We start from the raw sequence: 144,179 nt of genomic DNA on the forward strand, positions 1-144,179 counted from the left end.
AGTACTCCGACACCCCACAATATCCATAGCTATCCTCTAAAACAACTGCTCAATCACAGGCAAAGGCATCAGAGGAACCTTGACCTTCTCTCCTGCCTTGCCTACTTTTTGGCACTGCTCAGATGTCTTGCAGTATACTGTTACATCCCTTGAAATCCCAGGCCAGGAAAATTTCTGCATAATATGTCTCTTAGTACACTTTATGCACATATGATCTGAGAAAGGAATGTCATGGGCTATGGCTAGAAGTGCCAGATGTTAGGCTCTAGGCACTACCAACTGTTGAATCACCTAACTCTCTATCCCTCCCTTAGGGGTTCACTCTCAATATAGTAACCTTTTGTTCCAGTATACAGCCTCCTTTTCCTTGAGAATCAGGCACCTCCCTAGCTACTTCTGTCAAGCCTCTCAGTGTATGGTCCAAGAGCTGAGCCTGTCTCAGTTCTATCTTTGTAACTCTTCCCATCTCCCTTTCTGCAGAAAGTCTGGAATACTCTGAGAGCAGTGCTTCACTGTCTGTCTGGATACTAACTTTCACCTTTGCTGTTGCAGTCACTCTATCCAAGGGAACATCAGTACCTACCAGCAGCTGTGCCCCACCAGGGTTACTGCTACAGTTTAGCTCCCTCTCTGAAATAGCCACCTCACCAGCATTGGCTTCAGGTGTGGGGTATGTCTGGGTCTCTTTCAGGTTACCATACCCACATGCTTGTCTCCAAGCCTGACTGCATGTAACTACATGCACACCAGGTACTGCATTATCAAAATCATTCCCTATCAAGACATTTACAGGGATATCCTCAAATACACCTACTTGGTTGCTTCCTTTTCCACCTTCCCAATAATGTGAACCCTGGCAAAAGGCATTTGGAATGGGGTTCCTCCTAAAGCTATGACTGGAGTGGACTGCCCAGGCAAGTACTGCTCATCTTTAACCACTGCACGCTTCACAATGGTTGTCAGAGGCTGTGCTTCTCATAACAGTGGCTTGTTTTCCATCCATAAGACAGGATATAACCTCTGGTGATAGTTCGGTACCTCTGTTGTCTCCAGATGACTTACCACTGCCGTACTGCAATTCCCACTTACTGGGTTACCCATCATTTGCTCCCCGTCTTGCCTCTGTGGATATCTATATGATTAAATGAAAAAGGAACTGGATAACGCTGATAAGAACAGACTGTTTATTACAAAACAGTGCTTTCAGTTAAAAGCACCCTTCATCAGTGTATAACCATCAAGAATAAAACAGTTCACTTAAATATTCATCACACACAGTCTATCAATTGACTAATTAACAATCAATTAAAATCTTAATGTAAAATATAATTATTGCAAGCACATTTGCTTATGCTTCAATATGGGTTTTAATGACACTGTCTGATTTATAGCAGGTAAAGTGTCAGCATTCATTCTTCAAATCCATTCATATTCCTTAATTTCCAGTTTATTACTAAAATCACATCTTCTTAAATTCACAATTATTTTATCTATTACCATGAAAACAAATATATGGCTGCTGCCATATTCATTTGTGTGTTTAGCTAATGAATTCGTACTAATATTTCTTTGTGTATCTGACTTATACTCAGTGATTCTATCCTTAAGACATCTTGTTGATTTACCTATATAAAATAATAGAAAGTATTACAGTTGAGGACCTATACTGCTAGACCTTATTTTGGTATGGAGACTTTTGAAGAATATAATGGGATGAGGTAGCCTGTAAAAATGATAAAATACTTTTTGTTACAACTTATAATAGAAATACCAGTGATATAAGAAAAAAATATTAATAACTGGTGTATACTTAAGTCCCTACTAGATTTACATTCTATAATTGACAAGTCCCCATGTTTTTCATATAGGAATTCATCCAGTTTGAAACAGAAGCTATGTTATAAAGACATGTTTATAACAGAGAAACCAAATATTAATAGAAATCAGACTATAATCTGTCAAAATTGTTGTTGCTGTGATGCTATAAATAGAAATACTACTTTTACTCATCCAGTAAGTGGGAAGGAGTATAAATTCAGCTGTTTTGCCACATGTAACACTACACACATAGTTTTCCTTGCTACATGTAAACTATGCACTGCCTTTTATGTAGGCAAATCGACAAGACGTCAGTAGGAGTTAACTGCAGATGCACCTGGAGGCGTCACTCAGATGTAATGAGTTAAGCAGTTCACTTTTCCATTGTAGTCTTCTTCTGCTTATAATCTGAGGAAAATGAGTGTCATAATTACTTAAGCCTTTCAAAAACATGACACACAATGAATGTTTACATGATATTACTACTAGATAAACCACAGCAAACCAGGTGCTCAAGGAGTTTTCTCTAACTGTGATTTCCCATCAAAGGGTATGGGACAACTTACTAATGATTTCCTTTTTTCATCCCACCAGACCATAAAGAACATAGACATTATCTCCAACTGGTGTGTGTTTGTGTGTGTTTGTGTGTGTTTGTGTGTTTGTGTGTGTTTGTGTGTGTTTGTGTGTGTTTGTGTGTGTATCTTCATAATTGTGTGTGTCTTCATAATTGTGTGTGTTTTTGTGTGTGTGTATCTTCATAATTGTGTGTGTGTGTGTCTTCATAATTGTGTGTGTGTGTGTCTTCATAATTGTGTGTGTGTGTCTTCATAATTGTGTGTGTGTGTGTGTGTGTGTGTGTGTGTGTGTGTGTGTGTATCTTCATAATTGTGTGTGTGTGTGTGTGTGTGTATCTTCATAATTGTGTGTGTATCTTCATAATTGTGTGTGTGTATCTTCATAATTGTGTGTGTCTATATGTGTGTATCTTCATAATTGTGTGTGTGTATCTTCATAATTGTGTGTGTGTGTGTGTGTGTGTGTGAATCTTCATAATTGTGTGTGTGTGTGTGTGTATCTTCATAATTGTGTGTGTGTGTGTGTATCTTCATAATTGTGTGTGTGTGTGTGTGTATCTTCATAATTGTGTGTGTGTGTGTATCTTCATAATTGTAATTTTAGTGCAGTTAATTGACACAGGATTCTAAAACTAGGTATTTACTCATTTTGTTTGGCATGTATCAAAAATGAATTTTGTGTTGGGTATTTGATACATGTATAGTCATGAATTATTCTCTCTTTTATGACTTCAGAGTTGTCATTAATTTAGTTTGCTAAATTCTGCAGAAGATTTTGGGCATCTTAAAATCTGTATCAAAGAGTTTTGTTAAATGGGATATAATATAAGACAGCAGTATCTGTTATTTTTATGCAATGCACATTGCTTTGGAATTGGTTCACAATGACTTTGTTGACTTAATTTAATTTGTACTAAATAAATGCCTGTGATTCCATATTCATACAGTGTATCACTAATCATGTGGAAAACGTTATATGTTTTATAGGAAAATGTTATTTGGCATAGCAAGTGCTGAAAGGCACATGTGCAGACACTCAGACACACCCTTACCCCATGTCATACACAACACGTAGACACACACACATGCACACACGTACACATGCACACACGCACACATGCACACACGCACACATGCACACACACACATGCACACACACACACACATGCACACACACACACATGTGCACGCACACACACACACACACACACATGCACTTATACATTTCCATCACTTACTGGTTCAATTGGAAAGTAGCACTATGGCACAGATAATGATGGTCTGTATGATGAAAAAAATTAGTATCTGAGCTCACTAAGTAACTATTGATCTGTTATAATATAATTTCTAGACCTTGTTGAGAAAGAAGAAAAACATTATTTTGGAATCAGAAACAACAACAGCAGCAACCCGAAAAGAAAGGTCAGCACAAATACAAGTCCTAGTGTTGTTAGATGGTCTTGAATAGACATATTTACTGTATGAGAGAAAATATATACATTTCTATAAAGTGCATTCCTAAACCAAAGCTAAATGTACACACACACACACACACACACACACACACACACACACACACACACAAAATCTCTCTTTCTCTCTGTGCTTTCAAATTACTTTCTCTCAGTATTCAAGGAGGTTTCTTCTAATTTCCATACATACACCCCTGGATTCAATAAACTCCATGCAGGAATAGTGCTATTCTGGCACAGAGTGAACCATGACCATTTACCCTTAGCATTAACAGTAGTGTGCCTTGCATACTCATGAAGACACAAAGCTGCTAAGGCTAAATGGACAAGAGCACTATTGAGTGCAGGGGGTGTGCTTAGGTAGTGCATACACATCTAACACTCCCCCTGCACTAAAATATTTTTAAAAGTATTTCAGTGTCCATGGACACTGAAATGAAATAAATGAGTATTTCAGTGTCTACAGACATTGAAATACATAGGAGAGCAAGAAATCAATGCAGGGGTTGTGGGACAGGTTCGGTCACACACACCCTGCATTGCAGAAGTGCCATACGGCCATCAACTGGTACACATTTAGTCAGAATGCCCAGATGCATGCCTCACATACCTCTCCACCTCCTAGAGCAAGATCGCTGTACAAAGCCATAAATAATGGGGGAACCAAGGCACAAAAATAGGGACACTTTTTAAATATTGCACTTACAAACCTGAAAAGTTAATAGAATAAAAGTTTTGCATTAGCACAGACTTCCTGAAGGGTATGAAGACTGAAACCCAAATGTCTGCCATTGTAAAAGTGCCGTATGGCTATAGCCCTCAACTGTACAGGTGTCCGCAGAATGCCCAGATGCCTGCCTCACATACCTCTCAACCTCCTAGAGCAGGATTACTGTACAAAGCCATAAATAATGGGGGACAAAGACACAAAAAATAGGTGCACTTTTTAAATATTGCACTTACAAACCTGGAAAGGTGACAGAATAAAAGGTTTGCAGTAACATGGACTTCCTGAAGAGGATGAAGACTGAAACCCAAATGTCTGCCATTGTAAAAGTGCCGTATGGCCATAGCCCTCAAATGTACAGGTTTCTGCAGAATGTCCAGATGCCTGCCTCACATACCTCTCAACTTCCTAGAGCGAGAAAGCTGTACAAAGCCATAAACAATGGGGGCAAAAGCACAAAAATAAGGGCACTTTTTAAATTTTGCACTTACAAACCCAGAAAGTTGATAGACTAAAAGGTTTGCATTAGCACGAATTTCCAGAAGGGTATGAAGTCTAAAACCCAGATGTCCGTCAGTATGTTCTGACTTAAACCTCATAGTGATTTGACTATGATTTTCTAGAAAACTACAGTCAGACTTCTTAAATTTGTAAGAGCAATAATTAAAATATGTCCCTATGTATCTCTTTACAGTAGTTTCCCTTATTATGACTGACAAGGAGTACAGATACATGTAAATAAAGTGGGTTTATTACTTTTTTTTACATTCTAAAGTATGTTTAAGCATAGCTGAGTGGGTGTGTGGATTATGGCCCTCTGCTCAGCATTGCTTAAACATCCCATAGGAGATAAATAAAAATATACAGCTAAAATCCTTATGCCAAGATGTTGTAGTGGTTTGAGTCCTGGCTTTGCATGCAGGTGTTCACGGTTCAAGTACCAAGACAGATACTTTATTTTTACATGGGAAAGCAGTGTTAAAATTATTATTTTAATTTTAAATTATGCAGTAATTGACATGTGTCAACCAGGCTAGTGTAGGTGGTCTAAAATGTAAGTGTGAGTGCATATAACATGTGAAATCTCCCATGTAAGGACAAGTGCCCATACAGTATAGTCACGCCCCACAGTAATGTAATGAAGCACATAGAGGGACGTCATGTAAAGTAAATCATATACACTTACTATTATATCAGTAATGATTAAGTCATTATCCTGAATTTTTTTTAAATGAAAAGTGAGCAATGGTTAGCAGTTAATAGGTGTAAGCATTGCTTAAATGCGAATGCTAAGTAGCAGTCAGCTCAGCTAAATGGATTTGCACACTGTTAAGCAACACTCAGCAATTACCCCTTTAAACACTATTTGTAGAAACAGTCAGATAGTGGTAACAGGTATATTCTCCACAGGTTTTACAGGTAATGAAATGTTTGTAGTAGCTGTTTGAAGGGTATAACAATACACCATGTACAACTGTCCCACTGTCCAACCCCATGCCTGCAAATGACAGCAGGATAGGTACATACACGACACCATCTTCCAGATACATGTCTCTCAAATATCACACTGTCATGGCTAATTGTCACTGCTGCCAATCACCTTGGACACAGATAACAATCCAGGTGAACTATGCTAGTAGCAGACTCACACATCATTGCAGGGTACCCTTCTTTGTCAAGTATGTAACCCTAATATGTAAAAGCCCCCTCTAGTAAAGTAGCCACAGTTCACCCACTCTTCCCCATACCCTTACAGGTTGACAGTCTAACAGGTATGCATGTGCTACAGAAGCTACATGGCATAGGTAGATGTAAAGTGAAGGCAGACCTGTAGAGTATTTAGCAGTACTGTTGTGAAAAATAGAAGCCAATACAGCTATTAATGGACTTTTTATTCTCTGCCCTCACCCGTCATCTGCATCAATAATTATTATTCATATACTATGAGTTTGTTGTTACTGCGGTGGTGGTGCTGTGGTAGCGTTGTCACCTCACAGTTAGACATTGCCCGTTCGATTCTCAGTTAGAGCGTCTTCTGTGTGGCGACATGCGTGAATGGGCATTCCTTCGTTGAAGGTTGTGCGTTAGGCCCGGCAAGCCAGTACATAAAACTCTACTGCCAATCATTAACGGACCGGAGTTCTGCTGTGGTGACCCCTAACCGGGAAAAGCCGAAAGACACAAACTATGGGTTTGTTGTTCTCAAAACTTATTGTTGGGGCATGTGTTCCATTACTGTTCATATATTTCATTGGTTGCAAATTAACATACCTTGTTCAAATACCATTATTGGTGGCCTGTTAACGTCAATGTAACTTGCATGCTGTTAAAATGCTTACTGTTGTTCCATTTATGCATGTGTTCTGCTTGCTATGCAGCTGTTTCAGATCTGTTGGTTTGGATTACTGGGAACATCCATGCATGCTGTTATAACTAATTTTGCAATGTGTTGTTCATGACTTACCAATATATCTGGGAAAACCACAACACCATAGGATGTTTGGGAAGGCAGATCCCAGTGGATCTGCCTGTTTCACCCCATCTGGCTGTGGCACCGGGCCTCAGCATGCCTGGGACCCAACACGTAACATCCTCTTCCTCTGGTCCAGCACCACCTTCAAGTGGAACTGCCTCAGGGGACAGGGCCCATCCCCCCCAGGTGTGGGTATGGAGAGGAGCCTGTCATCCACAAAATGTTCTGAGGTACAGTGTGCAGTGTCATTGCTCTGAGCTGGGTGGGCAGTTGTGCCAGATGGAGGGCCACCTGGTGCACCTCTAGTGGCAGGCTGCCCCTCTTGTCCAGCCCCCAGCACAGCCATGTTTGGGCTGTGGAGGTGCAGCAGTGACTGCTCATGGGTTGGGACCTCAGTCCCACTGTATCCATTTATTGGCTCATGGGCCTGTGATTCCCAACCACCCTCCCCGTCCAAGGTGTTTATCCCATCATGTGCCATATACCACCCCGTCTGCTATCTTGTGTTACTTGTCTGTCTGCAAATGCTACCTATCCTGCCAAACCTACCTCCCCAAACATACCTACAGCCCTTCCCCAACATCCCACTCTCACCTAAAAAAAGGGCGTCTGTCCCACAAAAATAATTTCCCCATACATAGCTCTACATTTAGCCCCCATGTACAGTGAAATTAATCAATCTACCCAAAAAACTATTCTCCAAATTTCTATCACCAAAACCCCTCCCTGTGGGGTATGAGGCTGTAAATTCCAAATTCTACGCATTATTCACAGCTGTTGCTGCAGAAGATATGTAGAGCTGTGGTTCTTTCCTACATCCATCCTGCATATCCCTAGCTGGTTTTCTTAATGTTTTACCCCCCCCCCCGCTTGCTCCCATTTCACCACTTTACTATCACCCTTTTTTCTTTTCTTTAATTGAAATTAGTGTGGGTGTAAGTGGGAGTAAGCAGTGCTAAGTGAAGCTAAGAGGGTTTAACCATCTCTTAGCATCAATTAGCTCTGCTCAAAACCATGCAAACCTGCTTACAACTGCTTAAAACTGCCTTAATCATGATGTGTCCATCAGCCCTTGTTCTGCCTAGCATCAAAATAATCAGCCCTGCCAAATTTATAACCCAGGATGCTGTGCACTACAATCACAGCAATGTACCACTATAACATCTGAGCTGCAAGAATTCATAATGCTTTTATAAACATATCATGGATTCTGATCATTTAACATTAATGGAAAATGTCATCACTCCTATGTCTTGAACCCAGGACCCTGTACACTACAATCACAGCAACATACCTCCACACCACCTGAGCTCTAGGAATTTGCAATGTTTTTACAAACATATAATACACTACAGTCATTATTTTATATATATATATATATATATATATATATATATATATATATATATATATACACACACACACACATATATATGACATATATATATATATATATATATATATATATATAGTTATACACATATATATATATATAGTTCCCCGTTAGAATCTCAAATTGCTGAAAGCTCGAAATTCATAAGCTCGAGCCCAGAATCTCGAGTTTTTAGCAACTCAAAATTCTAAAGTGGATGTAAAAGACATGCAGAAATGTGCCCCCCACACTCACCCTACTTAAATATACCAACACTGAGATCGCACTACAATGTTGGTGAGGGAAATCTCCCATTCTGCACTGTATACAGAAGCACACAATGGGAGAATTTTCTTTCCTCTGCTATAGTGCGGTCACAGAGCTGGTATATTTCAGCAGAGAGAGTGCAGGGACTCAGCCCCCTGCATACATATAAATAAACTTTCTTTTTTTTTTTGGTTGTCTCCCCTTCACAGTTTCGAATTACTGAAACTTGAGATTCTGGGCTCGAGCATATGAATTTCGAGCTTTCAGTAACTCGAGCTTGTGAAGGGGATCCATATATATTGAGAGAGAGAGAGAGAGAGAGAGAGATTGACAGATAGATAGATAGATAGATAGATAGATAGATAGATAGATAGATAGATAGATAGATAACCAACCTCTTACTGCAAGACATCTGCAAAAACCCTGACAAAGTGGAGGGCTAAAGGGCAAACAATAGTGACATCTTTGAAATATGGATGTTATATGCGTAGAAGTCTGCTAGAGTAGCATGGTTTGATTTAACATATAATTCCTGATAGATTCCACGTCTGAAACACAAATGAATGTCATTATTTACTGATGTCAATGCTCACATCTTCCCAGCGATTTCTCAGAAACCCACAGCTGTTATGGGAGACAGACCAAACATGTGAGCCATGCATCTGGACAGTGACTTGACATCTGGCCAGTGGAGAGGTATGACCGCAGTCATGTAACAGAAGAGAAAAAACACTCACAGCTGCCAACCATTTCACTCAGCAACTTCTGAACTACAGTAAGACCAACACAACACTACCCCACATCAGTTCTAGGGAATTACCCATGTATTTCCAAATATATCATGCACTACAGGGATGGAACTGTAAGGAAAAGGAGATATTGGTGCAAAAATCTCCACCCACAACCATTTGCACCACAGTCATAGCAACATACCAGTACCCCTATGAACCCTAGAGTAAAACAACTGAACAAACATATCCTGATTGCCAGTCATACACTACATGGACATATACTGGCCCAACTCACAGTCTACTGGGAATCCTGAGGTGTTACAGGACATTTCCAAGTCTGCCCCTACAAACATATACACCTGATTGACCACCAGCAATTGTAGCAGCATGCACAGTCTAATAGGAAATTATCTATGACTTTCACATCTGCTACTCTCTGTACTCAGCCCAACAAACATTTACATACAACATTGTTACACAATCTGTCTGTTAATGGCCAGACATACATACCTCTCAACTGTACAGATTTCCACAGAATGTCCAAGGTGTGGGACCATATATATGGCCACTGCCGCATATCACTTCCAGGAGTCTGCTAAGTCACTGGGATGATGCCAGGAGTGCAGTCACTAAATACTGATATATCAAACCTCCAATCCTCTTACTGTAAGACATCTGAACAAAGCATGACATACTTGGGGCTAGGATGCTGGAAAGAGAGACATATCTCACACCATAGTGTTATAAACTGAAACAGTTGCTGGTGTTACAGGGTTTGTTATAACATAACATCCCTGAAGGATATGATGTCTGAAACACTAATGGATGTCAACATTTACTGACTACAATCCTCACATTATCCTACTGATTTCACAAAAACAGAAGTTGTCTGATGAACAGACCAAACATAATAGGCAAATCTCTGGGCAGTCTGTGGACATCTGGACAGTTAACAGGTATGTCAGAGACATATCACTGTCAGACGTCAAGGCACACAGAAAATGATTGTCCAGACAAATCCTGTTAATCGAGCAATCCTCTATGTGTATAACAGCAATACTTACTTACAATGTGTACCCAATTCTGGAGCTTTGTCCCCCATGTTGTTGGGCCATGTCCATATGTGTTGTCCTGAGAGGTATTTCCACCTACTGCCTGTGAAGCTGTAGACCCCAGACCTCCATATTGTTTTCCACATGGCAAGGAAAAGGGGCAAGGTCCACATGAAGGACTTAATTATAGCACTGTGTTGCTATGGCATTGGCTAATGGAAACACAAACAGCTGCTCTTGATGCAAGTAACACGTGGGAGACACTGATTGGTGCACAGGTCATCACCTGCTCATGAGCATTACCTACAAAAGGCAAGCTGCTGCCTATGCAACACAGGTCTGAACCCATCTACACAAAAACAGACTGTAACTATACAAACCTAACCATTTGCCATATTCTGAGGAAACTCTTCACTACTATAACAGGAATGTCAATCACATAAGCTTGTAATGGAATGCAGAAGGGGGGATGCAATAATGTGAAATAGGACATTAAACACTAGGTCGTAACAAGACCTGCTGGACTCTCATGCTGCTGTCCAGCACCTATGGTCATTCCTCCTTGCCCTGTCTGCACTGACATAGATTACATCTCTGGACCCTGAATTACCCCAGCAAAAGTCAGCTGACATAAGCCTGCTACTGGAGTGTCTGTTGTGAAATACTGAGTGTAACACTGCTAGGCCAGCTACCTGGGATGTTGTATATATTCATATGTCACCTGTGAATGCTACTATGATACATATGCTTGTCCTACAATTGTAAGAGACTTATATAGGGTATGTGCATAATATACAACAGGCGCAGAAGCATGTGTTGAACTTTTTGTTATATACTGAGCCCATACCTGACAACTGTCCAGAGTTTTGCAGACTGACAGCATGTCTTCCTCATATTTGCAGTCAGTACCTCATACAGTTGTTTTTTGTCTGGCACATCACTGGCAACTCATTAAAGACTGAAGTCATAACATAATAGCATACATTTTATTGTCAGAAGTCATAACCTGCAGAGTAGACCTGTGAATGTGACACCGTATTTGCTGGCAACTACATGTGTTTCAGCCAGATTCATAAAGTGACACTATTTTTCAGGCTTTGCCCAACAGAGATGTGCTTTTTCTGCAGATGTCTTGCTCTAACAGGAGCTACATGTCTTAGCATGAAACCCATGTCAATGCAGGCGTATCTTGTCCTGTAGGCTTCCAACATATGTGCAGTCACTGACACCTGCTTTGTAGCTGTGGAAAGCACACTAACCTTGCCAGATTACTCATCCCATCATACGTTTAGACCCCAAATGGAGGGCTGCAAAGCCACAGGAGGTGGAGTGTTGAACATAACATACACATACACACCTCCAGGCTGGCTAAGTAGCAAGATGCATGGGAGATATCCCGAGTGCAGTTAACAGTTGACAAGACACTAGCTACAGGCCTCCAACCATGACTATTAACAGCCACCACACCTATTGGGACTTGCTGGAATCTGTCAGGATTCAATCATCTACCCTGCTCCTGGGTGACTTCATCTACCCAACCATAGTATCATCTACCCAACCATAGTATCATGACCTATGCCATCTGCACATGAATGCACAGAGATTCCTCGGCTTTGTCAATGGCAATGCAATGGATCAGCCAGTCGGCACTCCTACGATAGGTAGACATATGCTGTACCTAGTCCTAACCAACATGAGTAGCCACTGTAGCACTCCTACAGTGTCATCCTCCTTGGTAAGATCTGACCGCATAGCCATCACTGTTCAGGTAATCATCTCCCCTGTCCCCCCTTGTCAGGGTCAAACAAAATTAACTTTACACAAATTACTACTAATATCCTCAGAGTAGGTAGAAGTAGCTTTACAGCCAATGTCCCATCAGTTGGAACTATCAGTAGTGTCCATGCCCACACCACAATACAATGTGGGCACCTACATAGCTGTATGGACTCAGCAATACCTGACAGGACAACATTAACTCCCTCAAGGTAGGGTAAACATCTGTGGTGGACAGCAGCAATACACAAATACCATAATGTTGGAAATAATTGCTGGGCAGGGCCAAGAAGGAACAGATGCCTTATTGGAAGCCATGTCACCTTGGTCTGCACAAGCAAATAAGGTCACAGGTGAATTACCCTAAGGCTATCTTTGAGTGCAAATTGGACACATCCACCAAGGCCAATCACTAGGCCTTCCACACATGTGTCTGCAATCACAGAGGCAACAAACAAATCTGCTCTGTAGTGGTGGTCAATAACACCACATACACATATGGCATAGACAGAGGCAACTGGCTGCAGACAGGTGAAGGGTAAACATCACCTCCCTGTCCCTCCATTGTTACACATGTGCATGCACAGCACCTGCCCCTCTCCCCTCATCATCAGAAAGCAGGTTCATAATGCCCTCTCAAAGGCAACACACTGAAGTCTCCATAGGCCTGATACCATCCCTGGATGCATCCTACATGAACACAGGCATGGGCTCTCAGATCCATTCCACACTGTAGTCAACCAAAGCTTAAGCACCTGTGTCATCCCATCTGCAGAGAGGACAGCCACTGTCATCCCTATACATAAAGGCAGAGCAATCCACCGACCCAGACAGTCATATGCACATCAGGCTAAATAGCCTGCTCTGCAAGGGCATGGCAGACAATATCAAGGTCATCATGAACAGGGACATCAGCAACATCAGCATGTTATTGTCAAAAGGAGATCAGGCCTGTTAAACCTGGTCAACCTCTCTGAAGTGGGCAACAAACACAAGGATGAGGGGAAGATGATGAACAGTACCTACCTTCACCTAGCCCAGTTCACTCACAGTAATCCCCAGGTGACCAAGATACATACGCCTACACAGTTAGGCATCAACTTGTATGTTACCAGATGGGTAGCTAACTGGCCCAATGATAGTACCCATTTGGTCAAAGTAGTGGAACCCACCTCTAGTAATAGAGTCTTCCAAAGCAGTGTACCCAAAGGATCCGTCTGGGGGCCTCTATTGTTTGAGACATATGTATCTGAGGTACAGAACAAAAGCAGTGGTCTGTGGTTAACCAGGTGTACAGATACTTGCAAGCTGGCCACTGTCTTACATTCCCCTACTGATGTGAGAATCTCCCAAGAGGCCCTCACCCAATTAATGACTTGTGCAAGAATCATTTCCGCAAACTGAATGACAGGAGAGGCATCATTCTTCATGCTGTGGCAGATGTCATCCACACTAATTCTGACAGTAATAATGTACTGAGCATGCAGTCAGGTGTGAGGCGACTTGTAGACCAAGCTACCTGACAGTTTCCCACCATGTGGTCACCATTGTATGGAAGGCTGTCTACATGACTCACCTCACAAATATGAGTATGTCATCCAGGAACCAGGAGGCCACATCATCCTTGTACTCTACCCTTATCAGACGCATTACCAATAACAATGGTGCCTTTGGCATGTACCTTGCCAAGCAAATGCAGCAGTTGCAGAGTCCACAGTGGCTCCTGACTAGGCAAATCCAGGGTCTGTAACACCTATCCAATGGAGGTAGGCTGAAAGCCCTGTCCCTGTACTCAGTCTCATACAGACTGATCATAGGTGACCTGTGTATGGCATACAAGGCCATTTCCAAACCTGCATTGATGGCATTTCTGCATATCTGTAAGACAAACCCCACTCATGCATCATGCACGCAAGGCCCTCACCTGGTCTGTGACATGTATAGTACTTGGTGGTATAGTGTAGTGTCCCACACAATACACTGTCTGTAAAATACACTCCCTATCCATGTCTAGCAGAGTAAGTGTATAGCCCTCTTGAAGAAGAAGCTGGACAACTCCATGGGAAATGGATGGGACACCCCTGGGATCCCTCGGGTGTACCAGCTGGACAGGGGAAACAGGTGCTGGCTTGGAAGGGACATGTGCGAAAGTCTGGGCCCGACTTATGAAGGCATCAGGGTCAATAGCCTGGTATCATCTTATGAGGCTGTGCATCCAGTTCTTTACATTTTTCCTGTATGTATTGTAGACTGTCTGGCAATGTTGTCTGCAATGAATCCCTGTGAGTATGAACTCTGTAGGTACTGCAGTGATAGTGTATAGTCTTGTCCCTTCATCAGTTATAATCACATATCCTTACACCTTGTCATTGTGTGTGGTCTGTATAGCAGTAAGTCAGCTCTTACAGTATGTGCATATGCAGTTGGTGACACTACAGCTCACTCCAATAGCCTTGGTCTTGACCACAATTACCATTCCGCTACTAGGCCCATCACACAGTAGGATTTGTCACCCTTTGTTGTGGGCCTTACAGTAGCAGTGAAAGAGATGGATTGTGGCAGGCAAAACTACCATAACCTCTGCCCTGAAGGGCCCATGGGTATCACAGCTGTGCCAGTCTGTACCAGGAGTGTATGTGTGTGTGTGTGTGTGTGTGTGTGTGTGTGTGTGTGTGTGTGTGTGTGTGTGTGTGTGTGTGTGTGTCAGCAAAAATAATAATGCAGGGTATTCATTTACATATGTTGTCTTCCCCTCACAGGTGAACACGGGTTGGTGTCCCTCCCCCTCACAAACTGATGTCAGTGTCTTAGCGGACTCCCATGATGATGGTGGTCATAATGAGGTACTGGTGGGGTTGTCAGTGCTTGAATCCATGCCATTGTCTCGTATCCCACTTTCACCCACCATGTCATGCACACAGTCAGTATGCCCACACATACCCAGTCCCCAGCAGCCATGGATAATGGACAGGTTAAGGGTGGTGATGTCGAACAGGTTAGTGTGAGTATGGAGAGTATAAGTGTAGACACCAGCCATAAGCAGAGAGCAGCCGAGATCACACACAGGCAGATGGACAAGGGTACTCAACAGAGGACTGCTGCCCATCAAGGCCCTGTCGCAAGTGCCACAGCAGGTGTCACCAGATGCATATTATGGTCAGTTATGGAGGCACATGTGTGTACTGACTGCAACACCAGACAGATGCTCAGGGTCATGAATGCAGCACTCCCTGCCATGCGTGATGACTTCCACAGCATTTGTGCTGCCATACATCATCTTGCAGATGTCATGAATAGACATTAGGGTGAGACACTGTCAGTGCTCAACAGTGCAATGTCTGTGCTTGAGCATGTGGTGGGAGTAGTGCATCAGCCAGGTGGATATAGGTCAGCAACATGATCAGCTGTGAGCCCACATGGCCATGCATATTTACAGTCCCATAGTGGCAGTACCAACAGCATTACCAAAGGGAGGGTGTTGTCCACACAACACATGAGCAGGCCATAGGCATGTTGTCCTGGCCATTCCCATCATGGATGCAGATCCAGCAGACAGCAGTCACCATCAGGGAGTAGTACTGCATCTGTCCTTGGGCCTAGCAGTGCCAGTGATACTCCTGGAAGAACCACTTACCACATCCTTGCTGGGAGATGGTGAACCATACATCCTGCATGTATGGTCGATGGCTGTCCAACATAGCCCTGTGTCGGGCAACCACATCGCTTGTTGGTGTGCAGACAAACACTCACACATCCCTATCACAGGCCAGTTACCACCCGACATGCACAGATCCTCTGAATGGCACAGTTGGACATCACCCCTCTAGACACACACACGCACACACACACACACACACACACACACACACACACACACACACACACACACACACACACACACACATGATGTCAGCCATATGGCCCAGCTTAGCCTCTGACAATCCAATACCACATCCTGTGCATGTGATGATACTTGTGCCAGAATCCTGTTATCCATATCATTGATACCCAGTGATGCACAGACATGCTCATATGGATCTGATGTACAGTGTAACTTTAGTACAGTGTAGCAATGTCATGCTGTGTAAGGTGCTGTCTGCTGGCAGTAGTTATAGGTACACATCGAGGTGTATGTACCTTGTTAGCCATGATGTACTATTGCTGTTAGTACTGCTGAATGACTGTAGTGTCATGTACTGTATTCTGTGTGTGTGTGTGTGTGTGTGTGTGTGTGTGTGTGTGTGTGTGTGTGCAGGCTGTGGGCCTGCTGATAGTAGCAATGATGAGTAAGGTGGAGTGGAGACACAGTGACCTTTTCATAGCCAAGGTACAGCTGTATATGTACATGTTTACCAGGTGTGTTTACATGCAACAGTGTGTAAGGGCAATTGTGGTAGACAGTGTGACCTTGCATACATACCCTTGACACAGCCACCTAGCCTTCATACTTGTCACCTGGGTGTTCTGTAGGACCACAGGCTCACACATACAGAGGAGGTTACTTGAGTACTGGCACTAGGTTCCTCACAAGCTTAGCCATTACTTTAACTGCAACAGATTCAGCTATCAGCATCTGTTGCCCCTGCCATTTCTGTCACATCCACTCAACCATCATGCAGTCGATGAGAGTATGCCTGGTACTATATATGATGGGTTTGAGGTTTGTAGTCCTGACATAGGTCAGCCTGTGTTAGTCTAAGTTGACAATCACCAGCATGTGTCTGCTATCTCATATGCATTCTGGCCTGTTGTGCTGGTAGTGCACACAGAGTCATAGTCCTGTACATGGGGCAGCTGATGAAGGGCTCAGCACAGCCCCTGCCTGCAGTTTTATGAACAATAGCTCTACATACATACCACAGATAGTACAGCGGTACTGTAGTGTGGCAGTGTCTGCCACTACTATTGAAGTGGGTGACAATTGCAGGGACTGTTAAGATTGACAATGGTGGGATCAGAGGTCCTTAACATGTTATAGCCATCTGACACACACACACACACACACACACACACACACACACACACACACACACACACACGCGCACACACACACATGCACACCGCTGCATGGGGGCATGCGTCGAGACACACATGCACATGGAGTTGACACTTATCAGAGTAGATGACCTACCCATCTATTAATGTACAATACACAGTGATACAACCATTGCACCACAGTGGCTTGGTGTTAGAAACTGAGTACTGTGCTTGTACCGTGGATAAAATCTTTATGAGCTGACACTATGTTGGCAATGGGGGAGTTCACAGGGTGGAAGAGGCACACAAAATGGTATAGACATCACATACACACATGGAAGACAACCACAGGGGCTGTGCATACAGAAACACATACACAGTTACCACTAGACATATTAGTAACTCTACGTATCCACTTGTATGTACTATAGTGCTGCGTACACATGACATGCTCCACATAGATAATATGCCTGGGACATAACACACAACCTCTTACAACAGGTAATCTATTGAATGCCTTCATGGTTGGTGGGATAAACCACCAGACATAGTGATTGGTGTCATCGACTGCTAATACAAACCTGCACAAGTGATAGAGTAACATACTTTATCAGCATGATGTGTCAGTCAGGTATGATGTCTGATGCTGGCATGTGTGTCAGTATGGTATTTGTGACATATTTGGCAATGATATCATAGGAATGCTCATTGTCAGGGGACACAGACCACATATAGGTTGCAAACATGTAGATATCCCATTTACATCTGTACAGATGACTGATATGGGCTGTATAATGTTACATGGTGCATATGAAGCAGATGCCATTAACAGGGTCTTTAAAGTAATGTCATGGGTAGGGGGTCAACAGGCCTTAAAATGGTATAACCTACACACACAACAGCCACAGGAGATATGCTTCACACACACTAATTTAGTTATCAGTACTGAGACTAGAACCCCTACCTTTCTAAGTATTTCCACTATAGTATTACACAACTATTGCACATTCCACAGAGCTTAGAGGGTTGACAAGTGTCTGCAGGTACATCTAAGGTGAATGACATCAGCAGGCCTTGAAAAGTAGGGCAATGGGATGGTTACTGGGTGAAAATGGTATAGTCCACACCCGCAAAGGATATGATTCTCATCCAAACACACACACACACACACACACACACACACACACACACACACACACACACACACACACACACACACACACCACACAGTTTCATAGTTGCCACTTTTGAGTTTAGAACCCCTACTTATCTAGTTATGTATACTACAGTTTTACATGGTTATCACATGCACCACAGAGCTTATAGGATTTAACAGTGTTGTAAGGTATATCTAGGGTCATTACATCAAGAGCCTTTGTAAAGTATGGCAATGGGAAATGTACTGGGTGGGAAGGGCATCTAAATACATTACCCTACAAACATACACACTTATAAACACCTTCACATACACACACATTTGGCACAAGTAAATATAGAACCCATGCCTGTCTAATTATCTGTATCATACTGTTACTTAGTTATTACACATGCCACAGAGCTGAATGCTGGCCAGAGATACTTCTAAGGGCAATGACATCAGCAGGACTGCTAAAGTAGGGCACTGAGAAGTGTTGTGGGTGGTAAAGCTCTCAAAATATTTCAGCCTACAAACATACACACTCTTGTACATACACGTATACACACACATAAACACACACATTTGCCAGACCTGAGAATAGAACCCCTGCCTATCTAGGTATTTGTACTATAGTGTTACACAGTTATGACATGAGCTACAGAGCTTACAGGGCTGCCCACTGCATAAAGGTACTTCTAAGGTGAATGACATCAGCAGGACTGCTAAAGTTGGGCACTGGGATGTGTAGTGGGTGGGAAGGTCCTCAAAATACTTCAACCTACAAAAAAACACATTTGCAAACTCTTGTACATGCACTTATGCACACACATATTTGCCAGACTGAGAATATAACTTTTGCCTATCTAGTTATTTGTACTATAGTGTTGCACATTTATTGCATGCACTACAGAGCTTACAGGGTTAAGTGTCCAAAGGTACTTCTAAGGTGAATGGCATCAGCAGGCTTGCTAAAGTTGGACACTGGGATGTGTACTGGGTGGGAATGTCCTCACAATACTTCAGCTAACAAACATACATACTTACAAACTCATGTACATATACTTACACACACACACACACACACACACACACACACACACACACACACACACACACACACACACACACACACACACACATTTGCCAGATCTGAGAATAGATCCCCTGCCTATCTAATCATTTGTACTATAGTTTATGCAGTTATTGCAATTTCTACAGAGCTTAGAGGACTGACGTGCACAAAGGTACTTCTAAGGGGAATGACATCTGCAGGACTGCTAAAGTAGAGCACTGGGTGGGAAAGTCCGCAAAATACTTCATCCTACAAACATGCAGACTTACACACAGTTATACACACACACAACCACCTGCCAGACCTGAGAATAGAACCCTTGCCTACCTAGTTATTTATACTACAGTATTACGCAATTATCACACATGCTACAGAGCTTATAGAGCTGACAAGTGCCCAAAGGTGCTTCTAAGGTGAATTACATCAGCAGGACTGCTAAAGTTGGGCACTGGGATGTGTACTGGGTGGGAAAGTTCTCAAAATACTTCAGCTTACAAACACACACACACACACACACACTTACCAGAACTAGGAACAGAACCCCTGCCTATCTTGTTATTTGTACTATACGATTACGTAGTTATTGCATGTGCCACGGAGCTTATAGGGCTGGGGGCTGTACAAAGGTACTTCTAAGGGGAACAACATCAGCAGGACTTCTAAAGTGGAGCACTGGGAAGTGTACTGTGTGTGAATCGCCTAAAACTTTTTCACCTACAAGCAAACACATACAGACATACAGAGAAACACACACGCACACACACACACACAGAGGCAGGTGATGTGGTATTATAACCCCTACCTCAATACTATTACACAATGGAGCTCGCCTTCATGCTGGCACGTGCGACTGCTTACAACCGGTATGCCACAGTCTGCAACAGGACATCACTCTATGCCATTCAGGGTATCCGTGTGTGTGACTCACTCTGTGTGTGCCCCTATGTCTCTCTCTCTGTCACTGTCTGTCTCTCTCTTTTCCACATCTATCTGTGTGTATACTTGACATATTATCTGTTGCCCATATATATGTCTGTGTATCATGAGCAACAGATGCAGATATCACATATGGGCAACCTACAGCTAGCTGAGGGTAATACTCTCTGATGGGTTTGTGTAGGGACAGTTAAGGTGTTCATAGCTGTCTGCATGCAAATACATAGATATACTCAATACAATTATATAGTCCGATGTGGGTTCCAACATAGCTTGTGATTCTCTAAGTGTAGGAGCATGCCCAGTGTGACTCTCTATAGTGAGAGTGGGACACCATTCCAGAGATAGGTGTACTCCAGTCTGGGGTTTTGTTTGCTACAGCCATACATCTCAAAAGTAAAGAGGACTTTCCTAAGGGTACTGGGTTTGTTTTAGCAGACATTTTCTGACATATCTGATGTCTGACACTGCAATGTATTGTGTTACCTATTAACAGACATCCTCAGATCATGAAAGTGCTTTACCAGAGTGATACAAGATGTATAATGCACAGACCAATATTATGAGCCTGACTATATACATTCCTGCCCAGAAAGGCCAGTTGATAGGTGTCGCTACAGCTGGTTGACTTATGAAGCTGTGTAAACAGTCCAGCAACTTGGTGATATATTGGATGGGGATCTCCTGCTTGTGTGGTAATCTTCTTACCTGAAAAGTCATATCCTAGTATGCCATACCTCTCAACTTTACATATTTTGGCAGAATGTCCAAGTGTTTGTTTGTTTTGTCCAGTCTACAGAAACATGTGTTTTATGGCAAGTTAGTTGCATATAATTGAAGACTGACATTACAAAATAATGACAGACATTAGTGTTTCAGACTTCATAAATGTCAGGCAATTCTGACTAATGCAAAACCCCTTATCCTACCAACTTTCTTAGTATGTAAGGGCAATATTTACAACACGTACCTATCATTGTGCTTTTGTCCCACTTTTATTTATGACCTTGTCCAGATGTCTTGCTGTTAGAGTTTGGGAGGTATGGCTGCAGGTACAGAGTGCATTCTACTGTTCAGAAATGTCCATTATATGTGTAGTGTATTCCACATAGCACTATGACTTCCAGGTATGTCAGTGGAAGAGCAGTACAGAGCAATGAGGTGAACCACTGACAGTTGTATATAGGTTGATAGGTTGCTATGATGTTAGTAGCGTATTGGCCTTGATGCCCTTATAACCCATGCAGATGGGAGTGTAGCCCATGTTACAACATGTCAGCACACAGAGCTCCTGTCCAGCAGGGACACAGGTGGAATCACAGGACTGTATTTTGTGTTTCCCATGCAGTTTTTCAGGGAGCACATCACTAGAGGTATTGAGGCACGTGGCTTGCTGTTGACAAGGAGTGCATTCCACAGATGAGGTAGTGTGTGGCACACATGTCTGTCACATCAACAAGCTATACTGATATCATAGCCCAGGTTGATGCTGCACCTACAGGTTGATGGAGTGGGCCTTGAGTTCCAAATGTGCAACAGTCCCATCAAGGCAGTGTCTGGATTGCTTTGTATGCCAGACAGGGGTCACCACAGAAGAGACTGCATGGAATGGGGTAGAGGGACAGTGCTGCTGTTAGCCTACCTGTGTAAGGTATGTGTTTGGGGTTTAGAGTAAGGCCTTAGTGTTTGCAAGACCCTGGTGTGTGGAGTCTACATGGTCTGTGCTGTGTAGGTTTGTGGGGTTCTTGTGTGATTTGCTTCTGAGGTTTCCATTTCTTGGGTTTTGTTTTGTTGTGGACCTCCACTTACATGGGTGTGACTTGCGTATTTGCATGTGATGTTTACTGACTCCTTGCACTGCATGGCACCTATGTTACTGCACAATCTGTTCCGGTGTGCACATTCTCCATTTGTCTGGCCAGTGGTTGCCCTTACCCTTGTGTGTGTCTATATGTCCTTCTGTACTCTAGTCACAGGCTTTGACCACAGTGGCTGCTGTTATTTATTTGTAATTCTGATGTGAGCAGGGTACATGTCATTACATTGCGCACAGCATTGTGAACTTCAAACCTCTGAGTGTACAAATTTATCAGGCTGTCCATCATTGCACCACTCCATTTGCTGTGGTCCTTAGATAGTTTGTGTTGCTATATGTTATTATCAGGCAACATGTGTGCCTTGCTGTTATGCCATCATAGACTGACATCTCCTTGCCCAAATATGACAATCAGACAAAGGTCCACACATGGGGACAGGGTGTTAATACTGTTCTGTTAAACATAGTCAGTTGGGTGACCAGTTTGGTAATTGGTTGTTTGCTCTTATGGGTTTAACATCTGCTTCTCCACTGTCTGCCATTGCTGTTTTGACATGACCCTTTCTTGTTTTGCAAATAGTTGGCAGGCAAATGCAAGGTTAGGATCAGCAGAACAGATATACAAGGCATACTTGTGCTCCTTCTGTGACAACCTGTGTCATTCCAGAGGTACAGTTGTTGGCCGGTGATGTGTTGTCAGTGCTGACACAGAAAGCTGTCAGCCTTTTATACACTGGCAGTACACTGACCTTCAGGTACCTGCTGTCCTACTAGGCACCATACCTCTCAGATTCTGAGATCCAGACATCTGGACAAAGCCATATGTGATTGGGGGACAGAGGCCTAAATATAGGGAACATAAGTATTGGCCTTACAAAACTAGAAACGTGATTCAATAACAAGTTTTGCATTAGCATGCATGTTTCTATAGGGTATGAAGTCTGACACTACAATCTGTCATTACCTTCTGACCTTAGACTTGTGTGATTTGCGAATGAATTGCAACACAACCACTATTTCATGTTGTACAGACCACAATTATGATACAAACCACTAGACATTCTGCAATAGGTCTGTGCAGTTAAGACGTATGGTAGGCACTGTGTAGGTTACTCCAAGCTGTGTACTGTCCATATATGTGGTCCCCTGTCCATGACCTGTACAGCTTTCCTGGATTAACTGATATTGACATCTGGAGAGTGTATACAACTCCTAATGTAGGTGTAGCTGACATACAGAATACTCAGCACTGCAGTTTGTGGAACATGCCCCTGGTAAAGACAGCACTGTACCTAGGCCACTACAACACAGCAGCAAGGAGTATGTCCTGGCCACATCCTGACAATATTAACCACACATATACATAGCTCATTGACCCCTGCATATTGTGGATATGCAACAAGTTATCATGTTGATATGGGACAGCCCCAGCAATGTGTGCTCTGTCGCTAATTCCCTGCTAACATACATATTACTACATTTCTATGGGAATATGTGTAGGGGGCACACCTGTTAACTGTACACACTTGCACAGACTGTGCTGAAATTTGCTTTACATTTTGGTTCCATTTAGCATAGTATTGTGCCCTGTCTTGGAGACTAGAGGCATATCACTAAAGACCACAGGTCAGATTGTAATAGCATACATTTGAGTTCCAGACTTCTTACCTTTCAGAGCCTCACTGCAACTGTACAACCTGCTGTGCTATCAAGTCTTTAGGGGGGTATTATATCATTGTACTACTGCATAGTGTGGTGAAGCCAGTAAAACATTTCCTGGTGTCCCACATAGCTGTCAGTTGTCTGCCGCTATCCCAGTAGACCACCCCATTCCCTTGCATGCAAGCAGCAATACCATAGATATGCTACCAGAACATACTAATCCATTCATTTATTGTTAAGAAGACTGACTTACCTTGTACCTGCGGCAGTTGTGAGGATGGTGCTTGAGGGCTGCCTGTGTTGTATGCACCCAGTACACTGCCTACACATGGTAAGGCTCAGGTAGTGTGATGTGTGTGGCATCCATTTTAGTGTGTATGGAAGTCAGAGAGAGGTGTCAGTCCCTGGGTCCCTACAGTATCAGTGTGTGTGCTATGCATTATTTCTTTGACAAGGCCAGGCCATACTGTGCACACCTCCATCTGCCTACATGAGCTGGCTCAGGGAATTCCTCCTTCAAGTCCCTCTGTACCTGTGGAAACCTTGGAAATGGTGGGGAGCTGTGTGGCCCTTCCCTGTGCTATTCCTGCTGCATCTGTTTCCACAGGATCATATTGTGTAGCATGGTACATACTATGAAGATGTCTGCACATATAGCTGGAGAATACTGCAGGGTTCCTCCATAGGTTCATAGGTAAGTACTAGGATATCTGCCCGAGGGCATCTATAAGACTAGCCAGAATGTGTTGGCTTTCACCGTCCCCTTAGATTAGTTCCCTGTACCTCGGTCCAGCAGAGCCATTAGTTTCCTGTGCCTCTGTCCAGCAGAGCCACTGCAATGATCCCCGTGGTAAATTTTCTGTTTCCCATCCACTCATCAAGGTTTCTCTTGAAGAGTGTTAGTGAGGGGCTCTGTCTAATGTAGATGAGAATCCTGTTCCAAAGCATGGGGTGTCTCTAGGATAGGAATCTATCCCTCCAGTATGTCCTATTTATCATTGTGGTGAGGTTTAGATCCCTAGAGCACGTGGCTCTTGGGGAATTGTTTTTTTTTAGGTGGAGCATGTCCATCAATTCTGGGTTGGGCATGGCCTTTTATGTCAGGCAGAGATCACCTCTGAGTAAGCGGTATGCAACCGAGTGCAGTTGGAGTTTCTTCAGTCGGGCTGCATAGGGCATATGTTTGAGGCCAGTAATCCTCTTGGTGAGGTACTTCTGTGATCTTTCCAGCTGTTGCAGGTGTCTTGTAAAGTACATCCCAAATGGGGCATTGTACTCTATGATGGGTCTGAGTGATGAGTAGAGGGGCACAATAACCTTGTTCTAGATGCAAACTCTTTTGTGATTAGGTAGGCCACATAGAAGGATTTTCTAACCACCTTGACAATATGATTATCAAAGGAGAGATTACTATCTACTAGGGTCCCCAGATACCTTATTACATTTTCTCTATGTGGTAGTTTGCGGGTACTTTGTTTTTTCCAAAGGGGATGACTATGAACTTTTTGGCATTTAGCTTGAGGCCATGATTTTGACACCAGGTATCCGTCTCAGTGAGACCCTTCTGGAGGATGTCTGTATCAGCTGGAGAGTCAATTATTGCCTCCAATTAGCAGTCGTCTGTGAACTTGGTCAGCCATAGTCCTCCTGTGCTTGCCTGTACCTCTAAGAAGTATATACTAAACAGGAGGGGTCCCAGGACTGAGCCCTGGGGGATGCCACTTGTAACTGGCTCAGAGTCGGACCTAGAGCCTGCAACTCTAACCATGTGGGTTCTATCCATGAGCCAATTATCAATCCATCTCGTGACATGGGGGTTTGTGTTCAGGCTGGTGAGCTGGTCTATAATACCAGAATGTAAAATGGTGTTGAAAGCCTTTGCAAGGTTTAGGTAGGATGCGTGGACCTCCTTTCCCTTCTCTAAAGCCTTGGTAACTGTTTCAAAGAAGTCCACTAGGTTTAGGTGGCATGATATGCCCTTAACAAAACCAAACTGGGTAGGGTCTAATGTTTGAAGGTTCCCAATGTCTCTGTTAATGAATTCTATGATGATGTGCTCCATAGACTTGCAGACCAGGCAAGTCAGGCTTATAGGGCGATAGTTCCTGGGGTCCATTGTGGCTCCACCTTTGTGGAGTGGGATGACTGTTGCTGTGCACCACTCTATTGGTACATAGCCTACATATAGTACATAGAGAGGCTGTGTTTGAACAGTGTGTTTAGGTGAGGGGTTAGTTCATTTTGGAGCTCATGTAAGACACAGCCTGGGACACCATCTGGTCCCATTGAAGCTGTATTTTTGGCTTTGGATAGGGCTGTTTTAACCTGAGTGTCAGTGATTGCCTGGGCACTACTTTCTTCTGGTATGGTTTTGGGCCCTTTAGGGGGTGAGAGGGCGGTGAAGTTTGCACTAAACCTGTCTGCCAGAATGTTGGCAATATCAGTGGGTTCAGTATATTTTGTGCCATTCTGCACTAACTCAGAGCAGATCTGAGGGTTTCCACTTAGGTTCTTGACATAGCTAAAGAACACTTTGTTGTTATCTTTGGAGTCCTTGGCAATTTTTCTTTCGAAGCTAGCCTTGGATGATTTTATGAGGGATTTTAGTATCTTGCTGATACTGATCAGAGATGTCTTTCCTTCTTGAGATTTTACTATTTTCTGCACTAGTTTCCTCCTATTGTATAGCTTGTTTATGGCAGGGGTCCACCAGACTGGTTTCCTTTTCTTGGAGGAGTGAGTCTTGGTTTTGCAGATATGCCAAGGCAGCGGAACTATGACTTGAGCATCCAAAACACACACTCTATAATGATCCTGGTTTGTGCATGTGCCTCATTATGGTGTTCTTGTGTGGTGCGTGTACATTTCTGATGGGAGTCATCATGCATGGCTCCAGTGCATAGCCAGCATCTCCCACCTGATAGCAATACGGGATGCCCCCCTGGCAAAATCCTGGTACAGCTGTGAGAAATGCCAGATGTGGGAGTCATGATAGCTTCCAGGGCTGCCAGCACACATTAATGGTAATGCCCTTGGCATTGCACTTGACCTGGCAGTTGATGGAGTGAAAGTCATTGCGGATTAAGTAGAGCCTACCCTGTTCAACGGGTGGTGCTTTGATGTGGGTGTGCATGAAGTCTATGGCACCTAGTACCTCTGGGTAGTCTGCTACATGATAGAAGAGGTGCATATTGCTGGTCCTCTCCTCACAGGTGCCGGGGAAGTAAATGTGCTCACTGGCATGTGGTAGCATGGCATCCAGGAATTGGTGGAGTACCCTGGATGCAGATGTCTGTGAGACCCCCATGATGTCCCCAGTAGATCTTTGGAAAGTACCTGTACCTGTAGCTAGTATTCTTAAGGCTACACATACCTTGGTATCCACTGAGATTGGTTCCCTTCTGTTGGCTCTGGGTCTGAGCTGAGGCTGGCACAGCTTGATGAGTTGCTGAAGTATGTCCCTATCCACCCTGTAATGTTCTACTATCTCCAGATCATGTAGCCCCTGGTAGATTACTCTGGGTGTGAACACTCTTCTCCTCCTCAGTCTGGGGAGGTTGCCAGCATTATCCTTCTCACTGCCCTCAGCCTCTAGCACGTATCAAACTGACAGCAGCCCCTAACATTTTGTCAATTAAAATTCCCCTGAGTGTCTACACCAATGGTGCAGAGTTTGTGGGAAAAGACAGACTGAAAGGTGTTTGCACAGTTTATACTGTTGTGCTGCAGATGCTGCCTGTATGATTGGCTGGCTATGATACACTCCACCTGCCTGCTATATTATTTGTAATTAATTGCTTTTATTCTGCTATTTCCCTTCCCATTTCCACCCCTTTTACCCTTTTATGCCCCAAGGTGTGCCACGCAAATCCGGTGCCCAAATGTAAACAGTTCTGCTAGCTCCATTTTTTTTTTAAACACGGTGCATACCGTGCAAACCCATTTAGCTAAAGTAAACACTTTGAAGTAGAAATGGCCCTCCCATGGATGTGAACATGCTCTTCATTTCATGGAATAAGTCAATACAGCCTCAAACACACCCCCTTGCTTAGCTGTGCTTAGCTAAGTTCAAATGGGAGCCATGGAGCTCCAATGTGCTTACACCAAGCATGACACACCCCCTTTTCATGTCAACTGTTTATCTTGCTTACACCACTGTTTATTGCTCCTACACAGTTAGGCGCAGCCAGATAATGGTCTCCCATTTAGCGATTCAGTAAAATTTGTTCATTTGCATACCCCACTCCCTTATTCCCTGATTACACCACTACACCAGATCCTTCCTCCTTAGCAACCAGTGTTACCTGTTATTGATTTGATTCTGCATGCCATACACTATAATGGCAAAATGCAGATTTCACTTAAAATTGTCTTTTCACACTTTTTTAAAATTTCTGCATGATCTCATTTGCGTGCCACTGAGCTATGCTTAAATTGTTGAAATCAGCCAAAAAAATAAAACCTTGATTTGCATATTTTTGCAAGACCTTTCCATGCCAGTGACCATATTTTTGGCCATTGGCATGCATAATGGTTATAATACATGCTTTACTTTGAACTGTCATGCCTCCGTTTTGATTTATGAAGAAATGTACTCGGTTAGTAACCAAATACTTTTCTGCACCTCACACTGTTCTGGCACGGATGCCTGTCTGTTTACTGAATCTCTAATTCACCTCATTTGCATGGTTTTCACCAGCAAATGAGGTAATTAGCATTATTCAGTGTTGCCTGTGCCAGAATAGGGCTGGCAGGCTCGTGCATGGCCCCAGCCTTCTTTATTGGATTGCTCTGCGGCCATATTCCATGCAGGAGCTGCTGCACTATTCCTGCATGAAAAAAATGGCTCATTGAATCCCAGAGCCAGTGTTTTTGTATGATTCAACATTATCAATTTATTCCATAATGTTCCCTTTCTGCTACCAGTGGTAGCAATCTAAACATAGGGATAGGTATGTAACAGAAGGAAAAGGTACTTCAAATGTTGCTCAAGCATGAAATAATCCTTTTCCAGTGTAATTTAAGTTAAAATATTTACCAGGTAGAACCTATTCAGAAGTGACTAGAGAAGCAGCAGGAGGCCTGCAACTATTATGTTGGAGAAGTATACCAAGGCAAACTAAGCAAACACAGCAATTCTCAAAATAGTGTACCTATTGAATTGTACTAAATCAAACAGAACATGTATTTTATCTTATATATTATTTTTTTATTTATTTAAACATTTTTAACCAGTAGATGAAATGGTCCAAGGACCCAGGCTAGAGAGGTCAGACAACACAACTAAACGTACAACAAAATGTAGAAGCATTCATGCAGAAATTTCAGAGGCATTGGCAGTAACATAGTTGTAGATACAACACGGTAATGAATTTTCATTTAGGAACAGATCATTTTGAATTGTCATGTTGATACAGGTCATTACCGATAGATCAAATTCGCTTGCATTCATTGCAAAGAAGCATTACAATGGATATGTTAAGAGCCAAGTTAGCATTATGCCAGTAGGTGGAAAACATAATTATTCATTGCTTTCTAGCCCACATCCCTGAATCACTTATAGGCATGATGTTCTATCAGATATGTTAGTTGTATATTGAAGCTTGTATGTTCATCCACTTATCTTTTTTTCTTCTGGAAGTATAGTCCAATGGTAAGGTACATTTTTAGAGAAGGTTTTTTTAAGTAGTGGCTAATTTGTAAGGTAGTTTGGCTAAAAGAATGCTGTCTGCATTTCTAAGAATACAATTACAATTCTTATTATTAAGAGTCTGGTCTTTAAAACTGGATAGTATCAAGTATTAAGAAGCTTGAAAGTGAGGGTGTTAACCAGTAGCTCATTTCTTGCTGAACCTGTACACTATCTACCTTTCTTTATTATAGCGCAGTGTTGTTATATATTGCTAGGCAGGTGATAAAGCAGATTAATTTATTCCAAATGGTTTGTAATAATGTATTCTAAGCAGAATTTGCAATGATAAGGAGCAGACCTTATTCAATCCTAGGAAGGAGTACATTGATGACCATGGAGCATCTGACTTCTGGAGTGAGAAGGCTGTATTTTGTATAGGCTGTTCTAAGTTGTAGAACTACATTGTGAACTTGGGTCTCTACATGAAGAGTAAAAGACAAGGAAAGGTCCAATACAATTCCTGGCTATCTTCAGGAGGTAACTACAGGCAAAATTTTAAATGAGGGATCAGAGATAACAGAGAATGGGGCACTTTTAATCTGAGCCAAAACGTATGACAGTAGTCTTACTGGTCAAACCAAAAACAAACTACTGAAAAAACAAAAAATGGCTTTGCAGATAAATGAGCGAATCCAGAAGCTGTTTTAAAACCTTTAATGTGAGCACTTTTATCAGAAACAGTGCTCTAACTTCTTCAGACAAACAAAGACAACCACAGCAAACTTTAAATACTAAACCAATTAGTTAACTCATTTTGTAATCTATTATTTAAAGTTGCAGTCCTCTATAAATGCATAATTACATAAAAAAATACAAAAAATTACATAAAATCCATTTCTTATTTAAACATTATTAAAACCTTTTATAAAATATAAATATGTATGTTGAAAACAGTTAATAAAACCATAAATCAGTATGTATACTAAAAATGCATTATATACACAAAAATGTATAGAGAAGCCCATGTTTATAAGCCATAAATAAGAAGTTAATATTATTATAAACATTATTTATGAGTAATATAATAACCTAGTAATTTGATGAACAACATATGTGTGTCCATCAATACTTTATTTACCAGTATGTTGAAAAAATGGGGTTTATTTTAAAAGCTGTTATCTAGCAAGTGCTTTAAGCTTTAGGATGCATTTTAAAGAATTTTAAAAAAATTGGTGGAAAAGGAACTTATGTGGCAAATTCGTACCTCAGCTTATATTCCACCGGTCCAGAATGAATATGTATCTTTAAAATGAAGGGTTCTGCAGGAAATGTTTCCATTTATTGATGAATAGTAAGCTTCATGCAAAGTGTAATATCAGTCAGATAGACAATTGTGAAACTATTGTACTACCTTTGGAGACAAGATGCAATCTCAAAGATTATTTAGTACATGTTTAACCATTTTGAAGGCTCTTTTGAAATTAAGAGATTTTGCACCAATCATTAGACCTTGATCGATATTGTTATAAATTTTAACAGTGAGCATATATAGTACAGTTAAGGTACTATAAGTTGTAAAGAAACCATGTTGTTTCAGTCAGTATATCATATTTAGATTGATAGCCTAATGCCTGATTGTAAATGCTTTTTTCAAGTATTTTTGCCAGTGGGCAAATGTTAGCAATACGGCTGAAGTCTGAGGGCTTTGCTGCTCCCTGTGCTTTAGGAAGAATTATAACATAAGAAACAGAGTTTGTAGTAAAGGGTAAGTTAAATATAAATGTAACAGGCTTAATGAGAATAGGGCTGCCTACTCTCAGGATTTCCAGGTATAGAAAATGGAAGATGGCATTGTAATAGCAATGGATCTTTTCTCTTTCCCCCACAAGTGCAATGCAGTAAAGCCTCTCCCAGATGTGGTAGGACTTGATGCATCAGGTCTCATACATTTAACAGGGAGCCCATCTGCATGACCACTCAAATCCTGGTTTCAACTAGAGTCACCACCACATTTGCAGATTTCTTCTAATTCTACAAGAAACAGTAAAATCCATATCTATAATATTAACAATTGGATAAAGAGTTAGTCGTATTTAACTCTCTGATCTGTCGATTTAACAGATATAATGCTGTCTGTTTTACTAAAAAGACTGTTTTAAATGCACTGCTGTGTCTATTAAAATACTATAGCTTTCCTATGTCTTGCTGATCAGTCTCAGTACCTTTCTTGGGTACAGAAACTGATTTTTACTGATGGTATAAGATTGTTAGTGTTTTCTAAGAAAGCAATTCTGTAGAAAGATACAGTCATTTTTATAAGAAGCCTTGCATTTCCTGTGATTCCCTAGAAAAAAAAAAACAGAAGCTATTCTGCAAAGCCATGTTCAGTTTCAAACTTTAAATACTTCAGTGTACGTTGTACACCTTGCCTTTTGACAGTTATTGCTATGTACTTAAGAGCTATAACAGAGTTCTGCATGCATTACTTGGAAGCTACAGAAACAGCTTTGCATAGTATAGCTTACTGATATATTTAGCAAGTCTTGTGAATACCAACTAAACATTGTATAAAGTACACTGGAATTATTGTAAGAAAATGGTTTCCTGCACCCACTTCCATAACAGAATGTGTTTGTATGGTTATAAATGATCTATATCATTATATACTGATCTATAGCTGTAATGCTAGCAGTCAACTATTTATGAAAAAGAAAAATTCTTATAAGATGCACTGTGACAGAGAGGAGTATGTACGTGTGTGTGTGTGTGTGTGTGTGTGTGTGTGTGTGTGTGTGTGTGTGTGTGTGTGTGTGTGTGTGTGTGTGTGTGTACGAATGCGTATCAATACACACAAGTGCACGTTTCAAATATTTATATTATTCTGAAAGAAGACAACTTACTCGTATTTTTAGCAAGACAGCTTACTCATATTTTTAGCAATCAAACTGCATTACTCAGTTTACATATGCTTTAAAAACTAAAGTATAAAACATGCATGCTTGTACAGGACTGCATAGACACGTGTAATGAGAATCCCAGCTGTCATTTGGAAAACGTCTTCTCCCTTTCTCAAAGTTTTATTACATACTTTCACTAAATGAAGTACAGAGAAAAGCCATTTCCCACTCTGGTGCCCAGACTCATTGGTAAACCCTGCAGAAATACAAAGGGTCCAGAATTAGGAAACAATACTGTGGTGGAGTCAGATATCAGAGGATTCTTCAAATGCCCTTTTGTAATACAATAAACAGTACAGCATATTTCTACTGGCATTTCTATATTCTGTTTTTTCCCAAATTTTGTAAGATGTAATCATTAAATTTCAAGAAACAATCATGGTCTGAATTATTGAATTTTATTTTTAGTGTATAATGTCTTGAAACAGAAGGTAGAATGTAAGATAACCATTGATCTCTTTCAGTTTAAATCAAAATAAAAATATTTGTTTATATACAAACTTTTTTGAATTCAGTAAGTAGCTCTGCACGCCGTGTAGAGATGCGCAAACACGGTAGACACTGTGGCATGCTAATTACAGCATAAGCAGATGAATTATATACTAATCAACAAATTTAAAATGGAGGAGCCATTCAACAAGTAATAAAGCAATTATGTAGACTCAGTGTAGTTTTTCCCCATGAATTCCAAAACCTATTAGAGTACAGACACGGAAGGTACTCTACACAGAAAGACCATTGGGGGCTGCTGTTCCTGTTATACATATATATGCAAAACAGGCACACATCTATGCTGCACAGCTACTACAAATAGACCCCATCCAAGAAGGAGAAGGTTATTTAGGCCCCTGTTAACTTACCATGGTCTGCTTGATGTGGAAATTGTAGAGTGTCACATAGCGGATAGAGACATTATAGGAACTTTGCAACCTCTGTCATCCACAACTGAGAGCAAGGGCAAACTGAGGTGAACCAATACCTGTTGAGACTAAGGTATGCGTAGCACTTGCAGTTTTAGCTATAGGAACTTTTCAAAGACCAACATGGCATATGCTGTGTATATCACGTTCAACAGCATCCAGGATCCTACATCAGTTCTTGAATGTTATGCAACAACATGCCACTGCTTACATAAAGGTTTGCCCATACACCCATGGAAATACCAGGATGACTAAACACTTGCAAGAGCAAAACTCTTGAAACCCAGCTGTTGATTTGGAAATGTGCAAGTAGTACTCCAGCTGCTGATGTGGAAACACACAAGTAGTACTTGGCTCCACCACCTCCAAAACACCGAGAAAATGGCAGTTTGTAGAATCCAAGGAATTAGATATGTTATGAATGCTTTCCACACAATTTTCACTGTGTACACATGTATAACACAAAACTATATTGTATATGATTGCTAGACACCAGTGACTGTGCCCAGCACTCCCCTGGTGGTGTCTATGGGCCACCTTTGAAGCATTACACCCGTGTCATTGACAATATAGTACTTTACATTGCCATGGGATAGGATAGAAAAGACTGTAAGGTGACCAGAGTTACTTGTAATGACAGTTAATAAGTCTGTCTATCTGTGGAAGTCAATGCATGAGAAAAATGCCTGTGCCAAGAGTGAAGTATAAGAAGTGCATACAGATAACAATTTAATCCCCTAATGCATATAGATAACAGTTCTGTTAATAACGTGAACAAATCTATTATACAATGACATTATTTAAGAAAAAAAAATAATTAATTTTCTTAAATAATGGCAATGTATAATGCCTCCTTGCTGCCCTTCCGCAGCTGTCTGGTATTCTGCAGCAGTTCTGATGTACTGCGCATGCGTATGCCTATGCAGTACATCAGAGCTGTAGGCAAAAGCAACGGAGAAAGCAAGATCTCCATTGCTTTTTACTGTTTTGCTATGTTAAATGGGTTTAACATAGTGAGACAGCTTTAAAATAAGCAACGGAGATCTCCGTTGCTTATTTTAAAGCTGTCTCGCTATGTTAAACCCATTTAACATAGCGAGACAGGTTTAAAAAAAAAAGCAACGGAGAAAGCAAGATTTCCATTGCTTTTTACACACTGTGTCGCTATGTTAAAGGAGTTTAACATAGCGACACAGCTTTAAAAAAAGCAATAGAGATCTCCGTTGCTTTTTTAAAACCTGTCTCGCTATGTTAAACTCCTTTAACATAGCGATACAGTGTTTTAAAAAAGACTTACACTAATGGAAAAAGTCCAGGTGACCGGACCTTTTTCCATTAGTATAAGTCGATTTACAACGTGCACGCTGACCAATCAGCGTGCACATTTTGGAATATTAATGGGGGGTCATGGTATAATACACAATAATTCACACTCCCTTACCTGCAGTGAATCTATCAGCCAGGATACACTTACAAAGTGTAGAAGCAATTGTAGCAAGCTTTGAAATGGAAGTGAGCAGTGCACATTTCTCAGTTTCTGTTCCTAATATCCAAACTCCTTTTATGAAAATGGTATATTATCATTTATTATTCTCATACATTTTAAGGACAATGATATAAAATTTCTTACAGACTATATGTCTGAGATCAGTACTCAGATAAGAAAAGAATGAACAGAACTACACTGCTGCAGACAATACTCATAAATGGTTATGTGATCAGTCATTTCACTAAATGTGTAATTAACTCATGTACAAACAACTGAGAGTGTACAAGTGTTATATTTCTTGTTAATACTGTGGATGAAATGGGTCTTGCTTATATGCGCAATGATTTGCATTCCTGCTGCAAAGCTGTTTCTATGGCAAAGTGGGATAAAACACCCTTACTGTGTCTTTTAGGTTCATTGGTCTTACAGTTCAATTCCAGACTTCTGTAAAGATCACCGTCTGCTAAAATTTATTTTGTAATGCTGTTTATTTTTATTTATTTATATTTACTATTTGTGTGGTGAGTGGCGTAGAGCAAATGTGGGGAAATGGATAAATATATTAAATTTCATGTAATGTACTCTGTGATGAAGAATAAATAAACTACACCTGTGAATGCCATGTGTATGTAGCACACCTGCTAAACATGGTGACCCATATGGTATACACTATCTGTAGGATGAAACCTAATAAACACTGCTCACAAGGATAAAACTCTGTGAGTTTTGCTTGTCATGTTTGCATGTCACTGAACTTCACACAAACCTAGCCTAATGGCCCACATACAAAGCAAACAATAATTGCCGACATTCTCAATTTCAAGAAGGATACTTTGTTGCATCTTTTGCTTTCCATCAACCAAACCCGCTAAGTGGCTTTGTGAGTTGGTTAGCAATCTATGCCAGCACCTGCAGGTCTAGTATACCTGCCAACAGGAAACAGAGAGTAGACAATTTCAAAATGAATACATTACATTCTCTATGGTTTGCCACTATGCAAACACAGTAAGCAGTGTTGCATGCTGGTTAACACAGATACCTTGTATGGATTTGCAAATATACAGCTGTGCTTTAACTGTTCCTTTGGCAGCAGGTATAAGTGTAGGGTTGCAATACAGGTAAGCTTGGGGTCTATTCCAGCAAAGACTAAAGTTTTATTCTTGTTCCAGTTTACTTGATATTAAAATTAACATGAAAACAATAGTCAAACTTAAAAATAACTGCCTACAGCAGGTGCACTTGAGCATACACATGATGCCATATTTATACACACACACATACATATATACATATATATATATATATATATATATATATATATATATATATATATATATATAAAAATAACATTGCCAGCATCCAGTATTGCGTCTTAACATGGGTCGAGATGGGGGGGGGGAGATTTGTACTCTGCAATATTGGAGTTCGACACTGCCAGTGTTCGAGGTTCGGGTTTCAGATGAAATGGATTTGACCAAGTCCACCGTGAGTACATGATAGTAAACCATACCTATATATATGAGTCTAATTTTAAAGCTTAAAGTTTCAAAACTTTGAATTTCGTTTGGTCAAGATCATAAGACTGAAGTTCTGAAACTTTGAAACTTCAAAAAAAAAATAAAAACTTTTTTTTATGTTCTTGCAGGGGGGGGGCAAGCCCCCCTGCACCACCCACACCCCCTGTTAATTAAATATACGAACTCCGAGATTGCACTTGAGCAAGGAAAATGATAACTTTCCCATTCTGTACTGTAAGGTAATCTCCATTTCAACAGTCCGAAGTTTCAAAACTTCAAACTACACTTAAATACACTTATAGTCCAACCTTCCTTGTGGCAACTGGTATAAGTTAATGCTTGCAATACATGTGAGCCATGGTTCTAATCTATCACAATCACAGGTTCACAGATAGGTACTAGGCTAATAGCCACTGTGGGCCAATTTAAGCCTAGTCAATTTCCTTCAAAGGTGAGAATCAAACTCTGTACCTTGTGTCTGCAAGGTAAACACTTTAACCATTATGCTAATCCCTCCCACAAATAAACAGCCTTTGCAGGTCTTGATCCCAGGACCCTGTACACTATAGTCACAGTAGTTAATCACTAAACCATCACAGCAGTACAAAATCGGCCCTTGCAATACTTGAATCTAGGAACCTGCACACCATAACCACAGCATTTACCACTAAGCCGTTTGAGCTGCACAATTTTATTAATGTGTGTCCAATCAATTTTAAAAAACAAAAAAAATTAAATATAATTCTAAATGACAATAAGCATGTATAAAGGTGGAGCTCATATAAATTATATGTGTGACAGAGGGTAGACTGAATATTTTGATTCTGTAATTATAATTGTCTTCTCCATAATTTATGAGCATGTCCAACAAGCACTTCTTCTGTGACAAGAATGAAAAAACATCTATGTTGAAGAATATCTTTTGTATCTAATGCATAGGTTTGAATTCCACATTGTATAAATGTATTTTATCAATGTTTAAAACCACAGAAAAAGAGTGTCAGGTCATAAAATGCATGCCTCCAATACAGGTCTGCAAAGTTAAATCAATTATCAGTTACAGCAGTAAACACACCACTAACTAAAGCCATCTGTCAGATTAACCTTCCAATTTCAAAAACTGCTTTTCTCTGTGTTTGGCGCTGTTGCTGTCCACTTAACATCATGCAAACTGAGCTGGCATCATTGTTTGGATTTCTGCACTAGTTGTAAACATGATAACAGGAATTGGTGGGAAAGTGCTACTATCTGTTGCTGTTTGCAGGTGGAAAGGAAAGTGCCCAATTTAGGGCTCAAAGGTCAGCTGTAAAAGAAGTCCAGAATCTTTATTGGACTCCTTGTAAAGATCTGCAGATAAAGGCTCTTGCATGGGTGGTTATACTGGCTTCCAGTACAAGTCTGAGCCATTGAGTACTCTGGCCAAGGCTGTCCCCAGTGTGACTGGTATTCCACACATTGGAGAACAGTGCAGCCACCATTTTAATAACCTCAAAAGGTGGAAGCAGGATGCACTCAACCAGTGGCTGATTGAGTTTAGAACTGCTGACATCCTGGAATTGTGTAAGTATACAAATAAATATTACATCCCAGTAATCTTAGCTCTCCCAATCCATGCCCAGACAAGACATCTGAATAAACTGCCACTATCTTCAATACCTATTTTATCGATTCAATATCAAAGCTACTGAACCCTAACCCAAACTTCTCTACTGCTAACATCTCCAACTTTTCTGAACCTATCCTAATACTATCTCCTCAAATATCTTCTCCCTCAAAATTGTACCTACTAGCTACATCAAAACTCTACTCTCTAAATTCAAACCTTGCTCAGCATCAGCTGACAATATTCCTTCAACTTTTCTTCTACTAGCAGCTGACTCTCTTGTTCACCCTGCATCTATCCTAATTAATCGCTCTATCTCTGAATCTAAAGACCCTTCCATCTGGAAACAATACTGCACTCTACCTATACACAAAGGAGGTAACTCCTCTGATATCTCCAACTTTAGACATATCGCTATCCTCTCCCCTCTCTCTAAAGTACTAGAAAAATGTATTGATAAATGAGTTATGCAGTAACTAATACAGGAAAATCTGCTTACACCCACTCAACACAGCCTCAGACCCAAGCATAGCACCACTACAGCTCTATTATCCTTCCTCATCATTGTCTCTATAGCCATGGATGACCATAAACTTATTTATTGCCTATTCTTGGACCTCTCAAAAGCTTTCAACACTGTCTTACACTCTCTTCTGCTGCACAAACTGCAAAACCTCAACTTCTCCTCTGATAATGTTGCAAGGTTCTCCAGCTACCTCAGTGATAGATCTCAATCAGTGAAATGGCACTCTGCACTCTCCCCTCCTCTCCCTGTCAAAAATGGGTTTACCTCAAGGGTCTATCCTTGGGCCTTTACTTTTTAATATCTTTACTAATCAGCTCTATACCTCCTGTCCTCAGTCATCTTTAGTGCAATACGCAGATGACTCTACAGTCATCACCATAGCCAACTCTCCCTCTAAGCTCTTCGCAGCTACTCAGGCATCTTTTAACTTAGTTGAAACATGGCTCTCCAACAACCAGCTCACCCTTAACCCTAAAAAGACAAAGCTGTTACTCTTCCTACCTAAAAAGTTCAACAATATTAAACCCTCCTTCTCCATACAGTCCCTTAATAACACTACCATTCAGGTAGAATCCAGTACTAAGCTCTTAGGCGTAACCATCAACGATCAACTTAAATTTGACTTGCATGTTAATAACTGTATTAACATTCAAAACTAGGGCTCCTTTACGGTAACAAGAAATTCCTTACCTCTGAAGGCAAGAATACTCTCTCTCTTACTTACCTTCTACCCAGTCTAATCTACAATTCCCAGATTCTCACAAATCTTAACTCAACACTCCTGACCAAACTCAAATCTACCTACAACAAGGTAGCTAGATTTGCTGTCCAACAAACCTGCAAATCCCATCACTGTCTCTAAAACACCTAAACTGACTTGAATTATCTCACCAGCTCCTTTTCTCTCAGCTCCAGATAACCATTCTATTCTATACCAGCCTTCCTACTGCCCAGCACTATCCCCTCTCATCTCCCATTATTCTTCCTCCAGACCTCTCCAAAGCTCTAACCAAGACCTACTACAAATCTACAAACCCAAGTCTAAATTTGGATGCAACATGTACAGCTATCATCCCACTACTGCCTGGAATAGGCTCCCACTAGAAATTAGGACCCTTACACATCTTAAACAATGTAAGACAGCCACCAAAGAGCACTTTAAAAGTCAGTGGTCCTGCCACTGCACTCTCCCTCCTTAACAGCCCCTACTTCTCATACCTTAATCTACTTTCTACCCGTAAGTCACTCTTCTCACTAGCTCTCTCTAATCTTCCATGACTACTCTTTCTACTATCTTCTAAAATCTATTAAGCAAATTGCCTTAGAGAAACATTGTATTGTAATTGTCTTGCCTTCATGAACCTACATCATGATTAAACTGGGTTTTTGTAACCACTTACCCCAAAAACTATACTCATCTCAATGACATATTTCTTTTTATACATCTTGAAATAGTTATGCTATACTCCTGATTATTGACACTGTATAACATTGTATTACTACTTAATGCCTTGTAATAATCATGTAACATTGCTGTTTAATGCTAATTTACAATGAAAATTGTATAATATGTTGGAGCTTTTCTCCCTGGGTCTCTGCAGATAAAGGGCTCTTCAGCTCAGTCAGACAATCCCAGTCAACAAATGTAAAATTAAATAAGTAAATGTAAAATAAATAATAAGTACATAAATAAATAAAAAGAAATCAAACTAGATATACAGCTGCATTTAGGCAAGACTGGCATGCATTATGTTCTTCTCTTGTTCTCTACTTTTTATTCCACAGCCACCCAGGATATAACGTTGAAAATGGAGGCCCATGCTGATCATTTGGAAAGACTGAGGGTAGCAAGGGATATGTATGCAGCACAACATAATTATTATGTTATCTAAAGTATTGCTTTTCTATATGGTAGTAGCAAATTAAGCATGCATATCCTAACTATAAAATCAAGCATGCATTCCTCAGTCTGTAGCACATACCAACAGCAGGAGTCAATTCTACTACTATAGTCAGATGTTGTGGTTTCAAATACCACAAGTAACAAATACATAGTCAAATCATTTAAAAATTACATAATAATTTCAACAGAAGTGGCATAAAAGCCCTGCTGTTAACTTAAGTTGTATAATTTGACCAAACATATGTGCTGTATATGCACACGGTAAGGATTACTTTGAGCAATTATCAGTTATAGTTTGCAGTTATTAAGAAGTATACTTAAATGTAAAAGTGGAAATAAATTCTCTCTGTTGTAATAACTTATTGTATGTCACATATGATAGTACTAATTATCTTTTTTCTGTTACCCTGACCATTATCTCTCTTTTTTTATTTTAATATGTGTGGTCACAACTTTTCCATGTCATCCATCTCTGACAAATCACAAAATTCTTTACAGCACAGGAAGGTAGGCCAACCACTGTGGCTCAGCCTGACACCCGCTCCACTGGCTCTGACTCAGATGCCCAGCATATCTGGGACCCATCCTGGCAGTACTGTCTCTGCTGCCCCTACACTACTTGGGCCGTCCACATCAGATAGCATTACCCCAACAGCTGGGGCTGTGATACCTTCTGGGAGTAGTGGCAGAGTTGTGGATTTTGTCACCCACCAGGAGTTGCCAGTCTGTTGCTTAGGGTCATGCACAGCACCATTGGTACACCCCTTTGCTGGAGGGAGAGGTTACTAAAAGCCATCACTCAGTCTGTGAATAGGAAGTAAATGCGGAGTACTGCATAAAGCATTTTATTCCAACAGCTAGTGGAGCAAGGGGGCAGAGATGACACTTCTGCAGCTTTGGACTAGATTTTCACTGTCCTCATGTTTGACAGGCACGGGCATCTGATGTCCCATCCTTATCCAAACATGATACCTCCCAACCTGTTGTGTCCCTCACTGTCCCTGTGTTTTGTCTTGTTTGTTCTGTTTCAATGCATATGCTTCCTCACTTCCCCCACTTACCTGACTGAGAAATACCTACATCTGTTACCCGACATTACACTCTTAATCAAGTAAAAAATATAAAATGTGCACCTGTCCCACAAAAAATATTGCCTCATACATAGCTCTCTACTTTGCACAGGTGTCTTCTTGACACACTTCATTTGGTCCCACTGGCTATACAGCATGATTCTGTTGTTGACACCCCCTCTTTGTTGAGGTGGCAGTCCAAATTCAGCTACTATTTTATAAATATTTTCATTATGCACTATTGAAGAAGTGGATAACTATTGTTCTTTTCACCCTCCTTCCTGCACATTCCTCTATTGCTTTCCCTTTGTTCTTCCCCCTGCTTGACCCCCATTTCACACTTTCCTGTCTACCCCATTTTAACATTTGTAATCTGATCAAAAAATTGAATCACATGAATAAGTGAAAACAACCCAATTAAGCCCTTCACTTTTTGTCCTCTATGTTTGTGTGGAGATTGGCATCATATCCCTATGCTGAAAGATGATGAATGGCTCTTCATGGGTATGGCTGCCTCTATGCAATGCTGCTTAAACACACTGCTCTAAAGTATCACAAACTGAAAGTAAAATAAAGAATTACTTATCTGCATTCTGAACACATATTTAAAATTATTAGATAAACATGGATTCAAATCCTGTATCATCTGGACTCAAAAATAAATCTCTCAATGCATTTATACCTGCTGCCACAGAGTCAGGTAACTAAAAGGTGCGTTTCTTACACTCAGTACTTTCCACACTGCTGACTGCCATCCCTCTCCACTTAACATATTTGTGCAGAGGTAATCAAACCAATAAAACTCTCATAATTTTATCAATGAAACAGAGGCTTGCTTTTGCTTGCCATTTAACTATGAGCAAATAACAAAAGTAGCATAAATATGTGTCTCACATGTGCAAAGACTTTACCATTGATCTTGCAAATCAGCTGCTCAGTGGTGTGCTATGGAGAATGCACAATAGCATATATTACTAATGTTTACTGCCCATTTAGTCTTCATCCCATGAAAGCACATGTAAAAATTCAAACAAAGGGAAGGCACTTTTTAAGAAAAGAACACCCATGTGTTACTTGCACCCATGCACTTGAAACTTGGTCTCTCAGTACTTGTTCCTAAATATATCAACTACACTACATAAATAAATAAAAAATGCTTTCTTATATACCATGTACATCTGTATACTGACAATACACATTCAGATTTTCCAGTACTTGTAATGTGGACAGCTCCTTGTATATAGTTTGTAACACTGCCTTTCTAAGGAATACATGCACATTGGAAACAACAGCAAATACTATACTTTGTACACTCATCAATCTGGAAACATGCAGATCTTTAATATCTTGACAAGTCATACATGGCTAGCCATCCATTTCATACAGGCCTCCAAACATATTCACTCAAACATCCAATGAAGATATCACCCACTATACATTCTCCTGCATCATTTTAAAAGTCAGACTAATGCCATGGAGCCTGAATTAAGTACTGAGGCCCCTAGCTGGTGTACCTAGTTAGGTAGGGATTCTAATCTCACTGCAGTCAGCTACTGGTGTGTGTGTGTGTGTGTGTGTGTGTGTGTGTGTGTGTGTGTGTGTGTCTAGTCAGAAGAGTATAACTGTGTATCCTGCATCCATCAGTACAATCCTATGGAGTACCAATATTTTGACAGTTGTACATGCCTACACATCCATTTAATTTGGGCCTCCCAACATCTTCTCTCCAACATCCAGTGATGATGTTATCCACTATAAACTGTCCAGCAGCATTGTAAAAGTCAGACTTGTGCTGTGGTGCTGGCATTAAGCAATGAGTTTTCTAAACGGTGTACCTAGTTAGGTAGGGGTTCTGTTCTCACTGCAGTCAACTGGTGTGTGTGTGTGTGTGTTTGTGTGTGTGTGTGTGTGTGTGTGTGTGTGTGTGTGTGTGTGTGTGTGTGTGTGTGTTTGTTTGTTTGTTCAGTTGGTTGACATTCAAGAGACCATTTTACACCCGCATGTGGGACACTGCTATTATCATCCTCCTCCTATGGAATTCATATTCTATGCAAACACTAGTGTAATGTTCACTACTGCTGTATGTGTGCTTGTTGGTACATTATGGTGATTGTATGATTCTTGGAATAGCTCTTCAGTTCACTACCACTTGGGATACCTTCCACATTGCCCCATGCATCCTCCTATTTCCTCTGGTCACATGACATCCTTCCGACAGTGGTGTGGAGGATGTCCTCATGTCAAATATGCATACACACGTCATGAAGTAGAGTCCTTCCATGAGCCTCTGCAAGCCATCTTCAGACCACTGCATGTGTGATTGCTTATTCTGTCATGGTGTAGTACACATGTCCCATATGAACAGTTGCAGAATGTAATGCAATCTAGCAAATATACACATACGCACAATAGTCTAGCTTCCATAATATAGCTATAGAGATTTTTATTTGCATGGTATAATAATGGTTAGGTTTTCATGTGATGCTGACCATTAGCCTAATAATGTCCTATGTCCATATGAACAGTTAACATGTCAATGTTGCTGTTATTGACATTTGCTATATTGAAGTGTGGATGCTCAGTATGACTACAAGAGGGTACTACAACCTGTGATGTGAGATAATGTACTGATGACCATTGATGCCATTTCATAACATGGTCCTTCTAAAACAGCTGTAGTAATATTCCCCCTGAGAACTGTTGACATGGTGTGATGCATGTGTATGCATATTATTGTAGAAGGACATGTGTTGTAGTGGAGCAGATCAACTATCTACACAGTTCACATTCCAGCATCACAGTGACACTTTCAGTATGGCACAGGTGTGAATGTGTCTGCATACCATCATTACATGCTCTGTGACACACATCAGTATAAATTCATATTATAAAACCAAAATAATGCTCCCAGGAAGTAAATGCTCTTCGTGCAAAAGTAAATAATCCAAATAAACATAAAAATAGCAGAAGTGCAAAGCAAGGCTGTACTCCAAGTATCAAAATCAACATGTAACTATGAGGAAATGAACAAACAGAAGCAGCAAACTGCTGAAAATCAATTTAATGAAATAACTGGCAAGTGCTTTCACCCATAAGGGCTTTTTCAAGCCAATTTGGCTTGAAAAAGATTTTATGGGTGATAGCGCTTGCCAGTTATTTCATTAAATCGATTTTCAGCAGTTTGCCACTTCTATTTATTCATTTCCTCACAGTTACATTTTGATTTTGTTACTTGGAGTACAGCCTTGCTTTGCTCTTCTGCTATTTTTATGTTTATACATTCATATTAATTACATAGTCATATAAGACTTGTCTCATACAGATGTTGTTATACTGTGATATACACAACCAATGTATCACATGTTTTGATGCAATTTTAACCTTGTGGAATTCATTGTATGTGCATTTATGTTGCTGTAATTAAGGATAATTGAGGTGGTCAGCAGCACTGTTGTGTGACTATTAGCATTTGTGCCAGGAAATGTTATGCATTAGCCACATCCAACTGATCCCTAATGTGCCTGCTGGTATGGTATCAGGCTGCTCAGATAAAACTTGCCAATGAAAAACATATAGGCATATGTTGTGCAATTGATGTTAAGTACATGACATTGGTACAGTTGTATGACTATGTGCATAGCAACCATGTATGTGGAATGTGTTGAATGACCAAGATTGTATTTGTAGATCTGTTCCCAAATCATTTATTTCAATACATTTTACATGTTAAGTGGAATACACAACTAAGAAGCGATCTGCATGTGGATGCCACCAGACATACCCAACCAGAGGAAACAGACAATCAACTAGCTGACAGTTTGTCTCACACATCACCACCTTGTCACCACTGGCCATCAGCCAAAGTATACATATAAATATTACTCAGTTTCTGGAACCATGATGCCAAAAAAACAATAGTTTCTTTATTCTTAAATTGACAATATGTTGTTTATTCCACAAGTGATAGCAAATATCACCATAAAATCTCTTAGCGCCTCAGCCAAAATCAGCCTTTACAGCGTAAAACATGTTCACCAAATCCTTCCTTTATATAAAAAATATAATCCAATTATTGAATTATGTTATCCAATTAATTTAAAAATATATTTTTTTTTCTTAAAGCTAAAACATTCTTTAAATAAAACTTTGCCAGTTACACTCCTTATTTCACCCATTAGGTGGTAATGCATTATATTTAACAATAAAAATGAATTATTTTTTCCTAATTGAGTATTTAAGCATTTCCTCACTGGCAAAATGTTGTAAAACCCGCTCCAAAACTATTACTTTTAAACTGCTTATATCTCCTAAGTGCACCTTATTGAAATGTTCCGCTACAGAACTTATAACTTTGTTCTTTTTAATGTCCCTGATGTGTTCTTTTATTCTTTCACTTAAACTTCTCTTACTTTCCCCTATGTATACGTTTTTACAGGAACATCCTATAGCATAAATAATTCCCCTACTTATACAAGAGAAATTGCCTTGTGTTTCAAACTTCTTGACATTTATTTTCTCAAAAGTTGACACTATAAATTGACAAACCGAACATTTGCCACATGCACTAGTCCCTTATCCTATTAGACTTCTAATAGTTTTTTCTTTGGGTTTACTATATTTACTATGGACAAGAAAATCCTTCAAATTTCACCCCCTCTGAAAGGAAAATCTTAATTCTATCTGTGAGAGGGAGGAAACTTCTTTTTTTATAAATTTCCAATAATCTTTTAATAATTCATTTATCCTGTCCAAAAAAAGAGTATACTTTGTAACAAAGAATAAAAAATTATCTGTAGAAGTTATATTTTTACTGTCACCTGAGTTTTTAATGTAAACATTTCCATTGGTAACCTTAGATTTCTCATAAATCTTAGCATTGCTATCCAGCACTGCCTGTTGTTTATAACCTCCTTTCAAAAACATACTTATAACTTTCTCAGCCTCCTTCTGTGATTCATTTTTATCACTACATAATCTTTTAATCCTTAATAATTCTCCACAAGGGATAGATGTCAGGGTGTGTGATTGATGATAACTAGTTGCATACAACATCAAATTAGACTGATTAAACGTTCTGTGTATTCTTGTTTTGATTTTATCATTAATTATGCCTTCCAGGGTAATATCCAAAAAACTTACCATTGATCCCACTTGTGCTCGATCATATTGGATTTCATATTTATTATTATTTACGTACTGTAAAAATTCTGGTACCTCATCTTTACCCCCTTTGACACACAAATATGAGGTCATCTATAAATATAAAATATATTTTGACATAATCTCGATAAAATGTACTTCTATACATGTGTGTACTTTCCACTAGCCTCATAAACAAATTTGCATATGTGGGGGCAAAAGCTGCCCCCCATTGTTGTACCCTTATCTTGTCTATATAGGCTCCCTTCAAATTCAAATGCATATCATTGCTGGAGCCTTCCTGTGTCCTGACAGAGTGCTCTTCAAACTATCTGGGGATATACAGAGCTGAGTATATTTTTCTGGCACTTCAGAGTTGTGTACTGGTAATTGTTGTTTGACTAATTTTATATCATTGCTGGCTGCCTTCAGAGTTGTGCAATGTTATTTTTACTTCACTGTATAGTTTTTCAGATCTCTGCTGAAGGTGTTGGTTTTCCCATACCCACCCTCCGTATTCCAGTCTTGTTTAAATTTGGAGGCTTTTGCAGTTGCCTGCCCCCACGTTAGATTTGATCTGGGACATTCCACCCAGTCCCATCTCTTTACCTCATTCTACCTAATAGACTCCTTCTGCACTTGTTTTTAGTCATCTTTAATTTAATTGCATTTGTTAAACTGTTTGGTCTAACATTGCTACATACTCAAGTGTGCTAGCTTGCATTGCATTTGAATTGTATTTACTGCTGTTATAGCTATTTTTATGTATATATATATATATATATATATATATATATATATATATATATATATATATATATAAACTTTCCTGTAACTAGTGTAGTCCAGATTCAGATTTGCTGTATCCAGGACTGTATGTAATCTTCTGAGCACCCCCAAGCTTTCTGTGTTGGAGGGAAGCCTTCTAGCTTATCAGTGGGAGTGGTAAGCACTAGGTAACCTATCTACCACATAAGGAGTGGTTCTGGCCCAGAAATTGTAGTTATTGGCCTTTTGGGCAGTTTTTCCATCTCTCAACCTTTTGATTTAAAAGCCTGCATTTGCACTTGTTTCCCTCCTTTCCTGTAACTAGTTTAGTGCAGATACAGATTCTTAGTTTTAGCACTTGAATTTGCTTATTCGGGATCAGCACTTGTTCAGAACTTGTAAGCACTAAATAACCTACTAGTTACTACAGTACTTAACCTTCCTCATTACCTAGAGGAGAACAGTTTTGGCACTTACTTTCCTCACTTGCTTAGAGAAAAACAGCTCTTGTACTCACTTTCCTCACTTATCTAGAGGAAAATAGTTTTTTATTCAGGCATATCTAAGGGTCAGCTCCCAGTGTTCTCTCCTGTCTATCTGATGAATCTGGGCATCTTGGGGCAATGCAGAAATTGCCTCATGTACATGGACAACCCTCTCCTCCTACCACCCAACACTACTACCTGTGAGAGATGCACTTATCTAGCCAAACTGGAGGTAAAGCTCTCTCCAATCAAGACTGAATTTGACAATCAAGAGGAGAAGGTAAACACTTGCACCACACCACACTCATCACATAGTCTCACTAAATCTATACCAGCAAAATCCACACATAGTAACACAAAAACATTTGTGGAGGCTCTCAATAATAATCTGTCTAAGCAACAGAGACCTCCAAAGCAGAAACACAAGCAACCTCCATCCCCCAACACCACCCAAATGACACATAGCCTGCAGACTCAGTGTGCCACTCAACATACCCAACACACTAGTCATAGGTGACTCTATAGTCAGGCATACTGATATCCCACTCACCAGGCTATACAAGGAGAAGGTTACAGTTAGCTGCCTGTCGGGTGCCAGGATCTGCCACATTATCCACGCACTCAGGTCACTCCACAACAAGTACAAATATGACTCTGTCATTGTCCATGTTGGTGTGAATGACCTGAGACATACCTCCCTGGACTACATGAAAAGAGACATGGAAGAGCTCTCCGATCTTGTAGCCCAGGCAGATATGACCCTAGCCCTGAGTAGCATTCTGCCATCACCCAGAATGATGCCGCAGTACAAGGACAAAATGATTGACTTCAACAATTGGCTAAGCTTCTGGTGCCATTCTAAAGAGATCCAGTATCTGTCTGCCTGGGATGACATGATCGACAGACCACGATGCTTTGCCAGAGATGGCCTGCACCTGTCACCCCTGGGATTCCGGATACTGGCTAAGGTTCTTGCCGCCTGTATAGTACCTTTTTTAAGCAAGGTTCAAATGACAAATTCACCACCGTAACAGGAACCAGCAAGCAAAAACTGAGGGTGATGCTTCTCAATGCTAGAAGTCTAAATCTCAAAAGGCACTCACTCAAGGCACTCTTTAAAATGGAGAACATCGATATCTGTGCAGTGACTGAGACCTGGCTCAAGGCTTCAGAGAGCACCCCTGGACTACCAGGCTATAACTCATACCACACTTTTCGGCCATGTAACCTGGACCGGAACACCAAATACAGAGGTGTGTCCATATTCATTAAGGATATCCACACCTCCAGGCTAGTTGCTCAGCATAATGCAGCCGAGGTTATCCAAGTGCAACTAACTCTGGGCAAACCTGCAATCCAAATTGTAGCTTGTTTACTGTTACAGATCCAGAAGGGCTATTTCACATGTTGCATTTCACTTCTCTGTCTGACTGCATTGACTAGATTTTAAATATAATGAAAGTGTCTTCTTCTTCTTCTTTCGGCTTATTCCCGGTTAGGGGTCGCCACAGCGGATCACCTTGTCCGCACATTGAATGGCAGTGGAGTTTTACGGTGTCGAGTTGCCAGCCCGGCGCCCAACCTTCCACAGAAGGCACACTCACACGCACACCTACGGCCAATTTAGAGTGTCCAATCCACCTGCAGCATGTCTTTGGGATGTGGGAGGAAACCGGAGCACCCGGAGGAAACCCACGCGACCACAGGGAGGACATGCAGACTCCGCACAGAAGGCACCCCAGCCGAGAATCAAACCGGAGAACCTCTTGCTGTGAGGCAGCAATGCTAACCACTGCACCACCGTGGCCGCCCAAATATAATGAAAGTGTATCTTGCTTAATTTAGTAGAGGGCTGCTTTATATATTTACATTTTATTTTTGTATGTTGCCATAAGAAAATATTTTATGTTATCAGGTGCTGAAGCAGGAATAACCATTGCCTGATGTTTTTGTTATTGACTATTGCTAAAGAAAAATCCAATCTGACTGGTCACACAGTATGTGCTGCCTTAACCTAATGCTCTCTTACATTTTTCTTCTATTTTTCTTTCAGTAATCCGAACCATCCTTCAGGTCAAGCAGGTCTCTGCCCCCCATATCAAGTAGTGGAAATTTCAATCTTTTCTCTTGAGCACTGGGCACCCACAGACACTTGTCCTGCAACTAAAGAGACTAAATACTAATGTAGGTGCTTAACTTCCAAGTGTCTAGACAGTAAAATACCTTACCTGCATTAACTTAAACAAATGTTAGTGAGTGTATTAGTACATTTCTGCTGTATAGTTCCTTAGTCAAACCTCTGTACTGATGAGTACATCACCAGGACTAAACAGCTGTATATTGCTCTCCAGTTAGTGCCCCCCCCCAACTAAAGTCAATTTTCTTTTGAGAAATACTCAAATCTATAAAATAGCATTTCATTTCCTCTCCTGTTTCATCTGTAACTAACCCCAGCTTTAATTCTATATCCTTTTAAGAATGTCACAAAATTATACTCTGTGTCCATAACATAGTCTATAACTTAGTGCAAACATACCATTTAAATTACAGTTAAAATTTCAGTTTAACATATTACAATTTAAGCTAACACTACATACTTACCAAAGCCTAAAGAAACACTTAGAGTCAGTGTTAGCCCACTTTGCTCGCCCTCGCTGCACCCGGGCTTGCTCCGCTCCTCTTCCTGCCCCCTATTCTCACCCGCCCTCACTACTTCTACTTTTATTCTAACCCTTAATCACCTGACCAGTAGTCCAACCCCTAATTCCCTAACAGCTAGCCCAACCCACTCATCCTACCTCCCCCCCACCCCAATCCAATTACATCCCACACTGATCCCACTCCCAACACACATTCCCAGACAACACAACTCTACCCTCACACACAACCAGCCAGGAATCCTAGTTGTACTTCTCACTCAAAGTAGTATCATGTTACCCACACTCACATCCCTATCACTAGCTCTACTATCGCTAACCTTCCTAACTTCCTTACAAACAGACCTACCGCTGCACAACTACTATATCACTACCCACACTAGCCCACCCTCTCAAACCCACTCAGACTTCTACATCTGCCCTACAATCATACATCTTACAACTACATATTACTCACTAACAAAAATTACACCATCTCACCACACTAAGAAAAACTGTCATAGACTAAGCTCACAAACAATTAATATTAAAAAACACATACTGGCACTCCTACAAACTCTGCTAACCTCTGGTGACATTCACCCAAATCCAAGTCCCCTCTCAGCTAGACAAACATCTGACCTGCTAATCCTAAATGTCAACATAAGAAGTATTGCCAACAAGCTAACAGACCTACATGCATTCATAGCCCACTACAACCCTGATATACTCGCCATTACAGAAATCTGTCTTAAACCCCGTATCCAAGATGAAGACTTTCTTCCCTCAGGGTATAATACACTTAGATCTGATCGAACAAACAGGAAAGGAGGAAGAGTAGCCATTCTCTTTAAAAACACCCTTAACCTCCAGCTCCTGCACACCACACCACCCACTTTTCAAAATGCTGAAGTCCTATTTTCTGTCCTATCCATAAGATACACCAAGAAGATCAATATAATATGCTGCTATATACCTCCAGGCAACAACTCGCTCATAATAGAAGACATCCTACACTGGACAAAGGACAATCTACCTCAGGAAACAATCCTACTAGGAGACCTTAACACTGACTGGGCAGCCTGTAACTCCAGCAGCCCTTCTATTCATATCAATCTATATGGGTTCTCTCAACTAATTAAAGAACCAACTAGAATAAATGAGAAAACAAAGAGAGAATCCATACTGGACTGGACACTGACCAACTATCCCAAACAAAACTATACAGTAGGCTGTGTCCCAGATGACTTAAGTGATCATTTCCCCACCTTTCTACACCAGAAACACTCCAATCACCCCAAACCAGTAGTCTACAAATCTGTACGAGATGACTGTAACCTTACCCTACGATACCTAAATACTGTTCTAAGCCACTGCAACTGGGAACCACTACGGACACTCGGGTTAGACCGGGCAGTAGACTACTTAAGTACTACCTTCTCTAACATCCTTAACAGTCTAGCTCCAGGCAGAAAGATCAAAGTTAAAGCCAACTACGCACCCTGGCTAAATAGGGACACCAGAGCCTTACTAAAAGCTAGAGATAAAGCCTGTAAAATCTGGAAAACTGACAAAACCCCTAGCTCCAGACAATACTATCAACAGCTTAGAAACAAGGCCAAGGCTGAATCCAAAATAAACAAACAAAACTATTTTCTTAGCGCCCAAAGGAAATATTCAAATAGTCCACAAAAATTCTGGCATGCCATTAACTCCATACTAAAGCCAGGCAAAACCACAACCCCAGCACCCATCTCTACTAACAATACCCTAGACATAACTTCTCAATTTAATAACCATTTTACTAAATCCATCTTAGCCCTGTCCAGTCAAATAACCAAAAACAGTCTACCTCAGTCACAACCTAACCTATCCCACACCACCCCCTCTTTCAGCCTATAACCAGTGCCCACCTCAACTATCAAAATACTCCTCCTAAAACTAAAGCCAACCACACTAGCAGCTGTTAATATACCTGCTGCATACCTAAAAATGGCTAGTGACTCCCTATCATATCCTGTCTCCATCCTTATCAACCACTCCATACTAGAATCCTACATACCCAAACTCTGGAAAGTATCTCACATCATTCTTCTCCATAAAGGAGGCAATTCTTATGAATTCTCCAACTACTGACCTATTGCCATCCTTTGCCCCTTATCCAAAATTCTTGAGAAATGCATCCACTTGCAAGTGATGACATTTCTTAACACACACAATCTACTATCTACCACACAACACGGTTTCCGTCCACATCACAGCACTACCACAGCCCTTCTATCCTTCACTAATTATATAAATATTCACAGGAATGATAACAAATATGTATCAGCCATTTTCCTAGACCTCTCAAAAGCATTTGATATGGTCTCCCACTCCATTCTACTAGACTCACTAACATCATTATCCTTCACCTCCTCTACTATAGCCTAGTTCAGAAGCTACTTGTCTGACAGGCAACAATCGGTCCAGTGGAAAGAAACTCTGTCTACACAACTTCCAACCACCATAGGGGTCCCACAGGGCTCTATACTCGGCCTGCTATTGTTCTCTATTTTCACAAATAACCTCAAATGCTCTACACAACATGCCACACTCATACAATATGCGGATGATTCAACCCTGATCTGCTCCACCTCATCTCCCACCACCCTACATACACTCACTCAGGATACCTTTATCTTAGTAGAAAAATGGATATCGGGTATCCAACTAATTCTAAATCCCAAAAAGACAAAACTGCTACTATTTACCCCTAATAGATAAAAAAAAACCCTATCCTTTACCATAACATCTAAAGACAGCACCACCATCTCCACTTCTAACCACACCAAACTTGTGGGCATTGAAATAGACAATAATCTCCAATTTGATATTCACATCTCACAATACCATAAAACTAGTACACAAAAAACTAGGCTCCCTATACAGGCATAAGTCCTTTCTCTCACAAAAAGCAAGAGTCACTCTTGCACAAAGCCACCTCCTCTCAACTCTATTATATGCAGCACCAATATTTACCCAAATCAGACAATGTGACATAGACCAACTAGAATCATGCTACAATAAAATAGCCAAGTTCGCTACTATCTCAACCTATAGAACCCATCACTGTGCTGCACTAAAAGAACTAAAATGACTTGAGCTACCACAGCTACTTAACTATCGCCAGCTGGGCACAGCCTACAATATTCTCAAATATCCTGAAAAAAACCCTCATTATCCAACCTACTTACTATCTATACTGCAAACCAGTACCTAAGATCCAGTGAAAAATCTTTCCTCTCCATCACCAAGGCTAACAATAATGCAGGGAAAGCGCTCTACTCCCACATCGTTGCCAGAAATTGGAACTCTCTTCCCCTATCCGTGTCCGCTGCCCTCTCCACATCCATATTCAAAAACTCCCTCAAATCGCACCTTCTTAGTACCTGGTTATGCCCTTGTATCACATAACCGTACCCATACTACTATTAACTCCCCAAATTCCTCTCTGATCACATGCTGGAGCTCTGATCCCCTGCAGGCTTGGTCATCTGAAAGGGTACTTTTAACTGTAGAATCTTACTTGATATATTTTCTTTTCTTTCCAATGTATGACTGACATTGTCTTTTTACCCATGTTTCATATCTTCTTTTACCTGGAGTGTTTTTATTAATTCTTGTTATATTACTATGCTCAGCATACATGATGTAACCTGTTTTGTGTATTATGCTGGATGTACTGTATTTGTATAACTTGATGTTGGAGCTTTTCTCCCCGGGCCTCCGCTGAAAATGGACCTGGTCCAGTCAGAATTTCCCGGTTAAAAAATGTAAAATAAATAAATGTCACAAGATGGGTTGCCAACTGGCTCACTGACAGAACCCACACTGTGAAAGTAGCAGACTCCAAATCCGACTTCAGATCAGTGACAAGTGGAGTACCACAAGGTTCAGTCCTGGGTCCTCTCCTGTTTGGTATCTACTTCTCTGAAGTACAGGCTAACACAGAAGGTCTTTGGCTAAGGAAGTTCGCAGATGACTGCAAACTAGGAGCCATAATCGAAACTCCTAATGATGTGGACATCCTACAAAAGGGCCTCACTGAGACAGATGCCTGGTGTCAAAGCCATGGCCTTAAGCTCAATGCCAAAAAGTGCATTGTCATCCCCTTTGGTTAAAAACTCTGTACCCATGAACTACAACATAGGCGGTAGTATACTTAACACTGAAAGTGTGATAAGAGACCTTGGGACACAGGTGGACAGTAGTCTTTCCTTTGATAATCACATCGTCACAGTACTCAGGAAATCATTCTACATGGCACACCTCATCACAAAAGATTTCTCATCCAGAATAAAAGAGGTCATTGTTCCCCTCTACTCATCACTCATTAGACCCATTATAGAGTACAATGCCCCTTTTGGTATGTACATCACAAGACATCTACAACAACTGGAAAGCCTGCAAAAATACCTCACAAAGAGGATTACCTGCCTCAAACAGATGCCCTACGCAGACCGTCTCAAAAAACTCCAGCTTTACTCTGTCGAATATCGCATATTGCCTACTCAGAGGTGATCTCTGCCTAACATACAAAGCTATGTCAAACCCAGAGCTGTTGGACATGCTCCACTTAAAGAAATCCCAATCCCTCCAAGCTACATGCTCTAGGGACCTAAACCTTTTCACCACAATAAACAGAACATGGCGGAGGGATAGATTCCTGTCCCAGAGACTTCCCATACTCTGGAATAAACTACCTATCTATATCAAACAAAGCTCCTCATTAGCACTCTTCAAGAAAAATCTTGATGATTGGATGGGAAATAGGAAATTCACCCCAGGTATCACCTCTGTGGCTCTGTTCGACAGTGACACAGGAGAATCATTTTCTTGGGTGGCAAAAGCCAGGGTACCTTTTTGGCTGGGCTTGTATAGGCCACAGGGCCGATAGACTAGTACCTACCAATGAACCTATTCATTAAACAAAAATGTACCAATTCCTTAATATAATGTGTTCTGGGATTATCACCCAGAAAATATTGTACTGCCTCTAAGCCATATTGGTGTTGTATGCTGGTGTACAAACAAATTACTCAGTTTCTATTCTAAGGAGGCCAGCACATCTGGGCACTCTGTACAGCTAATAACACAGAATCAATGGACCCTGACAACATCACAGGTTGCCTATAGCATCATGACTCAAAACATGGACCTACCAGACATGGTTGGATCCATACTTCAACAGACCCTCCAGATTGAATATATTCCCATAGAAGGGTGTACATCAACATGCATCCTTCTGACAGTGGTGGGAACATCACCTGATGCATGCGTGTATTAGACTCAACCTGACTCTCCTCATCTGTGAGGTAGACCAACAAGTCAACATGGACCTTTTCTAAAAGAAAATTGGTAATATCCCGACTGTGGGCAAAAGACGTGTGATTTATTCAGGCTAAATTATGTCTGTTACATCTGTTAGTGTCCTCAAGAAGGTCAACAAGAGCATGAATGATGACAACACTATCATCTTGTATTACTTGACCTGGCTAATTTATATGACACAAATCCACACTAGCGTATTAATGAGGTACTAACACAAGTGGCTTAAACACCACCTATATCACCAAGTGGGTAGACCACTGAGTCACATACATAACAAATAAATATGCTGAAGTGTGTGACTTGAGCTATATCTGGAGTCCAGTGATAAGGTACATACTTCAGTGCTCTGTGCTAGGCCATTTCCTGTTCATTATTTAAGTCTCAGATGACAAGAATGACTTGCACATCCTTTGTCCAAACAGCTTTCTGGAGGACTGCAGATTGTGGACAATCATTGTATCCAAGTGTGATATTAGTATAATACAGACAGTATCAACACACATAAAGGATTGCTGCCAAAGCCATAGAGACAAAGGAGATGAACAAAAACCATGGGAGATTTGCTACATTATAAAAGAAAATACACAACCTTATTATAATATAGACAGCAAACCCCTATGAGCAGTCCAATTGGTAAGCAACCTGTATACTTAGGTAGATTGTATGCGGAACATGCACAAGCATGTGTCCACAGTGGTGACTACTCCCTTGTATGTAACACAGCTCCTGAGTATGTGTGGGACATCCATATCAAAGAGCATTATAGTGCCATATTTCTCAGACCTTATCACACCAACATTGCACTCTTTTTCATGTACCACAAAATATCTTCCAGGGATGAGTTACTTAAGTTACCATATTTGCCACAGTGAGCTCCCACACATCTTATTGACCATACCTAAGTCTTTTTTTTGTTACATAAACATTAGTGTTTGATGGATGGAACCCCAATCAAGGTGTTATACAAGATGCATGTGTGATACAAGGTCCTGTGATGCACACAGTATGTAAATAGCTGATAGACAACATTGATGGCATGGGTTACATTCTTGAGAGTGTGGATTGTGCCATATAGATGCCATGCACACCTATAACCTAGCCACGATTGCTCATAATCTCACATAAAGTATAACAATGTCCCTTCTAACACCTCTGGCACTTGCTAAATTTTGAGGAAGGTGTGCTTGATGCCCCTGAGACATTGCTGACAAATCATAATAATTGTACAGGTGTGTTCTTGCAGAACTATCTATGATCACTTACAATCATATATGCTCTGTGGAAGACATGGGATCACTGGTGGTATTATTCTGATATTGGCCCTGAATGGCCCTGCTTCTGTGTACTGTTGTCCATGGGCCTGTTACTATGTGGGCTGCTTGGTTGAGACCTATGCTGACATTACATTCATGTTCAGGCAACTCATTTTGCACAGCTTCACAAGACGAGAGTCACTGTAAGTTACTTATCCGAGGCCAGGATCTGCTACATTACACAACTCACTCAGGACATTGGACCATAAGTACCAGAATGACTCAGTCATAGTCCGTGTGGGAGTAAATGACCTTAGACAAACCTCCCTAGACTATATGAACAGAGACATCATAGAGTTCTCAGAATATGTCTCTCAGGCTGCTATGAGCCTAGCATTGAGCAGCATTTTACCTTCTCCAAAGATGATGCCACAATACAAACAAAAGATAATTGACATTAATAATTGGCTTATTTTCTGGTGTCATTCTAAGGGGGTGCAATATTTGTTAGCTTGTAAGGAGATGGTCAACAGACCACACCGCTTTGTCAGGGATGGTCTGCACCTCTCCCCTCTAGGCTTTCAAATATTAGTTAAAACATTGTCTTCCCTCAAAATGCCTTTTTTAGGAAATGCCAAAGGGAAAGTACTTCTGACATAGCAAATCAAAACCAAGAAAACCTAAATGTATTACTGCTCAGTGCTAGGAGTCTAAACAAAAAACTCCACTTCCTAGAAGGTCTCTTCACCCTAGAAAATGCTGGTATCTGAGTGGTTACTGAGACATGATTTAAAACCACGACAAGCTCACCAACAATGCAAGGTTATTATGCCTTCCACACATTTAGACCAGTTACTACACAGACAAGGGACTAAAGGTGGAGATGTTGCTATTTATATAAAAAATAAATATACCTCAAGGCTGGTCAAACAGGGCAAGGCACTTGAGCTGCTACATGTTCAAATCACAATAGGCAAAATCCAATATCACTTCCATGCTAGCTATAGGTACCCCTCTAAGACCCAGGAAACCAATACCATGTATTTAAACCTATTAGAAACATTAAACATCCAACCCAATACCATATTCATAGGCAGCTTTAATTACCCCACTATTAACAGGGAATCCTATAAGAAGCCAAACGTACAGGCACTGACATTCCTGGATTTTGTGAACACAAACTCCCTGAACAAGATAGTCAATACACCAATCAGGGGTGCAGCCATATTGTATCTGGTCCTCACTAATATGGGAGAGTGCTGCACACCCCCTATTGTAATGTCTTCCCTGGTAAAGGCAGACCACAAAATGGTCTCCTTTGAATTAAAAATAAAACCTGGACCCCAGATAAACCTGGAATATTCAGGAATTACTCCAAGGTTAACCACCTGCTATTAAGTGATAACATAGCAAAATGTCATGACCTCATATACCCTGAGAACACTGATGCCTCTGCAGAACTTTTCTCTGAAACCCTTTACAAGCATGTTAATAGCTGCACAGATGCAGCCATATCCACCAGGAAGAAGTACAGAACTAACTCAAAAAATAAGCCACCCTGATGGAATCACAAAATCAATAGGCTATATAACAGAAGGAAGAAAATCATGGCAAACATTAGGAGGTGTAGCACCCAGCAGGATGAAAGTACTCCCATCAAATTAAACAGACATCTCAAAGGACAAATGCAGTCTATCAAGGCCAAAATTGAGGAGGATCTGGCCTCCCAGGCCAAGAACAACCACAAGGCATTCTTTAGCTAGGTCTGCAACCTCAAAGGCAATACACAATTGTATGCAGAGCTCATTTTAAATGGAGCCACCTATACTGAGCCAGAAGATATAGCAAACCTACTGGACAATAAATTCAGCTCCAACTTTACCCATCTCTCCCTCCCCCTCAACCTTCCCTCAGGAAATACCATCTAATATAATTCCCTGCTGTCACTAGGGAACAGGTTCTTAATGCTCTCTCTAAGACAAAGAACACTGCATCAGTGGGTCCAGACTATATCCCAGGATGCCTTCTAAATAGCTTGAAACATGACCTATCAGGGTCTCTGGAATTGCTATTTAACTATAGCTTCCAAACAGGCTTATTGCCACATGGATGGAGAAAAGCAACAGTCATCCTTCTGCACAAAGGTGGGCCATTTACCGACCCTGGAAAATACAGACCCATAAGTCCTGCTAGTATTATATGTAAAGCCACGGAAAGAATTCCCATAGATATGATCAATAGTGATGTAGTAAACCTCCAGACATGGACTCAACCCTGTTTGGTTTTGTCAAGAGCAGATCATGCCTACTCAACCTGGTGGACTTCTTTGGGAAGGTCTCCAAAGCATGGATGAGGACAAAATGATTCACATTGCCTACCTTGACCTGGCCAAGGCATTTGACACACTACCCCACTTGGGCATTGTTGACAAACTCAAAAGGTTAGGTAGAAACTCATGGCACCTGGTGGATAGCCACTTGGCTCACAGGCATGACCCAGGAAGTTAGAATTGGGGAGTCCACCTCTACAAGGAGGCCAGTCACAAGTGGAGTCCCTCAGGGATCAGTACTTAGACCACTCCTTTTTGGCATTTACTTCTCTGAAGTCAAGACCAATGTCAGTGATCTCTGGCTGACTACATTTGCAGATGATTGCAAATCAAGAGCTGTCATTCAATCCGACACTGACACAAATGTTTTCCAGGAGAGGCTGGCACAGACAAACAACTGGTGTCAGAGCCATGGACCAAAACTAAATGCCAAGAAATGCATAATAGTATTCTTAGAGAAGTCATCCACCCCTGGTAACTATCATATTGACAACACACCCCTTAGAGATGACCCAGTAGTAAGGGACTAAGAGACACACATAGATATTAATCTAGCCTTTTACCATCATGTGTCTACAGTAGTGAGGAAATCCTTCTGTGTTGCACAGCTTATAGACAAAGGTATGGCATTTAAGTCCAAGGAAGTAATTGTTCCACTGTATTCAGCATTCATCAGACCTATCATTGAGTACAATGCCCCCTTTGGTATGTACCTAACCAGGCATATCCAATAATTGGAATGTCCACAGAGGTTCCTCACTAAAAGAATATATGGCTTAAGTAGAATGCCCTAGGAAGAACACCTCAAGGCTCTATCCTTGTATTCTGTCTCCTAAAGTCTTTTGAGTGGAGATCTATGCCTGACATACAGGGCATTGTCAGACCCCACTCTGATGGACCTCCTGCATGTCCGCAAAACAAACAGCACCATAATTACTTGTTCTAAATATCTAAACCTTGCCTGTGATATAAATAAGACCTGCTGGAGAGGCAGGTATGTTTCCCAGAGATTACCCCATTTCTGGAACAGGCTCCCCATCCATGTGAAGCCGAGTTCCTCCCTAACCCAATTCAAGTGCAGCCTGGACAATTGGATGAGGAACAGGAAATTCATCCCTGGTTTGGCACCTTTGTCTCTAATGGACACAGGCAACCTGTAAATGGTTCATCTCCTAGGCCCTAGGTTGTAAATGTTTCATCTCCCAAGCCCCTGCTTACACTTATCAAGGGTATCAGAACTTGTCAGAGATTTGGGATGCATGGCTAGGCTTAGAAAGGCCCTTGTGGCCGTTAGCATGGTAAACATCTATGAACCTATATGTAACTAACCCCTATTGTATATACTGTCCCTGATATATGTCCTGTCCACTATTGGCAGGTCAGGATGCTTATATCACAAAGATTCTCTCCATTGATATGTCACCTGGTGTGACAGTCACATAACATACAATAACTGTGCAGTACGTACTGTATCATGTTCATATGTGATTAGTGTTCATGCTACAATTGTCTTCATTTACCTGCCTTCATATGCTGTACATTACCATGTTTCACCTGTCCTCTTCCCCTGTGTTCATTCCTACAGTTCATCTGTGTGTCCAATACACGCATTTCCCCTGACTATTTATTTATAATGCAGTCTATGTACCCTTGCTGATAATTTACAAAACTTTTATTCAGTATGCCTGAAACACATTTCCACACTACTCTGCACTGTGTAAACTTTCATGTAATATGTTGAAACCGTATACATTGCTTTATTAAAAAACCCTGGTAGTCAATGTGGCTTTCTGTGCAGTCCTGCAGACCTAGTTTGCCCCTAGATAAACATATGTATAGGTGTGTATGCTGCTTTATGTGGTTTCCTGGCCGGAAACACTGTTGCTGGCTTCAAAACCACGCTTGTTTTAAACACGGTACTCGGCATGCAAAGCAAACATGCAAATTCCATGTAGGCTTCGCGCTAAGCCTACATGGAGTTTATTGAACCCCAGGTTTACTTTGTATGTGTGGTATAGACTAAATGCTTATTGACCTTGTTATTAAATAGTATGTATGGTCTTTCTGCCATTAAAACAACAATGAAGGGCAGTTTCTGCTTAATCACAGTTAATTTTCTGTAAGTTGCTGCCACCAATATTTTCAATATTGTACTGATAATAAGAGATTTATTAAAGTGCTGGGGTAATGGTAAAGTCATATCTGTCAGCTTCCATTGTGGATAGACTCTGCCTTATGAAGTAATTAATGTCTGTGAAAGAATACTAACAACACTGAGTTTTCGGAATACTACCCTATGGGTGACACTGTGCACTCCATTCGCTATCACTGTGGTTATGTGTCGTAAGTTTAGGATCTGTTTATTAAGGTTTCAGAGCTAAGCTTTTTTTCCATATAATATTATTGGACTAATGTTACAAAATTTTACTTACTTATCTGCTTGTTTAATTTCCATGTAAATTAACTCATCTCAAGGAAACTTGCAACATTAAATTAGGGCATGTGAAATAGAATAAACATGCACAGTGGATTTTTTTTAAAGACAAATAATATATAAATGATATAATGCAATAAATATCACACAAAAAGTTTTCAACCATAGTTCATATACTGAAGATCATTTCTACAAAAGCCACACTTAAGAAATAAAGCTGAAATAATTACATCAGTTGTCGATACATTTTCTAAACTGTCATTCATATGTATGACATCATGTATTAGAAATAATTTAGATTTATAGAAATGACAAGTCATTGCAATATTTTTAGATGCAAGCTAAAGTACCATAACTCTCAACCTCTCAACACAAGATATTTCAACAAAGCCAAAAGTAATGGGCAGGGACAAAGTCCCCAAAAAAATAGGGACAAATTTTAGATATTGATCTTATAAACTTAGAAATTTACTAGAATAAAATATTTTAAGTTAGCATGCATTTTCTGATTGATGCAAATGTCTGTCATTATTTAGTAAATGTGGCCTTCACTGACTTTCTGGAGAACTGCAATATTTATGAGAAGCAGACCAAAAATATAAGGCACAACTCTGGATATCCTGTAAAAATCTGGGCAGCTGAGAGGTATAACAGTGACACTTTCTAAACCTTTCCTTTTTCTGCCTTTCATAAAAATATTAAATGCTATAGCAATAACCCATGGCTGGGGGGTGGATAATGCTGGATCTCCCCACAGCTGGTGTGGTTTGGTCATGAGGGCAAAGCCCAAGTGACTAAACAAAGTCAGCCATGGATAAATCCAGCATTACCCACACCTAGCCATGGATTATTGCCATTATACAATTACATTATTTGAGAAAAAAGGTACTTTTCTTAAATAATTTATTTTTATAATGGCACTGTTGTGTTGTTTTCCCGGTATCGTGGGGCTTTCTTGATGTACTGCACATGCATATGGGACTTACATTCCCATGCTTACATAGTATATCAGTGCTTTGGGAAAAAAGTAATGGAGAAAGGAAGTTTTCCATTGCTTTTGTTTTTAATAATAAAAAAAGTGAAATCCTGACAGTTCAGACCTATGAGAGAGACAGGGACAGAGAAAATATAAGGATAATCAGGTATACCTGATTTTCTTTGTATTTTCTCTGTCCCATCTGTGTCGCATCTGTGAAATCTTCAGATTTAAAAGTTTATTTTATTTTATTTTTTTAATCAAGAAAACTGGAAAGCTCTATAGCATACATTAATAGAAGAAAGTCTAGGTGACCGGACTTTTGTCTGTTCGTATATGCTCAATTTTATAATGAGCAGACTGATTGGGCTGTCCAATCAGTGTGCATGGTTTGTAATGTTAATGGCCAATCATTGTATAGCAGGAAAGAGTTTACACTCATCAAGACTTCCTGTTTGATATATTAAGACACAAACAACTGAAAAGCAATTTTTCAGTCATTACTAAATGGAAACATGACCTATCTAATACCTTCATCATTACAAACAATGGTTTTGTAGCAGCATCCATATTTACTAATTTTTTTGCTACAATAATTCAACTAACAATGTTATTTGGAATTCAAATTTTATACTAATTAGATGTCCCTTTTTTGGTTGGATATTCCTTCTTTTCAAGGGACTTTGTTCCTATTTTCAATGTTTGTTGGTTGAGAGGTATGGGCATTTCATATGGAACATCTGCAGTTGTACCCCCCACCCCAAATATTAGTCTCTGCTCCATAAGTACTCCATGCATCATATGCTTTAGAATTGTAGATTCTGCAAAGGAAAGTACAGTTATGTAAATAAACTTGCCATAACAGTAGATGTTTTACTAGATCATTGTTGCAGTAGCCTAAGTAAAAGGGTTACATCATGCCAAGAATATGTCCAACTGACCAGCTTTTCAAAGGTGGTACAAGTACCAAAAAGCTTCAGATATTTGTTACCCCAAGAAGAGAGGCAATAGCCTTGAAAGTAGAAATGCCAGTAAAAGTAAAACAAGAGAAACTCTATATGCAAGGTTATATGTATCCAAACCCTAGCAGTACAAAACAACAGGTGAAGGGGGTGGTGGGAGGGGATTGCTACTGCAACAGTGATATATAAGAACATCTACTGTTACTGTAAGTTTCCATATGTATCTGTATTGTATTTATTAGATCACTATGGTGTAGATTATCATAGTTTAGAAACATATAGAGAGGAGGAAGAAAATCAAGAATTTAGGAACCCCGTGTGAATGGTTCTCGCAAAACCAGTTCTGTTCCTCGAAAAGGAATCCAGCTTTTTAGTACTCTATAAAACTATGTCCAGAGTACAAAGTTACTACCCCCTCAAATACTTCGATAATATACCACTTTCCCCAAAGTCAAAGAAGAAAAAAACTGTTATGGAGCACACCCCCATCACCTATAGCACTGAGCAGTCCACCTTTAAAATGATTACTACCCCTCTCCATTAACACCATTTCCACTTTCATTTAGTTTTGCTGCTGCAACCTCCAGAAGTTCTGAGACATCTGTAAAAACTGTAATGGCTGTGATCCTCAACCCCACCCCCACCCTCTCTTTCTGTGTGGTATATGTGGAGATGTGCATATTGTGTCTTTGCCATGCATTGCATATAATTTTGTTCTATTTAATACCACACTGCCTCTCTGAACATGTTATTGTCAATAATGGTGAACAGAGGACCCAGATGTATAGGGTATCTACATGGAGAGATGAAATCAGGAAGAAAACGAGAGTGGCACTGCTGTAACTGAATTCATCTTCAAGTCTTCGTGAGTATCTTCACATGGTGTACGCTGATATATAGACTGTATTTTATATAGCATATATCATGGAGAGTGGTAAGTTAAAAATAAAAATGACAGCTGTATGCACAGGTCAAAGGATAAAAAAATTGCCTATCCTGGTATACACACTGGTGCCAGGACTGAAAAGAGCAGTGCAGAATCCTCAGGATACAGAAACATTCCTATAACAAGGTTAGGCCAAGCTCAGGAGGTAGATGACCCCCCCCCCCCCCATTGTAGAAGGAGGACCTAGTTCACAAAAACATAAAAAACTGACAGGGCAAAAGAAGATCCATAAAGATGACAAAATGGGCTATTGGTGATAAGGAAGAATTTAGGTATCATTACTATTATGCAAGAAGTCCAGAATTTCCAGATAGAAGATATTTAAAAAGATTAAAACAGAAATTAGAGGAAAGAAAAATGTTTTCACAAGAAAAATTGTCAAATATTTCAAATAAAAATGTGGATTTATTAAAACAGCAGATTTATGAAAAACATGACATAGACGAAGGAACAGTTGAGCCTCCTGGAAAAAGAAGCAATAGAGGAAGTGCAAAAGTATAAAAAAAGAGAGAGAATTCTGAAAGATACAAAAAAAAACATGGACATGAGAAAGAAAAATATATCTGATATGGTGCAATATTTATGCAAAGGAAAATCCAATATAATAACAAAAAAGCAACTCAAAAGATATTTGAAGAGAAATGCAGGCAAAGGCACACAGATACAGATTGCTAACAGGTGATTTGTTTTTGGCATAATAGGCATCCTCCAAACCAGTACTGATTTATTTATTTATTTATTTATTGACATTTGTTAACTGGGTTGGTCCAGCTGGGCCAGGGGCCCGTTTTTAGTGGAGACCCGAGGAGAAAAGCTCTAGTTACAAAACAATTAAGGATTACATAGGTAACAAAAATAGAAAGTAGCAAAACCAAGTTACACTCCAAAACATATTAGTACAAATCTGATTGAAATCAAACATAGTTAGATTACCCTAAGAAATTAATCACAAAGAAATAAGTAGATGAACTATTTTTTTGATATATGTACAAACAAGTTATATACAAGTGATCAGATTTATTGCCTAGGCTTCCAAGGAAGGTATAGATGCTTTCACGAGCTCAGAGCGAAGAAGCACCATTGGATAAAGGGGAAATTAGGTAGGTTCTAAGCAGGGACATGATTTGATATTGAGATGATAAAGATTGAGATTCTTTTTAAAGTGTGTAGGGTGCATGATGGAGCATGTGTGTAGAGGAAGTTTGTTCCAAGTGTGGGCTATTGAGCAGTTGTATTGTAGTTTGCATATGTTCTTCTTTGGATGATTTACATTCAGAAGTTGTTGTTTAGAGGTGTGGAGGGTCATAGAAGGGGTGTATGTAGATAAAAGAATAGTGAGAGCTGGACAAGATGAAGGCCTGTATAGAATGGAGTGAATAACTTGAAATTGAGAAAGTAGCAGTAGTTGAGGGAATTCGAGCCATTGTAATGAGTTCAGGGCAAGGCAGTGATGGGAGTTATAGAGGGAGTTAGTAATGAATCTTGCAATTTTGTGGTAAGTTTGTTGCAGTTTGTTCATGGTAGTATCTTGTATATTGGTTATGTTTGGGGCTGCATAGGAAGTGTGGGCAGGAGGAAGGACTGTGCTAAGGAGAATCTAGCATTTCGAGTAAGGAATCTTTTGTTGTGATAGAGCAAGCCCACTTTCTGGTGTTTTTTTTATTCCTTGCAGTAAGTGTAAGTTAAATTTGAGTTCGTCATTAATAATTACATCTAACAGTTTTGTGTGTGGTTCAGGTTTTATAATAGTGTTGTTGGAGGATGTTATAGTAAATGTAGGTTTATGGTTAGAAAATGAGTGGGGAAGAAAGAGCAAGAGTTTGGTCTTCTTGGGGTTAAGGATAGGAAGACTGTCAGATAACCATTTCTCTGTGGATAGAAAAGAATTTTGAGTAAGAGTGTGAAGGTCTGTAATACTACTGGAGATGGAGATGAGTGCAGAGTCATCTGCATATTATGTAATACTACTGGAGATGAGTGCAGAGTCATCTGCATATTATGTAATACTACTGGAGATGAGTGCAGAGTCATCTGCATATTATGTAATACTACTGGAGATGAGTGCAGAGTCATCTGCATATTATGTAATACTACTGGAGATGAGTGCAGAGTCATCTGCATATTATGTAATACTACTGGAGATGGAGATGAGTGTAGAGTCATCTGCATATTATGTAATACTACTGGAGATGGAGATGAGGGCAGAGTCATCTGCATATTGTGTAATACTACTGGAGATGGAGATGAGTGCAGAGTCATCTGCATATTATGTAATACTACTGGAGATGAGTGCAGAGTCATCTGCATATTATGTAATACTACTGGAGATGAGTGCAGAGTCATCTGCATATTATGTAATACTACTGGAGATGAGTGCAGAGTCATCTGCATATTATGTAATACTACTGGAGATGGAGATGAGTGTAGAGTCATCTGCATATTATGTAATACTACTGGAGATGGAGATGAGGGCAGAGTCATCTGCATATTATGTAATACTACTGGAGATGGAGACGAGTGCAGAGTCATCTGCATATTATGTAATACTACTGGAGATGGAGACGAGTGCAGAGTCATCTGCATATTATGTAATACTACTGGAGATGGAGATGAGTGTAGAGTCATCTGTATATTATGTAATACTACTGGAGATGGAGATGAGGGCAGAGTCATCTGCATATTATGTAATACTACTGGAGATGGAGATGAGTGTAGAGCCATCTGCATATTATGTAATACTACTGGAGATGGAGACGAGTGCAGAGTCCTCTGCATATTATGTAATACTACTGGAGATGTAGACAAGTGTAGAGTCATCTGTATATTATGTAATACTACTGGAGATGGAGATGAGTGTAGAGTCATCTGCATATTATGTAATACTACTGGAGATGGAGATGAGTGTAAAGTCATCTGTATATTGAATAAGAAAAGATTGTCTGCAAGAGGTGAAGAGTTAATTTGTAAAGATGATGAATAGAGGGGGACCCAAGATAGAGCCTTGTGGAACACCCATTGGAACATATATATATATATGGCATCAGAAATACTCAGTCTAGGAATCTAGGAGTATATATATATATATATATATATATATATATATATATATATATATATATATATAGGGAGAGAAGGAGGAGAGCCATTTGACAGATTGCTGCCTACCAGAGAGATAGCTGGAGAACCAGGCAAGGGAGGAAGAAGGTAGGTTGAGGTTAGATAACTTAGTAGGGAGCATTGAGTGAGACACTGTATCAAAGGCTTTGGAAAGGTCAAGGAAGAGGCAGGATATTAGTTGATTGTTATCGAGGGCTTTGGCTGTGGTATGAGTGAAAGAGAGGAGGGCGGTGGATGTGCTATGGTAATGACGAAAACCATGCTGAGTGGAAGTGAGAAGGTTGTGTTGGAGGAGGTGGTTGAGAAGTTGTGAGGGAATGCATTTCTCAAGTATCTTAGAGATGGGAAAAATAATAGCAATAGGATGATAGTTAGATGGATCAGTGGAGTTACCACCATTATGTAGTGGGATAGTAAAGAAGAATTTCCAGATAGCAGGAACAGTAGCCTCTTGTATAGATCTGTTAATGAGAATGAATATAGGATAGGCTAGAGATTCTGCAGCAAGTTTGAGGAATGTAGGAGGTAGGTTATTAGTAGAGGGAGATCATGGTTTACATTTTTGAAGAAGGGATTTAATGTCAGAAGTTGACAGGTGTAAATGAGAAGTAATTCTGGTTGTGGTGGTTGATGGGGGTAGTGGTAGTTGCAGTGCTAGTGTTAGAGGGAGTGAGGTTTTGGATAGTGTCAATGAAGTGTTTGTTGAGTAGGGTAGCAATTTCTAGAGGTGTTTTGTTGGGGTAAGGTGAAGGGCTAGAAGGGTTGCCAGGGTAGAGTATTTTGTTAAGAGTAGTCCAGAAATTGCGAGAGTTGGATCTGTTGTCTAGTTGAGATAAGTTGTAGGAAAAATGTTTTGTCTTTAGTGACTAATTTCTTGACTAGGTTATGTAGTTGTCTGTATTTATATAGAAGGGGAGTATGCCTAGTTTTAAGCCATGCTTTCCAGGTGCTATCCTTGTTATGCATCAGTGCTCTAGTATCTTTGGGGAGTCATGGAGTATACTTTGATTTAATTCTAATTTTCCTGGAGGGAGCAAGGGAATTAAGGGTATCTAGGAAAATGATACTGACAGATTTACTGCACATCAGAAAGTAAAATGGCATCAGAAATACTCAGTCTAGGAATCTAAATCACCTCTGCAAAATCAACAGAATGGTTTGAAGGAGCAAGTATATCTCAAAAGAGATACTGCTGCTCTGGAAAAGACTCCACATCCACATAAAACAAAGTTCATCCCTATCCATATTCAAGGTCAACTTAAATCTATGGATGAGAAACAGAAAATGTATCCCAGGACTGCCCACTCAAGTACTAATAGACAGAGGCAGCTCCTAAATGCTTTATATGATCCCAGTTATTCCTATTAGGGTAATACATAATTATCAACCATGAGATCGGTAAGGATAATCTCTAACCAAATGAATTAAGTTAATTTGAACACAAAAAGGGAAATTTGCTAGGCTTAAAATGGTGCACAAGGGCAGTTAGCCTAGCACTAACCTATGAACCTATATGGAAGATTTCACAAAAAAAGAAGAAGACAAAAGGAGGGATGTAGAAAAGAGGATTACTAAAGCAAAAGTTAACAACTAGAAATCAAAGCTATGGATTATCTGCAAAGTGAAGGATTTAGTGTGGGGAATCCAACACAGGCAATGTCGAAGCATGATGGAATTATGGGTTCCAGGATTAAGGAGCAACAGATGGAGCAGGAGGTATCTGAAGAAGACTTACAAAATGATTACATGCTGGAGCCTTCTTTAGGAGACCAATATGAAAGTCTAGTTGATGTTGCACACCAAAGGAAGGAGCAGGAATAGTGGCAACTCTGATGCAGGAAATGTCAAGGAATGATTGGCCAAAGGATTATCATATGAAGGAACAGCAGATGAAGTAGGGTACATCTGAATGGGCTTATGTCACAGAAAGATTTTCTGGAACTTTTCTGTAGATTATTTGCATGAAATAGAGACCAAAGAATATATTCTTATTCCTGAAGTAAATTATTTAAGAGAAGGCCTGTTTGATTTAATAGAGACAGCTAGACATATTAAGATAGATAAAAAAATAGATTACAGAAAGCAGATAAGACCCAAAATATGAAAATACTGGTAAAACATATAAACAGAGTAATCAGGACTATTAAGGGAAATTCATATAATATAACAGAAATAAACAGAATATATTACTGTGCAGCTAAACTAATAATGGGTAATGTGCTACTACAAAAAATAGACTAACAAAAGAAAGAAAGGAAACTTGTAAAATGCCAGCATGGAAGCAATGAATAATGAAAAGTATAAAGCAATTAGGAGAAGATGTATCACTGTTAGAAGAATATAGAAAGGGAGCAGATCATCAAAAATATTTAGAAAGTTAGACATGATAAAAGGAATGCACAGTATAAAAACAGATTAAGATTTATCATATACTATTGCCAATAATAAACTAAAAATATTAGCACAGTCAGAAAATTTTAGAAGGTATGTAGCTAAATATAAAGGAATGATAAAAATAAGCAATTCATCGATGATCCAAAAAGATTATATAGAAAACTGGGAAACACTACAAAAAAAGAAGAAGAAGAAGGAACAGGCAAAAGTTTGAGGAGCATTTCTGAAGATTTTGCTGAACAGAAGAAGGATGCTGAATGGATAAAAGAATTAAAAGAAACAGTGAGGAGCTGTAATGACAAAGATATGAAATGAGATGAAATAGCCAGAGAAACTGAGACAAAAATAATAAAAGTTCCTAAAATGGGAAGCACTAGGCCCAGATGCAGCACATAACTCCTGGCTAAAAGCATTAACATCTTTACACAAACATTTACCCCTGAGAAATAATTACTTGCATACCCATCCTGAACAGGCACCAACCTGGTTAACAGGAAAAATGAAACTCCACTCTATGAGTGAAACAGAAAACCATCTTAAGAACTGCAGACCAATAACTTGTCTTCCAACAATACACAAATAATGTACTGGAACTTATGCAGAGTTTGTAGCCATTTAGAAAAAAAATCAATTATGGTAATAGAACAAAAGGGAAGAAAAAGAAAGGCACAAAGAACAAAGGAGCATTTGTTGCTAAATAAAGCCTTAATAATTGTAAAAGGTGAAGATTTATAAATGGCATGGATAAATTAAAAAAAAATCTGACAGCATCCCACATTCAAGGATAAAGGAATGCTTACAGATGTATAAGATACACTCTATATTGATCAAATACATTGCAGTGACCATGAAGCAGTGGCAAACTACTTTTCAGCTGAGTCAGGAGAAAAGGGAAATTATTATGCTAGGGATAAAAATTCAAACTTGTTAGCAGATTGGATTATGGTTAACATTTGACTCCTGGAAAACAATCTTGTTTAAGGATTTCCCATCTACTTTTTTGGGTGACAAAGTTGTATAGTTCATCACATGAAAAGTTAAAACCACAACTACAAATGGTTAACAGTTTCACATATGATCGATATATATATATATTTATATATATATATATTATAAATGATTTAAGAATGACATTTGGTCTTGATAAATGTAAAACAAATTTAAAACAGGAAAGCTACAACTACAAGAAAATATCAGTCTGGGTAGGAATGTGATATAAAATAACTTGAGCAGGAGAGAGTTTAAAAATATTTGGTAATAGATGTATGATCAGCAGTAAAATATGAATAAATGTGAATAAAACTGAGTAAAGAATACTTCAGAAGACTAAAACTAACCTTGGCAGCTACCTTAACATCTAGGAATAAAGTCCAAGCTATAACTCGGTTTGTTCTTCTTGTTCTAACTTTCAGTTTTGAGTGATTGTCTGGCCCTACAAACCATTGAACTGATTGGACACAAAAAGAAGCAAAATGCTCTATGCTTATCAAATGGTATACAAAAACATGGCATACCAAAATTATATATTCTTCACTCTGAAGGCAGGATGAGCTTCCTCAGAATTGATTACATGTATGGGTCTGCATTCGTGGGACTGCATACATATCTGTATATGGATCCAAATACAGTGAACGTTTGAAAACATGAGGAAAAGTCTAAATAACATCCTTGTTTAGTTTAACAGAACATTTTGGTGGCAAGTGGGAATGGAAATCAAAGTAAGGGTAGACAAAAATCAGAAATCAACTGAATGTGCCAAAAATCAATGGAAACAATATAAGGATAAGAAACATGAGAAAAAAGGAATGTGGAAAATCCAAGAATATTGTAGAAAGTACAGAAATCTCCTGGAACAACCACATGTTGATCAATATCTAATGCAGGAATGGTTAATGAGAGGCAAACTGAAAACAAAAGATGAAAGGCAAATAATGGTGGCCCAAGACAGTGGACTACATGCAAACTGGTTTATAAAGTCCATTGAACATGTGGGAGAAACAGTCAAATGCAAGGTCTGTACAAAGAACAGGAAACAGTTGTACATCTTGTATCTGGGCATGGTACTCTCATGGCAGACAGCATATACATTGAAGGGTACAATAATATGGCAAGACTGTTGCACTCGGAATTGTGCACACACTACAATGTAGAAGTATGTGAGAAACATTACAAACATGAACCACAAAGCATTACAGAGAATGATGACGTTTATATAATGTGGAATCACCTATTAAAACATTTCTGCGTGGAAAGCAATTATAGTAGTCCATGAAAAAATACAAAAGCAGCAGCAGCATTGATCATTAAAATTGTTACATCTAGTGATTAGAGCATATTATGTACAGAGAAATACAAAGTCATAAAATATAAGGATACGATTTGAAGCTAAAACAACAGAAATATGAAAAAAAAACACCCAGCGAGCTCCAATAGTAGGAGCAATGGAATTAATTAAAAAAAAAAATTACAGTCATACTTAGATATGCTACCAATACATGTAACTTTGCATGAATTACAGGAGTCGTCAATTCTGGGCACATTGAGAAGAGCACTTTTGGCTAACATCCAAGACTGAAACAATACTAATTTCATGAACTTTAATTCTACGCAGACTTAGGAATGGAGTCTATTCCTGCCATAGTATTAGAAACTCAAAATACTTAATGAAATTAAACTGTGAATAACTGCAGCTAAAAGAAAGTATCAACACTGGACATGAATGTGATATAAAGGAACTTGAGAAGGTGGAAACGCATAAATGTTTTGGTATGGATGAATGATCACAAAAAGAGGTCCAGCACAATGGGTGAAAACTTAGAACTTTTTTATTTAAGTAGCATAAGAGACCACAAAGCAAACCAGTTTCGGCATCAGCCTTCCTCAGTGCATTAAAACAAATACAAATGCCCAATCCTTAAATACATGACATCATTGGCATTCACAAAAATTATTGGTTGAATATATCATGACAATTCATTCAGACCAGGTTTAAACAAACCCCCTAGCCTGATAATCCAACCTGATTCCTTGCTATTTAATATAGTGTGCCAACCACCTTTAGAAAACTTAGAACCCTGGACCCTGTCAATCACAGAAAATGTAAATCTAGCTGTCTTATGTGCCAAGGTATGCTTAAATAAAGCATTAGTGGCTCTCCTGTTCCTGATCTCACTGAGGTGCTTGGAAATTTGAAGCCTCAGTGTTCTAGATGTTTGTCCAACATAAAACGCCAAACAGGAACAGGTAGCCAAATGCACAATCCATTCACTGCTACAATTTCCAAAACATAAAATATCATAAACCTTGGGGGTGTTGGAACTAGTAAATGTTTGAGTTTTAAATATGTAGGGGCAAGCGGAACAATGTCTACAAGGAACACATCCCTTAACCCTATTACCACATATAGTGGACTGTTGAAGTGTGGGCAGAACCTTCCGTTTATAATGGCTAAAGCGGGAACCTAACATCGGCCCCCTACGAAAAGAAAATAAACAAGTAGAAGACAATATGTCATTGAGTTTGGCATTGGCCTTTAAGATATCTCAGTGTTGGTTGATAACCCTCTTAAATGTTTGGAAATTCTACCAAACGTGGTTACCAGTCATGTGGGTTGTTGTGCATCCCTGTCGACGTCAGATTTTTTAAACTGTAACAGCTCCACTCTAGATTATTGTCTGGTTCTTTTCATAGGGGGCCGATGTTAGGTTCCCGCTTTAGCCATTATAAATGGAAGGTTCCGCCCACACTTCAACAGTCCACTATTACAGAAGAAGGCAATTCTGGGCACGTTGTGGATGCCATGAAGTGCACTATTGGCTAAAATCAAACACTGAAACAATATTAATTTCATGAACTCTAATCATACCCTGAATGGTGTAGATTCTCATCACAGTATTAGAAACCCAAAAGACTTGGAAAAATTAAACTGAGTGAATAACTAGATATGATTATTTCCTTTTGTTGCCATATACTGTGCATGACAACATCTGGAGGGGTCTGGTGCAACTGATCTGAACCATAGCCAAGTACACAATATTGTAGAAGCCATGCATGGTGGTGGCTTCTTTACTTGGCAAAACAGATATTCTTCTCAACATGTGCAACCAATATACCTAGGAAGGTCTTGGTCATTCTTCAGACCAATGTCTGCAGTATATGCATGATGTCACTGCTTGGTCCCTGAAAGGTCCTCATAATGTATATGGTAGGAACAATGCATACATCCTGGTATGCATGCAAAGAGGAAATTCATGCATTTCTTGAATTCCAGTCTTAGGGTCATGAATGTTAACCAGTGCTTGTATATATTTCCATCTGCATGCATTTGGCCCAAACATATTTGTTTCCCAGCTGCTAGGAAGTAATCATCCCCTGGCACCATTTTCTACTGCACAGGTACCCAAATCATGCATCCATGAGACCAGTGACTGAAATGATCAAATCCCGGTTCACAATACTTACTGCTTGCAATGTTATAGACATTTGTCATGTTCTCTGTCTTTATACTCATACATAACCAAATATTTTGCATCATGCTTGATGACTTGCTTTCTCTCATTTGTGCACCATTATACACTTATGCCAGTGTCAGTGGCATAGCAGGAAGCACTCTTGCCATTGGTGCACAAGGCTGTGGGTTCTATTCCCACACCAGGTAGATCGATTCTTGACACTGTAGTGCAGCATAAAGGGAGTGCTGCACTCCAGAGTCTATTATCCTTAGGATTAGATGTTTAAAAAAGGTCTCATTTGCTTGAGTTGGTGGAAGCTCAGCTGGATATAAAAGATCCCATGGCATCTATTGAAAAGAGTAGGTGTTACTTTATTATTTAAATGCTTCTCCTTCTTTCTTTCATTATTTACACATTTGTTATATTTACACTTTATATCAAACCTTAAAATTTACAATAAAACACTTTAAATGTCTATTTTCCTAAATACATATATAGTGCATTTTATCTCCTTTCTTTCGAACATGACCATTTCTTTATATCACATATTACTTCCTCATCATCTTTTCTTTTGTTATACACCAATTCTTCTTATCTTCTTTCTTTTAACACCAAATAACAATGAATAAAATTTTATGCCATTTTTCAATTTCATTTTTACTCCCAACCTTACATTTCACATACAGCATCACATCCATGTCAGTGTTTTAAATATGTTCCAGTAATGAAAATCTTTGAATAATATCCCAAAACTTTCAGTTTTATTACAATCCAAAAAAATAATGTTGTGATGTCTCTTCAGTATTACAGTTTACATATTTTTATTCTTTATATTTCATGTAACTTTTCACTGGCAGTTTGCCCAGCAATAAAACACCACAGAAAATTCATATCTTTCCTACCTTTTCCTTGTTTTCCAGTATTCAGCCCCTCTCCATTTTCCCAAGGATCAAAATAATTTGCTTTCATTATTCTTATACCATTCTTTCCTTTCATCTTTACTTCATTTATATCAATGTTCCATGTCTTTAGTTTACTTTCATATTCCTTTCTTCCATTTTTGTTCTTTTCCTTTTCTTATTCCCACACATCCACTTACCTTAATATTTTTCAAATTAAAAATGTCCTAGTATTGTCTTTTTTTCAAACATTTTACTGCCAAAACAAATTTATTAATGCCAAGAAAGTAAATAGATTTATTAAATGCAATTTCCTCTTTTCATTTGCATTATAAACTATTCCTCTTTTGACTGGATTCATCATTGTGCCCCACAGAAAACCAAAAAGGATGCTTAACAACTTAGTTTCCACACAACTTGGAAATATGTACTCACTACATAAATATGTTAGCTTTCCTGAAATTTGTGTGTATAACATGTATATTCTTTTTCTTGTGTACAACATATATTTTTCTTAAGGACAACTGAAACACTCTCCACAAATCCATCAACTTTCATATTTTTTAGAACTTATCTCCATTGTTCTAATATACATGTTCACTTCCAAACTTAACCCCTAAACCACCAATTCTACTTCTGGTAAAATTATTCCTGCCATTCTTATCAAATCTCCAAATCCTTTACTTTTTGACTTAACTGTAATCCTACTGTAAATAAAATTGTTTTGTTCTGTAAGTTATCTCTTTCATCCAATGTTTATTCATGGCTATTAAAACCAAACCATCTGCATAGGTTAACATTAATGGTAACTTTCTCCCTTCTTTAACTTCCCATCTACCATCCGCTAACTTTGATCTACATGTTTGTATAACTGCATTCATTAATATCACAAACATCTCCACATGCTCAATGGACAACCCTGCTTTACCCATATTCCCTGTCTTTATCTTTTTTCTACCCATCCATTCATCATCATAGACACAAAGAATTTTCATAAATTGTCCTGACTATCCTTATTTTACTCCTATCTTGTATTCTTTTAAAATGGTCAACATTTCCTCATGATCAATATTATCAAATGCCTTAGCCGCAGCCCACACTGCCATGTATCCTTCCGTTTCTCCCCCCCTTCCCATTATCTATACACTCAACCATTACTTTAACCATCATTACCATTTAATTTACTGTTTAACCTTTAATTAATCCCCATAAACATCTTTCATCTAATTCTTTTTTTCACATTTGATGTTATTGTTTGTGAAACATGGTTAAAGAACAAAGATTGTAAACCAGTTCTGTCAGGGTATGAATGTGTTTAAAAATCAGGTAGAGGTGTTAAGATAAGGATTAAAGATAGTTATGAGACCTGTGATTATCACATGTTTAATGATAACACCAATACTATAGATTGTGTAACTGTGACAATAAAGACAACTCTGGAATATATAACAATTATTGGAGTATGTATACCACCAAAGTGAAGCGCTGATGACTTAGAGGAATTCATACATTGATAGCATGAAACACATAATAATAATAGTAGCTTGGGCTAGGGACTTAAATTTACCATAAACGGACTGAAATAATATTGTTTCAGCAACATGCGTATTGAAACTATTCACAATGTATGTTCAGGAACAACAATTGTTTCAGACTGTAAACAAAACAAACAAACAAACAAAAAAACTACCAGGGAATGGGACATACTAGACACTGTTTGTATTCCTAAAGGCATTAGTGTTACTTCAAGTCAAGTTTTGCCACCATTGATGTGCAGTGATCATGAAGTTATAAAGGTTAATTTGTGGCTAGATAATTCTGCCAGACTAAAATCTAAATCAATGCACAGAAGATTAATTACAAATTACATGGATGCAAAACAGTCACTATGTAAAACTAAAATATTTGCGTCCTCTCTTTTTTATTATCTTTACTAGCAATCTTCATACTGCCACTTCATTTGACTCTGTAGTTCAATATGCAGATGATTCCAGCCTGATTTGTGCTAGCCCAACACTACAAAAACGCTAAAAAAATCATCCAGCAGTCATTCAATGCAGTGGAATCTTGGCTAAACAATGCACAACTTATACTTAACCCTAACAAAACAAAACACATGATCTTCTAGTGAGCTAGAGCTGTACAACCCCATCTACCATTCAGTATATATCATCATCAAATCCTACAATTACTTCTGTTCCCAAACAAAATTACTTGGAGTAGTCATTGTCCATAATATGAAATTCAACATACACATATTGCAGACAATAAAAAATTCACAAAAAAATAGGAATCCTGTACTGAAATCAACACTTTCTAAACAAATCTTCAAAGGCCACTATAGCAAGAACCCATCTTATCTCTACATTACTATACACCTCACAGATTCTCACAAATATTAAGAAATTTGACCTATCAAAACTCAAAACTTGCTATAATAAAATTGCAAAGTTTGCTACAGAATCAAATTTCAGATCCCATCATTATTTGGCTTTAAAACAACTATCTTGGCGCAAACTACGAAATCTTCTTGCTTATAATCAACTCACCATTACCCATTGAATACTAAATAAGCTAGAAAAAAACACCAGTACTTCAAAATCTACTAGTACACTACTCCAATAACAGGGTATTGCATTTCACTAACAAATCTTTCTTAAATATAGTCAAGCCTCATAATGCAGCTGGAGTTTCACGTTACTCAAACTATATAGCCAAAACGTGGGATTCCCAGTGATTAAATATTAGAACAACTACTAACACTTCCAGCTTTAAAAAAAAAATTCTCAAGTCACACCTATCTGAATCCTGGACCTGCTCTTGCCCAAACCCTGGTTAGGAAATAGATGTCTTAAGGCAGCTAAAAGAACACAGCCAGTTATTTTTGTATTTGAATAGTATACCCTACTAAGCATATGTATACTTAACTTGCTTGTTTTTTTTTTTACGTTCGGTCACAGTACTGCTATTGTTTATATTCCTACCTAGACTATGTGATTGTATTAGTGAAATGTATAACGTATTTTTCATTTTGTGCTTGTATCTGAGATTGAATCAACATTTGTATCTGTACATTGTATATGTATCATACTATTATTTCTAAATGTGGAGCTTTTCTACCTGTGTCTCTGTTGAAAAAGGACATTTTATCCATCTCAGACTTTCCCCGTAAATAAATATAAAATAAAATAAATTAAATAAATAAATAAAAGGAGTGATATGTTGAGTGGAAAATTGCAGAAGAAATTTGGAAAGGTTTGAAAGAGAAATTGAGTGTAAAAAATCAAAAGAATGTTTAACATCAGGATCTAGGCGAACAACATCAGGGGGAGATCTTTCCATAAGAACAATATATCTGATTAAAATTGAAAACAGCCTCAACTACGGCTTCTAAAACTGAAATAAACAAGGTGGACTAACAAATTAAGCATAGTGTGAGACAAGATCAAGAACATTTTGAAGAAAATGTATATAAAGATATTGAGCATAACCATTTTATAGATACATAAGATTTGAAAGGAGTAAAGACATACAAATTGATAAACAGTGAGTAGATTTCAAAAATTATTCTCAGACACAAAAGATTACAGATATATTTAGAAAACCGTATGCAAAAGAGTTTGGCTCCACAAAAGGGGCGATTAGTTGTCCTAGTGACATCCAGGTAAACTCAGATAGTGGAATCAAATTAGATTACACTGAAAAAGAACCATGCAAACTGGATTCAAGCAAAGCATAGTAATAATCAACTGAGAACACTTCAGTGAGAGCTTATAACACCATTATATATATTATTAACTAGGTTGTATAAATATGGGGAGAGTCCTCAAGATTGGAGACAAGCAAATTAAAATTGTCTTTAAGGAAAAGGGAAGTAAGACAAATCCAGAGTTATATTAACCCACATGGTTAGAATTGCTGGAGCCATGTCAGACTCCAAACCAGTTACAAGTGGCGTCCCACAAGGCTCAGTCCTGGGACCTCTCTTGTTCGGTATATATTTCTCGGAGGTACAGGCCAACACAGAAGGACTGTGGCTGATCAAGTTCGCAGATGACTGTGAACTGGGTGCCATAATCAACTCTCCAGCCAACATGAGCATCCTCCAAAAGGGCCTCATAGAAACAGACAACTGGTGCCAGAGCCATGGCCTCAAGCTAAATGCCAAAAAGTGTATAGTCATCCCCTTTGGCAAAAACAAAGTGCCCACAAATTACCACATAGGTGGTAATCCATTAAGTACAGAAGAAGGAATTAGGGACCTGGGGACCCAAGTTGATAGCAATCTCTCATTTGACAACCACATGGCCAAAGTGGTTAGAAAAACATTTTATATAGCCCACCTAATCATGAAGGGATTCGCATCTAGATCAGGGGAGGTCATCGTGCCTCTTTACTTATCCCTCATCAGGCCCATAATTGAGTACAATGCCCCTTTTGGGATGTACCTTACCAGACACCTGCAGCAACTGGAAAGACCCCAAAAGTACCTCACCAAGAGGATCAAAGGGCTCAAACAGATGCCATATGCTGCCCGGTTAAAGAAACTCCAGCTCTACTCAGTGGCATACCGCCTGCTCAGAGGCGATCTGTGCCTGATGTATAAAGCCATGTCCAACCCAGAATTCATGGACATGCTGCACCTCAGAAAATCCAAATCCCATCGAGCTACACGCTCGAGAGACTTGAACCTCAGCACTGAAATAAATAGGACATGCTGGAGGGACAGATTCATAACCCAGAGGCTCCCTTCACTCTGGAATAAAATCCCAGTCCAGGTTAGGCAGAGTCCCTCATTGTCTCTCTTCAAGAGGAATCTTGATGAGTGGATAGGAGATCGTAGGTTTACCCTGGGTATCACTTCTGTGTCACTGTTAGTCAGAGGCACAGTATACTAACCTCGAAAAAGGAAATAGCAAAATTAATTTAAAATGGGTGGCGAAAGCCAAACACACTCTGGCTAGGCTTATAAATGCCCTAGGGCAGATAGCCTAGTATGAACCTATGAACCTATATATATACCCTTAAGTCTATTTTTTATGTTGTGTAAAAAGGTAACATTGGATAAGTTATTGTCAGAATTGCAAATGTTTGGACTTGAAACCATATATCAGCATGCATATTTTGAAAATATATCTATTACCACCTATAACATGATGTTCTATGACAATATAATAGCAGTTATGAATGAAAAATTTTGCTGTGATGTAATTTATAAAGATTTAACTTCAGTATTTGACAGGGTCATACATGGGTATATGGGTAGATCCAGTTTTGAGTTTTTCTAATCATCTCAACCAATTGGTTAATATAGCAATAACCCACGCCGTGGTGTGAGTAATGCTGGATTTACCCACAGTTGGTGTGGTTTGGTCATGAGGGCGAAGCCTGAGTGGCCAAACAAAGCCAACCGTGGGTAAATCTAGCATTACCCACACCCAGAAGTGGGTTATTGCTATTATACAATGACATTATTTAAGAAAAAAAATAATTACTTTTCTTAAATAATGGCATTGTATAATGCCTCCTTGCTGCCCTTCCATAGCTGTCTGGTATTCTGCGGCAGTTCTGATGTACGGCGCATGCATATGCCCACACAGTACATCAGAGCTATGGGCAAAAGCAACGGAGAAAGCAAGATCTCCGTTGCTTTTTACAAACTGTTTTGCTATGTTAAATGGCTTTAACATATTGAGACATCTTTAAAAAAAGCAACGGAGAATCTCCGTTGCTTTTTTTAAAGCTGTCTCGCTATGTTAAACCCATTTAATATAGTGAGACAGTTTTGAAAAAAGCAACAGAGAAAGCAAGATCTCCGTTGCTTTTTACAAACTGTCTCGCTATGTTAAAGGAGTTTAACATAGCGAGACAGTGTGTAGCAACGGAGATCTTGCGTACTCTGTTGCTGTAAAAAAAAGAGTTATAGTAATGGAAAAAGTCTGGGCGACCGGACCTTTTTCCATTACTATAATTCAGATTTACAACTTGCACGCTGACCAATCAGCATGCACGTTTTTGAATATTAATAAGGGGTCGTTGTATAATGATAGTTATATAACTATAGGTTGTATAAAAAGATTTATAAAGTCTAGAAAGTCAGAAATGATGGAGTTATTGTTTAATTACATTAGACACAAACCTGAGTAAAGAATAACAGTATGGAAACCTTATAAGAAAACAAGCACAAGTAAACTAAAAATAGTACAGTAGAACTATACCAAGGACATCCATGGATGTAAAATTTTAAGTTATTATGAAAGATTAAAATATCTGAACTCGGACAGTGTCTCTAAGAAGAGATCTTATTCAGGTATATAGGGCATTTAGAGACAACTACCTCTGGTAATGTTTGCGGTTATGAAAACGTAGTAGAAAATCATCAGACAACTTAAGTAGAAGACTATAGGAATGAAAAGTGTGCTAGTTGTTTCTCTGAAAGAACAGCTGATGCATGAAACAGACTATCAAATTACAATGAAGCAAGTACTAGTTTATATATTTTTAAGAGCAACCTGGACACTTATCAGGGGAACAACTGTTTGGTTATATTGTCAGGCTAGAAGGGCATTAATACCCATACTTGAAATATACTAATATATGTATGTATGTATGTCTTTATCATTCTTTTCTGAATAATCTTCATAATTATACAGTGATAGTTCATTACTATTCAAAAACATGCACACTAATTGGACAGTCCAACCAGTGTGCCAATTGTAAATTGAGCATATACCAATAGAAAAAAAAGTATAGTACCATTCAGCGGTCAGACTTTTCTATTAGAATAGGCTATATAGGGGCAGTGAAAAAAAAAGACGAAAATCTGGTATGTTCAAAATAAATAAATAAATAAATGAATAAAAGAACAGAAATGTACCTGATTTTCCTTCTTTTTTTCTCTGTCCCTTTATAAATCTCAGCAGGCTCTCGTACCTGCAACTGTCTAAAGATTCACAGAATGTCAAGATTTCTGCCTCAGAGCAGGAATATACAGATATTCCCTTTTCTCTTTTACTTTTATTCAACAGCACTTATGTTCTGTGCAAGTGTGGGAACGTAGCTCCCATATGCATGCGCAGTACATTAAAAATCGCAGAAGAATGGCAAATGTATTTTCTATACATTCTATATTTTCATTTTTTCTGTTCCCTAACTGTGTGTTTCTGAACAGTGTGCTGTGTGTCTGTCTGCTATAAGAGGGGGTGGTGTTATCACTTCTTTGTTATCTGATATTTAATAGCCTAGAGGGATTCCTCTGTACTTTAAGTGCTAGCCACAAAGTTTGAGAAATCATTTTATGCTCAACTCCTGAGAGACTTGATTGGCTACAAACATCTGCATTAGAAGCTGAAGTTAAGTAAAACTTGCAGTAGTAAATTTTAGTCTTCCAAGTACAAACTTGCAGTTTTAAAAGTACTGTATTTTCATTTTTTCTGTTTCCTAATTGTGTGTTTCTGAACAGTGTGCTGTGCATCTCCCTGCAGTCAGTTCCCCACCCTTCCTCCCTGTTCCTGTGTTGGTGGCTCTGGAATTGCCCACCCCTCCTGTAAGTCTGTATTAGAACACTCCTCCTGGGTCCATCTCATTTGCTCACTTAACCGAGTACAGTGAGATCATATTCTAAGTCTAGTGTTCACTATACTTAATACAGAGAGAAGATTTGAGAAGGCCAGCCCACTTAGGTTATTCCTTCCTCTCTCTTTGCACTTAAAAACATTTTTTTGCACTTTATTCATCTGCTTTTACTGTATTTGTGTTACCTCCTACTTTATTTTGCTTTTCTTAAAAGTACTCAATTTTATTTATTCTGCTGCATTTATTACTGCTTGGCAGTAGCCTGATTAAATTGTAACTGTTATTCTAAGTCTTTTGGTTTAAGCACTTGGGCTCCATAAAGGCTGTTTTACATTAAAAAGGTTTGTGGTCTGCAGTGTTGTGGCAGGACAGGTAGCTTACATCATTCTAAGCTGTTAATTGCTGATTGAAGGCTCAGTGTCTGCTATTCTAAAAGTGTATTAGTTCTGGCTTAAGCACTTCGGCTTCAGGCCAGTTATCCTACATTAAGAATGTTTGTGGTCTGCCCTCTTGTGGGAGGAGAGGCTGGATTCTGCCCTTCTGAGCTGGGAATTTCTGGTCACAGGCCTATTGTGCCTGCTTATTTGAACTGTTTATTTCTGAAATTGGTGTGCTTTGTTGCTGTTGCATAGACCAGATTCAGGCTTGCTGAATCTAGCTTTGTTTGTATAACTTGAGCACTGATCCAGGTCATCTTTTTTGAAGAAGGTTCCCCTGCATACTAGTAGCAGGAGTGTGCAGTTAGAACTTGTCTGATTGAAGACTGCTGGAACAGGGCTCAGTTTTGAGCTTTTTTTTTGGTTAATTGGCTAACTTGTTTAAATCGGTTTGTTTGTTTTCTATTGTCTTTATATATATATATATATATATATATATATATATATATGTATAGCACTTTATTAATCTGCTTTTACTGTATTTGTGTTTTTTCCTACTTTATTACTAGGGGCATTGACTACAACTCTGATCTGTGATATATAACAATAAGTATCCTTTTCTGTGCATTTAAAGTGTTTTTTTTTTTGAGTGTATCTGCTTTATTTTCTGAAAAAAAAAAAAAAAAAAAAAATATATATATATATATATATATATATATATATATATATATGTATAAATATACATGCGTGTTTCCTGCCTTTCTAAGCTAGTATAGTCCAGTTTTCAGGTTAGTGCTGAATTCAGGGCTGTGTTACAAATGTCTGTGTTTGCCCATACCTTACTTGGATAGAAGGAAGCTTCTCTGTTCACCTGTGAGAGAGGGGAGCTTTGAGCAGCCTATCTGTCCCTGGAGGAGTGGTTTCAGCCCAGAAATTAGTAGATTATTGGCCATTTTGGGCTAATTTCTATCTCTTTCATTTCCCTGCTATAAATACCATATTTGCCAGGTTTTGCACGCTGGGCAGCGCCGGTTAGCTAGGGTAAAACTATTCCCGGCTCCACAAAGTCTCTGCTTCAATTTTTCCCTTGGAACTAGACAAACTTTCAACTTAAGCACTCAAGCCATTCATTTCTCAGCCCGGCACTTGCTCAAAACTTATAGCAAGCCCTTATAAACCCTAACACTAGACCCTCCTGTACTGTACAGAATGACAAGGATCTCTATTCGACCTTAATAGCCATCCAGTAAAACAGTTCACTGTACCTATCCAGGCATGTCCAAAGGGTAGTTTTGGATGTACTCTCCAGTTCAACTGGTGAATCTGGGCATTTTAAGGCAATGTTACAGCTGCCTCATGTACACAGACAACCCCCTCCTCCTACCACCAAACACTAATACATGCGAGAGATGCAATTATACAGACAAACTGGAGGCTGAGCTCTCTCAACCCAAGACTGGATCAGACAGTCAAGAAGAGAAGGGAAATACTTGCATCACACCACCAGTCTCACGTAGACCCATTAAACCAGCACCAGCAAAAAACACACATAAATACATGAAAACATACTCAGAGGCTCTAAATAAAAATCTGCAAATCCAACAGAGACCTCCAAAGCAAACATCTAAGCAACCTCCACCCCCCAACACAAACCATGAAACACATACTTCACAAAAACCAGTGTGCCATACAATCACAGCCCTTAAGGCAAAATAACATACCCAACATACTAGTAATAGGTGACTTTATAGTCAGGCACACTGACGTCCCACTCACTAGGCTGAATAAGGAGAAGGTTATTATTAGCTGCCTGTTGGGTGCCAGGATCCGCCACATAACACAAGCACTCCGGTCACTCCAGAACAAGTACAAATATGACTCTGTCATTGTCCATGTTGGTGTGAATAACCTGAGCCATACCTCCCTGGACTACATGAAAAGAGACATGGAAGAGCTCTCTGATCACGTAGCGCAGGCCGGTATTACCCTGACCCTTAGTAACATCCTGCCCTGACCAAGAATGATACATATATTTTGTGGTATATCTTAATATCTCTCTAGTTTTTCTAGAGACTGCCTGTCACATTTAAAACTGCTTTATATATCGTATTGTTGTAACTATTGCTTAATACCTATCACTAATGATGTTGCCATATCTTTTCCTCTTCCCTCTGCTATTTACACTGACATATGTCACATCTTATCACACTCCCCTGCAATTCTCCCTTTGCCCTCCACTCAGAACCTACATCTCTCCCAAAATCTATTCAGGTCCTACCATACTGCTGTATGCTCACTCTACCACACTATTTAATCTTTAAAATAAAATTACTCCCCTTATTAAAACTAATCTCAAACTTAAAACTCAAATTTCTCTATCCTCTCCCTCATCCTATCTCTTTACTCTCTATCCTGACAACACTCCTCCTTTCAGGTGATATACATCCCAACCCTGGTCCTAATATCCAACTCTTATCTTCTAATTTCATCTACTCCATCTACTATTACTATTACTTCTTCCCCCCACAGCTCTAGTAATCCTACTCTCACTAGTACTGCCTCATCCACTCTCACATCTACATACAAAACCAAAAGACTTAAATTCTTCTCCCTTAACATCCAGAGTATCTGGAACAAAGTGCCTGATCTCCATGCTCTCATTCAACACTATACTCCCCACATTTTAACTCTCTCTGAAACTTGGCTAAAACCCCACATCCACAACTCTGAGATCTGCCCCCCCCCCCCGGTTTCAATATTTACAGACAGGACAGACCTAGCAAAAAAGGAGGTGGTGTCTTCATTCTTTTTTCTGACTCTCTCAATATTTTACCACTTTCAATTAACCCTCCCTCCTTCCACCCTGCAGAGCTACTCATAGTAACCTGTCATCTCAACAACTACCAAAAAATGGTCATAGCCTCAGTCTATATTCCATCAGGGAATAATATCACCATCCTTGAAAACATCTTATCTTGGTGTTTTCATCACATCCCCTTTGAAACTATTATATTTGGTGATGTAAATATTGACTGGAACTTAGTTAACTCTAATACACCATCTCATAGTCCCAACCTACATGGTTTTACTCAACTTGTTTCCTCCCCCACCTGCCTTGGCAAAAACCACTCCAATTCTATCCTAGACTGGATTCTCGTAAATGCTCCTAATTTCTACCACCAACCAGGTACACTATCTGACTCCATTAGTGACCACCTACCTAACCACATTACTAGGTACTCACCCAAACTCACTTGTTCTCATCTCTTTAAATACATACATAACCAAAGAAATTTCAATATCACTTCCATTAACAAAATTCTCTCAAATATTAACTGGTCCTGCCTATATTTTTTTACCTTTAAATGATGCAGTTAGCTACTTCAAGCAGACATTCCTAAACATACTCAACTCTCTGGCCCCTATCAGGAAAATAAAAGTCAAAGCTAAACATGCCCTCTGGCTATCCAAAGAAACCTTCCACCTTATGCATAAAAGAGATGCCACTTGGAAACAATGTCAAAAAAACAAATCTTCTGTCTTCCTTCAATCTTACGTGGAACTTAGAAACCTTACAAAAAAGAGTCAACCAGGACAGAAGAAAAGTTTACCTCTCTGATCAATTTCTGAAACCTACTAACCCCGAGAAGTTCTGGTCAACCATAAAAACTCTTCTCAACCCTGGCTCACCCACAATCCCCAATCCTTTTCCCAGTCAATCTCCCTCATTCATTTTAATCACTACTTTATTGATACCATTTCTAAACTTGCACCTAACAACTCTAATATTCCCAACCGCACCTCTAATTCCACTTCCAGTACTTTCACTTCTATTACCACACCCATTTTTTCTCCATACCCCAGTCTGACTCCTCTAACCTCTCTGACCCCTTCTTGCTCAAACCTGTATCTGTTAGTTATATTAAAACTCTCCTTAGTAAACTCAAACCTTGTTCCCCCACCCCTGATAACCTACCTTCCCAATTCCTGAGAATTGCTACTAACTCTGTGGCCCTTCCTGTCTCCATTCTAATAAAAGGCCCAATCCAAGAATCTCTGTTTCCCTCTATTTGGAAGGAATACTATACTATCCCACTACATAAGGGTGGAAACTCTACAGAACCATCTAACTTCTGTCCCATTGCTATTCATTCTCCCCTCTCCAAAATTCTAGAAAAGTGTATTTATTCTCAACTGCTTTCCCACCTTACTCAAAGCAATCTTTTAACCAGCACCCAGTATGGTGTTAGGCCCAAACACAGTACTAACACAGCACTTTTATCCTTCTCTCATACAGTGGACTGAGGCCAGAGACAATAATAAACTTGTTTCTTGCCTTTTCTTAGATCTGTCAAAAGCTTTTGACACTGTTTCTCACAAGCTTCTACTTCAAAAACTTTCTGAGCTGAACATTTCTATCCCCACTCTAAATTGGTTCTCTAGTTACCTATCCAGTCACTTACAAGCAGTTAAATGGCAAAATTCATTCTCACCCTTTCTGCCAGTTCAGACCGGTGTTCCTCAAGGTTCAATTCTTGGCCTCCTCCTTTTCAATCTCTTCACCAATGGCCTACACACTGCCAGCCATCTCTCCTCTATCATACAGTATGCAGATGATTCAACTCTGATTTCCATTTCTGACTCTATCAATAACCTCCACCATATCACCCAGTCTTCATTTCACTCTGTTGAGAAGTGGCTCTCCAACAATCAACTTATCCTGAATTCCTCTAAAACTAAACTCTTACTATTCCTACCTAAAGCTCTAGCCCATCACAAATCCACATTTCCCGTATCCTCAAGAAATGTCATCATCATATCACCAGATTTACACACTAAACTCCTAGATGTCATCATTGACGACCAACTCAAACTAGACCTCCACATACTTCATTCTATAAAGAAAACGCACAAAAAAATGGGCATGTTATATAGAAACAGCAAATTCCTGATCTCCAACTCTAAACTACTGCTATCCCAATCCTATCTCCTCCCCGACCTCCTCTATAGCTCCCCTCTATTTTCCAATTTACAATATAACCTGCTGGCAAAAATTGACCAAACTTGTAACAAAATTGCTAGATTTGTCACCAGCAGCCCCTATAAATACCATCACTGTTCTGCTCTAAAAAAACTACATTGGCTCGAATTCTCACACCTTCTGACCAAATGTCAGTTGATCCAAGTTTTCCGAATTCTTAATTCTAACTCTGACTGTCCATCTCTGTCCAAACTTATCTCCTGGTACACCCCTCTCCGATCCTTGTGCAGCTCTGATAAACTCTTTCTACAAGTCTATAAACCCAATATTAACATAGGTAAAATATTTTATAAACACTCCATCTCCCTTATTTGGAATAATCTTCCACTCCATATTAGAAGTCATACCTCTCTTCTTAACTTCAAACATGACCTTATTTTGTACCTCCATAAAAACCCTATATGTACCTGTAACCATCCTACTTAACTCCTCCCTTTCCATATTCCCATTTCTTCACTAGACTTATTATTAAGACCTTTTTCCCCTTTCCTATCTTACTTTATCCAATCTGCTCTTCTTTCTATACCCCCCTCTTTATATAATTTACTTTATCCAATCTGCTCTTCTTTCTATACCCCCCTCTTTATATAATTTACTTTATCCAATCTGCTCTTCTTTCTATACCCTCCCTCTTTATATAATTTACTTTATCCTACTGCTCTTCTTACTATACCCTTCCTCTTTATATAATTTACTTTATCCTACTGCTCTTCTTTTTTTTTCTCCTCCGTCTAGATCACTTCATTCCTCCTCTACTCCTATCTTCTTTTGCACTTTCCTACTTCTGACCTTGTATATAGCTATGTACTATTTCTTGGATTACAATTTATTTTTCTTATCCATTGATTCCATAAGTTTGTTTTGCTCTTTATATTGTTAACTTGTTTCTATTTGTATGTTTTGTCCGGGGCTTTTCCCCTTGGATCTCCACTGAAAATGGGTAATTTCTTACCCAGTTGGATTAACCCGGTTAACAAATGTGAAATAAATAAATGAAGAAAAAATTCTCGATTACAACAATTGGCTAAGTTTCTGGTGTCATTCAAAGGGGATCCAGTGTCTGATCACCTGGGATGACATGCTCAACAAGCCACGCTGCTTCTCTAGAGACGGCTTGCACCTGTCACCCTTAGGCTTTCGAATACTGGCCAAGGCTCTTGCCACCCCCATAATGCCTTTTTTAGGCAAGGCTGAAAAGACAAACCCACCACCGTAAATAGCACAAGTAGCAAAAAACTGAGGGTAATGCTACTCAATGCCAGAAGTCTAAACCTCAAAATGCACACACTCGAGGCACTCCTCAGTATGGAGAAAATCGATATATGTGCAGTAACAGAAACCTGGTTTAAGGCTCCAGAGAGCACCCCAGCACTACCAGGCTACAACTCATACCATACATTTCGGCCACAGAACCCAAACCGAAATACAAAAAGCGGGGGCATATCCATATTCATTAAAGATACCCACACCTCCAGACTAGTGGCACAGCAGGATGCTTCAGAGATCATCCACATGCGACTAACAGCGGGCAAAACTGCAATTCAAATTGTAGCTTGCTACAGATCACCCACCATGTTCCACGACTCCCATTCCGCATTTCTGGAAACACTGGGAAACACAAAGGTCCTACCAAACACCCTAATATTGGTTGATTTCTATTATCCAAACATTAACTGGGAGAACTACTCAAGTACTAACTACCTTGCCCAACATTTCCTAGAATTTACAAACTCAAACACCCTGGTTCAACTGGTCAACACTTCCACCAGAGGTGACAACATATTGGACCTGGTCATCATCAACAAGGGCGACCGGTGTTCCACACCGGAGGTCAACCTCTCGCTGGTTAGATCTGACCATAAAAAAATCACTTTGGGTATCCACATTCCGCCCCCACCCCCGGACAAGAAAACCACCGTGAAAAAAAAATTTCAAAAGCAAACTTCACGTTACTTAAGACTGAGGTGGAAAGTTTCAAAGCCCCCATGCTGAAGGATAACGCTGTCCAAGCTGCATAATCCTTTACTAATGCATTATATGGGCACCTACAAGAATGCATGGATCGTGCCATCCCAAGCAAAACCAAGATTCACTCCTCCAAGAAAAGGAAACCAGTCTGGTGGACTCCTGCCATAAACAAGCTGTACAACAGAAGGAGGAAACTAGTACAGAAAAGAGTAAAATCCCAAGAAGGGAAGACATCCCTGATCAGCAAGAAACTATGATCCCTCATAAAATCATCCAAGGTGAGCTAGGAAAGAAAAATTGTCAAGGACTCCAAAGTTAACCACAAGGCATTCTTTAGCTATGTTGACAATCTAAGTGGCAATGCTCAGATCTGCTCGGAGTTAGTGCAGAATGGCACAAAATACACTGAACTGACTGATATTGCCAACATCCTGGCAGACAGGTTCAATGCTAACTTCACCCCCCTCTCACCCCCAAAAGGGCCCATAACCATACCAGAAGAATGTAGAGTCCCTGAAATCACAGACACTTGGGTTATAACAGCCCTCTCCAAAGCCAAAAACACAGCATCAATGGGACTGGACGGTGTCCCAGGCTGCATCCTACATGAGCTCAAAAATGCGCTAACCCCTCACCTAAACACACTGTTCAAACTCAATCTCTCCACAGGCTACGTACCCATAGAGTGCCACACAGCAATGGTTATTCCGCTTCACAAAGGTGGAGCTTCAACAGACCCCAGGAACTATCACCCTATAAGCCTGACTAGCTTGGCCTGCAAGACTATGGAGTGCATCATCATGGAACTCTTTAACAGAGACATTGGGAACCTCCAAACACTGGACCCTAACCAGTTTGGCTTTTTTTCAGGGCAGATCATGCCTCCTAAACCTGATGGACTTCTTTGAGACAGTTACCAAGGTTATAGATGAGGGAAAGGTGGTACACACAGCCTACCTAGACCTCACTAAGGTCTTCGACACCATTCCCCATTCTGGTATTATAGACAAGCTCATCAGCCTGAACATAAACCCCTATGTCACAAGATGGGTTGCCAACTGGCTCATGGACAGAACCCACATGGTGAGAGTTGCGGGAGCTAGGTCCAACTCTAAACCGGTTACAAGTGGTGTTCCCCAGGGCTCAGTCCTAGGACCCCTCCTGTTTGGCATATACTTCTCAAGCACAGGAGAACTATGGCTGACCAATTTCGCAGATGACTGCAAACTAAAGGCTATAATTGACTCTCCGGCTGACACAGACATCCTCCAAAAGGATCTCACTGAGACGGATACCTGGTGTCAAAATAATGGTCTCAAGCTAAATGCCAAAAAGTGCATAGTCATCCCCTTTGGAGCTTTCGAGCTGTTCTCACTGCATTACGATAGTAATCAGGAAACTTGCAATTTCCCCACTGTAGTGCAATCTCAGAATTGTTATACATGATTAGTGGGGGGTACATCCCCTCTCATGGAATGATTTGTGACATAATTTCCAATTAAATGCTGTTTGACAATGTGACCATTCAATGAATTAATATAGACTTGCAACCCACATCTTCTTTTGTATAATCCTAGATTGAATGTGATTCATCCCCACAGAAAAAAATATGCTTTTGGCTGCCCCTAGTACTTAATACTCCCTTTTCTCCAATGTATTACTATCACATTGATGCAACTTGTTATTTTCTGTTTTAAGTTACTGTGACACCAGGGAAATACTGCCAGTCCAGCTGTCTGGAATTTTGTAAATAATCATATGTCATTTGTGAATATTAATATGATTTATATGCTTGTCTTACAAATGTAAGAGAACTATATGTTATGTGTATATTAAACTGCTAGTGCAGAACTGTAGGTTATGTACTGAGCTTCAAGAATGTAACTGCAGTGTACCCTACTGGATAAGAATAGAACTGTATATAAACTATATACCTGTGCAAATGTATGTTTTAATAGTAGAAGCTGGAACATACAGAGCTGACTTGCAAAACTTCAAAACAATAAGTTGAAATTAAAATTGTTTTATGATGTGCTATAAAAGTTAGTTAATGCAGTAAGAAGACAGGATGTCTAGAGCTAGAAGTTTCTTTCTATTGTCTTGAAACATAAATAATTACTAGGTTTAAAATGTAAAGTGTTTTTATTGCTCTGCAATGTCCTAGCAGCTGCACATCTGAGAGATAAGTATTTTCAGCACAGAGTTGTTAGTATCTATTTAGCCTGGGAACTGAAGTCAGGTGACAGATTGAAGTCATTCGAGCTAACCTAGCAGTAATGTTGGTTATTAATTTAAGAACTCTGTGAGACTGTGCATTTTGTATCTTGTCTTGTATCTAGAAACATCCATTCAGCACTTCTCATCTGCATTTGCCTTGCTCTGTAATTAAGTTATATAGGGCATAGTAACTTTTAGATATTTATAGGAATATAGTAAAGATTAGTTTAGATGTTATCTGTATTTATTTGAGACTACACTGCAATGTTGTTTTAAAATATTTCCTGTGATTATGAACTCTGTATTTACTGTGCTGTTTGAATATTGTTTTGTTCTTTTATTATTTATTATTAAAAATATTTAAACATTTTAATTGTGGCTGGTTTGCTTAAAGATATTTAAGCTCTTAGACTACTTGCATATGTATTTGGTTACACTGTACAGGCTACTCCTAAATAGCCTTAAAAGTCTTGGTCACACTTACCATTTGGATAATAGTAATATTACACAGTAAGATTGGGCACCCTTTGGTAAGGGCCTTAAAAGTAGTTGATAAGTAGTGGCTGGAGGCAGCTGGTACTACCTTATAGTCTGGGCAGAAGGGGGTATAACTAGTAAACCTGTGCCAGCCTTCCCCAGAAGTGTCTGTGTGTTTGTATATAAACCAGATCTCAAAGTCTGTGTGTGTCAGCTACTTGGGCAGGGACACGAAGTACTGGTTGGACAGAGAGGGTGCTGGAGGTTTTGGTTTGGTCACTCAGCTGAGATCTCAACACTATAAGTGTGCCAGTGTGGAGTGTTATTGGGGATCTGGAGAAAGAGGGAGAAACCAGCCTCAGACTGACTGTAATCTCTGTGTGCTCTTAAAGGAAATTGTACTTTACTGTGTGTGTACTTGTCATCCTCACATGTGTATGTCCCTCACTGGTGCTAGTGGTGAGGATTGAGGATACTTGATTACTGGGCCAGTGTAAGGGCATCACAGTTACTTAAACTTCCCATCTCCCAGTACATGCTGTTCTATCATCCACAACTTTTTAATATCAAGCACATCCTGACATAAGCCTAGAAAAAACATTTTAATTCATTTTCTTCTGTCTCAGTTGCTCTAAATTGTAACAATATTTTTCTTTTTAACTATACATTTAAATGTTGATACATATAATCCTTTCAAGAAGATAAACAACGTATATGTTCCTATTCAAAAACAAGTTTTTATGCTAGTGCAAATGTCCCAAAAGTTATTTCACCGAGGTTCATTCCTATACATATTAAAGTCCTAATGCCAGACAAACTGTATACTAAGGGCATAATAACATTGTCTAAAACACAGTACCTGTTTATTTGCTGTTCATACTTTGATTTTACCTGAACAGCAGGCCCTTTCTTCCAGCTCTCAACAGCTCCAAGCTGTCTCCTCTGCACCTGCACTTCCTTTTCTTTATGTTGTGTTTCACTGGAACCTGCTACTACATATACAGAAATCTTTACTCTGGAAACACTGCTGCAGTCTCTGTTTATTGTTCTTTATTCCATATTCCTGAAGCCCAATGCAGAGCACTGCTTTAAAACCAGTTATTCCAACAGCTAGACATGCCTTGTCTGTAGCCACACAATCATTTACAGCATCCTTCAGTCTTTCTGCCATTTACTCACTTCCACATATTTTGTCCATTAGCACACTGCACTGCATGGCCTCCAGTTTTTTCTGTTTGTGCTTCTTCCTTCATTTTTTATAAAACAGCATCATCCAGATCCTATGATGCCATGATATTCACACCAAAATATCTTTTTCTTTCTGAAATACTGTTTCATTTTTCGCCTTCTTCATATTATTGCCGCTCACAGCCTCCATCTTAGATTCAGTGATCACAGGTAAAAACCCTTGGGCACCACCTAGTGATCACCTCAAAATGAGTAGGAGAAGATGTCCTTACAGTTACTGCTGCAGTATTCTTAACAGATGGGATTCCCTGCTGGGAAGCCCAATGTCCAACCAGTCTATCAAAGCCTACCATTGCTTTAAGGTGGGCCGAACATCACTAAAAAGCTCCTTGTGTACTGAAGGCCATAACGGTGACATTCAGATGTACCGCCTACAGAACTTTTTTGCCACCAGTCCTAATGTTTGTTTTTACCATCGGTCTGTTTGTCTACATCTGTTTTTTGCCCATTGCAAACATTTAAGTGTTACAGGTAAGTTGCAGATAAATGCCCTGCTGGGGTTTTTGCTTTTTCTTGCCTTTTTTTGTGCTCTTTGGAGTTTATGCCATCCAAGAAGTGTAAATGACAGTGTGGGAGACAGATTCCCCATAGGGACTGCCATTATAAGTGTCTTTTCTGCCTTGGAGCTTCTCACAACCATACATCTTTTTTGATTTGTCAGGCGTTCATCCCAAAAACTCTTTGCAGAAGGCTTTCAGCCCTTTCCTTGTAGCTTGAGAATCAGGGTATTAAGCTTCTTGCTAAAGATGCAATGGAAGGAATCTCCCACCCCAAGGGTCAGCTGTTAGGGAAGAAGGTGAAAAGGGCATTGACAAAATCTTCCGCTGTCTAATCTCTGCCTGATGTTTCTCTTGAGGTCGTTATGAACCCAGAGGCTCACCCAGCTGTGTTGTTGGATTTCTCTCCCGCAACTGGGTTGGAGGCTGGTGAGGATCTGTCTAGCAGCACATCCAAAATAGCTTTGCAGGCATCATTTCAGACATTCAGGGGGGATCATGGTTGATTTTTTTGGAGAGGCCTAGGGGAGTTCCTTATGTTTTAGTTGGGGAAGAGTTCCTACTATAGGTTTCAACTGCTGTCTTGGGTCTGAGCCTTCTCAGTTTTATAGGGGGGGGGGTTTCTTTAAAAAAGAAACAAAAAAGCTAAATATTTCCTCTGCTCCTAGGGATCCACAAAATGAGTGGCAGGGATTTACTTAGTGGCTATTTACTGCTTTAATGGAATTAAAGCCTCCTCAGGGCATTTTGGTTCCTGCTCCTCCTTGGTCCTCTGTTTCTCTCAAAAGGCCTAGACAACAGGATTTTTCTGAGGAAGAGTCAGATTATAATGATGAATCCTTGACTTATTCTATTCAGATTCCTTCTCCTTTGGACTATGGATTAGAGGCCAAGGAATCTATTAGTCCTGATGTTTCTTTTGAGGAAATTTCCTTTGGGAATACAATCTCTAGGATATTGGATTTTTTTTCAGTGGGACTGTGATTAGGTCTCTGATATCCATAAGAAGTACTATGGGTTGCTGTAGCTGAGTTGGAATCTCCAAAACCTTAAACTATTCCGCCTGTTTTGGCTGCTTTGCTGGATGCTTTTTCCAATACCTCTCATGTCCCTGATTCTCTACTCCCTGCTCCCAAGAAGCCCAATAGGTTGTATAGGGTTACTGAGGATTGTTTTTGTTTTTGTATAAATGTCCTGATGCTTCCCCATCTGTGGTGTCTGGAACCTCATAAGCCATCTTACTCGCTTCCTTCGCTCAAGTTATTGTCTTCTGACAAGGATAGCAGAACCATGGAAAGGTTGGGTAAGAAGGTTTACACTTCTGCTACCCTAGCTTTTAGGGCTGTTAATTATCAGACCTGCATGTCTAGGTATGTTTTTGCTATTCTTTCTCAGACCTGTCAACTTCTTTCTCATTTTCCGGACTCTGATGATAAGACTTCTGTTCTTTCCTTGCTACGGACTTCCTCTCAAGTAGTTTGTCATTCTGTCAAATGTAGTTGTGATGTGGTAGATACCTCTTCTAGGGCTTCTGTTTTTAGTTCACTGATGAGGAAATATTCTTGGCTTAGGCTTCAACTTCTACCTGATGATATTAAGGCTAAGTTGATGGATGCTCCTCTGGATCTTAAACTTCTGTTTGGAAAAGTTGCTCCTGGGTGTTTAAGTCCCTTCAGGATAAGAGTAAGGCCTTATAGGAGTTTACATATGTGTTTGTTTCACCTGTTCCTAAATTTCAGAGAAAGTACCCTACTAAGCCAGCCTTTGTTCATCGTCCTTTGACTAAAGGTAAAAGAGTGGCAAACAGGCTCCTGCTGCTAAGGCTGCTCAGTTTTTAGGGATTTCAAAGCATTCCTTTCTTGACAAATTAGGTGCTGTATGACTAACCATCTCTTCCCAATCACATTCCTCTTTCTCTTAGCCTTTCTTTCTCTCTTCCTATTTGGCTTCAGATCCACTCCGGATTCTTGGGTTCTGTCTATCATTCATCAAGGGTACATTATGATGCGGAAATCCCATCCTCCTTTTATAGGCATTCCTCAACCTCCTCAGCAACAATGTCCCTTTTTCTCAGAGGATCTTCAATATCTCTTGACTCAGGGCACTATTCAAGAGGTGCCCTTTTCCCATAGGTGAAAGGGTTCTATTCCAGACTGTTTCTAGTGCACAGAAAAGAGGGCACTTTTTGACCTATTCTAGACCTGGCTCATCTAAACAGTTTTCTGAAACTGCCTTCTTTTCGGATGTTGTCCCTTCAGACTTTGCTTCCTCTCTTGCTCCCTCAGGTCTTTATGGTGTCTCTGGATCTCAAGGATGCTTATCTCCATATTCTGATCCATTATCTTTTCATGAAGTTTTTGCATTTTTCTGTTGCTTCCTGGCATTTTCAGTTCTCTGCTTTGTCCTTTGGTTTACTACTGCCCCAAGGGTATTCACCAAATGCCTTGCTCCTGTGATTGCTTTGGTTTTCTATTGCCCCAAGGGTGTTCATCAAATGCCTTGCTCCTGCGATTGCTTTCTGCAGGCTTCAAGGGATCCAAATATTTCCTTACTAAGACAACTTGCTGATTAAGGCATCATCTCAAGAGATCCTTTTTCCAAAATCTTCATTTTGCCATTTCTGTTCTTCAGAGCCTGGGGTTCGCAATACATTTCAAAAAGTCTTCTCTGACTCCTTCTCAGGATCATGTTTTTATGGGTTGCAGGATTCAGATGGTGCCTTAACTCTCATTTCTTTCTTTCTCACCATTTTTCCTCTGTCTTCCATTACCACCAGGGAGTTTCTGAGAGCGCTGGGTTTCATGGCATCCACCATTCCGATGCTCCCTCTGGCCGAACATCATATGAGAAAGTTTAAGTGTTTTTTAAAGTCAGTATGGCTTCAAAATGCATATCCTCTAGACTTTGTAGTTCCTCTTCTTTCCTGTCTCAGATAGGAACTTCACTGGTGGATTCAGCAGTTGTCTCTGAATCCAGGGATCCCTTTTCATCCCCCTCTGCAACTCACACAAGACAATGGATCTCTCATCCATTCCCACCTGTCCACACCTCAGCTGACACTGTGGATGATAGGATTCTAATTCCTCATAGACACCGTTTTTCTAAGGACATGCTAAAAGTCCTGCAGGAGGTCAGGAAGCCTACTACTTGGAAATCCTACTTGTCCAAATGGAAGAAGCTTTCTATTTGGTGTTTCTCTCATAACTTGGACCTACTTACTGTGGATGTTCCTTTGGTTCTCTGTTATTTGTATGTGTTGCTCAATGCTGGTTAAACTTATTCTTTTAAGACCCACTTATCAGCTGTCTCTGCTTGTCTGGCTTCTCCTCCTCCTTTAGCCTCTAGATTTGAGGTTACACAATTTCTTAATGGCATCCTTAATATTAAACCTTCTAGGAAGCCTGTTGTTGCTCCTCCCTGTGATCTTAATTTTGTTTGGAGAAGTTGACTCAGGTTCTTTTTGAGCCTGCTGCTTCAGCTTCCTTGCAACATTGTTCTTGGAAGACTGTTCTCTTGTTAGCTGTTACTTCTGCCAGGTAGGTGTTTGAGTTGCAAGCCTTTATGGCTTGTCTTCATTTTTGATCTTTCATGAGGATAGGGTGTCCTTACGCATTAATCCTTTTTTATGTCTAAGGTGGTTAATGAGCTACCACTGAATCAGTCTATTAATCTGCCTATTTTTTCCCCCATCCGCAATCTGACAGTGAGAGAGTGCTGCATACATTGGACATGCATAAGCAACTCAGGGTTTATTTGGATAAGACTAAGGCTATTAGAAAATCTGATCAGTTGTTTGTTTCTTTTCATCCTAGATCTTTGAGACTAGCTGTATCCAAACAAACTATTTCTTCTTGGATTTCTTAGGCTATTTCCTTTTGTTACACTTTTCATGGCAAGATCCTTCCATCTTCAGTTAAGACTCATTTTACTAGAGCTGTGGTTTCTTCAAGTGCTTTTTTGAATGGCTTAGATACTTATTCTCTTCTTGAAGCAACTACCTGGACTTCTATGCATACCTTTACCAAGCACTACAAGCTGGATCGCATCTCTGGTTTTGTTAGTGTCGTTTTTCATGGCTTTTTATGGGACTCTTCTGCTCCTTCCTCCTCCCAAGTTTCCTTTTGAGCTTTGGCACTTTTCTGTCTGTTAAGAATACTGCAGCAGTGAATGTAAGTACATAGTACAGTTGTATAAAATCTTACCATAATCTTACGTAAAATCTTACCATAACGGTAGATGTCCTAGCATTCACTGCTGCAGTATTCAGTCCCTTTCTATATCTCCCTAGTCCTTTGCCTTCCTGGATGTACAGGTTACCTCTTGAGTTCCTTAGACTGGTGTTCCTACTGGGGCAATCAATTCTGTAGATGGTATGCTTGAATGTCACCTTTATGCCTTCCACTATGCAAGGAGTGTTTGGGTGACATGATTCGGCGTACCTTAAAGCAATGGTAGGCTTTGGTAGACAGGCAAGATGTCAGACTTCCATGACAGGGAATCTCATCTATTAAGAATACTGCAGCAGTAAAGGCAAGAACATCTACCATTATGGTAAGATTTTACACAGCTGTAATTTCCCTAATGACCTAGGCACATTTTCCCTGGTAGTATCAATGCCACCTTAAGTCTCCCCTGAAAAGAGGATACTAAGGTAATGGGACTAACCTAGTCAACAAAGAATACATAAATAAATAAATAAATAAACTAACAAATAAATAAATAAATGCATGCATATACAAATCATTCGAATGATGTTCTTTATTTGCTTACCATCATATGCTAATGTGCAGATCCCTTGTTCCATACCATTTAGCCCACTGCTCTACATGTATTTTTATGACTACTTCCTAGTATCACTTCTGATTTATAGTGCAAGATCATGCTATGAATTTCCCTATCTGTGTATGAATACCCCCTCCTCATCATTTACACCAGGAAGTAAAGTTATATTGAGTTTTTTCTACCACTGTAAATCTTTATATTCTATTAAAGGATTAATGTAACATACGAGTTTGTCAGCTTCTATCCCAAATTCTGTCATTTTCTCTTTCTGTATCCTACTTGCTTACATCACTGGTGGTACTTCACCACTGCCTTATTTTTCTCAGTACTCCCCTTTCCTTTAACTCTCAGATGTTTCCTTTTAACTGAATCAATAGGCAGATAAAAATGGGATCACCATTGTTCATGTGATCACCGTTGTTCATGTGATACCGGTTAGTGCAAGTCCAATACTTCAAAAATGAATGTACAGTTCTCACAGTGAGAAACTGAATGTAGAAACTAGCTGATTGACTTGCAAAACATTTTGCCCCCATGCACCCCTAATTGTCATGGTCTCTGCTCTAAAAAGAGGGAAGAATCAAAGATACTGCAGTCTCAGAATTAGTTATATTATACTATTTGGCATTTTAGTTTCTCTCTGTTCTGAGGATTAACATTTACTGTTTTGGACTTTCAACAAGTTCCTGATTAAATGCCCCACATGCACAGTCACTTGTAGTGTATCACACTGTTTCCAGTCCTATTTAGCAGGGTTTTATTTGCACTGTCCAATATATCTGGTTTTGTTTCATTCAAAGTTTTTTATCTTCTCCACTCTCCCCCTCCATTTCACTCTCTAGTACTGTAAAATAAAGGACAAGCACACCAGCTTCATTTTACTATCATGCTTGCATGTCTTAATATAATTTATGTACTTATTAACCAATTAAATGGTGTCCCTTCCTGAATACTTTTCATCTATGATATGGGCCATTATAGCTAGGTTAACCGCAACATTTAATATGTGTAATCTACAGAAACCCAACCAATATACCCCTGGCAAGTGGGAGGAAAGAGCACTTGGGGAAATGTTCATGCAGGTAAGCTGATAATATGTAGCTTTACAACAGAAGAAAAAACAGATATGGATGTTGTAGCTGGTAGACAGATTTCTTAGCTTGAAAACATTCTAACCATTTCTTGCCATTATTTTTCCACTCTTTCTTTGTGTTGCTATCCTGCCTGGAGTTTGGTGGTCAGATCCATAAGAAGAGCAGGGCAGATGGGATGTTTCCCCAGGTAACAAGTTACAGAGGGTACTAAAAATAGAAAAAAAAATGTATTTATAACATTTTTTTACCTTCCCCTACATTTGATGGATTATTTATTTAGATGCCTCACCGTTATGCTGCTGGGGTACAAGCTGGGGTACATTAGGCTGTGGATATCCATACTCATATCTGTGTGTTTGTCATTTTCACATCCTTGAGTGAAGAGACTTAAGACACTTTTTCTCACAGAATATTTGCAAACAGATAGAGCTTCTCACCTTTGCATTCAAATGATCTCAAAGGCTTCTTACCCTCTGTGGGCAAAATGAGGGCATTTTTAATGCTACTAAGCACCAAACATTTCAGAATTTTCTGTGACTTAGCAGATTGCAAGTGCTGTGGTTCACACTGCCACAAATATTAAGAAAAAGTAAATCTTCTAAAGCAGGGACATTTGTCATTGACTATACAGGGGAAGTAAATTTTGCTTAATAGTCTAATCTTATAGTACCTTCGCTGATAGCCAACATGTGATAGTATATGCAGATATATACTTTTCTCATCCTAAGGTGCTTTTCTTCCTTTTAATACAGTCAATAAAGTAACACAGATATTACATTAGGGATGTAACATCGTTGAGGGTCACACTTGTGCATTTCTTCCAGAAGTATAAATTATGCAGGACAGATCAAACCCCTAGCCAATGCAAATGACTTGTTTTCACCTTGTAACTGATTCTGTTCCTTCAAACCACATTAAAATGTTAAAGCTGGAGTATCACATTTTTGAAAGTTTTAGAGACAAGGTAGAACACCCACTCCCCCAAAAAACATAAAATCAGAATATTTTTAATGTTTCATGATTTTTCACAGGGTATATTAACTTGAATCAAAACTGCCATGTAAGTACAACCAACTCTAGTGGGGTAGAGCAATAAAGTTCTGACCATGGCCCAGGTGACCTGCGATTGACTAGTGACTTGTTTTCTTGACCAAAATGGGGAGGATGGGTGTGTCCATAGTGAGAGGGAAGGCAGCAATATAGGGCCATCTAATGCCACAATCTGTTGGAAGAGCATGGGAGATACTACAAGAGACAGTCCCAGGGATGGGCATTTGAATAGTAAGCCACTTTGTTTGTGGCTCTCATCATGAGTGTATGGGAGTGTAGCTCTACAACAGGGAGTGTAATGTGGACCCTGCTATGATACAGGTCATCTGTCCTCTGTAGAGTCATGGGTTAGTTTTAAAAATGTAGTGGTGATTTGTGGTGGTGCAGAGTAGTAATTTACTCTAGGGAATTAGAAGGGTACAGGGTTGGAAGACACTTTACACAGAGGGTTAAGCCTGTGAGCTCTAGTTTACTGGCTAGCCTTGTAATAGTGGGGACTGGTATAATGGTGAAGGTGTTTTACCTCACAGACACACGGTACGGGGTGATATTAACTATAACATAATTCTTTGTCTTTTCCCTTGCCTATCATTTGTTTATCTGTAGAGTTAGTAAATTTAATTTATGGGTGTGTGGATGCAGCGTTCCTACTTTACATTAGATTTTTAAAGTTTTTCTTAGGTAGGGTTATGATCACAAATATAAATGGTAAGGTTATATTTCTAATTGTGTTCTTTTAGTTGTTTTTGGTTTTCTGTGTTGTTTATCACTGACACAGTTGCACAATATTTTATGTTGCCTGCAGTTGTATTTGTGATAAAAGGTAATATTCTCATAAATATAACTATATATGTGCATACTACATAGTGTGCTGCACATTAATATATATTTATATGATTATATTACATTTGATCAACAGTGCAATGCATTGTGGCACATTTCTTCAAAAATTACATTGATGGATGGACAACACACACACACACACACACACACACACACACACACACACTCTCTCTCTCTTTCTCTCACTGGGAAAAAGGAGAATGTTTTCACTTTCCACATATCTTGCATTAACACAATGTCACAACCAATGACAAAACTGAAATCAGTCATACAAGTCACAACCATTGACAAAACTGAAATCAGTCATACAAGTCAAAGTATCACATTTGTACAATACAAATACTTGACTTATGCAACAGCATATGACTGTCAGAGTTTATTTGACAAAATCAAAATAGCACAAATTCTCACAGCACTTTAGCCATGGTTTGGATTTATTGTCCTGAATATATCTGTAAAGACTTAAAAAGTAAAAAGTCATGGACATTCAATCATCATGTAGATGAAACCCTGATATGTCCCTAAGGGTCATTTCCATGCATACTGTTGGCCATACTACAGGACATTTAAGGTATTACTCATACTCACACAAAAACAGACACACAGACACACAAAAACAGACAGACACACACTCACACACACACTCACACACACACACACACACACACACACACACACACACACACACACACACACATACACACACACACACACAGACACACACAATCGGGTTACAGTAAGGATCAGGAAATTTGCCCTTTTCCCCACTGTATTGCAATCTTTGAGTTGGTATATATAATTAGTGGGGTGGGGTGGGGGTTGAAGGTCTGCATTGTCGATGAGATGCATGAAGTATGCACCCCTGCAAAAACAAGTTTTTACTAAATATTTCTTGGGGAGAATGGTTTCAGTGTAATGAGTTTTTAGTGTGCTGAGTTTTCAGTGATATGGGTTTGACATTATGAGTTTCACTGCTATGAGTTTTCAGTGTTATGACATAGACCCGTATGTGTATGGCGATTGAGTGTCTCCTAAATATCTTCAGCTAAATACTGGCAAAAATATCTAATGCTCAAAATATTGACAGTTAAAAATATCTAAACACAAAATATCAACAAAACCTAAACACATCTCAAACCAATGTTCTTGCAGGGCCCCCACTCCTCTGCAAATTATATATACCTGCTCCAAGGAGGCACAGCAGTGGGCAAAGTGTATATATCCTTCCATGGTAAAACTTCAATTTTGTCAATATTTTCTGTTTAGAAATTTGCAGCTGTTGATATTTTGTATTTAGATAATTTTTCAGTATGTAGGCTATTGATATTTGATATTTAGGTGATTCACTCATTATATATATATATGTGTGTGTGTGTGTGTGTGTGTGTGTGTGTGTGTGTGTGTGTGTGTGTGTGTGTGTGAATGAAAATGAGTGAATCACCTAAATATCAATAGCCTACATACTGAAAAATTATCTATATATATAGGTTTGGAGACAAAGCCAGAGAGGCAAGATTACGTTGGTTTGGACATGTGTTGAGGAGGGATGCAGAGTATATTGGGAAAAAGATGCTAAGGATGAAGCTACCAGGTAACAGGAAAAGAGGAAGGCCTAAGATAAGGTTTATGGATGTGGTGAGAGAGGACATGCAGGTGGATGGTGTGACAGAGCAAGATGCAGAGGACAGGAAGAAATGGAAACAGATGATCCGCTGATATATATATATATATATATATATATATATATATATATATATATATATATATATAGGTGTATGTACTCTTGTGGGAGGAGAGGCTAGATTCTGTCATTCTGAGCTGGGCATTTCTGGTTAAAGGCTTATTGTGCCTGCTTATTTGATCTGTTTCTTTCTGAAATTTGTGCACCTTATTTGCTGTAGCCAAGAAGTTAGTAGTTTATTGGCCATTCTGGGCTAATTTCTATCTCTTTCATTTCCGACAAACTTTCAGCTTAAGCACTCAAACCATTCATTTCACAGCCCAGAACGTGCTCAAAACTCCTAGCAAGCACTAATTAACCCTAGCACTATACTGTCCAGAAGGACAAAGGTTTCTATTCATCCCTACCAGCTAATCAGTAAAACAGCTCACTTTACCTATTCAGGCATGTCCAAAGGGCAGTTTCAGGTGTACTGTCCAGTCCAACTGGTGAATCTGGGCATTTTGAGGCAATGTTGCAACTACCTCATGTACACAGACAACCCTCTCCTCCTACCACCAAACACTAATATATGCGAGAGATGCAATTATACAGTCAAACTGAAGGCAAAGCTCTCTCAATCCAAGACTGGATCTGACAGTCAAGAGGAGAAGGAAAATACTTGCAACACATCCCCAGTATCACATAGACCTACTAAACCAACACTGGCAAAAAACGCACATAAATGCACGAAAACATACTCGGAGGATCTAAATATAAATCTGCAAAAGCAACAGAGACCTCCAAAGCAGACACCCAAGCAACCTCCACACCCCATCACAAACCATGAAACACATACTTCACATAATCAGTGTGCCACGCAATCACAGCCCTTAAGGCAAAATAACATACCCAACACACTAGTAATAGGTGACTCTATAGTCAGGCAAACTGATGTCCCACTAACTAGACTGGACAAGGAGAAGGTTATAGTTAGCTGCCTGTCGGGTGCCAGGATCCGACACATAACACAAACACTCAGGTCACTTCAGAACAAGTACAAATATGACACTGTCATTGTCCATGTTGGTGTGAATGACCTGAGATGTACCTCCCTGGACTCCATGAAAAGAGACATGGAAGAGCTCTCTGATCACATAGCCCAGGCCGGTATGACCCTGACCCTGAGTAACATCTTGCCCTCACCAAGAATGATGTCACAGTATAAAGAAAAAATGATCAGTTTCAACAACTGGCTAAGTTTCTGGTAATGCTACTCAATGTCAGAATTCTAAACCTCAAAATGCATGCACTCGAGGCACTCCTCAGTATGGAGTACATCGATATTTGTGCAGTAACAGAAACCTGGTTTAAGGCTCCTGAGATCACCTCAGCATTGCCAGGCTATAACTCATACCATACTTTTCGGCCACAGAATCCAGACCGAAACACAAAAGGTGGGGGTGTATCCATATTCATCAAGAATACCCACACCTCCAGGTTAGTGGCACAGCACAGTGCCTCAGAGATCATCCATGTGCAACTAACAGTGGGCAAAACTGCAATTCAAATTATAGCTTGCTACAGATCACCCACCATGCTCCAGGATCTCCATTCTGCGTTTCTGGAGCCACTGAAAAATATGAAGGTCCTACCAAACACACTAATATTGGATGATTTCAATTACCCAAACATTAACTGGGAGAACTACTGAAGTACTAACTCCCTTGCCCAATGCTTCCTAGAATTTATAAACTCGAACTCCCTGGATCAACTGGTCAACACCCCCACCAAAGGTGGCAACATATTGGACCTGGTCGTCACCAACATGGACAACTGGTGTTCTACGCCAGAGGTCAAACCCTCACTGGTTAGATCAGACCATAGACTAATCACTCTGAATATCCACATTCCGCCCTGACACTCAATCAAGGAAACCACCATGAAAAACTTCAATAGCAAACTTCACATTACTTAAGACCGAGGTGGAAAGGTTCACAGCCCCCATGCTAAAGGACAATGCTGTCCAAGCTGCTGAATCCCTTATCTTACAAAGGCACTCTATGAGCACCTGCTAGAATGCACGAATCATGCTATCCCAAGCAAAACCAAGACTTACTCCTCCAAGAAAAGGAAACCAGTCTGGTGGACCCCTGCCATAAACAAGCTATACAATAGAAGGAGGAAACAAGTGCAGAATAGAGTAAAATCCTAAAAAGGAAAGACATCCCTGATTAATATCAGCAAGAAGGTATGATCCCACATAAAATCATCCAAGGCTAGCTTCAAAAGAAAAAATGCCAAGGACTCCAAAGATAACCACAAAGCGTTCTTTAGCTATGTCAAGAACCTAAGTGGAAAAACTCAGATCTGCTCTGAGTTAGTGCAGAATGGTGCAAAATACACTAAACTGACTGATATTGCCAACATTCTGGCAGACAGGTTTAGTGAAAACTTCACCCCCCACTCACCCCCTAAAGGGCCCATAACCATACCAGAAGAATGTAGTGCCCTGGCAATCACTGACAAACAGGATAAAACAGCCCTATCCAAAGCCAAAAATACAGCTTCAATGGGACCAGACGGTGTCCCAGGCTGTGTTTTACATGAGCTCTAAATTGAACTAATCCTTCACCTAAACACACTGTTCAAACTCAGCCTTTCTATAGGCTACATACCCATACAGTGGCACACAGCAACCATTATCCCACTCCACAAAGGTGGAGCCACAACGGACCCCAGGAACTATTGCTCTATAAGCCTGACTAGCCTGGTCTGCAAGGCTATGGAGCGCATCATCATTGAATTCATTAACAGAGAGACTGGGAACCTTCAAACATTGGACCCTACCCAGTTTGGCTTTGTTAAGGGCAGATCATGCCTCCTAAAACTGGTGGACGTCTTTGAGACAGTCACCAAGGCTTTAGATGAGGAAAAGGAGGTCCACACAGCCTACCTAGACCTCACAAAGGCTTTTAACACCATTCCCCATTCTGGTATTATAGACAAGCTCACCAGCCTGAACATAGACCCCTACATCACAAGATGGGTTGCCAATTGGCTCACGGATAGAACCCACATGGTGAGAGTTGCAGGCTCTAGGTCCGACTGTAAACCAGTTACAAGTGTCGGCCCCAAGGGCTCAGTCCTGGGACCCCTCCTGTTCAGTATATATTTAGAGGTACAGTCGAGCACAAGAGGACTATGGCTGACCAAGTTCACAGATGACTGCAAAGTGGGGGCCCATAATTGACTCTCCAGCTGATACAGACATTCTCCATGAAGTGTCTCACTGAGATGGATACCTGGTGTCAAAATCATGGCCTCAAGCTAAATGCCAAAAAGTGCAGAGTCATCCCCTTTGGGAAAAACAAAGTACCCATGAACTACCACATATGTGGTAGTCCCCTAAATACAGAAAATGTAATAAGGGATCTGTGGACCCAAGTAGATAGTAATCTCTCCTTTGATAATCATATTGCCAAGGTGGTTAGAAAATCCTTCTATGTGGCCCACCTAATGACAAAAGGGTTCACATCTAGAACAAAAGAGGTTATTGTGCCCCTCTACTCATCACACCCATCATAGAGTACAATGCCCAATTTGGGATGTACCTTACAGGAAACCTGCAACAGCTGGAAAGATCACTGAAGTACCTCACCAAGAGGATTACAGGCCTCAAACATATGCCCTATGCAGCCCAAATGAAGAAACTACAGTTGTACTCGTTTGCATGCCGCTTAATCAGAGGTGATCTTTGCCTGATATACAAGGCCATGTCCAACCCAGAATTGATGGACATGCTCCACCTAAAAAAAAAACAAATCCCCAAGAGCCACACGCTCTAGTGATTTAAACCTCACCACAACAATAAATAGGATATGCTGGAGGGATAGATTCCTGTCCCAGAGATTCCCCATGCTTTGGAACAGGATTCCAGTCTACATTAGGCAGAGCCCCTCACTAACACTCTTCAAAAGAAACCTTGACAAGTGGACGGGAAACAGAAAATTTACCCCGGGGATCACTGCAGTGGCTCTGTTGGACAGAGGCACAGGGAACTAATGGCTCTGCTGGACTGAGGCACAGGGAACTAATCTAAGGGGGCGGCGAAAGCCAATGCATTCTGGCTAGGCTTATAGATGCCCTCTGGCAGATAGCCTAGTACTTATCTATGAACCTATAATTACAAGCTTGACAGTTGGAATGTTAGTTTGACAATACTAAAATCCTATCATTGATTATCAGAATATCAAAGACTGATAATTCTGAATATCTGAACTCTCCTCACCCTTCAAGGCCCATGTCTATGCTTGATTCTGGGTCTGAAGTGATTTTGAATTTCAGGTTTCAATGTATTTTTGTGATTGTTGGTTTTTGGCTTTATTAGTTTTGGAGTTTTTTTCTGCAATTTCTCCAATTAACATTCCAACTTTCAAGCTTTAAAACTTTGAATAGTAAAACTATCTTTTATTTCATTCATTTGTTAAGTGGGTCAACCCACTTCACATAATTGTCACTTTTCAGGGATGACTCATTATCTGGTCATGTGACTTACTGAAAGTCATGCAGTAGGCAAATGCAGATGGAAGAACTCAAACTGTGTACCCTTGACTTCTCGAAGCAGCTTGTTAAATTAGTTAATCTTTTGTGATTACTGCAAGACTAACACACTGAAAAATGTCGGCTTAGCAAAATCTGGAAAGTGATTTTTAAAACTGTACAAAGTGAAAAGTGTATGAGAAATTCTCACATTACTTTAGCCAGGAACTGAAATGCATTAGCTTAGGATTGCCTATTAGTGTTTGTATAAAAGACATTAGCTTAGCACCAGTAATTCAGAAGTCAGTTCCTCAGCAAAAGGTTCAAAGTGGTGTACACAGAGGCTTACCCAAAGCTCCAGGAGTTATGGTGTTCATTAGCTCATTTGGAGCCTTTTGTAGGGTTAACATGGTAGAATAACCTCTGGTGCAGAGCTGAAATAGAGGCAGGTTGAGGCTTCTGGCCTAGGACTATTAAATACAGTCTGCTTTTAAAAGGACTATGAGTGACTGGTGTTATGGAAGGCACTGTGAGTGATACTACAAGTACTGTAAATAGTCTCTTTAAACCACAGTGGGCTATTTGTATTCCTTTCTGCAGTAATAAACTTGCATTTTTTAAGACATGTGCTTGCAGTGTCTTTTCAAAGTTACACTAGTGGTCCATGGGCAGTTTGTCCAATGACCTGATAATTTACCATTCCTCACAATGCTGTTGTCAAGTGCATAATCTATGGGCTAATATTTGCATTTCAAACTCATTGTCAGAGGTATTTTACTGCTGGTTGTTTTGTGCTTACCAGGAAGACTTTTGTTTCTGCTGCTCTTCCTGTTAACCTCAGTCATGGAGGAACTGCTACAAGTATTTGTAATGTTTTATGTAGAGATCACTCAGTAAATAGTAGAAATGCAACAGCAAATGGATAGACTAGCTAAAATAACTGTCACCCAAAGAAATATGCCCACAATAAAAACTTAGCAGACGATTACTAGGAATCCTGCTGATGGCTTTTGAATAATACACCACTAAAGAAAACTGAAATACATCAGAATGGGCAAAAATTCCTTCAGTCAAGCTTACAAGACGCAATAAAAATGTATGCAGATGTGAAGGGAAATAATTTTACAGACTATGATAAACTTGAAAAAAAACATTTGGTTAGGGGTGGGATATCCTTTGAAATGCAAATTGTACAATTTTATAATGGACTTTTAATGCTGACATACCTGTAAGAACCCATATGTATGACATAAGTAATGTTTTAAAGTTATGGCTATAGCATGATAACAGCAATAAAGTTAACATTTCAGAAATTCTGTCAGTAAATGGGTTTTAAATATATTTTCCCAATAATATAAGGAAATGAATATTGAAAAGTGATTCTAAAACTCTCACAAGCTAGTAACTCTAATAAAAATATTAATAATAAATGCTACAATGTTTAGAACTGACTTGCCTACTTGTAAGTCTAAAGTTGCAATAAAATGTGCCATCTTCTATGAAACAAAAGTAGCAAGTAATGGGTTAACTGGTTTCAAATGTGGATGAAGAGGTTACATTGCAAAATTCTGTTCCACTAATACTAAAGAGATTGGTGGTATCAAAAATGTAAGAAATTGAATGCATGTTGCAAAAGACATTGCTCCTATGGAGTGTAATAAGACTGCTTCTGGAATAATTGAGGAACATTATGCTATTGTGTTGCAACAAAACCAGTGAAACATACTCTATTTCTAGAATGGAGAGACACTGGTAGAATAATCATCTCTGCCATAAATTCTCTTCAGTGTAAGCATATGATCAGTAACAAACAAAATGTAAAGTTAACAAGGAACGCATGATGATGTAAGATCAGTAAGAACCAAAAGGTAAAGTTAATAATGAACATGTGATGGTATACAGGAATATCCCCTCACTCGTGTATAGATTCAAACATAGCTACAAAAAAGTTTTCATCCTGTGGCTGTAAGCCTTGACTTGACTCATTTTAAAGAATTATAGAAAATGTGGGAGAGGGGAGAATCAATAAAGACAGCACTGAAGACTGATACATTTCATTCAGAAGAGGTAATCAAGCAGATTGATTTGCCATTCAGTATAGGAATAGGATAAGCAAGACCAAAACACAAATATAGAAGTCCAGAACCAAAACCAACAGAAAGGAGGTAGCATAAATGCTATGAAGGGGATTAAAGTTTGGTCGATCCTGTGTCCACTATAAAAAAATAGTTCTAAATGATAAAGCAAACCAAGCTCTGTAAGAGGTGACAGTAAAGAAAATGAAGTAAATTGATCAAAACTCTGAAGTAAGAATCAATGCAAGACTAATGTCAGCACCCAGACTTGCCAGAAGTTATAACGCAGAAATAGAGTGGGCCGAAATAGTAGATACTCTGGGCATTTAAGCAACATTACTTAGAGCAGAGATGATACTGGGTACTAAACATGAGATAAGAAGAAAAATGCAGAATTCCAAACCAATGTCAAGCAAAAAACTAAAGTAAAGACAAATCATAAGATGCAGGTACCTGTGATCAAGGAAATGAATAATGTCAAAGATATGTTTTGTTCTGAGATAGCCTTTGCAGAGAAACAGCAATTTAAAAAGAAAAAGAAAGAAAAAAGGAAAGAACAGAATAAGTAAATAAAATGGCATCCTCTCATACTAAGTCAGAAGGAAGCACCTAAAAGAAGAGAGATCACTCAAGCGGTTGGCACAAATAGTACAGAAACTAAAGCAGAATGCGATTTTTGTCAATGGTTAGCCTTTGTGGGAGAATATAAAAAAAAAACACTGCAGCACCAAAGTTTTTTGGAAGAGGAAGTTATAGCTTCCACCTCAGGACAAGCTAGTGATGAAAGTAATTCCAAGTAAGTGAATTAGAGGTTAACTACATAGACTTTAAAAAGCACAATGGGAAGATGAAACATTAAGAAGGGCAAGAGAGCCTATGACCATGGTTATAGGGGAGGATGTTGAACAGTGTGTTCCCATTTCTTTTTACTCCCATTTTGAGTTGAAAGACCTCTTATATAGAGTAAGTTAAGACAGAGAGGAAATCCTATATCAGTTGCTAGTACAAAATATTACATAACACCAGTAACAAAGCTAACCAATAGTCATGTGTTGATAGCTCACCAAGACAGAGACAAAATTAATGCAAGAGTACACACAAGATGTTATTGGCAGCATAATGAAAGTGATAGTACATTTCTATGCTTCTTTTCCAGAATGCCAATGTGCTGTATCACTGCAGGATTTAAGAGTTCATTGATCCCAATTTTTTTATAGAGTTACCAAGTAAATGTACTGCTATGGATGTTGTAGTACCACTAGTAAAATAAAGGAATGAGTACCAATACATACCAGTAATAATGGACTATTCTAGAATAATTTCAGATGCAGTGCTATCACACATAGCTAATGCTAATGCCATCACCAGAGAGCTGCCATTATTATTTTCTAGAGTGGGTATCCCTAAACAGCTACCTATTAACTAGGACAATCTGTTTGTGTCAAGATGATTTAATCATCTTTAAAGTCACATACTTGAAGATATCAGCGTACCATGCGGGACTGTTGGATTAGTAAAGAATTTTAATAAAATACTGACATCCATGCTAAGAAAAGCTATTGAGACAGATGAGCAGAACTGGGTTCAGCCATTACTTATTGTTTGCTATAAGAGAAGTGCATTAAGCATCAGTTTGGTTTACCTCATTTCAACTATTGTACAGCAGACTTCCCTGAAGGAAATTTGGGAAGAGGCGACACCATTACAAGTGTGATAGAACATTATGTTAGTTTGTAGGACAGCTTAAATCTGATTACACTTGTAGTTAAAAAAGGGGGCATGGCCAAGATGCCAGACTGCTAGCAGCACTGAACATTAGCTCTGCTTATAACATTTTTTATTCTGACAGGAAATTTTATCTAATTTTTGGAAATACTAATCCAAAAGTATATCAGAGGATTTGTGAATATAGGTATTTTATTATTTTTGAAAAATTAGTACTAAAACATAAGTTTTTATTATTTTTTCCTGACAAGAAATTTTTCCTTAAGAAATCCAAGTATGAGTAACTTAAAGAACTCTCATCAAGACAGTGTGGTAAAGAAGGAGCTGCAAACATTAATAACAACCATTCAAGAATTATCTATAAAAATGGACAAACTAGAGAATAAAATAGATGCTATTATAAAAGACTGTAGTAAGCAGCTGGACATTCTTAGTGAAATGGCTAAAAAGTATTCTGAACAAATTGCTTCTATTGAGGAATCTATAACAGATATGGATGGCAGACTGATGGAATGTGAAAGTCAAAATGAGTTTCTTATGAAACAGAATACAAAACTAACAGAAAAGTTGGAAGACCTAGAACGTAGGTCACAGAGAAACAACATTAGAATCTATGGAATAACAGAAAAGGAAGAGGGAACTGATATGATACACTTTCTTAATAACTGGCTTCCAACAGCACTAAATCTTCCTGAAGCCCTTTCCTTCGGTATAGAGAAGGCTTACCGGTCTCTAACAAAACCCGCTTCAACAACAGTTTCTCCTAACCACAGATCCATCATTGTTAGATTTTTGTCCTCCCAAGATAAGGATTTGGTTCTGAAGTCTGCATGGAATAATTTTCCCATCAAGATAAAGGACAGACTCGTTCGTTTTGACAATGACTATACTTCTTCTGTCATATCTAGAAGGAAAGAATGTGTTCCCTTGATAAAATCTCTTAAAAAGTTAACATCAAAGCACAAATTCTCTTTCCCTGCAGGATAAAAATATTTTTACCAGAAGGTGAGAAGATCTTTAGCTCTTTGTCAGAGGCTTTGGACTTTATTCGCAAGAAAAAAATACTAACTGATATAGAGGACATGGAATGGTCTACACAGAGTCTGAAAAGACATACAACTAAGAACACTTGGACTGTCAAAGAAAGTGCAAATAAAAAAATGAAAAGACAAATAGGATTGCTATCAAATAATACTAAATACTTTCTTGCAAAACTCTTTACACACACACAAAGCAAAGGTAAAGTATCTATTGTACATAATATTTTATTGGAATACATATGCAGAACAAAGGTCTTTATTTTGCATAGACATAGGCATATATCTATGTATGTATACATGTATATGTGTGTGTGTGTGTGTGTGTGTGTGTGTGTGTGTGTGTGTGTGTGTGTGTGTGTGTGTGTGTGTGTGTGTGTGTGTGTGTGTGTGTATATATATATATATATATATATGTGTGTGTGTGTGTGTGTGTGTGTGTGTGTTTGTGTTTGTATGTACATGTGTATATATATATATATATATATCTATATCTATATCTATATATATATATATATATATATATATATATATATATATATATATATATTTCTTTTTTTTTCTTCTTTTTCTTCTTTCATACCATATGTTTACTATAACTGGGGTGCAGTTAACTTCAATATATATTCATTTGGGATACAAAAGTCATGCTACCTTACTATTAATTCATGATTTCCAAAGTAAAGCATTCATGTGTGTTAGTGGTGGGGTAACACTTTAGAGTTTACTGTTAGTCTATTATGATTACACTGTATGGAATCCCCACAACAAAAGTGCCCTTAGGAGATAGTTTACTTAAGATAGTTTTTTTTCCTCTTGGCATTTTTGAAAGATGTCCATATCATGATTATTATATATGTCTTTCCTTAAAATCTGCAATTCTTAGTGTAATATATCAGCATTCAGTGCTTTACATTAACTAAATGCTCTAATTTTAATTCTTAATTTAATTTAGTTTAAGGGATGTAAACTACTGATTTATGGGGAAAATCTTACTTTCCCAACATTTTTAGAGAAGGGCTGTACATGTTTTTTTCACTGTGGAGGCTGCTTGTGCACTTTTTATGCTTCTTTAGAATGGAGGAAACTTAGTTGTTTGAAATTCCTGCCAAAAATGCCTTTTCTAAGCCTCTGTGACTGTTTCTTCATGTGCACGAGCATCTACAGGGCACTAGCGTCAATCTAGAGAAGCTGGAGGCAGGAATACAGTGAGTGATGACATCACACAACCTTTGAACTCATGCATGACTCAGAAACCATGAAGTAAAGCTGAAAATGAAACTAGAAGAAAATGTAACTTTTTTTTATTGTTTTTTTTTTTTTTTCATCTTTTATGCATCTAAAGGTATGAAATCACTTTAAATATGTATTTTAACAAGCTAGGACTTTAATGGAGTGATTATTTTACTAGTTTAATGAGGAAAATAATATTTTAATGCTACTGTATGTCTATTGCTTTGAAACACTGACGTCTGACAGGATACCATTCTTTGCATTGATAGCAATGCCCTAAATGATAATATATTAATATCTGACTACTTAAACAACCAATTTCTTTAATTTTCTGAATGCAAAGATATATATATATATATATATATATATATATATATATATGATTGAGTCTCCTTTTTCTTCTGCTGCTTTCATGCTTAAGCAACTTTAATCTACATTAGGTATTCTCATTGATGCAGATTTAAAGCAATATAATCAGACTCAGTTGCAACGATAGTTATGATACTATGATTCAAATCTTTGTATGACCACATACACTGTAGGAATGGATTGTTAAAATGTTCTAGGTCATTCTATTCTGATCAATTAGTATTAATAGACAAACATATGGTCCCCCCTTTATGTTTCTTTCTGTATTGCTATAGTTATAAACACAAGAGACTGTAATACAGGTATAAAATATATAGGTATTAGAAGCTTATGCCGATAAAGCAACTTGGTTAATTGGTGAAACTGACTCCTTATTTTCCAATACCTAGTAGTGTTTTACACAATATTACATACAAATCTACTGTGATTGCCTGATGGGCTTTTTATGTTCATATTTGTTTGAGTTACCTTAGAAATGCTTTACTGTTTGTATATACTAAATTTAAAGCAGAAGCTATTCATGTATGTTTTTGGTGTGTGAGATGGTGTGAAAGGATGGTTTAGTTAATTTATTAACTAAAATAAAATAAAATGCACCAAGTTAAGACACAAACATACGTTTATTCAAACCAAAAATAAAAATGGTTAGTGCTTTCACAACTACATTAGTTGCTTCATCAGGCACAGTAGTTTAACATAATAAAGCTTATATAGAAGATGCAGTAAAGTCAACTGACAATCGTCACATGATCCAATACTTTAAATGTGTAACATTAAATATATGTAAATGTAAATATGCATAAAAACATAAATAAATATGCATTAATATAGTAATAAATGGTTAAAACATTACTATAAATATATATATATAATAGACTTAGTTAAAATACTTAAAAAATATAATAATACTAGTGTTTCAATGGTCTGGCTTTTAAAAAACATTTTAAGGAACTATTTCCATTCAAGCCAGGATATTTCTCAGCATTCAACTTAAGAATCCATTTTTGTTCTATGCTTTCTGTAGTATTTTCTAAGTCACCTCCCAGTATATTTGAGAGGACATGTTGAATAACAAAAGTATGAGACAAATCAGTTTTTCTAACATGATTTGCCAGTGCACTTGTCTCTTACAATTATTTACATCTCTAACATGCTCAAGGATCCTGTCTTTCAGGACCCTATTAGTTTTTCCTACATAATATGCAACACATTTTTGACAGAAACAAAAATACACAACATTAGCAGTCCTACAATTAGCATAGCTATAACCGGTTATAGTAAATTTACGTAGAGGATGAATAAATGTCTTGTTGCTATGAATATATTTACATGCAGTACAATGTCTGCATGGAAAAGTACCAACACGTGTAGAAAAATCAAATCTATTAGGTTCTGTTCTATAACATAAATGTTGTTTTAAAGACTTGTTATTGAAATAAAATAACGGAGTTTCACTGATTATATTAGTCAACTCTGGTACTTCTTGAAGTAAATGCCAATTTCTCTTTATAATCTTCGTATATTCATTAACATTGCTAGAGTATTGACAAACTGCTCGAAAATGATTAGTGCCTGAAGTTTAAGTATTTCTGTCTTCTCTATCTGTCATAGTTGTAAAATAAGGTCTGCATCTGCTATTTCTTAATTTCCAGGCTTCAGTGATGGTCTTGTCTATATATTTTGGAGACTGTGTACCTGGAGATTTATTCATAGAAGCTTTTACATGCCACACAGAATTGACCTTATAACCAAGAGTAATGAAAGCAAATGCTGGAGGTGTGGTGATATTCTTGAAGCCAACTGGGTTCATATGTTCATTGAATGTAGAACTCTCACACAATACTGGAATGATTTTAAACATTTCGCAAAAGCCCTGTAGTCTGATAACTGTCAAATTACTAGCTCTTTGATATTATTCAATGCCCCTACCCCAAATGTAATTCCTAGACATCAATTACTTGTTCTTTGGTTAATTCTAGCTATTGCTCGAAAAATAATTACATTGAACTGGAAAAATAAGCAAGATCTTATGTTTACTGAGTTTATTTCGATAGCAAAATCTGTATGTAAAACAGAAATGCAAACTATTTATCAGGGATCATCAAATGTAACACACAAAAGACTAGCTTGCCAGAAATTGGAGAGATTCTAAGATAAATATTGATTACCTTTCTTGAATAATACAAATGTTTATCATGGATGTTTGTATATAGTGTAAATAGTTATTATGTTTTATATTGTTTATTTTTAATACTTTATGTCCATGTTTATTAACAATATTTCATAAAAATGTTTTTGGAAAAAAATACATAGAGAAAACAGGAAAATCAACAACTAGTTAATAATAATAATAACAACAATAATAATAATAATAACAATGATAAAAGTAATAATGATAAATAATAATGATAATGATAATAATAATAATAACAACAATAGTAATAATAATAATAATAATAATAATACTGTCTAAATTACAGAACTTAATCTGGATTATCAGATAGCAGCATTACTGCCCTCTGTGTAGAAACATTTCTAGTTAAGTGGCTAGGAGCTTTTGAAGTGGTTGAGTAAATACAGTGAACTACAATGTTAGAAAATTAGGACAATTAGGAAAGAGCAATATAGAGCAAATGTATCATAGAAATAGAGTGAAGCCATGGAAATTGGTCTGTGGTTAGCCTGCAAGGCATAATTTATACAGGACAGTTAGAGAATCTCTGTCTGAAGTAGATTTAGAGTAATCTTTATCAAGAGAGCAAAATCAGGATGGAAGAGGATTTAAACTAAGGGCTAAAGGAGTATCCATATTCATGCATATGCAGACTAAATTGATAAAACATACGACAGAGACAACACCTGGACAGAAGATTAGACTGAAACCTTACAAGTACCAGAATCAAAAAGCAGTAATAGAAGAAGTTCAAATGATACTCAGACTAGGAGGAGAAGGAGGCTCACAGGGTGGATCGAGCATCCCTACAGTGCTAGCTCTTAATTCTCTTAGAAGTATTACATTTTGTTGCAACTTTAGGAAATTGGATAGTATTTAAAAGTTTGATAGTTATTTCATGCCCAGAACTGGTGAAGATTAGTTGATAGAGAATCTAAGTAAGGACAGAGTCTTGGCAACCTTAAGCTTGAAGGAGAGATACTGGTATATACCACTTATACTGTCTGTCAAAAAACAATGGTCTTTGTAATCCCTTATGGTCTATTGCAGTATAAACTGCCACTATTTGGCCTATATGGCTCACCTTTCAGAGATTTGGGGATAAGATACTAAAGCTTCATTTCCAATATGTTGCAGCATGCCTAGGTGATGTTATTCATTCAGAGGACTGAAACTCTCACTTACAAAAAGTGCAGGCTGTGTCAGAATCCATGAAACAGGCAGGTTTGGCTGTGAATGCTATGAAAAGCAAACTGGGTATAGTGGAAGCCAAGTGGAAGCCAAGTAGTTGTAATACCTTATGGGAAGATGGGTAGTAAAATTACTACTGGGAAAAACACAGGTTATAAAGCACTGACACTGGTCATTCCCCTTCACTAAATGGCAGGTGAATGCTTTTCTTGCAATAGCTGAGCATTTCAGATTTGCACATAATTTTGCAACTATTGTCGATTCTTTGACATATCTCATAAAAAAAGGAAAGCTCTTGTCAAGTCACAAAGGTCACCTGAGGCCAATAAAGCCTTTATTCAACTATAATGATTATTATATTCAAAAATAGTATTAGTAACTTTTAATTGTACTAAGATACTTTTCCTGTATCGTGATATATCAGAAGTAGGTTTGGGAGTACAGCTGTCCAAAGATACTTAAGTTAACGGAAGAATAAGTTAGCAGCAAATTATGCACAGCTCAAATATGATATTCAGACATAGAGTAAGGGAGAGAAAAAATATTTGGCAGTGAAGTGGATCTTCTATGCTTTAAAAGCTATTTACTGAGCAGGTATTTCAACCAGGTAACTGGTTATGCCCATTACAATGGATAAGTAACCACAAAGTAAAACAACGTTGTGCCATTGGGTTATGGTTTTTTCTGAGAGCAGGGTAATTGTCACATGATGCATATAGTAAAATGCAGAATATGCCTTTAAAAGTCTACAATGTGATTGGTGTATGTCATATTTTCACAGAAATGTTGCCAGGAAATGGATTATATTGACTAGTGAAATCCTACTTGCCACTTGTATAAAAGAATGCAGCTAGACACTAAGAATTCAAGATGTAATTCCTTAAGTTGGATGTTCTATGTGGGGTAAACAAGATATTGCCCAAGTCATGGAGTTCATTAGACCAATCTGGGCTTTTTGTGGATTAAACTTACTGGAGTAACCTTTGGAGCAGAGATGGAACAAAAGCCTCCTTCAGGCCTGTAGTTGTGAGTATTGCATAGAGCCTTCATATCAAAAGGCCTAGGATAAATTGAGATTGTGTAATATAAAGATGGTGATGGCACTTCTAAGAACTAAAAACTTACCTGAAACATACTGTGAGGAAAATTATAACTATTACAAATAGTTTTATGGGGTCAGTTTAGGCTATTTTCATTTCTTTCTGGAAAAATAAACATGTCTTTATAGATGTGTGCTGTCTTTTCAGTGATAGATAGATAGATAGATAGATAGATAGATAGATAGATAGATAGATAGATAGATATATAGATAGACAGATAGATAGGTAGATAGATAGATAGGTAGATAGATAGATAGATAGATAGATAGATAGATAGATAGATAGATAGATAGATAGATAGATAGATAGATAGACTAGACAGATATTGAAGGGGGCAGAGAGGGGCCTGAAAAGTGGAACCATGTATACTTGAATACTGTTTTGGGCACCAAACTCCCTTACTATGCCTCCATTTCATGTTGTTGAAGATCTGCCTTTCCATTTCTCATCCTGTCATCATAGCAGTTTATTTTTTTGTCCTTCCAAACACAAGCTTAATCATCTCAAATCCTAATTGTGATGCTTTGGAACCTCTATATTCTTCCACACTGGTCCTTTGTTGTCTATGCTTCTTAAAAGAGTTTTCCTGGTTTATAAATGCATTCACAATAGGTCCGACACCATATACTTTTCTGCTGTGTACTAAGTATCCCCTTTCTCCCCTTTCTATTATTCTGCCTTGCTTTTAATAATAGTTTTTCCATGAACCAGATACATTTTCCCCTAGCATTCTCACAGTCACTTGATTTAATCACAAATCATCATGACTCATGTTCAGTCCCGTAAAGAACCATAACCCTATCCTGCCACAGACATCTAAGCCATAATGTGAGTACACAACTTCAAGACCTAATCCACTTTCCTCCATCTTCTAGGATACATCTTCTCATATCTCCTTTATGATTGTCTTCATGACCTACCATGTTAACCAATTCTTGGCAGACGTATAGCTTGAGGTTATCTTGATGGGCTGTGTTTTTCCTCATTAATCTAATCAAGCAGTCATTGGGCCAATATTGCATTTGTCAGCTAATTTCTGAATGAAAGTGAATAGATTGAGGAAGTTCTTCTGTTTAGCTTTTTATAGTAATGTTAGACAATTAGTCCAAAAATGAAGTGGCAGAGTTCTGTAGTAATATCAAAAAATAATAATTTTAATGCCAAAGCAGTAAAAAAATGTCAAACTTAAAACTAAAAAAAAATCACAATTATAATACACGACACAGCCGTAAGAGTGAAAAATAGTTAAATTACAGCATTGTTATGACCCTTCAGTTTTCAGCATGCACAGACCTAGCTGCTGTCATGCACCACATTAAACTTAATTTTTTATATTCTTCCAATACTGCATACTGAGCACAACTCCTTTTTCCATCACACTTCTATACACCAAAGCCATGGTGCAAACTTAGTCAATTTCTGTCTTTGGTGACTTGAGATTGGCTATGGACTTTGGATACTAACAGGGTTTAACAGGGGGTAAAAAGAAGCAGCTGACAGTCAGTCCTCTTATCCCAGGGGTAAGTTTGGGGAAGACACTTTCTGTGCAATCGCTGATGAAGGTCATGTCAAAACTTGAAGGGAAGTCATTATTGTACTAGATGATCTTATAAGTAGGGGCTCTTAAGCAGCCACTGCACTAATGAAGGCTCCTAGTCACATTCCCATAATTCCACAATGGTTTCCTCATTGTTGACTTGTCAAAGAGTTGGAAGGGCCACCCAGAGAAGTGCTATCCCTGGGGTGCCCAAAATGGAGTCCCTGAGAGTTTCTAGGTTCTGCAGAAGAAGAAGAAGCCAAATATAATACTAGAGGTGAAGGGGGTGGGAAGAGGGGTTGATAAAAACAAAAAAAGTTTAAGTGAACAGTACAGATATTTAAACGTGTCACTGCCTTGCAGTCTTTATCCTTGATTAGTGTTGACTTTGTTTCTGATTTTTCATCTAAGAGATTGGATATAATGGATAATGCTACTACCTTCTGCAAATAACCTACTTATGTTTTCCGTAGTTTATACTAAGTGCAATTGTAATGGAGAGATAAGGGAAAAGTGGTGGGTGATGCTCATTTTCGACATTTATGTTTGATCTGATTCTTCTTAAACATGTTCTGCTTTTTTAGCAATCTTGATTTTACTGTCTCTACTGAGGTTTATTTGGTCACTTGGAAGAACTTCAGTTGATTATTTGCAGCTCTCCTGACTATGTGGCTAGATAACATTTACAATAATGGGGTTTTATGTGAAAAAACATATTTCAGGGCTTTATACCATACTAAATATGATTCTGAGCCTCAAACAATGCCCACTCAAGCTTCTGTTAAAAATCGTAATTATTCACAGACTTCTCTCCTGATATAATTTCCTGTTTTTGCATATATGCAATGCTACTTTAGGGATGTACTACAGCTGCCCAAGCTCCAGGTGCTGCAATACTGCTATCTCATAGCCGTGCTTTCGGGCAACTTGTAGCTTATATGACTGTCTACTTGTGCTCTAACTGGAATACTGCATTCAGCAAGGTAGACCAGCTCTGGTGAGAGAGTGGAGCTGACGCACCTTGTCCAAACAAATTATTCAAGTTTGAGCAAAGTTACTGCAATGTCCATGGGAATGGGAGTGCAAGCTGGGGTTTTAGGTAATGAATGGGAAGGTGGCTTTAGGTGCAGGGAGCAGGAAGGGGGTTTTAGGTTTGGGCAGTGGGAAAGAAGTTTAGGGTTAGGGAACAGGAAAAGAGTTTTATGGTCAGGGATAGATCAGAGACCTTAGGATTAGGGAGAGTGAAGGGTGGTTAGGTTTAGGGAGGGTAAAGAAAATGCAGGGTTAGAGAGCAATAGTGTTGTTTTAGCATCAGGCAGTGAACAGGGACTTTAGGTTTAGTGAGTGGGAGTGGATATTTAGATTTAGGGAATAATCATGGACTTACTATGATTAAGGTTGGGAATGGGTAGGAATTTTTTAAGGTTAAAGTTAGGGTTCTGGTAAGGTTACGTAGTTACATTGGGTTGGGTGGTGGGATGGATAGAGAATTTACTAGGATGGAGCTGTCATACTAGTAAGAGTTTATTTTATTTATTTATTTATTTATTTATTTGCTTTTTGTTTACCGGGAAAGTCCACTGGGCCTAGTCAAGCCCATTTTCAGTGGAGGCCCGGGGCGAAAAGCTCCATAGTATTAACACTTTAAAAGTTACAGTCTAACATTACACTGATCCAGTTCTACATAACAATAGACAGTGAAAATTACAAGGATAAAATTGTACAGAAAGATAAAGATGCAATCACAAAAAATGCAAAGCAATTACAAAAGTAATATATATATATATATATATATATATATATATATATATATACAGTTGTCAAAAGGGACATTACAGAGGTGTACAGTCTTAAGCAAACAGGAAATAACTTATGTATCTGTATGGTGTATAAGGTCTAGCAGATGTCTTTACAATGTTGCTGTTTTACCAACAATAGTGATGGGGGAAGACTTTGGGAGTTACACATTTTCTAAGGAGGCTTGGTACAGGTGCATTTCCAACATGCAGAAAAGTGGCTATGAAGGGAAGTTTTGAAATGTGTGATGTTTTGAATAGATTTAATGGGTAGAGGTAAAGCATTCTACTTTTGGCAATTCAGAATGAGTAAAGAAGCTGACCAGGTGGGAGATTAGGTTTGTAAATCTGTAAGAGTTTCTGATCTCCTGATCTGAGTGGCCTGAAGTGGAGGTAGCAATTGAAAGAAGAGCTCAAAGCAGGATAGTCTTGAGATTTGAAGAGGAGTGTGTGAGCTGTGATTAGTTGTAGATAGGAGAGGTAGTTAGGAAGCTCTAGAAGCTCTAGCCATTTAAGTGACTTGAGGGCAGTGCAGTGATGAGTGGAGTATTTGGTGTTGGTTGCAAATTTGGCAATTTTATTGTAGCGAGTTTATAGTAGAGGTTCGGATGTCAGCAAGTAGGGGGCACCGTATAACAGAGAGGGTAGTAAGTATGTTGTGGCTAGGGTTATTCTTGTGGAAGTGATTATGTCTATATAGGGTTCCAAGTTAGATGGTTATTGTACAGCAAGGATTCAGTGACAGTGAAGACATTTTGAGTAAGAGTAAGTGTAAGTAAGTCAAAGATAGAGTTGGCAGAGCAGTCAATAGTGGAGTCATCTGCATACTGAATAACTCATCCTTGAGATAGGGATGTTTGGAAATTGTTAATGCATATGCTGAAGATGATGGGTCCAAGCATGGAACCCTGTGGAACACCGATGGTGGAGTTGAGAAAGGAGGAAATGGAGTTTTGCCATCTTACGGCCTGTTGTCTTTCATTTAAGTAGCTATGAAACCAATTTAGGTTATGCGGGAAGAGACTGATATTGGAGAGCTGGGAAATGAGTAATGGGTGAGAAATGGTGTCAAAGGCTTTGGACAGATCAAGGAAGAAGGCAGAAACTATTTTGCCTGTGTCACAGGCTCTATTTGCTGTGTCCACAAATGATATAAGGGCAGTTATAGTACTATGGCCAGGTGTAAAACCATGTTCTGATGGAGAGAGAATATGGTTGTTGCAATGGGTTGAAAGTTAGAGATATCTGTATTGTTGCCAACTTTATGAAGAGGGGATGAAGGCCTTTTTCCAGATTTTAGGGACATAGGACTCTAGAATGGATCTGTTTATGAGAATGCGTATGGGGTAGGAGATCCTGTCTGCTGCTATTTTAGGTATTCTGAAGGTAGATTATCAGGGGCATTGTAGCAAGGTTTTAGTTTTAGTAGTAAGCATTTTTTGACTGAGGTGGCGGTAGGCTTTAGGGTGAAGAGAGAATGGGTTGGTATTGGTTTCTGAATGGAATTGTGGGTTGGGAGGGGAGGTGGAATGAGTGGGTGAACTAAGTGTGGAAGTGTGGGAAATGAAGAAGTTAGTTTGAGAGAATTTTGCTGTGGTGTCTGAAATAGAATTAATAAAGAAGGTGTTAAAAAGGGTGGCTATTTCTTCAGGACATTTCTCAGGGTGAGGGCAGGAATTTTTTTTTTACCTGGGTGTAATAATGATGTAATGGAGCTCCAGAATTTGTTGGGGTTCTGCTGGTGATTAGACTGAAATAAAAATTAATGTTAATGTTGTTTTTTTATCTTTGTTGACTTGTTTCTTAACTTGGTTGCAAAGTTCTTTGTATTTTTGTAGGTCAGAGGTATTTTTATGTGCTTGCCATAGCTTCCAGACTTTGTCATGCATGAGGAGCCTAATTGGTTTGGATAGCCAATGGCGTGGTTATTTTTCACCCACTGTATATGTAGTAGGGCTACGCTATTTAGGGTGTTCATGAAGGTTGTGTTGAATTTAGGACACTTGCCAATTAGAACAAGTGACAGAGAGCAAGTGTGCCTCAAGTTATAAGTATGCAAGCACTTGTTGCAGACCCCTATTTTAGTATTTTCATTTCAAGATTAAAAATTGGGGAGTATTTACTTTCCAAGTATTTTTTATATTCTGAACCAGCTGTAGAGAATGTATCTTTAAATTAATATTTTGATGTACTGTGCATCCACAGACATCTTGTCAAACTAAAGTACAATCCATAAAACAAATTATGCCAATATCTGTCTTAAGGCAGACAAGCTCTGAAAGGAATACTTGTATGAAATAGTGTTATAAATAAGACTAATTAGTGAACTGAACATTCTAAATGTATTTATTAAGTAGGTAAATGAACTCATCCATGAAAACTTTTCAGTGACAAACCAGGGCAAAATGCTGACCAAAATATAAAATGAAAAAATGTTTTAAAATAAAATGTTATTTAAGTAGGCAATATTTGGCAATTTCTAAGAAAGTGAGATTGCATCATTTAGAAAATTATGTTTTAAAAATTATGGGTAAATTTACACTAGTGTAGTAGCAACATAAATGGTACCAGTTATGGAAAACATGGTGTAATTGGTGAAAAAATAATTTACAGTAAATTTCACTTCATTGTCTAAGAGCAACAGTTATCCACTGAATGAAACAAAATGGATGTTGGTATAAAATCCCTAGAGAGAGACTGAAAAAAATATTTAGTAAAGAGTCTGAATGTGGATACAGGTTAATTTCAAAATTAATTTAAATTTGACAGGAATCTTCATAAGGGGCTGAATTTCAGCCAAACACACAGCATGTTTAAAGTTTAAAATGGCTGACAGTTTCCTGGCAAACTGTGGCATATTTCATATAAACTCAGCAGAAAAACTTTCTATTGTAATTTCCTAGAATGCTTTTCAGAATGTCAGTATTTTACTATCTAATCAGTAGTAAAATATCAATTTTGCAATACTGTATAAGAAATTGTTTTAACTTTTATGTTTATTGATGTTTAAATGAGATTGGTTTAAATTAATCCTGTGACTTTTAAGTAAAAACCTTTAAATGAACTAAATAAGGTTATTGTACTGTTCTGATGAATTTCCATTTAAGGGAATGAAAATGCTTAACAACTCAATTTTATAGTATTAAATATGTTTTTGCATCAGTTCTGGTCTGGTTTTGAACTTCATTGCACCACAACGTTTTTAAGGTTCACTTCCAAAATAGCAGGAGATCTAGTTGTCTGGCATTTGGACATAATGTCCAACATTCTAAGCAGACTATTAAGTATATGAAAATGTCATCAGCAGTCAGTCCTGCCTTTTGTGCCATTGTCATAGACAGACACACAAATTTAAAGTTAATGACTGCATTATAGATTTGTTAAGAGATCTCTGGCTGGAAGAAGAGGTGGATCTGATAACACAGCTGTTACAGCTATTTGGGATACAAGCTTTGCCAGGCTGTTAAATCCCACTGTCTCCCTTTACAATACATGTCTCTTACAGAGGACTCCAGTTGTAGACAAGGTAAATGAAAAATAACAAAGCTGAAGGCGAGGGATACAGTACTGGATAGATGGTAAATAGTCTCCATCTCAGTCCTGCCAAACAGCTGCCCTAACAGAATCTTGCCTTACAAATCATGGCTGCTAATGCTTTGAAAAAATAGTTATAAAGAGACAGCAACTGAGCAAAATATATTCAAAGAAGCTTCAGACTTATGCACAACTCTTGTAGAGCATTCCATGGTATGCATGCCTCTCAATCTCTTAAAGCAAGAAATCTTGGCAAAGCCATGAATAATGCAGGGACAAATACCCCCCAATATGAAAAAAAATTAAATGGTGCTCTTACAAATGTAGAAAGTTTATAGAACAACAAAACTTGCATAAGCATGAATTTTCCAAAGGCTATGAAGACTGAAACTCAAATGTCTGCTAATATTCTCTAACTTAAATCTCCAATGATTTGCAAAAGGCTAGCTATAAAAACAAATTTTTATGAGGAACAGACCAAATGTGGGGCAAAAATCTCAATATTCTGCAAAATCCTAGACAATTGAGAGGTATGCTGATATATTCTAGTTATGTGTTGACATATTTGCCATAAGGGAGGGTAATATAATATAAAAAAAAACATTTTATGAGTGTTGTTTATAATATTTCTGTCTTCACAGCTGTTTTTGAAGGAAACACACAGTTGCTAGTCTTTCATTGTGGCTTTTGTTATGTCTACATATTACCTCAGCTATCTGCCTATATCCATGGAGTGAGGCAGATGATGTTTTATTGATTATGTATGCATGTATGTATGTATGTATATATATATATATATATATATATTGATTTGTTCATTTATTTATTTATTGGATTAAAGTTTTGATTAGCTTGTTAGCCTATACAAAATATTAATTAATAAACTGGTCTTAGATTGTAATTTATCTCTACCTTTCTAGATTCAGTTTTAGGTAGTAGTCTCTGATTACACTATGGTGTTAAGAGGGAAAGGGGACTTGACTTAAGGAATTATTTTGATGCTTTTATTGCTTTTAACAGAACCACCCTCTGTAACTACTTCCTTGCTTCAAACAGACTGATTATGTATAAATAAGGAATGTTTTGATGCTTTTCATTATAGTCAACTAGGATCACTTGTTTGTATGTTTCAATAAAGGATATTCCATTTCTAACTCAACTGTGGGCTACCTACTATTATCTATTTGATTATTTTGTAGCATGTATATTACAGTTATATTTTACTGTTTGATTTTTATTAAGTGAACTAAGTGCATAACATAATTTAGGAAATGAACATCACACCCTCCACACTGCAAAGTTTCTTATTGATTTGCTTTGGACCCAGTGTAGGTTGCATACTGGGTTTTTCTGAGACTTTGAGGGATACCATGGATTTCTCTTCTTGCAGTGTATTCTTACAATCTTTTCTATATAAACTAGTATTTAAGTTGTTTTAATTCATTTCTCTTGACTGTAACATCAAGAAAATCAATAAACTCAGCTGATGACTCATAAATGAATTTAAGGAACATAGTAGTACTTTGTAAGAAGTCCACAAAGTCTACAAGATGCTCTACCATGTCAATCCAGATGATAAAAATATCATCCACAAAGCATCTGTAAAAATATATTGAATTAAAAAAGATGTTTGTAAATACTTTCTCATGTTTCCATAATGTCAAGACTACATTTGCATATGTATTGGCACATGCAGTGCCCATAGCTATACTCAGTATCTGAATATAGTATATTGCCTCAAATATGAAAGTATTATTCTATATTATGAACTCTAAGAGGGTACAAATCAGCTCAACTTTATTAGCTCTAAAATCTGTTTTCATGCTCAAGAAAATCCAAACACTTTCTACACCAAATTCATTGGGGATGACCATAAATAACAATACTATATCTAAGCTAACAAATAAAGAATCATTATTATCACAAGTTGTTCCTGTCCATTCAAATCTTACAGAAAACGTTTTGCAGCTGTCAAAACAGTAGCTACAGTATCCAAACAGGTCTTAAAGTCTTTTCAATATGAATCAAAAGGGGCTAAGTTGCCCACCCTTTACTTGACAAAATAGGTCTCATAGTTGGTCAGTTCTGGTCCTTATTTTCCTTTGGGACTCCATACAAAATTGGAACTACTGCATGCTTAACCACAAGATAACCATTTAAGCTAGAATCAATAAGACCATTCATTAATAGATCATATAAAAATACATGACCTCTATCAATAAGACCTCTGATTTTATATTTCATCACCTTGAAACAGGTTGTATCATCACTTAACAACCATTGAATCTGTTTAAGATAAAATGACCTGTCCATTATCACTGCACCTCCACTTTTTGCAGGTCTTACTTCAATGTATGAGGCTTCTCTAAGATCTCTCAATGCAGACAGTTCATCAGCTGTAATGTTAAAAAGTGTGTTTGTGATGCCCCACCACTGGCCCAGTAATCAAGGAGCCTCAATCCTCACCACTATCACCAGTGAGGGACATACACACTGGGAGGATAAAAGTACACACACAGTAAAGTGCATTTTCCCTTAAGAGCACAGAAACCACAGTCAGTCTGGGGCTGGTTTCTCCCTCTTTCTCCAGATCCCCAATAAGACTCCCTACTGGCACAGTTATAGGGTTGAGATCTCAGCTAAGTGGCCAGCCCAAGACCTGCAGCACCCTCTCTGTCCAGCCAGTGCTTTGTGCCCTTGTCCAAGTAGCCAACATACACACAAGGCAATTAGGAGTGACCCACAGTGTCACCAAATAAATATGCAAATACTCTCAGAACATAAATATGTCTCACAAATATCAGCCACAATGAAAGGTTTAAATATAATAAATAGTAAAAGAACACAAAAATATTCAGTATATAATCACAGTTACATCATAGTTCAAATTCGCAGGAAGCATTTAAAACAACATTGCAGGATAGTCTCAAATAAATAAAGAAAACACGAAGCTATACTTCACTATATTCATTACTGTATATAAGATAAATGACTGTACCCTAGTTAACTTACTTACAGAGCAACAAGCAGGCAGATGTGCTGAGTTGACGTTTTGTCAGGTCAATAACAAAATACAAAATGCCCAGTCTCTCTCTCGGAGACTTCTTAAATTAATATTTAAAATATTACTGCTGGGGTAAATTGCAGCATGACATCACTTCTTGTTGTCTGACTATCCCAGGTGAAAAACCCACTGCAGCTGGTAGCATTTAGCATATACCTGTGAAAATATATAGACCTCAGATCTTTTGGCAAATGGTGGAAGTCATAAAGTAATTTATATTCCTCCACATTAAAAGACAATACAAAAACTTCTAGTTCTAGACATCATATCTCCTGTTGCACTGAAACCAAAAGATAACACTGCTTTTGTTTATAGCCCAGCCATAAAGTAGCTCCATTTCTACTATTTGTCTAAAGTTTTGCAAGCTAACTTCCTGTGTTTCAGTCTCCTCTGTTAAAATATATACATCTAAACAGTTACAATAGTGCATATACATTTCTGTTTGGTACTTTACAAAATATCTATTCAGCACTCATCTGTACAATATGAAATAGAGTTCTAATACATCTGTAACATAAGCATCTTACATAAGCATGTTGGCATTCACAAATGACATACAATCGCTTATAAAATTCCAGATGGCTGTGCTGGCAGTTTCCCCCTTTTGTTATACTTCTATATAAATCATGTTAATATTCAAAATGACATAAATTATTTATGAAATTGCAGATAGCTAGGCTGGCAGTATCTCCTTTTGTTACATTCCTCCCTCCCCCAAAGACTCAAGCTAGTTTTTCAAGTGTCCCTTGAGAGATGTTGCTTGAGAGGGGTGAACCTATCTGGAAATATACTACCCCATACCCTGTCTTGAGATTCTAGCCACCCTGGCAATGCAGACCTCAGTACAGTGCTGCACTGTCCTATAATAGGCCTGCAATCCTAAGCTCCACCATAGTAATTTGTGATTTGGCTGACTGGATCCCTGTAGCCATAGATCCTCCTCAGATTCTTCTTGACCTGTACAGCAAATACTTAGCACCAGGCCCTTCCAATCATGGTACGGTTTCATCATGTTAACATAGTACAATTTATGCATCTGCCTCCTACCTAGCAACTCTACATGTAGTTAACATCACTAACCTTCCTTAACACTTTGAAGGGCCCCTCCCAAGCTGCCTGCAGCTTGTTGTGTCTGTCAGGAATGAGAACCATTACCTGCTTACCCACAGCATACTCTCTAGCTCAGCATCTCCTGTCATTCCTGATGTTTTTCTGTGGTTGGGCTTCCACCAGGTTCTCCTAGGCCAAACCCATGAGTTCCCTGAGCCTTGTCCAGAGATTTAGGACATATGCCACCACAGACTCCTTATGGAATTCATACTCACCCTTCCTCTCATCATGAACCAAATCTAGAGGTCCTCTCACCCTATGCCCATACAGCAACTCAAAGGATTAAAAAAAACTGTGGATTCCTGGGGCACCTCCCTGTAAGCAAACAACAGATGGGGCAAATAATTTTTCCCACTCCCTCTTAAACTGGTCTGCAAATGCCTGTAGCATGGACTTTAGTGTAAAGTTTAACCTCTCAATCAGACCATTGATCTAGGTATGGTTGGGTTTGTTCTTTAATTGCTTCACCCCACAGTACTTCCACAGACAAGCCAGCAGGTCTGACATGAAATTGGCACCTCTGTCAGTTAATATTTCTTTTGGGATACCTACCCAGCTGAAAATCTCTACCAAAAAAATTGCCACCTTTTCTGCCTCAGTGGAGGATAGGGCCACCACTTCAGGGTATCTAGTAGCATAATCTACTACCACTAGGATATACTTTTTCCCTGCAGAACTTGGGGTACTCAGAGGCCCCACAATATCCATAGCTACCCTCTGAAATGGCTCCACAATCACAAGCAAATGCATCAAAGGAGCTTTCACCTTGTCTCCTGCCTTGCCTACCTTTTGGCACTGCTCACAGGTCCTGCAGTACCCTGTGACATCTATGGAAATCCCAGACCAATAAACATTCTGCATAATACATCTGTTGGTATGCTTTATGCCGATATGCCCTGCAAAGAGGATATCATGGGCTATGGCTAGAAGTGGCAGATGGTAGGCTCTGGGCACAACCAACTGCTATATTCTCTCACCCTCTATCCCTCCCTCAGGGGTACACTCTCCAGACAGTAACCCTTTGTCCCAGTGTACAGACTCCCCCTTCCCTTGAGAATCAGGTGCCTCCCCGGCTACCTCCCTCAGGTCTAGTAAGGTATGGTCTGAGAGCTGAGTCTGTCTCAACTCTCTCTTTGTAACCCTTCCCAGCTCCCCTTCCAAAGGAAGTCTAGTATTCTCTGACAGCAGTACCTCAATGTCAGCCTGGGTACTACTACTCACCTCTGCCCTTGCAATCACTCTGTCCAAGGGAACATCAGTACCCACAAGCAGCTGTGGCTCACCTTCAGTCTCACTGCTACAGGGTAGTTCCCTCTCTGAAGTAACCACCAATCCAGTCCTGGCTTCAAGTCTGTGGTCCGTCTGGGTCCCCCCAAGGCTACCAGACCCACAGGCATGTCTCCAAACCTGACTGCATGTAACTGCATGCACAAGGTCCTGCATTGTCAAAATCATTCCCTGTCAGGATATCTACAGGAATATCCTCAAACACACCTACTTGCTTGCTTCTTTTTCAACCCTCCCAGTCAAGGTGAGCCCTGGCCAAAGGTATTAGGAATGGGGTCCTCCTAAAGCTCTGACTGGAGTAGACTGTCCAAGCAAGTAGTGCTCCTCTTTAAATTTTGCAAGCTTCACAATGGCTAGGCCAAAGGCTGAGCCTATCTTAGCAGTGGCCTCCCTCTTTCACATCTACTAAGATAGGATATAACCTCTTGTGGTAGTTTGGTACATTTGTTGTCTCCAGACAACTTACTGCTGGCATTCTGTCATTCCCACTTTCTGGCTGTCCCACCTTTTGTTCCCCACCTTACCTCCATGGACATCTATAAGTTACATTGCCCCACTGGTTGCATTTAAACATTTAACCCTTGGTCCTGGAGATGTACCTGGACTAGTGGCTTCCCCTGCTACTGCCAAACTCTGTTAGGGTGGTTTAGACTGCCCCCCATGGGTTCCCTTAGACCCATGAGCAGCACTGGGTATACCCTTCTGGTGCAGTGATGCTCTGCATGCTAGGTATAGGTCTCCCTTTTTCCCCAAATCATCTGCAGTGTTGCATTCCTTTACCAAATCCTCATGTCCACAGGAAAAGTGCTAAGGGCTTGTTCCCTCAGCAAAAGGTCTGGCAGACCTTCAAAAGTGGTGACCTGACACCCACTCACCCATCTGAGAAAATAAATGCTTAACTCAGCAATATATTTACACACACTTACATCTGCCTTGCCTCTATGCTCACAAAACGTTTTCCTATAAGCTTCAGGTATTAACTTAAAGCACTAGACAATTATTAACAGCATTGTAATTTAAGCAATCGGTATCAGACAATTTAGAAATAGCAGTTACAGCTTTACCGTGGAGTAAGAGGGTCAGGAACTGTACCCAAAGCCCTTGGTCAACATTATACGGTTTACATACCCTTTCAAACATATGAATAATACTGGCAAAATTATCACCCTCTGTAAATTGTGTAAGAAATTTACTGACCATTGTTGCTTCTGTGGTTCAGTTAATCCCTTCCCCATTACCTCCATGACCCTGGCAAAGAGTTAGCATCTCCTTCTTATGTTGCCTCTGCCTCTCATTCTCCTCAACTTCCAGACATCTCAGTGTCTCATTCTCCTCAGCCTCCAGACATCTCAGTCTCTCTGTTGCTTCCATTTCCAAATGTTTGGCCTCCAGTTCTAGTCTCTTTAACTCCACACAGATTTTAAGTCCTCTCTAGAAAGGTTGAACTGTCTATTTTCTGAGAGTTGTACATCCCCAAGGCCAGTCTAATTGTCCTCCAGGTTGCTAGTCTGTGATGCAGCTGTGACTAAGGCTGCAAAAATTTCTGCATTAGTCAGGTTGGCATACTGCAGTTCTTTGGCTTGGTACATCTCAGCCATCTGGCTCCTTGTCAGCATGCCACACACCTCTGCTGACATCCTTGCCTGCTCTCCCTGACAACTAAGCTAACAAAAAAACATAAAACAATTGTGATATAAAACTCTGAATGTTCACTGTGTGGCTGACTGAGAGTAGAAACATCTTCCTTAGTGACCACTGTTTACAGACTACATTAATTCAATATCCACACCACTGAATTCTAACATGTGGATATCCCACCACTGCCAATCAATATATGTGATGTGCATATCCCACCACTACCAGCAACATATGTGATGCCCCACCACTGGACCAGTAATCAAGGATCCTCAATCCTCACCATTAGCACCAGTGAGGGACGTACATTGGGAGGATGACAGGTACACACACACACACAGTAAAATGCAATTTCCCTTAAGAGCACGCAGAGACCACAATCAGTCTGGGGCTGTTTTTCTCCTCTTTCTCCAGATCCCCACATAAAACTCCCCACTGGTGCAGCTATAGGGTTGAGATCTCAGCTGAGTGGCCAACCCAAGACCTCCAGAAACCCTCTCTGTTCAGTCAGTGCTTTTTGTCCCTGCTCAAGTAGCTGACATATACATACTTTGAGATTTGATTTATATATATATATATATATATATATATATATATATATATATATATATATATATATATACACACACACACACACACACACACACACACACACACACACACACACACACACACACCTGGGAAAGGCTGGCACTGGCTTACTAGCTATATCCTCTTCTGCCCAGACTATAAGGTAGTTTTGACTACCACCAGCCACTCCTTATCAGCTACTTTAAGGCCTTTAACAAAGGGTGTCCAGTCTTACTGTAATGTTACTATTAATCCAAATGGTAGTTTGACAAAGAGCAAGGTTATTAGAAGTGGCCCACAGTATCACCAAATAAATATGCAAGTACTCTCAGAACTTAAATATGTCTCACAAATATCAGCCACAATGAAAGGTTTAAATATAATAAATAATAAAAGAACAAGAAAATATTCAGTATATAATCACAGTTACATGAGAGTTCAAAATCATAGGAAATATTTAAAACAACATTGCAGAACAGTCTCAAATAAATAAAGAAAGCATCTAAGCTATAATTCACTATATTCCTTACTGTATCTAATAGAAATTGTTGTACCCAAGTTAGCTTACTTATAGAGCAACAAGCGGGCAGATGTGTTGAGTGGATGTTCTTGTCAGGTCAAAGACAAAATTCAAAATGTCCAGTCTCCCCCTCAGAGACTTCTTAAATTATTATTTCAAATATTACTGCTGGGATAGCTTGCAGCATGACAACACTTCTTGTCATCTGACTATTCCAGGTGAAAACCCCCACTGCAGCTTGTAGCATTTAGCATCTACCTGTGAAAATACATAGACGTCAGATCTTTTGGCAAATGCTGGAAGTTGTAAAATAATTTACATTCCTCCACATTTAAAGACAATACAAAAAACTTGTAGATCTAGAAATTATGTTTCCTCTTGCACTGAAACTGAAAGATAACATCTCTTTTATTTATGGTACAACCAGAAAGTAACTTAATTTCAACTATTCTTCTGAAGTTTTGCAAGTTAATCTCCTCCGTTTCAGTCTCCCCTGTTAAAATATATGCATCTAAACAGTTACAATAGTGCATATACATTTCTGCTCAGTACTTTACAAAATATCTCTTCAGCACACGTCTGTACAATATGACAAAGAGTTCTAATACATTTGTAACACAAGCATTTTATATGAGCTATGTTGACATTCACAAATGGCACACAACCACTTACAAAATTCCAGGCGGCTGTGCTGGCATTATCTCCCTTTTGTTACACATCTATATAAATCATGTTAATATTCAAAAATAACATATAATTATTTACAAAATTCCAGATAACTGGGCTGGCAGTATCTCCTTTTGTTACAATGTTCAGTTGTCAAAGATTTATGAATTTTGTTCATCACAGAGTTTTACAAATGCCTCAATATGCGGATTAGCAGTGGGAACAAAAGAGCTTGGTTTCCTAAATACCCTGTAAGAAGCTGTCTGTTCAGGGTACAAAAGAGATAAAGAAATGTTCTGTGCAAACAACCTAAGGTCTACCAGTACTTCCATCAAATTAGATGCTTGGGAAGGAATAAAAGAAAGACCTTTGTTCAACAAAGCTAATTGCTGTTGCAACAAAGTGGAGGAAGAGATAGTAAATACAAAACTTTCTATCTCCTGCTCCTTGTTTGTAATGTGCTTATTGTATTCTGATAACAGACATGCCCCCTCACCACTCTACTCTGTCAACAGCCTTTTTTCTGACCATTCTTGATGGGTAAAGGGGCTGGCAGAGTAAATTCTGTTGAATCCATTTCTAAATTTGTGAAATTAGATGTAATTGGTTCCTGTCTCAGTTCTTTAATGTGAGTAGCTAATTTATTCATAGCCACAGTCTCTCCCATTAACTTACCAGCAACCATATTCTGTGTATTCACATGTTTTGTTACAATATGTCAATTCTAAGCATAGGAGCATTCATATTAATCTCTTCATTCTCTCATGGCTAAGAGAATACATGTCCCCTGTTGAAATCATTCAAATCCCACTCTAACGTCTTAATCTTAGTGCAGTGTAAATGTTTTGCATAGTCAAGTATATTATCATGCAGTTCATTAATCTTAACTTTGCAGATTTCAGAGATAAACCTTGAGCACGACTCTTTCTGTACTGTATCTAACTCAGCTGCAAGTTGCTTTTCAAGTGGATGGAAAAACTCATTTATAAGGCTTAAAAAATTAAGAGTTAACTGCAGATTCAGAGTCTGCCACTGTTTAAGCAGCTCTGGATAAAAATTTCCATAGGTGGGTATTTTTAAACTCCTTAGCCCACGTGGAATTGCTTTAAGTTTAATGGCAGTCTTAAAATGTAACCACTGCCATTGCCACTGTTTAAACTTGTAAATTTTATTCTCCAGACTTCTTAAACACTAAAAAAAATCAGCACTTACTGCCAAATCTCCTGTTACTTGCATAGCTCCAAAACCATCCTCAGGTGCATTTAAAAGGGGACTGCAATCCAAAAATAGTTTGTGCAAATATTCAGTTCTCTATCCTGGATTATAGCTAGCTCCAAAGTAGATCCTTGAGCCATGTCTTAACAGTCAAACACAAGCCAATCAAAACCAAAAGAAGAACTAGCAGCCAGATAAAAGCAGGAGTCACACAAAACTTTACAAAAGAAACAAATAAGGCTCCAAACATGTCCATGGTTCAAAGGTAGGTCTTACTGATTCTAGCTTACATGATTATCTTGTGATTAAGCATCCAGTAGATCCAATTTTGTATGGACTCTCAAAGGTCCATAAGGACCAGAATCGACCACTTATGAGACCTTTTTTGTCAAGTAAAGGGTGGGCAACTGAGCCCCTTTCAATTTATATTGAAATACTTTAAGATCTGTTTTGGACACTGTAGCTACTATTTTGAAAAATACAAAATGTTTTCTAGAATATTTGTATGAACTGACAGGGAAAACTTGTGATAATGATTTTTTTGTTTGTTACTTTAGACATAGCATTGTTATTTATGGTCATCCCTAATGAGTTTGGTGTGGAAAATATTCAGACTTTCTTGAGCATGAAAACAGATTTTACTGCTAATAAAGTGGAGCTGATTTGTACCCTCTTAGAGCTAATAGTAGAGAATAATGCTTGTATATTTGAGAAAAAAATACTATATTCAGAGAATGGGTATGGCTATGGCCACTGTATGTGCCAATAAACATACAAATTTAGTTTTGACACTATGGGAACATGAGAAAGTATTTACAAACAACATCCTTTTAAGTCAATATATTTTTACAGATGTTTTGTGGATGATAGTTTTATCATATGGGGTGACATGGGAGAGCATATTGTAGACTTTGTGGAGTTCTTACAAAGTACTACTACATTCCTTAAATTCTCTTATCAGTCATCAGCTGAATGTATTGATTTTCTTGATGTTACAGTCAAGAGAAATTAATTGAAACAACATAATACTAGTTTACAAAGAGATTAAAAGATAAATTAGAGGAAAGAAAAATACTTTCACAGGAAAAACTGTCCGAAGCTTCAAATAAAAATTTGCATTCATTAATACAAGATTTTTGAAAAACAGTATATAGATCAAGAAACTGATCTGTTTGGAAAAAGAAGCATCTGAGGAAGTGCGAAAACGTAAACAACACCCAGACATTTTTGAAAAGTATAAAAAAGAAATATGGACATGGGAAAGAAAGAGAGATTTGATATGGTGCAATATTTATACAATGGAGAAGGCCAAGTTAATGAATATGGAGAAAACAGTCACAAAGATATTCGAAGAGAAATACAGGCAAAGGCATCCAGATATGGAAAATGTCACAATATAAAAATTAATATCACAAAGATGGAATGTAGAAAAGAAATTTAGTAAAGCATAAGTTAAAGAAATAGAATTTGAAGTTATGGAGTGTCTGTGGAGTGAAAGATTTAATGTAGAAAGTCTAACACAAACTACATCACAGCATGATGGAGTGAGTCCCCAAAGTAAGGACAAGCAGGAAGATCAAGAGACATCTGAAGAAGAAATATGAACATGGGAAAGAAAAAGAGATTTAATATGGTGCAATATTTATACCAAAGAGAAAGCAAAACTAACCAATACAAAAAGAGCAGCACCAAAGATATTTAAAGAGAAATACAGACAAAGGGATCCAGATATGGAAAACGTTATAATACAAAAAATAAGAAGACAGAGGAAACATAGAAAAGGAGATCAGTAATGGAGAAGTTAAATAAACAGAAATTGAGGTTATTGGGCACCTGCAAAGTGAAGGATTCAGTGCAGAAAATCTAATGCAGAAAGCACCACAACAGGATAGAGCAATGGATATCCAAATTAAGGGGAGACTCGTGGAACAGGAAGCAATTGGCCAGGTGCCATATCAAGATACTTTGGAGCCTTCCACAGGAAACCAGTATAAACATTCATTTAAAGCTAGACTGCAAGGGAAGGAAAAGGAGACTGTGGAAACTCTCTTATCCAGTCAGTGTTGAGGAGTGATAGGCCAGTGAGTTCTCATATGACAAAGCAACAGGTGGCACAGGATGAAACTGAAGATAAGGTGTCACAGAAAGATGCTAAAGAACTTTCTATAGAATGCCCACAGGAAGTGGAAAAGAAAGGATGTGCCCTCAATCTGGAAGAAAATGAGCTAAGGGAAGAGTTACTTGATTTAATGGACATAGATATATTAAAATCAATGAAAGAAATAGACTGAAGAAGGTCAATAAAACCCCAAAAGTCACACGTCTGATAAAACAAATGAACACAGTAATTAGGAATGTCCATACAGATCCATGTGATATATCAGACATAAACAGGATATGTTACTGTGCAGCTAAATTAATAACTGATAAAGTTCTACCACAAGAGCACAGGGCAGTGAGGTAAAGGAATGGGAGAAATTAAATACCATTTTGGAAGTATCGAACAGAGAAAAATATAAAGCAATTAAGAAGTGTCACTGTTAGAATACTATAGAAGAGGGAATAGATCAACAAAAATACTAAGAAAGATAGATGTGATAAAAGGCAGTGCACAGTATTACAACAACAGACTAGGATCTATCATGTACTATTGCAAATAATAAATTAAAAATTTCAGCACAGGCAGAAAAACTTAGAAGATACACAGATAAATAGAAAGGAAAAGTTCAAAATAGGCAATTCAGTGATGACCCAAAAAAGTTTTATAGAGAATTGGGAAACAAGGTAAAAGGAATTGAAAGACTACCGAAAAAAAGAAGAAATAGATGCATTTTGGAGAAGTATATATGAAGATCCTGTGCAACAGAACAAAGATGCAAAATGGATAAAAGAAGTAAAAGAAATAATAAGAAGTTTAAAGGTACAAGATATAAAATGGGATGAAGTAACAGGCAGAGAGATTGAAACAAAGTTAAGAAAACCCTCTAATTGAAAACCCCAGGGCCAGATGCAGTGCCTAACTTTTGGTTAAAAATATTAACATCTTTGCATGAAGACCTAGCCATGAGTAAGAACTATTTATATGTGCACCCCGAACAGGCACCAATCTGGCTAACAACAGGTAAAACAATGTTCCTACTTAAGAGTGAACCTGGAAGCCACCCCAAAAATTATAAATTGCCTTCCAATGACATATAAACTATAAATGGGAATTGATGCTGACAGAATTTATAGTAATTTAGAAGAACACTCAATTATGGCAGTAGAACAAAAGGGCAATAAAAGAAAGTCATATGGAACAAAGGATCATTTGTTGTTAAATAAAGTCATAGTGGAAAACTGTAAAAAGGGGAAGAATCTAAGCATGGAATGGATTGACAGCAAAAAAAATGTATAGTATCCCACATTCATGGATAAAAGAGTGCTTAAAAATGTATAAGATACATCCTACACTGATCGACTACATTACAGTGACCATGAACCAATGGCAGACCACTTTGCAATTAAACCATGATAAAGGACAAATTATTATCCTAGGGATAAAAATTCAAAGGGGGATATTCATAGGTTCATAGGTAGGTACTAGGCTATTGGCCTTAGGGCTTATATAAGCCTAGCCGAAAAGGTACCCTGGCTTTCACCACCCAAGAAAATTATTTTCCTGTGCCCCTGTTGAGCAGAGCCACAGAGGTGATCCCCAGGGTGAATTTCCTAGTTCCCATCCAATCATCAAGATTTTTCTTGAAGAGTGATAATGAGGAGTTTTGTTTGGTATAGATAGATAGTTTGTTCCAGAGTATGAGAATTCTCTGGGACAGGAATCTATCCCTCCAGCATGTTCTGTTTATTGTGGTGACAAGGTTTAGGTCCCTAGAGTGTGTAGCTCGGAGGGATTGGTATTTCTTTAAGTGGAGCATGTCCAACAGCTCTGGGTTTGACATAGCTTTGTATGTTAGGCAGAGTAGGTGATATGCGATGGAGTAAAGCTGGAGTTTTTTTGAGAAGGTCTGCATAGGGCATCTGTTTGAAGCCAGTAATCCTCTTTGTGAGGTATTTCTCTGGCCTTTCCAGTTGTTGTAGATGTCTTGTGAGGTACATATCAAAAGGGGCATTCTACTCTATAATGGGTTTAATGAGTGACAAGTAGAGGGGAACAATGACCTCTTTTTTACTGGATGAGAAACCTTTTGTAATGAGGTGTGCCACGTAGAAGGATTTCATGACTACTGTGGCAATGTGATTATCAAAGGAGAGACTACTGTCCACCTGTGTCCCAAGGTCTCTTATTCCACTTTTGGTGTTAAGTAGACTACCACCTATGTGGTAGCTCATAGGTACAGAGTTTTTACCAAAGTTCCAGGGTAACTCTCATTCACTGTTACTGCTCTGCCTTGCCCTTAACCCATTAAGCAGTTTACTTAACAGCTTAGGCCATGGCTATAATTTGGCTCCTAGAAAACAACAAAGTCTAAAGACTTCTCATCTGTTTGTTGATGATTTAAACCTGTATAACTCGTCAGATGAGGAACTGAAAGCAGAGCTGCAGGTTGTCAAAACTTTCTCAAAATATATTAGAATGTCATTTGGCCTTGATAAATGTGCAAAAGCAACCTTTAAAGCAGGAAAACTGCAGCACCAGGAAAACATCAGTTTGGGACAAGAATGTGATATAAAAGAACTTGAGCAAGAGGGAGTGGATAAATAATTGGGAATTGATGAAGGATCAGCAATAAAACATGAACAAATGTGAATAAAACTTAGTAAGTAATATTTTAGAAGATGTAAATTAATCCTGAAAGCAGCATTGACATCTAGTAACAAAATCCAAGCTCTTCCTGTCCTAGCTTGCAGTTTTGGAGTGATTGATTGGCCCTAAAACATGTTGGATAGATTAGATATTAAAACAGGAAGGATGCTTCATGCTCACTAAATGATCTATAAAAATCAGTGCATACCAAGATTATATATTCCCTGTTCTGAAGGAGGGCTGGGCCTCCTTGAAAGTGATTACATGTATAGATCTGCAATCATGGGACTCCACACATATCTGCTGACCTCACAAAACCCAAATGTAGTGAAAGTTTTGAAACATGAAGAGAATAAATCTAAGATGACTTCCCTGCTTAACTTAGCAGAAGTATATTGGCGTCAAGCAGGAATGGAAATCAAACCAGAAGTAGATAAAAATCAGGCAGCAAGTAAATGTGCCAAAAAACAAAAGAAAGAATATAAGATGAAGGATTAGATGAAATGGCAAGAAATGTGGAAAAATGCATAAATATAGTTGCAAGTATAGAAAACTTCTGGAATGAACGCAGGAGAGGTGAATTCAAACCAAGAGATGAAAGTTTAATATTGGTGGCTCAAGATAGTAGGCTACATACATGCTGGTTTACAAAGTCTATTTAACATGTGGGAGAAACAGACAAATGTAGGCTTTGTAAACCCAAATTGGAAAGAGTTGCACACCTCGTTGCTGGTTGGGACGTACTAATGGCAGAAGGACTGTATAGTAAAAGGCATAATAATGTGGCAGGACTGTTGCAATGGGAATTGTGTAAACATTATGGTTTTGGAGTGGCTGAAAAACACAAGAAACATGGGCCACAAAGAATCATAGAAAATGATGGTCTGCATCACATAGGATCATCCATTACCAACAATTCAAAAGATAGATGCTAGAAAACTGGATATAGTGGTCCAAGAAAAGAAGACAAGCGTAGCATTGATCATTGAAATTGCCAGACCCAGTGACTACATTGTCCTACGTACAAAGAGACAGAAAGTTATAAAATATCAAGATCTGCAAGCAGAAACAATAGCAATGTGGAAGAATGATATTCATGTGGTTCCGATAGTAGTAGGAGCAATGGGTCTTATAAAAGACAGTCTACAATCATATTTAGATATGCTACCAATACATGTAAATCCATATGAACTGCAGAAGGAGTCATTACTGGGCACATTGCGTGTGCTGCAAAGAGCACTTTTGGCGGACATCAAAGAGTGAAACAATACTAATTTCATGAACTTTAATAGTACTTTGACTTAGGAATGGGGTCCATTCCCGTCATGGTATTAGAAAGCCAAAAGATTTGGAGAAATTAAAAAGGATGTTGCTTTTATGAAGGTTTGCTTCTTTTAGAGTTTGTTGATTGGCTGGTAGATTTTTGGTTTTATAGATGGGATGTAGCAGTTAGCAATGATTTCATGAAATGATGTAATTCTTCCTTTTAGTGATTGGTGTTTCTTAGTATTTTGAACATGTGTTTTTCATTCTGTTTTATGGCATAAAGAAGGAAGTTGTTTACAAAAGTGCTAACCTGTTTGCTACATTAAAGATTTGCTACCTTTGAGCCATTGTAGTGTTTGAAGCTTTATTTGTTTCTTTTGTAAAGTTTGGTGTGACTCCTGCTTTTATCTGGCTGTCAGTTCTTCCTTTGGTTTCGGCTGATATTGATTATATTATTGTTTGTGAGACATTGTTAAGGATCAATGACAGGAAACCAGTTCTTCCAGGGTATAAATGTTTTACTGTAACAGAGATTCTAACAAAAAATTAGATGGAGGTGTTATGATAAGGATTGAGGATAATTATGATTCCTGTGATTATTACATGCTTAATAATAACACTGACACGGTAACTTGTGTAACTGTGACAATAAACACAACTCCGGAACATGTAACAGTCGTTGGATAGTATAGGCCAGCAAAGTCAAGTGCAGATAACCTAGAAGAGTTCATACATTTGTTATATGAAACTCAGGAGGGGAAAATAATAATGGTTGGGGACTTAAATTTATCAGAAATAGACTGGAATAATATTTATTCAACAACATTAGTAAGGAAACTATTTACAACTTATTATCAGGAACAACAATTGTTTATGATTGAAAAAAAAAACTATCGGAATAGAACATAGCAGACACTGTCTGTGTTCCCAAGGAAATGACTGTTCATGTCTTGCCACCAGTGGTTTGCTGTGGTCAAGGAATTATAAAGATTAACTTGCTGGTAGATAATTCTTCCAAACTGAAATATAAATTTATGCACAGAAGATTAATAACAGACTACCCAGAACCAAAACAACACTATGTAAAATTAATTGGAGTAATGCATTCAGTCAAAAAACAGCTGCAGAAGGAATGTGTCAAAATTTTGAAAAATAATTTAATGTTTGACATTAGAATCTAGGCACACAAGGTCTGGAGGATATATTTCCGTAAGATCAAGATACTTGATTAAGGTGAAAGACAGAAAATATAAGAAATGGTAAAGAAGTGAAACTATAATTTCAAAAACCGAAATAAATGAGCTGGACAGAC

Source organism: Protopterus annectens, chromosome 7.part0 (assembly GCF_019279795.1).
Source record: "Protopterus annectens isolate FY-2018-M chromosome 7.part0, PAN1.0, whole genome shotgun sequence".
In the NCBI taxonomy this organism is placed as follows: Eukaryota; Metazoa; Chordata; order Ceratodontiformes; family Protopteridae; genus Protopterus; species Protopterus annectens.